General features: G+C 32.4%; 2 protein-coding genes, 2 long non-coding RNA genes, 1 other non-coding gene and 1 pseudogene across 20 annotated transcripts in view; 2 read left to right on the top strand and 4 right to left on the bottom strand.

Annotated features, from left to right (window-relative positions):
* The window catches only part of LOC112764973 (small nucleolar RNA R71), a 108-nt gene extending 31 nt beyond the window's left edge, over positions 1 to 77 (top strand). The window contains exon 1 of the small nucleolar RNA XR_003183421.1: positions 1 to 77. This exon is cut by the window's left edge and continues 31 nt beyond it. This is a non-coding gene — a small nucleolar RNA (small nucleolar RNA R71).
* Positions 78 to 36,236: 36,159 nt separating this feature from the next.
* On the bottom strand, positions 36,237 to 123,333 carry LOC112744591 (lupeol synthase-like; annotated as a pseudogene).
* On the bottom strand, positions 89,044 to 93,822 carry LOC112744570 (uncharacterized). Of its 2 annotated transcripts, XM_025794255.3 has the most exons (15): positions 92,738 to 93,822; positions 92,368 to 92,434; positions 92,167 to 92,291; positions 91,967 to 92,063; positions 91,707 to 91,828; positions 91,510 to 91,594; positions 91,268 to 91,400; positions 91,014 to 91,168; positions 90,712 to 90,862; positions 90,455 to 90,622; positions 90,187 to 90,360; positions 89,882 to 90,036; positions 89,662 to 89,791; positions 89,349 to 89,537; positions 89,044 to 89,265 (listed from the first exon to the last, which is right to left on the bottom strand). In XM_025794255.3, the coding sequence occupies exons 3-15, from the start codon at positions 92,192 to 92,194 to the stop codon at positions 89,170 to 89,172; spliced, it is 1,683 nt and encodes a 560-aa protein (XP_025650040.1). In that variant the 5' UTR covers positions 92,195 to 92,291; positions 92,368 to 92,434; positions 92,738 to 93,822; the 3' UTR covers positions 89,044 to 89,169. The 2 variants fall into 2 exon arrangements, with proteins under 2 accessions (XP_025650040.1, XP_025650027.1); XM_025794242.3 differs by having other exon boundaries at positions 92,167 to 92,434.
* On the bottom strand, positions 103,307 to 110,800 carry LOC112744598 (replication protein A 70 kDa DNA-binding subunit C). 2 transcript variants are annotated; one of them, XM_025794273.3, is made up of 12 exons: positions 107,834 to 110,800; positions 106,939 to 107,009; positions 106,088 to 106,355; positions 105,905 to 106,001; positions 105,685 to 105,806; positions 105,508 to 105,592; positions 105,276 to 105,408; positions 104,987 to 105,141; positions 104,737 to 104,866; positions 104,443 to 104,643; positions 104,004 to 104,309; positions 103,307 to 103,897 (listed from the first exon to the last, which is right to left on the bottom strand). In XM_025794273.3, the coding sequence occupies exons 2-12, from the start codon at positions 106,939 to 106,941 to the stop codon at positions 103,727 to 103,729; spliced, it is 1,671 nt and encodes a 556-aa protein (XP_025650058.1). In that variant the 5' UTR covers positions 106,942 to 107,009; positions 107,834 to 110,800; the 3' UTR covers positions 103,307 to 103,726. The 2 variants fall into 2 exon arrangements, with proteins under 2 accessions (XP_025650058.1, XP_072074008.1); XM_072217907.1 differs by lacking the exon at positions 106,088 to 106,355.
* On the top strand, positions 112,940 to 114,592 carry LOC112744606 (uncharacterized). Its single transcript, XR_003172856.2, has 2 exons — positions 112,940 to 113,523; positions 113,633 to 114,592. It is a non-coding gene; the product is annotated as an uncharacterized lncRNA (long non-coding RNA).
* A 20,270-nt stretch (positions 123,334 to 143,603) lies between the features above and the next one.
* The window catches only part of LOC112744516 (uncharacterized), a 4,801-nt gene continuing 4,225 nt past the window's right edge, over positions 143,604 to 144,179 (bottom strand). For all 14 annotated transcript variants that reach the window (XR_011872826.1, XR_011872829.1, XR_011872836.1 and 11 more), the window contains 2 exons: positions 143,986 to 144,158; positions 143,604 to 143,904 (listed from right to left, as the gene is read on the bottom strand). This is a non-coding gene — a long non-coding RNA (uncharacterized lncRNA). The remainder of the gene's footprint in view (positions 143,905 to 143,985; positions 144,159 to 144,179) is intronic.

Below are 144,179 nucleotides of genomic sequence, written 5' to 3'. Positions count from 1 at the left end.
TGTTTGTATCTTTCCCAAGCTTCATAGAGGGATTCTCCTTCCTTCTGTCTGAAGGTTTGGACTTCCACTCTAAGCTTACTCAATTTTTGAGGTGGAAAGAACTTTGCCAAGAAGGCATTGACTAGCTTTTCCCAAGCGTCCAGGCTTTCTTTAGGTTGAGCATCCAACCATGTTCTAGCTCTGTCTCTTACAGCAAAAGGGAATAGCATCAGTCTGTAGACCTCAGGGTCAACCCCATTAGTTTTGACTGTGTCACAAATTTGCAAGAACTCAGCTAAAAACTGATGAGGATCTTCCAGTGGAAGTCCATGGAACTTGCAATTCTGTTGCATTAGAGAAACTAATTGAGGCTTAAGCTCAAAGTTGTTTGCTCCAATGGCAGGGATAGAGATGCTTCTCCCATAGAAGTCGGGAGTAGGTGCAGTAAAGTCACCCAACACCTTCCTTGCATTGTTGGCATTGTTGTTGTTTTCGGCTGCCATTTGTTCTTCTTCCTTGAAGAGTTCGTCCAGGTGCTCTAAAGAGAGTTGTGCTTTGGCTTCTCTTAGCTTTCTCTTCAAGGTCCCTTCAGGTTCAGGATCAGCCTCAACAAGAATGCCTTTGTCTTTGCTCCTGCTCATAAGAAAGAGAAGGGAACAAGAAAATGTGGAATCCTCTATGTCACAGTATAGAGATTCCTTTAGGTGTCAGAGGAAAAGAAGAATAGAAGACAGAAGTGGAAAATTCGAACTTAACAAAGGAGATGGAGTTCGAATTTTGCATTAAGGGATAGTGTTAGTCCATAAATAGAAGGATGTGAGAGGGAGGGAAGTCATTTTCGAAAATTAAGTGGAAAATTTAAAAAATATTTTTGAAAAACATTACTTAATTTTCGAAAATGAAAAGGGAAAAGAAATCAAATGATTTTTGAAAAAGATTTTGAAATTAGAAATCAGAAACATTTGATTGAAAACTATTTTGAAAAAGATGTGGTTAAGAAGATATGATTGGTTTTAAAAAGATGTGATTGAGAAGATATGATTTGAAAATCATTTTAAAAAGATTTGATTTGAAAATTAAAAACTTGACTTAACAAGAAAAGATATGATTCAAACATTAAACCTTTCTCAACAGAAAAGGCAACATACTTGAAATGTTGAATCAAATCATTAATTGATAGTAAGTTTCTTTGAAAAAGGAAAGAAGTTAATTTTGAAAAAGATTTGATTGAAAAATTGATTTGAAAAAGATTTGATTTTGAAAAACTTTGAAAACTTGAAAAAAATTGATTTTGAAAACAAAATCTTCCCCCTTTGCCATCCTGGCGTTAAACGCCCAGAATGGTATCCATTCTGGCGTTTAACGCCCAAAATGCTACCCTTTTGGGCGTTAAACGCCCAACCAGGTACCCTGGCTGGCGTTTAAACGCCAGTCTGTCCTTCTTCACTGGGCGTTTTGAACGCCCAGCTTTTTCTGTGCAATTCCTCTGCTGTATGTTCTGAATCTTCAATTCTCTGTATTATTGACTTGAAAAGACACAAATTAAAAATATTTTTGGATTTTTAATAATAAGGACAAACCAAAATGCAACAAGAATCAGATGACAATGCATGCAAGACACCAAACTTAGCAGTTTGTATACTACTGACACTAACAAAACGAAAATGCATATGAGACACACAAAACACTCAAGTCAATAGAATTCAAAGATCAGATCAAGCAAATCATCAAGAACATCTTGGAGATCAATAAGACATATGAATGCATGCAATTGACACCAAACTTATGATGGGACTACACTCAAACAAGAAATATTTTTGGATTTTATGATTTTGTAAAATTTTTTTTTTTGTGTTTTTCAAAAATTAAGTGAAAAAAAAGATATCAAAATTCTTGATGAGAATTCCAGGAATCAGGGCAATGCTAGTCTAAGACTCCGGTCCAGGAATTAGACATGGCTTCACAGCCAGCCAAGCTCTCAAGGAAAGCTTCGGTCCAAAACACTAGACATGACCAAAGGTTAGCCAAGCCTTAGCAGATCACTGCTCCAAAAGCAAGATTGATGAAAAATCAACAAGCTCTTGTGGTGATAAGTTGAAACCTCGGTCCAATGAAATTAGACATGGCTTCTCAGCCAGCCAGATTTCAACAAATCATCATGAAACTCTAGAATTCATCTTCAAGAATTTCGAAAAAAATAAATACCTAATCTAAGCAACAAGATGAACCGTCAGTTGTCCAGCCTGAACAATCCCGGGCAATAACACCAAAACTTGATGTTGCTGCCGGATCTTGGCACTGATGTTACCGAAAGCTTGCTCAAAACTAGAACAATCCCCGGCAACGGCGCCAAAAACTTGGTAGCGCGAAATTGTGAACAATACTTTTTCACAACTCTCATAATCCCCGGTAATGGCTCCAAGAACGTGGAAGCTCAGTACCATGGCATTACACAACTTCGCACAACTAACCAGCAAGTGCACTGGGTCGTCCAAGTAATAAACCTTACGTGAGTAAGGGTCGATCCCACGGAGATTGTTAGTATTGAAGAAAGCTATGGTCATCTTGTAAATCTTAGTCAGGCAAACTCAAATGGATATAGTGATGAACGAAAATAACACAAAGGTAAAGATAGAGATACTTATGTAATTCATTGGTAGGAACTTCAGATAAGCGTATGAAGATGCCTTCCCTTCCGTCTCTCTGCTTTCCTACTGCCTTCATCCAATTCTTCTTACTCCTTTCCATGGCAAGCTCGTGTAGGGTTTCACTGTTGTCAGCAGCTACCTCCCATCCTCGCAGTGAAAACTAATGCTCATGCACTCTGTCACAGTGCGGCTAATCACCGGTTTGGTTCCCTCCCCTACCGGAATAGAATCACTCTTTTGCGTCTGTCACTAACGCCCAGTAGGTTACAGGTTTGAAGCACGTCACAGTCATTCAATCATTGAATCCTACTCAGAATACCACAGACAAGGTTTAGACCTTCCGGATTCTCTTGAATGCCGCCATCAGGTCCTGCCTATACCACGAAGACTCTGATCTCACGGAATGGTTGGCTCGTTTGTCAGGCGAGCACTCGGTTGTCAGGCGATCAACCATGCATCGTGCAATCAGGAATCCAAGAGATATTCACCAAGCCTCAAATGCTTGTAGAACAAGAGTGGTTGTCAGTCACTTTGTTCATGAGTGAGAATGGTGATGGGCGTCAATCATCACCTTCATCAAGTTGAAGAACAAGTGATATCTTGGAACAAGAACAAGCGGAATTGAATTGAAGAACAATAGTAATTGCATTAATACTCGAGGTACAGCAGAGCTCCACACCTTAATCTATGGTGTGTAGAAGCTCCACCGTTGAAAATACATAAGCATAAGGTCTAGGCATGGCCGAATGGCCAGCCTCCCAATGATCTAAGATAACATAAAAATGAAGATAGCTACCAAAGTCTACTAATACAATAGTAAAAGGTCCTACTTATAAGAACTAGTAGCCTAAGGTGTACAGAAATGAGTAAATGACATAAAAATCCTCTTCCGGGCCCACTTGGTGTGTGCTTGGGCTGAGCAATGAAGCAAATTTCGTGTAGAGACTCTTCTTGGAGTTAAACGCCAGCTTTAGTGCCAGTTTGGGCGTTTAACTCCCATTTGGGTGCCAGTTCCAGCGTTTAACGCTGGGATTTCTTGAGGTGACTTTGAACGCCGGTTTGGGCCATCAAATCTTGGGCAAAGTATTGACTATCATATAATTCTGGAAAGCCCAGGATGTCTACTTTCCAACGCCGTTGAGAGCGCGCCAATTGGGCTTCTGTAGCTCCAGAAAATCCACTTCGAGTGCAGGGAGGTCAGAATCCAACAGCATCTGCAGTCCTTTTTGGTCTCTGAATCAGATTTTTGCTCAGGTCCCTCAATTTCAGCCAGAAAATACCTGAAATCACAGAAAAACACACAAACGCATAGTAAAGTCCAGAAAAGTGAATTTTAACTAAAAACTAATAAAAATATACTAAAAACTAACTAGATCATATCAAAAACATACTAAAAACAATTCCAAAAAGTATACAAATTATCCGCTCATCAGTAGTCCCCATTCAATTGAAGGACTAATTCTCCTCTGTTGACATCTATCACAGCTTCTGCTGTGGCTAGGAAAGGTCTTCCTAGGATGATGCATTCATCATCTTCCTTCCTAGTGTCTAGGATAATGAAATCAGTAGGGATGTAAAGGCCTTCAACCTTTACTAGCATGTCCTCTACCATTCCATAAGCTTGTCTTATGGATTTATCTGCCAATTGTAATGAGAACAAGGTAGGTTGTACCTCAATGATTCCTAGCTTCTCCATTACAGAGAGTGGCATAAGGTTTATCCCTGACCCAAGATCACACAGAGCTTTTTCAAAGCTCATAGTGCCAATGGTGCAAGGTATTAAGAACTTGCCAGGATCTTGTTTCTTTTGAGGTAGAGTTTCCTGAATCCAAGTCTCTAATTCACTAATGAGCAAGGGAGGTTCACTTTCCCAAGTCTCATTACCAAATAACTTGGCATTCAGCTTCATGATAGCTCCTAAGTATTGAGCAACTTGCTCTCCAGTCACATCTTCATCCTCTTCAGAGGATGAATAATAGTCAGAGCTCATGAATGGCAGAAGGAGATTTAGTGGAATCTCTATGGTCTCTGTGTGAGTCTCAGATTCCTCAGGATCTTTATTAGGAAGCTCCTTCTTGCTTGGAGGACGTCCCAGGAGGTCTTCCTCACTGGGATTTTCGTCCTCCTCCTCCTTTGTGCATTCGGCCATGTTGACTAAGTCAATGGCTTTGCACTCTCCTTTTGGATTCTCTTCTGTATTGCTTGGGAGATTACTGGGAGGAGTTTCAATAACTTTCTTACTCAGCTGGCCTACTTGTGCCTCCAAATTTCTAATGGAAGATCTGGTTTCATTCATGAAACTGAAAGTGGCCTTTGACAGATCAGAGACTATATTAGCTAAATTAGAATTGTTTTGTTCAGCATTCTCTGCCTGTTGCTGAGAAGATGATGGATATGGCTTACTATTATTCAGCCTATTGCGTCCACCATTGTTAAAACCTTGTTGAGGTTTTTGTTGATCCTTCCATGAGAAATTTGGATGATTTCTCCATGATGAGTTATAGGTGTTTCCATAAGGTTCACCTAAGTAATTGACCTCTGCCATGGCAGGGTTCTCAGGATCATAAGCTTCTTCAGAAGCTGCCTCTCTAGTACTGTTGGATGCATGTTGCAATCCATTCAGATTTTGAGAGATTATGTTGACCTGTTGAGTCAACATTTTGTTCTGAGCCAATATGGCATTCAGAGCATCAATTTCAAGAACGCCTTTCTTCTGAGGTATCCCATTATTCACGGAATTCCTCTCAGAGGTATACATGAACTGGTTGTTTGCAACCATGTCAATGAGTTCTTGTGCCTCTTCAGGCGTTTTCTTCAGGTGAATAGATCCACCTGCAGAATGGTCCAATGACATTTTCGAAAATTCAGAGAGACCATAATAGAATATATCTAATAGGGTCCATTCTGAAAACATGTCAGATGGACATCTTTTGGTCAACTGCTTGTATCTTTCCCAAGCTTCATAGAGAGATTCACCATCCTTTTATTTGAAGGTTTGAACATCCACTCTCAGCTTGCTCAGCTTTTGAGGAGGAAAGAATTTATCCAAGAAAGCAGTAACCAGCTTATCCCAGGAGTCCAGGCTATCCTTAGGTTGTGAATCCAACCATATTCTAGCTCTGTCTCTTACAGCAAAAGGAAAAAGCATGAGTCTGTAGACTTCAGGATTAACTCCATTCGTCTTTACAGTATCACAGACCTGCAAGAACTCAGTTAAGAACTGATAAGGATCTTCAGATGGAAGTCCATAAAACTTGCAGTTTTGTTGCATTAATGCAACTAGTTGAGGCTTAAGCTCAAAGTTATTGGCTCCAATGGCAGGAATGGAGATGCTTCTTCCATCAAACTTGGATGTTGGCTTTGTGAAGTCACCAAGCATTCTCCTTGCATTATTATTATTATTATTTTCGGCTGCCATCTCCTTCTCTTGTTCGAAAATTTCTGAAAGGTTATTTCTGGATTGTTGTAATTTAGCTTCTCTTAATTTTCTCTTCAGAGTCCTTTCAGGTTCTGGATCAGCTTCAACAAGAGTGCCTTTATCCTTGTTCCTGCTCATAAGAAAGAGAAGAAAACAAGAAAAGAAAAAGGAATCCTCTATGTCACAGTATAGAGATTCCCTTATGTTAGTAGAAGAAGAAAGAGGTAGAAGAATGAAGAAGGATGAAGAAGAATTCGGATTTAGATGAAGAGAGGTGAAGAGAAGTGTTAGTAATTAAATAATTAAATAGAATAAGAGAAGAGAAGAGAAATTTCGAAAATAATTTTTGAAAAAGAGGTTAGTAATTTTTGAAAATCAAAGACAAAATATAATTAAAATTAAAATTTTAAAACAAAAAGAATTTTGAAAAAGAGATGAGATATTTTCGAAAATTAGAGAGGGAAAGGTAGTTAGGTGGTTTTGAAAAAGATAAGAAACAAACAAAAAGTTAGTTAGTTGATTGAAAAAGATTTGAAATCAAATTTTGAAAAAGATAAGAAGATAAGAAAAAGATAAGATATTTTGAAATCAAATTTTGAAAAAGATAAAATTTTTGAAAAAGATAAGATAAAAGATAAAAAGATATATTTGAAAAAGATATTTTGAAAAAGATTTAATTTTAAAAATTACTTAACTAACAAGAAACTACAAGATAAGATTCTAGAACTTAAAGATTGAACCTTTCTTAACAAGAAAGTAACAAACTTCAAATTTTTGAACCAATCACATTACTTGTTAGTTAATTTTCGAAAATTTGATATAAAGATAAGAAAAAGATTTTTGAAAATATTTTGAAAAATAATTTTGAAATTTTCGAAAATTATGTCAAAAATGAAAAAGATATGATTTTTGAAAAAGATTTTGAAAAGATAAGATTTTTAAAATTGAAATTTTGACTTGACTTGTAAGAAACAACTAATTTTGAAAATTTTTTACCAAGTCAACCCAAAATTTCGAAATTTTGGAGGGAAATAAGGAAAAGATATTTTTTTGATTTTTAAAATTTTAAAGAAAAACACAAAAATGACCCAAAACATGAAAATTTTGGATCAAGACACAAGATGCATGCAAGAATGCTATGAATGTCAAGATGAACACCAAGAACACGATGAAGATCATGATGAACATCAAGAACATAATTTTGAAAAATTTTTGATGCAAAGAAAACATGCAAGACACCAAACTTAGAAATCTTTAATGCATGAAAAATATGAATGCAAAAATGCACATGAAAAACAACAAAAGACACTGATGAGCGGATAATTTGTATACTTTTTGGTATTGTTTTTAGTATGTTTTTGATATGATCTAGTTAGTTTTTAGTATATTTTTATTAGTTTTTAGTTAAAATTCACTTTTCTGGACTTTACTATGAGTTTGTGTGTTTTTCTGTGATTTCAGGTATTTTCTGGCTGAAATTGAGGGACCTGAGCAAAAATCTGATTTAGAGACCAAAAAGGACTGCAGATGCTGTTGGATTCTGACCTCCCTGCACTCGAAGTGGATTTTCTGGAGCTACAGAAGCCCAATTGGCGCGCTCTCAACGGCGTTGGAAAGTAGACATCATGGGCTTTCCATCAATATATGATAGTCCATACTTTGCCCAAGATTTGATGGCCCAAACCGGCGTTCAAAGTCACCTCAAGAAATCCCAGCGTTAAACGCTGGAACTGGCACCCAAATGGGAGTTAAAAGCATGCAAGAATGCTATGAATGTCAAGATGAACACCAAGAACACGATGAAGATCATGATGAACATCAAGAACATAATTTTGAAAAATTTTTGATGCAAAGAAAACATGCAAGACACCAAACTTAGAAATCTTTAATGCATGAAAAATATGAATGCAAAAATGCACATGAAAAACAACAAAAGACACTGATGAGCGGATAATTTGTATACTTTTTGGTATTGTTTTTAGTATATTTTGATATGATCTAGTTAGTTTTTAGTATATTTTTATTAGTTTTTAGTTAAAATTTACTTTTCTGGACTTTACTATGAGTTTGTGTGTTTTTCTGTGATTTCAGGTATTTTCTGGCTGAAATTGAGGGACCTGAGCAAAAATCTGATTTAGAGACCAAAAAGGACTGCAGATGCTGTTGGATTCTGACCTCCCTGCACTCGAAGTGGATTTTCTGGAGCTACAGAAGCCCAATTGGCGCGCTCTCAACGGCGTTAAAAAGTAGACATCATGGGCTTTCCAGCAATATATGATAGTCCATACTTTGCCCAAGATTTGATGGCCCAAACCGGCGTTCAAAGTCACCTCAAGAAATCCCAGCGTTAAACGCTGGAACTGGCACCCAAATGGGAGTTAAACGCCCAAACTGGCACTAAAGCTGGCGTTTAACTCCAAGAAGAGTCTCTACACGAAATTTGCTTCATTGCTCAGCCCAAGCACACACCAAGTGGGCCCGGAAGAGGATTTTTATGTCATTTACTCATTTCTGTACACCTTAGGCTACTAGTTCTTATAAGTAGGACCTTTTACTATTGTATTAGAAGACTTGGGTAGCTATCTTCATTCTATGCTATCTTAGATCATTGGGAGGTTGGCCATTCGGCCATGCCTAGACCTTATGCTTATGTATTTTCAACGGTGGAGCTTCTACACACCATAGATTAAGGTGTGGAGCTCTGCTGTACCTCGAGTATTAATGCAATTACTATTGTTCTTCAATTCAATTCCGCTTGATCTTGTTCCAAGATATCACTTGTTCTTCAACTTGATGAAGGTGATGATTGACGCCCATCACCATTCTCACTCATGAACAAAGTGACTGACAACCACTCTTGTTCTACAAGAATTTGAGGCTTGGTGAATATCTCTTGGATTCCTGATTGCACGATGCATGGTTGATCGCCTGACAACCGAGTGCTCGCCTGACAAACGAGCCAACCATTCCGTGAGATCAGAGTCTTTGTGGTATAGGCAGGACCTGATGGCGGCATTCAAGAGAATCCGGAAGGTCTAAACCTTGTCTGTGGTATTCTGAGTAGGATTCAATGATTGAATGACTGTGACGTGCTTCAAACCTGTAACCTACTGGGCATTAGTGACAGACGCAAAAGAGTGATTCTATTCCGGTAGGGGAGGGAACCAAACCGGTGATTAGCCGCACTGTGACAGAGTGAATGAGCATTAGTTTTCACTGCGAGGATGGGAGGTAGCTGCTGACAACAGTGAAACCCTACACGAGCTTGCCATGGAAAGGAGTAAGAAGAATTGGATGAAGGCAGTAGGAAGGCAGAGAGACGGAAGGGAAGGCGTCTTCATACGCTTATCTGAAGTTCCTACCAATGAATTACATAAGTATCTCTATCTTTATCTTTATGTTAATTTCGTTCATCACCATTATACATTTGAGTTTGCCTGACTAAGATTTACAAGGTGACCATAGCTTGCTTCATACCAACAATCTCCGTGGGATCGACCCTTACTCACGTAAGGTATTACTTGGACGACCCAGTGCACTTGCTGGTTAGTTGTGTGAAGTTGTAGTGATCACAATTTCGCGCTACCAAGTTTTTGGCGCCGTTGCCGGGGATTGTTCTTGTGTATGGACAACTGACGGTTCATCTTGTTGCTTAGATTAGGTATTTTTTTCAGAGTTCTTAAGAATGAATTCTAGTGTTTCAAGGTGATGTTCTTATCATCACCAAAGTTGATTGATCATCATCAATTTAGCTCTTGAATGCAATGTCCTGCTGAAGCTTAGCTAGCTATGTCTAATTCCTTTAGACTAAAGCTTTAGACTAACATTGCATGATTCCTGGAATTCTCATTAAGAATTTTGATACCTTTATTTTCCTTTTCACCTAATTTTCGAAAAAACCAAAAAAAAATTACAAAAGCATAAAATCCAAAAATATTTCTTGTTTGAGTCTAGAGTCTCATCTTAAGTTTAGTGTCAATTGCATGTTTCTGTTCTTACTGCATTCATGCATGTGTCTTCATTAATCTTCAAGTTGTTCTTGATGATTTTCTTGTTTTGATCTTTGAATTCTATTGACTTGAGTGTTTTGTTGTTTCCCATATATACAAACTGCTAAGTTTGGTGTCTTGCATGCATTACTATTTGATTTTAGTTGCATTTTGATTATTCTTTATTATTAAAAATCCAAAAATATTTTTAATTTGTGTCTTCTCAAGTCAATCATACAGAGAATTGAAGATTCAGAACATACAGCAGAGGAATTGCACAGAAAAAGCTGGGCGTTCAAAACGCCCAGTGAAGAAGGACAGACTGGCGTTTAAACGCCAGCCAGGGTGCCTGGTAGGGCGTTTAACGCCCAAAAAGGTAGTGCATTGGGCATTAAACGCCAGAATGTGCACCATTCTGGGCGTTTAACGCCAGGATGGCACAAGGGGGAAGATTTTGTTTTCAAAATCAATTTTTTCAAGTTTTTCAAAATCAAATCTTTTTCAAATCATATCTTTTCAATCAAATGTTTTCAAAATCAATTTCTTTCCTTTTTCAAAGATACTTACTAACAATTAATGATTTGATTGAACATTTTTTTGCCTTTTCTGTTGAGGAAGGTTTTATGTTTGAATCATATCTTTTCTTGTTAGGCAAGTCATTAATTTTTAAAATCATATCTTTTCAAATTGTTTTCAAATCATATCTTCTCAATCACATCTTTTTCAAAATAAGTTTTCAATCAAATCTTTTTAATTTCTAATTTCAAAAACTTTTTCAAAAATCAATTGATTCTTTTTCTATTCTTAGTTTTGAGAATCAATTAGTGTTTTTCAAAATGTTTTCAAAATCTTTCACTTAATTTTCGAAAATTACTTCCCTCCTTCTCACATCCTTCTATTTATGGACTAACACTATCCCTTAATGCAAAATTCGAACTCCATCTCCTTTGTTAAGTTCGAATTTTCCACTTCTGTCTTCTATTCTTCTTTTCCTCTGACACCTAAAGGAATCTCTATACTGTGACATAGAGGATTCCACATTTTCTTGTTCCCTTCTCTTTCTTATGAGCAGGAGCAAAGACAAAGGCATTCTTGTTGAGGCTGATCCTGAACCTGAAAGGACCTTGAAGAGAAAGCTAAGAGAAGCCAAAGCACAACTCTCTTTAGAGCACTTGAACGAACTCTTCAAGGAAGAAGAACAAATGGCAGCCGAAAACAACAACAATGCCAACAATGCAAGGAAGGTGCTTGGTGACTTTACTGCACCTACTCCCGACTTCTATGGGAGAAGCATCTCTATCCCTGCCATTGGAGCAAACAACTTTGAGCTTAAGCCTCAATTAGTTTCTCTAATGCAACAGAATTGCAAGTTTCATGGACTTCCATTGGAAGATCCTCATCAGTTTTTAGCTGAGTTCTTGCAAATCTGTGACACAGTCAAGACTAATGGGGTTGACCCTGAGGTCTACAGACTGATGCTATTCCCTTTTGCTGTAAGAGACAGAGCTAGAACATGGTTGGATTCTCAACCTAAAGAAAGCCTGGACTCTTGGGAAAAGCTAGTCAATGCCTTCTTGGCAAAGTTCTTCCCACCTCAAAAATTGAGTAAGCTAAGAGTGGAAGTCCAAACCTTCAGACAGAAGGAAGGAGAATCCCTCTATGAAGCTTGGGAAAGATACAAACAATTGATCAGAAAGTGTCCCACTGATATGCTTTCTGAATGGAGCATCATAGGTATTTTCTATGATGGTCTCCCTGAACTGTCCAAGATGTCTTTGGATAGCTCTTCTGGAGGATCTCTTCATCTGAAGAAGACGCCTACTGAAGCTCAAGAACTGATTGAAATGGTTGCAAATAACCAATTCATGTACACTTCTGAAAGAAATCCTGTGAACAATGGGACTAGTCAGAAGAAAGGAGTTCTTGAGATTGACACTCTGAATGCCATATTGGCTCAGAATAAAATATTGACTCAACAAGTCAATATGATTTCTCAAAGTCTGTCTGGGATGCAAAATGCACCAAGCAGTACTAAGGAAGCTTCATCTGAGGAAGAAGCTTATGATCCTGAGAACCCTTCAATAGAAGAGGTGAATTACATGGGAGAACCCTATGGAAACACCTACAATCCTTCATGGAGGAATCATCCAAATCTTTCATGGAAGGATCAACAGAGACCCCAACAAGGTTTCAATAACAATAATGGTGGAAGAAACAGGTTTAGCAATAGCAAGCCTTTTCCATCATCTTCTCAGCAACAGACAGAGAGTTCCAAGCAGAATAATTCTGACTTGGCAACCATGGTCTCTGATCTAATCAAAACCACTCAAAGTTTTATGACTGAAACTAGATCTTCCATTAGGAATCTGGAAGGACAAGTGGGTCAGCTAAGCAAGAAAATTACTGAACTCCCTCCAAGTACTCTTCCAAGCAACACAGAAGAAAATCCAAAAGGAGAGTGCAAGGCCATCAATATGGCCGAATTCTGGGAGGAAGAAGAGGCAGTGAACGCCACTGAGGAAGGCCTCACTGGGCGTCCACTGACTTCCAATGAGTTCCCCAATGAGGAACCTTGGGAATCTGAGGCTCAAACTGAGACCATAGAGATTCCATTGGACTTACTTCTGCCATTCATGAGCTCTGATGAGTATTCTTCCTCTGAAGAGGATGAGTATGTCACTGAGGAGCAAGTTGCTAAATACCTTGGAGCAATCATGAAGCTAAATGACAAGTTATTTGGAAATGAGACTTGGGAGGATGAATCCCCTTTGCTCACCAAAGAACTGGATAACTTGTCTAGGCAGCAATTGCCTCAAAAGAGGCAGGATCCTGGGAAGTTTTCTATACCTTGTACCATAGGCACCATAACCTTCAAGAAGGCCTTATGTGACTTAGGATCAAGTGTAAACCTCATGCCCCTCTCTGTAATGGAGAAATTAGGGATCTATGAGGTACAAGCTGCAAAAATCTCACTAGAGATGGCAGACAACTCAAGAAAACAAGCTTATGGACTTGTAGAGGATGTTTTGGTGAAGATTGAAGACCATTACATCCCTACTGGTTTCATAGTCCTAGAGACTGGGAAATGCAGGGATGAATCCATCATCCTTGGCAGACCCTTCCTAGCCACAGCAAAGGCTGTGATTGATGTTGATAGAGGAGAGTTGATCATTCAAGTGAATGAAGAATCCTTGGTGTTTAAGGCCCAAGGATATACCTCTGTCATCATGGAGAGGAAGCATGAAGGGCTTCTCTCAAAACAGAGCCAAACAGAGCCCCCACAACCAAACTCTAAGTTTGGTGTTGGGAGGCCACAACCAAACTCTAAGTTTGGTGTTGAACCCCCACATTCAAACTCTAAGTTTGGTGTTGGGAGGTTCCAACACGGTTCTGAGCATTTCTGAGGCTCCATGAGAGTCCTCTGTCAAGCTAATGACAATAAAGAAGCGCTTGTTGGGAGGCAACCCAATGTTTTATAATTAATTATTTTCTTTTGTTATTTTATCGTTTTTGTAGGTTGATGATCATAAGAAGTCACAAAAACAATGAAAAAAGCAAAAACAAAATGAAAAACAGGAAGAAAAACAGCACACCCTGGAGGAAGATGCTGCTGGCGTTTAAACGCCAGTCAGCCTAGCAGTTGGGCGTTTAACGCCCAGTCTGGCACCCTTCTGGGCGTTTAACGCCAGAAAGGGGCACCAGACTAGCGTTAAACGCCAGTAAAGGGCAAGAACCTGGCGTTAAACGCCAGGAATGGGCACCAGCCCGGCGTTTAACGCCAGAAATGGCTCAAAACGTGGATTTTGATGCCATTTGGTGCAAGGATGCCTTTTCCTTGACACCACAGGATCTGTGGACCCCACAGGACCCTACCATCACTCTCTCTCTTCTTCCCCCATTCACCAATCACCTCAACACCTCTTCCCCAAAAACCCCTCACCTATCAAATCCCATCTTTCTCTTCACCACTCACATCCATCCTTCATAAACCCCCACCAACCTCACCCTTCAAATTCAAACCACTTTCTCTCCCAAACCCACCCATCATGGCCGAACCCTTTACCCCCTCTCTCCTATATATACCCTTCTTCAACCCTTCATTTTCACACAACCTAAACACCACTTCTCCCCCTCTTTGGCCGAACACACCACCATCTCCCTCTTCCTCATTTCTTCTTCTTCTACTCTCTTCTTTCTTCTTTTGCTCGAGGACGAGCAAACATTTTAAGTTTGGTGTGGTAAAAGCGTTGCTTTTTCGTTTTTCCATAACCATTATGGCATCCAAGGCCGGAGAAACCTCTAGAAAGAGGAAAGGGAAGGCAAAGGCTTCCACCTCCGAGTCATGGGAGATGGATAGATTCCTCTCAAAGGTGCATCAAGTCCACTTCTATGAAGTTGTGGCCTTGAAGAAGGTGATCCCCGAGGTCCCTTTTTCACTCAAAAAGGGTGAATATCCGGAGATCCGACATGAGATCCGAAGAAGAGGTTGGGAAGTTCTTACCAACCCCATTCAACAAGTCGGAATCTTGATGGTTCAAGAGTTCTATGCCAATGCATGGATCACCAAGAACCATGACCAAAGTGTGAACCCGTATCCAAAGAATTATCTTACTATGGTTCGGGGGAAATACTTGGATTTCAGTCCGGAGAGTGTGAGGGTGGCGTTCAACTTGCCTATGATGCAAGGAGATGAGCATCCTTACACTAGAAGGGTCAACTTTGATCAAAGGTTGGACCACGTCCTCACAGTTATATGTGAAGAGGGCGCACAATGGAAGCAAGATTCAAGAGGAAAGCCGGTCCAATTGAGAAGGCATGACCTCAAGCCCGTGGCTAGAGGGTGGTTAGAGTTCATACAACGCTCAATCATCCCCACTAGCAACCGGTCCGAAGTTACCATAGACCGGGCCATCATGATCCATAGCATCATGATTGGAGAAGAAATAGAGGTTCATGAGGTTATAGCCCAAGAACTCTATAAAGTGGCGGACAAGACCTCCACCTTGGCAAGGTTAGCCTTTCCTCATCTCATTTGTCACCTCTGTTATTCAGTTGGAGTTGACATAAAGGGAGACATCCCCATTGATGAGGACAAGCCCATCACCAAGAAAAGGATGGAGTACACAAGAGATCCCACTCATCATGAAATCCCTGAAATTCCTCAAGGGATGAATTTTCCTCCACAAAACTATTGGGAGCAACTACACACCTCCCTAGGAGAGTTGAGTTCCAACATGGGACAACTAAGGGTGGAGCATCAAGAACACTCCATCATCCTTCATGAGATTAGAGAAGATCAAAGAATCATGAGGGAGGAGCAACAAAGACAAGGAAGAGACATTGAGGAGCTCAAGCACTCCATAGGATCTTCAAGAGCAAGAAAGAGCCGCCATCACTAAGGTGGACCCGTTCTTTGATTTTCTTGTTATTTGTTCTTCTGTTTTTCAAAAATTTATGCTTATGTTTATCCATGTTTGTGTCTTGTGATCATTAGTGTCTTAGTGTCTATGCCTTAAAGTTATGAATGTCCTATGAATCCATCACCTTTCTTGAATAAAAATGTGCTTAATTGAAAAAGGAAGAATTGCATGAATTTTGAATTTTATAATAGTTTAATTATTTTGATGTGGTGGTAATATTTTTGTTCTCTAAATGTATGCTTAAACAGTGCATATGTATCTTGAATTTGTGGTTCATGAATGTTGGCTCTTGAAAGAATGATGAAAAAAGAGACATGTTACTGAGGATCTGAAAAATCATTAAAATGATTCTTGAAGCAAGAAAAAGCACTTTCAAAAAAAAAAAAAAAGAAAAAAAAATCGAAAAAAAAAGAGAGAAAAACGAAAAAAAATAGAAAGAAATAAAGAGTTGTGATCCAAGGCAAATAAGAGTGTGCTTAAGAACCCTGGACACCTCTAATTGGGGACTTTAGCAAAGCTGAGTCACAATCTGAAAAGGTTCACCCAATTATGTGTCTGTGGCATGTATGTATCCGGTGGTAATACTGGAAGACAGAGTGCTTTGGGCCACAGCCAAGACTCAATAAATAGCTATGTTCAAGAATCATCATACTTCACTAAGAGAATCATTAGCACTATCTGGACTCTGAGTTCCTAAAGAAGCCAACCATTCTGAATTTCAAAGGATAGAGTGAGATGCCAAAACTATTCAGAGGCAAAAAGTTAAAAGCCCCGCTCATCTAATTAATACTGATCTTCACAGATGTTTTTGGAATTCATTGCATATTCTCTTCTTTTTATCTTATTTGATTTTCAGTTGCTTGGGGACAAGCAACAATTTAAGTTTGGTGTTGTGATGAGCGGATAATTTGTATACTTTTTGGCATTGTTTTTAGTATGTTTTTGATATGATCTAGTTAGTTTTTAGTATATTTTTATTAGTTTTTAGTTAAAATTCACTTTTCTGGACTTTACTATGAGTTTGTGTGTTTTTCTGTGATTTCAGGTATTTTCTGGCTGAAATTGAGGGACCTGAGCAAAAATCTGATTTAGAGACCAAAAAGGACTGCAGATGCTGTTGGATTCTGACCTCCCTGCACTCGAAGTGGATTTTCTGGAGCTACAGAAGCCCAATTAGCGCGCTCTCAACGGCGTTGGAAAGTAGACATCCTGGGCTTTCCAGAAATAGATGATAGTCCATACTTTGCCCAAGATTTGATGGCCCAAACCGGCGTTCAAAGTCACCTCAAGAAATCCCAGCGTTAAACGCTGGAACTGGCACCCAAATGGGAGTTAAACGCCCAAACTGGCACTAAAGCTGGCGTTTAACTCCAAGAAGAGTCTCTACACGAAATTTGCTTCATTGCTCAGCCCAAGCACACACCAAGTGGGCCCGGAAGAGGATTTTTATGTCATTTACTCATTTCTGTACACCTTAGGCTACTAGTTCTTATAAGTAGGACCTTTTACTATTGTATTAGAAGACTTGGGTAGCTATCTTCATTCTATGCTATCTTAGATCATTGGGAGGCTGGCCATTCGGCCATGCCTAGACCTTATGCTTATGTATTTTCAACGGTGGAGCTTCTACACACCATAGATTAAGGTGTGGAGCTCTGCTGTACCTCGAGTATTAATGCAATTACTATTGTTCTTCAATTCAATTCCGCTTGTTCTTGTTCCAAGATATCACTTGTTCTTCAACTTGATGAAGGTGATGATTGACGCCCATCACCATTCTCACTCATGAACAAAGTGACTGACAACCACTCTTGTTCTACAAGCATTTGAGGCTTGGTGAATATCTCTTGGATTCCTGATTGCACGATGCATGGTTGATCGCCTGACAACCGAGTGCTCGCCTGACAAACGAGCCAACCATTCCGTGAGATCAGAGTCTTCGTGGTATAGGCAGGACCTGATGGCGGCATTCAAGAGAATCCGGAAGGTCTAAACCTTGTCTGTGGTATTCTGAGTAGGATTCAATGATTGAATGACTGTGACGTGCTTCAAACCTATAACCTACTGGGCGTTAGTGACAGACGCAAAAGAGTGATTCTATTCCGGTAGGGGAGGGAACCAAACCGGTGATTAGCCACACTGTGACAGAGTGAATGAGCATTAGTTTTCACTGCGATGATGGGAGGTAGCTGCTGACAACAGTGAAACCCTACACGAGCTTGCCATGGAAAGTAGTAAGAAGAATTGGATGAAGGCAGTAGGAAGGCAGAGAGACGGAAGGGAAGGCGTCTTCATACGCTTATCTGAAGTTCCTACCAATGAATTACATAAGTATCTCTATCTTTATCTTTATGTTAATTTCGTTCATCACCATTATACATTTGAGTTTGCCTGACTAAGATTTACAAGGTGACCATAGCTTGCTTCATACCAACAATCTCCGTGGGATCGACCCTTACCCACGTAAGGTATTACTTGGACGACCCAGTGCACTTGCTGGTTAGTTGTGTGAAGTTGTAGTGATCACAATTTCGCGCTACCAGACAAAAAACAAGAAATCATCAAGATCAAACAAGAAGTCTTGTCAAGAACAACTTTGAAGATCATGAAGAACACTATGAATGCATGAGATTTTCGAAAAAATGCAAGAAAAATTTTAAAAGCATGCAATTGACACCAAACTTAAAAATTAACACAAGACTCAAACAAGAAACACAAAATATTTTTTATTTTTATGATTTTCTAATTTTTTTTTTGTATTTTTATTAATTTTTTTTGAAATTATCGTTTGGAAAAACGAAAAATAAAAAGAAAAATTTTTGAAAAAGATTTTGAAAAGAAAATTACCTAATCTGAGCAACAAGACGAACCGTCAGTTGTCCATACTCGAACAATCCTCGGCAACGGCGCCAAAAACTTGGTGGACGAAATTGTGATTCCTATTTTCTTGTAATTGGATTTTAGAAATTGGCACTAGTGGACACAACGCCGTTCAACTAACCAGCAAGTGTACTGGGTCGTCCAAGTAATAAACCTTACGTGAGTAAGGGTCGAATCCACAGAGATTGTTGGTATGAAGCAAGCTATGGTCACCTTGCAAATCTCAGTTAGGCAGATTAAAAATGGTTTATGGGTTTTCGAATAATTAATAATAAAAAGAAGAAATAATAAAAGGGATAGAACACTTATGCAGATTTATTGGTGGGAATTTCAGATAAGCGGATGGAGATGCTGTAGAGCTCTTGGACGCCTGTTCTCCTACTCCTTCTACTCAGTCCTTCTTACTCCTTTCCATGGCAAGCTTTGTATAGGGGTTCACCATCAACTGTGGCTACTTTCATTCCTCACGGGGAAATATCCTGTGCGGCTGTCACTCGCACAGCTAACCAGTCTGGAGGCATCACCCATGGCTGATGGCTACATCCCATCCTCGCAGTGAAAACTATGCTAACGCACTCTGTCACAGTACGGCTAATCACCGGTTGGTTCCCGCTCCTACTGGAATAGAATCCCTCTTTTGCGTCTGTCACTAACGCCCAGCAGGTTAAAGTTTGAAGCACGTCACGGTCATTCATTACCGGAATCCTACTCGGAACACCACAGACAAGGTTGGACTTTCCGGATTCCCAGGATCCTACTCGGAATACCACAGACAAGGTGAGACTTTCCGGACCCTCATAAATGCCGCCATCTATCTAGCTTATACCACGAAGATTCTGTTGGGGAATCTAAGAGATATACATTCAAGCTCTGTTGCATGTAGAACGGAAGTGGTTGTCAATCACGTACATTCATAAGTGAGAATAATAATGAGGGTAATTGAACTCATTACATTCATCATGTTCTTGGGTACGAATGAATATCTTGGAATAAGAATAAGAGAGATTTGAATAAAAGATAATAGAACTTCATTAATACTTGAGGTACAGCAGAGCTCCACACCCTTAATCTATGGTGTGCAGAAACTCCACCGTTGAAAATACATAAGCAAAGCGTTCAGGCATGGCCGAATGGCCAGCCTCTCTAACGTGATCAATGATCTCCTAAGATGAAGAATAAAACAAAACTGAGACCAAAGATGTCTAATACAATAGATAAATGTCCTATATATACTAGACTAGCTACTAGGGTTTACATGAGTAAGTAATTGATGCATAAATCCACTTCCGGGGCCCACTTGGTGTATGCTTGGGCTGAGCTTGATCATTCCACGAGCTAAGGCATTTCTTGGCGTTAAACTTTGAGTTATGACGTGTTTTGGGCGTTTAACTCCGGATCATGACGTTTTTCTGGCGTTTAACTCCAGACAGCAGCGTGTACTTGGCGTTTAACGCCAAGTTACGTCGTCATTCTTCGAATAAAGTATGGACTATTATATATTGCTGGAAAGCCCTGGATGTCTACTTTCCAACGCCGTTGAGAGCGCGCCAATTGGATTTCTTTAGCTCCAGAAAATCCATTTCGAGTGCAGGGAGGTCAGAATCCAACAGCATCAGCAGTCCTTTTGTCAGCCTTCTTCAGAGTTTTGCTCAAATCCCTCAATTTCAGTCAGAATTTATCTGAAATCACAGAAAAACACACAAACTCATAGTAAAGTCCAGAAATGTGAATTTAACATAAAAACTAATGAAAACATCCCTAAAAGTAGCTTAAACTTACTAAAAACTATATGAAAACAATGCCAAAAAGCGTATAAATTATCCGCTCATCAACCCTCTTCCTCCACAGCTGCCCTACTGCCCCCACTACACCTCCACCTGCCTTAGAGCCAGTGTACCGCCTTGTGCACCGATTGTTTCGACAGCTAGATCAGATGGAGCACCGTAACCGGCGCTGATATGAGAGATCGGAGCGTCGCAGCAAGTGACGCTATGAGCATCTGAAGCTGATGATCCGACAGAGCAGTGACATCCCCTCCGAGCCTGACTCACCATCAGAGCCATCAGAGGAGATGGCGGATGAGCACGAGGAGGAGACTCATTCCCAGGAGGAGACCCATCTGCAGGCAGGCACAGAGCAGGCTGCTCCCCAGGCAGAGGTTCCACATCAGATTGAGGTTGCAGATCCTGAGATCCCGATCCAGTCAGCACCTCCTCTACAGCAGCCAGGTCCTCAGCCCACCACCACCGAGACTCCAGCTACCATTCCTACCGGTGATGACACCCCTTCACACCCAGCTTGAGTGTGCATCGAGGACGATGCTCTATTTTAAGTGTGGGGAGGTCGCCATCTCTGGCGTATTATCTTGGTGAACCACTACAGACTCTTTTCTTTTATTTTGGATATTTTTCTGTATTTTTCTCTTTATTTTCATTTTTCTTTTTATTTCCTGAGTACTTATATATTGCTACTTTCATGTATTTTTACTCTATTTCTGCATTTTGCACTTTAGTTCATATTTTAGCCATTTAGTTTAGTTTGCAGTTCTAATTTATTAGCTATAGAGTAGGTGGATTAATTAGTATAGTTTACCCTTTTTAGTATATTATAGTTGACTTAATTGAAAAAATAAAAAGGAAGTAAGCTAGAGACTTTAAACAAGATCAACACAATCCACACACTTTGTATATAAAGTATTACATCATGTAGTTAAGTTAACAACATTACATCAAGGAAGAACACTAGAACTTTAGCCATCTAATATATTTTACATTGAGAATAATGGGAAATTTTAACTAAACCTCAATGACATACATGAGTAATATATGATTTATGAGTTTGAGAACATACAATCTGTGAGTTTTGAGCTTAATTGTATGGTTACATTTAAACCATAATATTTTATTCCTGTGTGTTCCACTCTTCTTTTTTATTCTGGTGTTCTTTGCTTTGTTTTAATCTATATGTCCAGTTATAGAATATAGATACATACCAAGAGAGTGATTGAGGCCTTGTTTGATTTTAACTCACTATCCCAAATAAAGCCTACCTTTTATGCCATCCTTGTTAGCCCCTTTGAATCTTTTAATCCCCTCTTGTTCTATAACCACATTGCTAGCCTTAAGCAGAAAAACAAATAAAAAAATCCCAAGTTGAATCCTTGGTTAGCTTAAGATAGAAATTTTGTAATTAATTAAGTGTGGGGAAACTTTATGGGAACATGGATAACAGAAACAAGGGTAGAAAAATTGAAAAGAAATTAAGAATTTTTGGGAAACATGCTCATGTGAAATTAAAATAATTAATTACCATGTGCATTAAAAAAAAAACAAAAATGCAAATTAAAGCAAATGCACATGGTATAAGAACAAAATATGAGCATGTGACATAAAAAGTGAGAATTATGGGAAAATGGGTAAAGAAGCTTTACTTTAGAAATTATGTGTGTTAGGTGAGATCTTAGACTAATTAAGGATTCACTTATTAGCTCACTTAGCCTTATACATATACCCTTACCTTTACCTTGGCCCCATTACAACCTTAATTAAAGACCTCATGATTTTTGGTATGTCTATATTTTATAATTGTTGATTGGTTAGATGAAAAACAAAGTTATAGAAAGTAAGGATAAAAAGAAGAATAGAGTGATTAACCCAATAAACACTGAGTGACTAGAGAGTAAACACAAAATCCAGTGAGGGTTCACTAACTCATTAACATATATCTATGCTTAAATTACTAATTGTCTTGCAAGTTTATTAAATGTTTTTCTCTCCCATCTCAATTGTAAAAGTGCTTTATCATTATCTAAGGTTGGCTATATATATATATATATATATATATATATATATATATATATGAATCCTTGAAAATGTGAATTGATTTAACTACATGTAAAGCTTTATATATGAGTGAATAAAATTAGAATTGCATCATGAATTTAGTTAGTTGCATTTAGATTAGAATTGCATTGCATGGCATTCAACCACTTCAGCCTTACTTTTTACCTTGGACATAGCATGAGGGCATGCCATTACTTAAGTGTGGGGAGGTTGATAAACCCATATTTTATGATATATTTTGTGCTTAATCTGAGTGATTATTCAATCCTTCACCCACTTATTCATATTAATTGTATGGTTTTACTTTCCATTCCATATTATGTGATGTATGTGAAAAACATGTTTCCTATGCTTTAAAATTAATTATTTTAATTACCTTTATTTCCATTCGATGCCGTGATTAGTGTGTTGAGTAGTTTCAGATCCTCTAAGGCAGAATGACTTAAAGGATGGAAATGGAAACGTACAAAAATTGAAGGAAAGTGCAAAACGGAGTTTTGAAGAAACTGGCATCCACGCGATCGCATGGACGACGCAATCGCGTGCCAAGAGCGAAGAAGCATCGACGCGGTCGCATGGCTGACGCGACCGCGCGACTTGAGCGAATTGCATACGACGCAGACGCGTGACCCACGCGATCGCGTGATAAGAAGAACTCCAGGTGATGCGGCCGCGTGACCCACGCGACCGCGTGACAGAGGCCACGCACCAGAAATTGTAGAAAATGCTCATAGTAGATTCTGAAGCCCTTTTTGGCCCAAATCCAAGTTCAGAAGTCATAGACCAGAGGTTATGAAGTGGAGGAATGCATCCATTGAGGAGTATCTGAATTTTTAGTCACTTTCCATGATTTAGGTTTAGTTTTGAGAGAGGTTCTCTCCTCTCTCTCTCTCTCTCTTTAGGATTTAGGATTTAGGACTTCTCTTAGTTTTAGGAGTAACTCTCGATCCCAGGTTCAATATTCCTTTTACTATTTAATTTCTCTTCTATTTTTGTTACTCTGAAGCTTTTATTGTGTTTGATTGATGTTGCCCAATTAGCTGTTGATATTGTCCATGTTAGAATTGACATTTTTATTTAATGATATTTGAGGTATTTCAGTTTATGATTGTTTTATTTCTGAATGCTTTTTATTTGATTTAGATAGTTTCCCTGTTGGCTTTGGTTAAATAATTGGTGACTCTAGAGTTATCAAACTCATTGTTGATTGAAAATTGGATTTCTTCATTTTATTAATTCATATTCCAATAACTCTAGCCTTTCCCAAGGAAAGACTGGGACTTGAGGATTCGAATTAATTCATCCACTTAACTTACCTTCATAGTTAGAGGTTAACAAGGTGGGAGAAGAATCCAATTCTCATCACAACTGATCAGGATAACTAGGATAGGACTTCCAGTTCTTATACCTTACCAAGAGTTTATTTTACAGTTATTTATTTATTTTTATTGCTTTGAAAATATACCTGTGCCCATTGCCCAAATTCCAAAAACCCCAATTTTACCTTTTTCATAGCCAATAATAAGAACATACCTCCCTGCAATTCCTTGAGAAGATGACCCGAGGTTTAAATACTCGGTTATCAATTTTAAAGGGGTTTGTTACTTGTGACAACCAAAACGTTTGCACGAAGGGATTTCTGTTAGTTTAGAAGCTATATCTACAACGCGAATATTTTTATAAATTCTTTACTAGCAAAAATCCTGACGTCAATAAGAAACTTGGAAGTGCAAATGAGCCAAATAAGCAAGCAATTAGAAGAAGAGGAAGATGCATAACCTCCAATGCCCTTGGTAAGTAATGAAGAAGAGATTGCATTAGAAGAACGCTACCAAGAGGAAGAAGTTGAAATTGAGGAAGCTTGCAAAGAGGTAGAAGAATTCAAGGAAGAACACAAGGAAGTGAAACTTGCAAGACCTCTCCCAAAGCCATCACCATCCAATACAACATTCAAGTGGGTAAAATTTCTATCCTTAATCCTTACTTTTCCACTTGAATACGGGCTACTAGAGACAGATGGTCAACTTAGAGCTCTTTGTGGCATTGAGAGTAAGAGGAAGATGGTTAATGGTAAGAGTTTTCAAGCAAGGTTCAATATGGTTGCATGCTCCAAATTGAAGTGCAAGGATTGGTATAGAGCTAATTTGAATGGATCTAGAAGGTTGTTTGGATGTCTCTGTAAGAATTCAGATTGCTTGCCACCCAGTGGGAACAATGGTGATACACAAGAAGACGGGTGTAAAAGCAAGGTTTGGGACCTTGGGATTCATTCCCACAATCAACACTATTGGGGCCTTGTCACTTACTTTAACTTGCTCAAAGGCGTTATGCGCCTAGTTTGGGATCCCGGTGACCATTGGAATTACAAACATTGGTGGAGATTCCTGGATCAATACAAGCACAAGCCACCATGACAAGGAGCTCACCACATGTCCAACTTAAGGACTTTAACTAAAGGTGCTTGGTGGGAGACAACCCACCGTGGTATGATCATTCTTTTTCGTATCCTTAGTTATTTTCTCATTTATTTTATTTTTATTGAGTTCTTACTAACTTTCTAATCATGTAGCTATTTTTATCACAGGAACCGAACACCTCAAGCTATAAAAAAATAAAATAAAATAAAATAAATAAATAAAAACATGCACACGACGCGCAAGCGTCGCTGACACGTACACGTCAGAGGGGTGTGCGTGAAAAATAAAAATGAACAGAGACTTGCGCGAGAGTGGCGCAGGAATGGAACCTTTCGCACAAATGATCCCACGCGTTCGCGTCATTTGTGATTTTTGCCATTCATGCGGGCGCGTCACTGACGCGGACACGTGACCTGCAAAATCGACATAAAAGAGTGTTTGGGCAGAGAGTTGTGCTGGCCTGGGGCAAGAAGTGTGCTAAAAGCACAAATTTAGTCACGTAGACGCGTGACTGACGCGTCCGCGTCAATTGCACATATAGCCATCCACGCGTTCGCATACATAACGCGAACGCGTCATATGAAATTTTGGTTCCCAAGCCATGCGAACAGAAAGTCGCGCAGGCGCGTGGCTGGCTTTGCGCAAATCGCACAAAATTTAGGGCATGCGGACACGTGCCTGACGCTAACGCGTCATTAAGAACATTCGCGACCCACGCGTACGCGTGCTACACGCGTCCGCGTCGCTTGCGTCGCCTAGTTTTCTTTCTCTCTCTCTCCCAATCCTAATTCTCTCTTATGCTTTTATCCTTTTATTTTTCTCTCCTCATAATATTTGTCTCTTCTATTTTCAGTTCTTCTTTGCTTGAGGACAAGCAAACCTTTAAGTTTGGTGTTGACGCTGTGCTTATTGGTTTTCTGGCACCAAAAGGGAGGCGAATCATCTTCACGGAGGAGCACAACCTGAAGAATAAAGCGACCGCTAGGATAACTAAGGTGGTTGAGTTCCTTTCATTTTTATTCCTCCCCTCTTTGTCTATGTTGTGTTCCGGTTTTCTGCTATTTTGCTTTGTTTGCTGCATGATCCTTTATTAGTTAGAATCCTAGGACTAGTTTAGTTCTTTTTTTATGCTGAAAAGATGTTTCTTGTACCACTCACTGAACTTGAATCTAAAAAGAAAAAAAAAGAAGTGATGTATTGCATGAGAAATTGAGTTAATTCTAAGAATAGTCTTATTTACTTAAATGTGGTGGTATTTTCTGTAATTTTTGAATGCATGATATAAATAGTGCATATTTGAATTTGAATCAAGAGATGTTGATGTATAAGGAATAGGAATTTAGAGAATTATTATGACTTCTCTGAAATAAACAAAAATTTAATCCTTGAAGCAAAAGAAACAGCAAAAGAAAAAAATAATAATAAATAAATAAATAATAATAAAAGCAAGGTCCAAAGCTCTGAGCATCAATGACTAGGGAGGTCAGACATGATTAAAAGCTCAAAGAGTTGTTTCCCTAGTCATATGCTTGTGGTGTGACTGTGTCAAGTAATCCTTGGGACAGAACACTTAGAGTCAAGACCAAGTGCGTTTAACAGAGTATGCCAAAGGCTTTGAGCACCACTGTCTGGGAGTAACTAAAAGAAAAATCAGAACCCAGAGGGAGTTCCACAGTTAAGTGCTTGTGGTGTTTTTGTTTCAAGTAACTCTTGAGACAAAACATTTAAAGTCACGGCTAGGCTCAAGGTGCTAAGCACCAAAGAAAATAAATTAAACTAAATTTTGCTGTGTTCAAGGATTAAACTGAAATATAAAAGATCAGAGAATTCATAATATTATCCGGATTCTAATTCCATATGACAGTGACATCCTTTTGATTTAAAGGAGAGTGAGATGCCAAATCTATTCAGGATTACAGTTATAAACCCCACTATAAAAAGAGACACGAGCTTAATCGAATTCTCATTCTCATGCAAATTCACATCCTGAGCTTATATTAGTTTTGGTTGCTTGAGGACAAGCAACAGTTTAAGTTTGGTGTTGTGATGCGTGAGCATCTTGTCTATCTTTTCCTAGTGAATTTGCATCTAAATTGTTGAGTTTAATTTAGAATTAATTATATTTTAGCCATTATGGATGCTATTTTGAGTTTTGTGCAATTTTATTCATTTTAGGTAGCATTCGGATGAATTTGATGAAGTTTCTGCAGAGAAAAAGAAGAAACCAAAGAGATTACCAGCGAAGACCGACGCGGACGCATGGCTCACGCGACCGCGCAGAATGGAGAAATCGTAATGACGCGATCGCGTGCCTGATGCGAACGCGTGGACTGGAATCTGCACAAATGACGTGAGCGCGTGGACGACGCAGACGCGTCACATACGCGATCTGCAATAATACAGAAAACGCTGGGGGTGATTTCTGAACTGTTTTGACCCACTTTCCAGCCCAGAAAACACAGATTAAAAGCTGCAGAATGGACAAAGCAAGTGGTCCCCACCCATCAACTGAAGATCTGTAAATTAATTTAAATTTAAATTCAAATCTTATCTTTTAGGAAAAGATATTATTTTTATTTTTAGATAATTAGATTTTAAATTAATTAGGATTAGTTATAAATAGGGGAGACTTCTCTTCTATTCACATTACATTAGAGGGATTCTATTAGGGAATTCTATACAAATTTACATTCTACATTCCATGAGCAACTAAACCTCCACTGTTAAGGTTAGGAGCTCTGTCTATTTGTATGGATTTATTCGTTTGATCTTTCTAATTTAATTCATGTCTTGATTTATATTTCAATAATTATTTTCGCTCTTTACTTTATGAATATGGGTGGAATGGAAGTATGACCCATGTTCTAATTGAGTTCTTGTAAAACTTGGAAAAGCTCTTTACTTGAACAACAGCTTGAAAACATATTATACTGAATTCCTAATTGTTTGTATTTAACGGGATACGTGACATATAATCCCTTTATTTTTGGATAATTAGAATTCTTTTGGTATATAAACTAGAAATTGATCATCACCCTCTAATTGGAATTAATTGACCAAGGAATTGGCAATTAATGAATTTTAGAGGAGACTAGGAAGGTCTAAGGGATTAGAGCCTAGTCACATATAGTTTGCCATGAAATTATATCTTGCATGATTAAATTAGTTAGTGATAAAAATAAATCTGGAAAATAGATAACTCTGAAACCTTAACTGCTTTCTCAACATTTTATTCCCAACTCATTTATTTGTCTATCCTTTTGATATTCTATGTTCGAACTTAAACCTTTTGAACATCTCAAAACCAATTTTTTCTTGCCTAACTAATCCAATCAATCAATCATTGTTGCTTGATCCATCAATCCTCGTGGGATCGACCCTTACTCACGTAAGGTATTACTTGGTACGACCCGGTGCACTTGCCGGTTAGTAAGTGTGGGTTATAAATTTCGCACCAATGATTTGAAATTAAAAATTAATAAATAATTATAGGATTTGTGGAGGTTTAAAAATCCCACAAAATAGTTATTTTTATTAAATTAAAAAATCGATTTATGGGGGTTTCAAACTGCCACAAAAATGATTTAAAACCACCACATAAAACCCTCCACTGAATAGATTGTGGAGGTTTTTAAAAACTCTCACAAAAGACCTCGTGGCACCTCAAATTTTGGAGGTTTTAGAAACTCCCACAAACCATTTGGTGGAGGTTATAAACCTCCACACATAAGAAACAAACTTCCACAGATAAAAAAAAAATCTTGTAGTGAAGGTTTATGTGTTTTTATGTATTTATTAATCTTAAGTTTTTCTTTGATAGGTTTGCACTGAAAAATGATGCATGTATACAGGAGATCTCTGAAGTGATTAAGTCCATTACGACTACTTGTGGCTGATCTACAGGAAGATCCGTACTGAAACTAGAAAGTGATAGTTTCAGAAGTAAGCGGTAAGATCCCAATGTTGTTGAATTAACTGTATTCCAACTGTATTTTATTTTGACTAAGTATTGTTATTGAATCACTTTATACAGTTGAAATCCATGGAACATAATCTCATGGTCACGAAGATCTGTGATCACCGGACAGCTGAACGACTTCAGCAAATGATAAGCGACGTTCGTCAAGGGTGCGACCACCTAATAACCTGGATCCATCTATCTATTAATAAGGAACTGGAGGCCCATTTTAGAACTGACAAGGGGTTCAAGTATCATTGTCTGACGAATTTCACTAATAGGACTTTACTGAGGTAGTCGAAGTATACGGGTGGGTCGGCAACCTTCATAAAGACGAAGAGTAAGCTGGTAAGTAGTTCACTATGTTTGTTGATTATTACTTGAATTAGTTGTTTCTTGATTTATTTACTTGGTTGATTTCAATATGTGTAGTCTAAGTCATTGGATGGTGAGGCGTCACCGGCGAAGATCTTCAAGTATACCCATACTTTGAAGGTCAACAAGAAGATATTTGCTTATGAGTGGTCTGCGAATCAATATGTGAGTTTCAATGTATGTTTAAAGCAAATTAACTAGTATTATAATTACAACGTATGTTACACAGGAGGACTATACACAGATATTGGAGGCTACAACCCAGCAATCTCAGTCGCCTAGTGAGAATAACGACCCTGGCTCTGATATCTCAGTGGTAAATCCTGATAAGGTCTGGCATGAGACTGCCTTTGAGCCCCACAAGAATCGCCACTTTGGGTTTGAGTCATTCTTCGTCAGCGGCCTCCGCACCTCGGCATTGGCGGCTTCATCTACCTCTACCACCAGCCTTGTCGATCCAGAGAAAGTTGTCGACTTGAGGGAAGAGGTGCAGAAGCTCACACAGGAGGTGCAGAAGGTCACATAGGAGCTTCTGTTCCTGAAAAGAGGACACAAAAGCCATCAACTCATAGATGATGAAGAAGCTAGAGCGGCTAGAGCATTTTTCAGAGCAGATAGAAGTGTACAATGAGCATAGGCAAGCTGGAGGCAGCGGCGGCACTGCTGGTGGGGCATCAACATCAGCACCTAATCTGTCGCCTCAGCAAAAGGAAGACAGCAACGATGACAATGATCACCGAAACTTGTTGGGTTTCAGGTTTTAATTTATTTTATGACTATTTCATTGTATTCTACTTCGTGACATTTTATTATATTCAAACAATTGATATTTAATAAAATTATTAGTTGATTTCTGGTAATTTATATATTATGAGTGATATGAAAATGGATCGAGTAATCTCTTCCTTTATCCAAAATTCTCGGCATTTAGACCTTCCATCAAAGAAATAGAACATATACTAGGTCTATCAAACCCAGATCATCATTAGTAAATGATCCAATAACCATCCTTCCCTTTCCCTATCAAAGTAACGGATTTCTAAATTTTCATATAGTCCGTCGGGAATTCCTTCCAAAGCCTGTTGAATAATTTTTATGGATTCCACCATTTCACCAATTCGAACTAAATAACGAGCTAATGAATCTCCTTCTTTTTGCCTTTGATTGCATTTAATTTAACCCCATATTTATGAATATTCAATTAATAGAATCAGAATTCAAAACTTATTTGTTTATCTTTTATTTATTTTTGTTACCTAAGCATATTATCTTTAGCCGCACATATATTTTGGCGAGTCAAACTAAACTAAAAACTAAAAAAAAGACTATTTCCTAAAGAAAATTATGCCCTAATTATGTTAACAAGAATTTTAACTTGACTATTGGTGGACGAAATTGTGATCACTACAACTCCAATAATCCCCGGTAATGAATCCAAAAACTTGGTGTTCAATACCATGGCATAAACACAACTAACCAGCAAGTGTACTGAGTCGTCCAAGTAATAAACCTTACGCGAGTAATGGTCGATCCCACAGAGATTGTTGGTATGAAGCAAGCTATGGTCACCTTGTAAATCTTAGTCAGGAAAACTCAAATGGTCATGAATGATGAATAAAACATAAAGATAAAGATAGAGATACTTATGCAATTCATTGGTGGGAATTTCAGATAAGCGTATGAAGATGCTTTGTCCCTTCCGTCTCTCTGCTTTCCTAATGTCTTCATCCAATCCTTCTTACTCCTTTCCATGGCAAGCTGTATGCAAGGGTTTCACCATTGTCAGTGGCTACCTCCCATCCTCTCAGTGGAAATGTTCAATGCACCCTGTCACGGCACGGCTATCCAGCTGTCGGTTCTCGATCATGTCGGAATAGAATCCAGTGATTCTTTTGCGTCTGTCACTAATGCCCCACAATCGCGAGTTTGAAGCTCGTCACAGTCATTCAATCATTGAATCCTACTCAGAATACCACAGACAAGGTTTAGACCTTCCGGATTCTCTTGAATGCCGCCATCAGTTCTAGCTTATACCACGAAGATTCCGATTAAAGAATCCAAGAGATATCCACCCAATCTAAGGTAGAACGGAGGTGGTTGTCAGGCACACGTTCATAGGTGAGAATGATGATGAGTGTCACGGATCATCACATTCATCAAGTTGAAGAACAAGTGATATCTTAGAACAAGAACAAGCGGAATTGAATAGAAGAACAATAGTAATTGCATTAATACTCGAGGTACAGCAGAGCTCCACACCTTAATCTATGGTGTGTAGAAACTCCACCGTTGAAAATACATAAGAACAAGGTCTAGGAATGGCCGAATGGCCAGCCTCCCAAGGATCAAAAGATCTAAAGATCAAAAGATTCCAAAGATCAGAAGATCAAAATACAATAGTAAAAGGTCCTACTTATAGAGAACTAGTAGCCTAGGGTTTACAGAGATGAGTAAATGACATAAAAATCTACTTCCGGGCCCACTTGGTGTGTGCTTGGGCTGAGCATTGAAGCATTTTCGTGTAGAGACTCTTCTTGGAGTTAAACGCTAGCTTTGGTGCCAGTTTGGGCGTTTAACTCCCATCCTTGTGCCAGTTCCGGCGTTTAACGCTGGGAATTCTGATGGTGACTTTGAACGCCGGTTTGGGCCATCAAATCTTGGGCAAAGTATGGACTATCATATATTGCAGGAAAGCCCAGGATGTCTACCTTCTAACGCCGTTGAGAGCGCGCCAATTGGGCTTCTGTAGCTCCAGAAAATCCACTTCGAGTGCAGGGAGGTCAGAATCCAACAGCATCTGCAGTCCTTTTTAGTCTCTGAATCAGATTTTTGCTCAGGTCCCTCAATTTCAGCCAGAAAATACCTAAAATCACAGAAAAACACACAAACTCATAGTAAAGTCCAAAAAAGTGAATTTTAACTAAAAACTAATAAAAATATACTAAAAACTAACTAGATCATACTAAAAATATACTAAAAATAATGCCAAAAAGCGTACAAATTATCCGCTCATCAACTATTAATTGTAGCTTAATTATGAAAAAAATCTATCGGCGAAAATATCTGATAGTAATTGAGTGCCAAAACACATAATATGGCGCCAAAGTTACCATCGAAATAATTCGATGGTAATCAGCAACTTAATCTCGACAAATTCATTAAAAATCTGATGAAAATCCACCGGTAATTAGCGTCAAACGAAATAATCTGCCAGTGAATAATTTTCAACGCTGTTTATACCATCAAATTCAATCTAACGGTAAATTTGAAAGTACACAGTATTTTTCTTGTAGTGAAATCACTCAAACATGCACAAAATAGCATCAGAAGTACTACAACAATATTTTGTTGCCTAATTACAATAAAAAGAGGACAACAATAACAAGTGCGTACACCTCAGTTTAGACAAAATACATCAAAAGTTGTTACTGATTACAACATACGAACTCAATTCCAAACATACAAATACTCAAACATGCACAAAAACACATTCAAATCCCCCAAACATATACAGATATAGGTTAAACTATACGAGAAACACAACGTAATATTTTTCCACCGATCTAATAATAATGTCATCACCAAATGAACAATTTAATGAGAACAGTAATATGTACTTTAATGTAAGAACATAAAATAAATCTATTAAATAAATAGAAATATTACTATCTAATGTTTTGCGATCGAAAATGCCAAAGAGAAATGTGAAAAAATTGAACGATTAGTTAACAATACATTCAATAATCTTTCATCTTCTATTTTTGTATTTTTTTTATGAAGATTTGGAACGTAGCTTTGAGATTTTTTGAGTTTTCGTGAAGATTTTGAGTTTAATCGTTTTAGTTTTGATCGAGGGAGAAGAAGCGTTTTTCATATTAACGTTCGTACTATTGAACAATTGTGGGAGCCCGTGTTTACACACTCTCTAATTTAAAGTTAGTTTTTGTTGGATCTGGACCAACTTGGTTGGACTTAATTGACAAAATAACTTATATATATAACATAACTAATGACACTACCACAAATATGGGCTTTAGCAACGCCAAAATTTGTAATACCTTAAAACCGTTCTCTTAGATGGTTTTAGACAATGGTTTCTTAAAGTGTTGCTGCTGAAGTTTAATTTTTTACTACATTATAACAACAAAATAAAACCGTTCTCTTTGACTATTTTAAAGAACGATTTTATAACCGTTGCAATGATTTGTTTTTAGGCAACGGTTTTTTATTGTTGTTTAAATATTTGTACAAAGGATACACATAAAAACCATTGCCAATATTGTAACACTTTAAAACCGTTCTATTAGATTATTTTAGAGAACGGTTTTTATGATGTTGCTGTTGAAGTTCAATTTTTCACTACGTTATAGCAACAAAATAAAACCATTTTCTTTAACTATTTTAAAGAACGGTTTTATAACCATTACATCAATTTTTTTATTAAGAAATAATTTTCTAATGTTGTTTAAATAATTTAACAATTATTATTTATGGAGAAAATAAATTTAAAACAAATATTAGTTTTTGTTTCATTCAATTTCCGCTCTAAAATTTAACATATAATATTGTTTTGACACTTAAAAAATCCAAAATAATAATTTTTTAATATTCTTTAAATAATTTAATAAATATTGTTTATAAAAAAATTTAAAACAAATATTAGGTTTTATTTCATTCAGTTCCTCTAAAATTTAACATATAATATTACTTTAAAACTTTAAAAGAAAAATCCAAAAAGAAACAATTCCTCATTTAAATATTCCTGATTCTTTCAATAAAATCAACGTCATGGTAAAAGATCTAGGACTTGGTTATAATAAAATTCATGCATGTCCTAATGATTGCATTTTGTTCTGGGATATATATGAAGATGATAAATTTTGTCCAGTTTGTAGAGCTTCTAGGTATATTGAAAATGTTGAGTTAGATACGGAAGTTGATAAGTTGAAAACAAAATCCATGCTTGCAAAGGTTTTGAGGCACTTTCCCTTGATTCCAAGACTTAAGAAGTTGTTCACGTGTTCAAAAATAGCTGAATCATTAAAGTGGCATGATGAACATCGTTCAAAAGATGGAAAGCTAAGACACCCAGCTGATTGCCAATCATGGAAAGACTTTGATAGGCTTCATACTGATTTTGCTAAAGAATCTCGTAACATAAGACTAGGGCTAGCTAGTGATGGATTTAATCCATTTAGAACTATGAGCATCTCCCATAGTACATGGCCGGTAGTTTTAGTCGCATACAATCTTCCTCCATGGTGTTGCATGAAACCAGAGTATGTCATGATGCTTGCTCATCCCTGGACCATGTTTGCCTGAAAAAAATATTGATGTGTATCTTCGGCCATTAATTGAAGAATTGAAGGTTTTATGGGAGGTTGGAGTGGAAACATATGATGCTTTAATAATAAAACTTTTCAACTACATGCAGCACTTTTATGGACCATTAGTGACTTTTCAGCTTATGCTATGTTATCCGATTGGAGCACAAAGGGAAAGTTAGCATGTCCTTACTGTAATCATGACACCTCCTATTGTTATTTAAAACATAATCAAAAGATGTGCTACATGGGTCACCGTAAATTTTTTGCTATGGATCATCCGTATAGGATGGATAAAAGATCTTTTAATGGCGATGTTGAATTAAAGTCTTCACCAGCTTTATTAGATAGGGAACAAATTTTTGAAGACTTGAAAGATTTTGACAATGCATTTGGGAAGAAGCAAAAAAAAAATTGATGGTCCATGGAAGAAAATTTCCATTTTCTTTGAGTTACCATATTAGAAGCAAAATACATTACACCATTGTCTTGATGTTATGCACATCGAGAAAAATATATGTGATAACATTATTGGGACTTTATTAGACATTCCAGAAAAGTCCAAAAATCATGCAAATGATCATTACAATCTCAAAGATATGGGCATAAGAAAAAAACCTCAACCAAAGGAGATAGATGGAGGCAAGAAAGCAAAAATTGTTAAGGCATGTTTTAACCTTACTACTCAAGAAAAATCATTTTTTGTGATATTTTTTATTTATGTTGAAATTGATTCAATTGTTTTCTGTATCCAAATAGAAGAATGTTTTATATACTTCTATCTTCTCTCTCAAATATTTTCTTAGTAAACATTATTAGTATTAGAAATGTGTAGTTTTATATTTGATTTACTGTTTTTTGTTTTGTTCACAGGAAAACTATGTTGAAGGGAAAATCGAACTTAATTAAAGTCATAAATTTTGAAGTGCAAATGTTAGAGAGTAAAAGTCATGAACTTGTGGACATGATGATGATAAACATACTTGCTACTTAGCTATTTCAACTCTCTTTTGTTATTGTATTTTTTGCAAATTTAGATGATATGGTTCGAGGTTGTTATGATTTAGGCTATTATTATGGTATTTTGAAAAATGATGATGATATAATTAGAAGTAATTATGACTTAGACTAGTATTACGGTATTTTGCAATGATGATGTAATGTGAGATTGTGGATTTTACATAATACTTTATATATCATATTTGATGGTAAATGTTTAATTAGTTTTGTTTTAGCAATTTGATTCAAATAGTTATGATCATTTATCGACACTAAATTAAAAAAAAAATAGTTGAAACTAATTTCACTACAACATGAGAAAATTGTTGTAAATAAAGAATTAAATAATTACAAAAACTATTGTCAAAAGTTACAAAAGACAATGGTGTTAAAACTATTGCCAAAGGCAGACACACAATGACAATGGTATTAAAACCGTTGCAAAAAAAACGAAGGCAACAACTTAAAACCGTTGTCTTTGTGAACAACAAAACTACAACAGTTAAAAACCATTGCCTATTTAGCTATGGTATTAAACGTTGACTTTATCAAAGACAACGGTTCTAAACCGTTGTCTATATAGTAACGTTTCTAAACCGTTGCCTATATAGTAACGGTTCAAAACCGTTCCTTAAAAATGATTGTCAAAATCGTTGTCTATGTCAGTAACTATGGCAACGATTTTTTGTTTCTGTTGCCTTAGGTAAAAAACCGTTGCCTTTGAGTATTGGCAATGACCACATATACCACAGGTCAAAAATCGTTACCGAACCGGACCTAAAGTTTTAAGAATGGTTTTTTTATTTATAGCAACAATTTTTGACCATTACAAAAACCCTTATTTGTTGTAGTGAATAAAATATTAAAACACCTCATTTATTAAGTAAACCCATAAATAAATTCTCATTTAATTCTTAAATAGTTATTGTATGGAATTTATTGACTATCTAACATTACTCATGTCTTGATAATATAATGAAAGCATGATAGTTAATAAGTCTGATTATTTCAAACATTATCACAAACAACTTGAAACTTCTAGCATTTGCTTGATCTAAATAACTTTTTAGACCAAACAATACGGTTAATTTAAGTACTAACATATCACATAGTAGATAAATTACACACAAAAATGTTATATAAATTAAACAAAGCAAACATGGTGAATGAAGGACATGAAATATAATAGAGTTAATGTATTATTGGTGTTCATGCAGATAAAACTCGGCGACGATATTCTCCCAAAGCCCATATGGGAAAGATGTTTCGATATGCTGCGTAGTTGAGGATACCAGTCCTGAAAAATAGTCCTGTTTCCTCCTGTTTTTTTGTTTTATTTTTTTTCATCAAATAAAATACATCTAATGAGTCACGTCCAGGTGTTAACAAAATATATATGTAACAGAATTTCTTTTAGTATATACAGGATACCCAACGAATTGAACACCTCTTTTAATATATTTTTTCTCATCTTTTCTCTTACTTAAATTCAAGTTTAAAACCAATTTGATGGTGGATGATGAAAGTATATCTAAGGGAATTTAGGGATCAATCATACAGTCTATGGTTACAAACAAATTAGCTATTCTTATTGAGATACATATTGAAATACAAAATAATTATATATTTACATTTTAAGCATATTTAAAAAAAAACTAAACTTTAGAAATAATATATATACACAGATAATCAAACTTCATAAATAATATAATCAAGTCAAATGTATATTTATTATCAAGATACGAATAAGTATCATAATACAATAATAGATAGCCAATTTTTTTGCATTCATAAAAAGCTTGAAATGCTATCGTAAAACAAAATTGATTATTCTACTGCAAGGAATTTGACTATTTTAATAGTTGACCATGTTAAAAAAGTATGTGAAATAATATGCATAAATTATACACAAAAAATAGTGAATAATTTGGTTGTTGAAATGACATAACGTGATAAATTTATTTTGATAACTCTAGAATGTTATTGATACATTTTTTTAATTGGTAATTGAATTTTGTATATTTTCACTCTCAAAAGGGTTTTGGACAACCCTAAACGTCTAATAGATTGCTTGTAAATTAACAATACAATATTGGGTTGGAATTGAAGGAATATAATTACCGGTTGTGGGAAGTCTCCATCTTCCATTTGCGAATTGATTATCAACTTTATTCCACGATGAATGGGTGTTGGATCTATCTCAACCTTTTTACAGAAAAAACATTATAATATCAACTCAATACACACAAGACACAACACACATTATATATATAAAATTATAAATACACCCGTGCAAACCCACACACTTTGCATCTACTAATAAACTTATTTCTACTATTTTCATATAAGTTAAAGGCTTTTTTCCTACTTAAGTGTTAGAGATGGTTAACTGATCTTAGGTCCTGTTTGAGAAGATTCAGTAGTTACTTTTTTAAAAATTAATTTCTGACATTTTAAAAAATTATTTGAAGTATTTATAAAAGAGTTAAAAAAATAATTTCTCTTATAATAAAAAGTTGTCTATCATTCTCCTTTTAAAATAAGTATTTTTGTGTTTTTTTATGAAATGATCTAGCCCTTAGTTATCAAAAATGTCCAATTCCATATACACATCCCAACATTGTCAGACACGTCTTCTCAAAAACAAGATTCAGTTAGTCTTTTAATTAGATCCTCACCTATACCCTTTAACCCACTTCCATCTAATTCTTTCTTTTCTCCAACAACCTATTCTTCTTTCTCACTGCCGTGTCCTAACCAACTTGAACCCATAACCACCGAATTTATTTCAAGTCACACACCTTCTTCTCCTTTCACAATAGACACTAATCCACCATCAACTCTTTATCTCATGTCACCTTCCTCATCACCTGAGCAACCTCGTCCTCGTCATTCCAACCGACCTCACTGACCTCTAGCATATCTATCTGATTACTTGTAAAATTCCTCGCTCACCTCCTATAACACCCGAGTTTTTAAAATTAAATTTTATTATATTTTAAGTTATTATTATTATTATTATTATTATTATTATTATTATTATTATTATTATTATTATTATTATTATTATTATATATGAGCCTATTATGTGTATATATATACATATAACCTATGTCACCTAATTATAATCATCATTTTTTATCATATGAATCATCATCACCAACGGACATATTAAGGGAATAAAAGAAAGAAATAGAAATATGACTTATTAGCATATATGCATATATAACTATGACACATGTTTCATTTTATTTATTAGCCATGACACCTAATAACATTAAACACCACATTATAACTTATTACCAATTTCCTTTAATCATTCATTCCTTTCCCACCGAAAATGAAGAAAATAAAAGAAAGAAAATGGAGACGTGGCTTAGGTGCATGAATAAATATGTATATAAGTTTGACACCTAATAATATTTAATACCACAAAATTTTTCATTCAACACCCTTAGCCTTTAATCACCCTCAGCCTTTAATCACCCTCATTTCCTTTCATTCATCAACATGAACTAAAGAAAAAAAAAGGGAGAATGCCGTGAGCGAGAAGAACGAGAAACTATGGCACCAAAAATCTTTCGAGTTTAATTTCTTGCAATCCGTAATTCCAATCAAAAATTTAATTCGGTAAAAGTGTTTCTATCTTCCTCCTCTACACGTTGGAGTTACTTTTGTTCGATGGAGGCTGATGGTGACGTAACTTCCCTTTCCCTTGAGTTCGGCCAACTGGAGTTCTAGGAGACACAGATGATTTCTGACGCTTTCTTTTTCAGCAGCTCGGTCAAAAATTTCTCCAAAACTTTTATGGATTTTGATTCCATACGGAGATAGAGAATTTATTTTTAAAGATAAACGTTTTTAATTTAGAATGCCTATAAAATTAATTGAATAATTGCAAATATATCTATATATATACTAATAATAGTAATGTTATTGAGTATGGATTATTGTTGTGAATGTGACTGTTTTCTGATTATTAAGAATTTCGCTGATTTGAGAATTGTTGAGAGAAAGGCCGGTGAATTGTTGAGGAGTAGGGAACCCGTAAGGGTGGTTTAGATCGAATTTTAGAGAAAATGTCGCCGAAATTTTATAAAATATGAGGTTTTATTTGAAAAGTTATTTTAAAAGATTTGGTTTTGGAAAATTAAATTATTTAAAATATATTTAGTTAAGAAAAGATTTACTTTATTTTAAAGTTTGATTTATTAAGGAAAATATAATGTTTTAAACCCAATCTTTTAAGGAGAGATTTTGTTTTAAGTAAAAATTTGAGCTCGGTTTATTAAGAAAAGGAATCTCTGCCACAGGAAAGCAGAGAACAAGGATTTAAAGAATATATTAATTAATGAAGTGTCTGCCACAGAAGAGCAGATGTGACATTGTTTGGGCCTTAGTGCCAAATGTAAAGTGGGGACGCCCACACACTGAGAACTGTTTTCCAGATGTACGCTTATTGATTTGGAAAGTCACACTAATGCGGCCTAGCCGTACGACTTATAAGCACACTGATGCATCTGGAAAGCCATATCTGGGACTTGTGTCCGGGTAACGTCGGGAGCGGGTAGGCAACCGACATATGAGCTCATGGCCTGCGTTAGGAATAGACATGCATCATGTTGTTTGCACATTCGCATTTGATTACGCTTGCTTGTCTTATTACTTTGTGATTGTATTATTTGTCTTGTTGTGACTTGCTTGTACATTGAATTGAATCTCTTGCTTGCACTACTTGTTTGTGAGTGTATTAAAGTGATTACGAGTTGACATTTGACTGAGGATTAATATGTGGCTGAGAGACAAAAAATGTGACTAGTTTTATATTTAAAATTTGTTTTGAGTTTAGAAATTTAAAGGAAAAGTAATTATTTATCTAAAGTAGAAATAAAAGTATTTCCAAAAGGTTAACAAAATAGTTTTACTAAGTAAGTTAATTATTTGCATTAAATTCATTACTTTTACGGCATTCTCATTTCCTACTGAGAACGTGTGGTTTGTTCTCACCCCAAAATCTTCCACCTTTTGAGTGACACAGGTTTAAAGATTCAGTTAGAAGATGCAGACGACTAGTAGATTTACTTGTGATTCCTGTTATTTTTATAGAGTTCCCTCGTCCTTGTTGCTTTAAGTTTTATTTTATCCAGAGGGATAGGTATTTTATTTGAGTTTTATATTAAATTCATTTGTATAGCATTTATTATTATTAATAATTGTGTGATTTGAATTACTACAAATAATTTCCTAGAATTTTCTTATAAACTGAAACGTGATATCAACCTAAAGGCTCAATATTAAATAGTAAATAAGGAGAACAGGTTAGTAACTCCTTACTTTTGGTACGATCATGACATGCTAAAAGTTAGGGTGTTACACCTTCACAAATCTCTCTCCCATCAAAATACTGGTATCCTCTATCTTTAGTTATGTCTTTTTTTTCTCTTTCATCTTCTCATCATAAATTTCTTTTATCTCTACATTTTGATGTTAAGTCAAAGTTTTTTAAGAATGTCAATCAACACTCTAATTGGCATAGTACTATGAAAGATGCGATAGAAGCTCTTGAGTTGATAAAACTTGGTGTCTTGTTGATTGTCCTGCAGGTATTAAGTCGGTTGGTTGTAAATGGGTCTATCACATCAAATGCAATCCTGATGGTTCAGTTGATTGATATAAGGCACGCCTTGTGGCTAAAGGATTCACCCAGACTTAAGGTGTTGATTTCTTAAAAACCTTCTCCCCTGTTGTCAAGCCTGCCACCATCAAACTAGTTTTGGCATTGGCCTCTAAGAAGAATTGGCCTATACATCAGTTGAATGTCAATAATGCTTTCTTACATGGAAATCTTTTTGAAGATGTTCATATGACTCTACCACCCAGGTTTACATCTCCTTGACCAAATCAATGCTGCAAGTTGCTGAAGTCATTGTATGGTTTACAACAATCTAGTCATATGTGGTACGACAAACTTTCTCATCTTTTGCTATCTCATGGATACCAGCAAACCTTATCTGCTTGTAATCTATTTGTTAAATTCACTAATGCTCAAATTTCTATCCTTTTAGTCTATATTGACGACATTATTCTCATTGGTAATTCTATTTATGAACTTGATGCCATTAAGTCTATTTTGTACCAACACTTCTGAATTAAAGACTTAGGTCCATTAAAATATCTTTTGGGTATTGAGGTTGCTTAATCAATGAAAGGAATTTGTTTATCTCAGAGAAAATACTATCTTGATCTTTTGGAGGATTCTAGTTTAGTAGGTGCTGAACCTGTCTATGATCCAATGAATAGTGCTACAAGATTATATCAAGATAATAGTCCCCTACTATCTGACCCTTTTTGTTTATTGCCATTTAGTTGGCCATCTTATCTATCTCACCACTACCCGACTAGACATCATGTATAACACTCAACAATTAAGTCAATTTGTGGCATCTCCCACTGACTCTCATCTTCAAACTGCCAAGCGTGTGTTGCGATATTTGAATACTAGTCCCGGCAAAGGACGTTTTTTTCCAAGAGAATAAAAAATTCAGCTTCTTGGCTTTAGTAACTCTAATTGGACCAGATGTTCTGACACTCGGCAATCTTTAACATGCTATTGTTTCTTCTTAGGCAGCTTTTTAATCTCTTGGAAGACCAAAGAAACAAACCACTGTTACCCGCTCATCCACTGAAGTAGAATATCGTGCATTGACCAATACAACTTGTGAACTTCAATAGATACTAAATGTCTTACAATTTTTACGCATGTCTCCTATCCGTCCACCAGTTTTATATTGTGATAATTAGAGTGCCCTTCATATTGTTGCTAATCCGATTTTTCATGAACTCACAAAACATTTAGAGGTTGATTGTCACTTGAGTTGACAAAAATCTCAAGCTGGAGTGATGAAACTTCTCCCCATTTCCTTGTCTGGGCAGCTAGCTGATATTTTCACCAAGCCTTTGTCTCATGAGCCCTTCCATCTTAATCTTAATTATTATAATAAGCTCGGTGTTCTTGACATCTTTCATCCTCCAACTTGTGGGGGCGTATTAAACTACTCTTCCATCTTAGCCCATGACAACAACAAAGAAGTTTCACACCGTCCCATAAATTTAGTCTAATAGAATTAATTTGGTTACAATGCCAGCTTATATATTTATCTTTACCTTTGTAAGTTTTACAATCAATAAATACATAACACAACCTTCTTTATCTTTGCGTACTCTTTAAGTTTTATTATTATGATGGTTCACAAGTTGTGTAAACCATCATTCTTTTTCTTCTAGAAACAAAATATGCTTATCCTTTTCTAAGTTTGTTATACTTATCTTTCTCTAACAAAATCATCTAAAGATTTTGGTTGTTTTAGCTATTTTAAAATTTATAATCAGTTTAGTATAAATAGGTAGCTTTATATTAAATACAATAAAAGTTCTTGATCTTTTTTTATTATTCTTTCATAGTTTTATTTTGGTATCAAAGTCTTGGTATCCTGTTTGAGGAGCATATATAAGCTATCATCTTTCCACTGAGAAATCACCACACTTCTTTTTCATCCACATTGTTTACCTTGTTCTTGTTATTGGTTTGATACTTTCTCACTGCACCAAATAATTCATCTTTTTCGTCTTATCCTTCTGAGTCCAATAGACCCAAAATTATCGCCGTTAGAGCTGCAACAAGCCGCCACACGCCTCCTCCTTCTAGCAGTTCCATCTGCACTTCCTTTTTGTAGTTCCTTCTGCACTTCCTTCCCGTAGTTCCGTGTTCCATCTGCGCTTCCTTCCTGGAGATCCATTTGCGCTTACCTCCTGCAGTTCCATTTGCGCCTTCTTCTGGCAGTTTCGTCGACGGTTTTTTCTGGCAATTCTGTCTACGCTTTCTTCTGGCAGTTTTGTCTGTACTTTTTTTCGGCAGTTTCATATGCATTCTATTTTAGCAGTTCCGCCTGCACTCTTACCATGCTCTTCGCACTCTCTGAAGATCACTCTTACCGTGCTCTACGCGCTCTCTAAAGATCGCTGCTTGCTTTCTCTCCCTTAAGCACAATATCTCCTTCTATGTTTCTGCTGTCGAAAGCCCTAGCTCCACTGCACACATCTCCCTCTGTGTCACCGCGCCACACACATTTTCCTCAATCATTTCATCAGATCTTATACAAACTGTAGATTATTGACATCTTCCATACACTAGCTTGTGGGACGTATTAAACCATCATTCTTTTTCTTCTAGAAATAAAATTTGTTATGCTTATCTTTTTCTAAGTTTGTTATGTTTATCTTTCTCTAACAAAATCATCTAAAGAATTTGGTTGTTTTAACTATTTTAAAATTTATAATCAATTTAGTATAAATAGATAACATTGTTCTCTTTATCAAATACAATAAAAATTCTTCATCTTTTATTTTCTTATTCTTTCATAATTTTATTATATATTCTCTATAAATTTAGTAAAAAAATTTATTCTTATTAAATTCTACTCTTTTACGAAAGAAATTTCCTACACCATATATATATATTATCTCTAATATTTGTCTTTTTTTTAAAAAAAATATTTATAACATCACTTTCATTCAATTTTGTCTCTAACAATTTAAATAGAACTAAGATCCAAGGATATATAATTTTGATATAAATTAAAATTTTTAGAGATAAAATCAAATAAAATTAAATGTTAAGAATAATTTTAAAAAAAATTGCAAATGTTAGAAACAAAAGAATACTTTATCGTGTGTCTATATATATTCGGTTTTTTTTTTTGTAAAAATATATATTCTTCTTTTTTTGGTACTTAATATATATATATTCTTTTTAATGAGATGATAATTTTATGATGATTGTTTGAGCTAAAATTACTGACCTGGCCTGCCCCAATAAGGGCCAATAAAGCCCATGAAGTTTGAACTAAATTTGAACGGTTGTCTGGTAAATTTGTATACACCTGTTTCACAATAAAATTAACATTGCGGCCAACCAATTATTTTTGTATATAGTGTCTGATGTTAGGTGTCAATAACTTATAAAAAGAATTATTTATATTTTGTTTTTTACATTTTATGAAAGAAAAAAAAATAGAAAATAAAATTTTATTGTTTTCACTTTTTTCTTTATAAAATTCATAAAACCAAAAATATTAAAAATAAAAACAGAAAATAAAAACACAAATCAAATGTACCCTTAACTTTTGCTATAAAAAAATGTTCTAATATAATATAATAGATAGACAAAAGGTATTTTGTTATTTGGTATTTAAACATAACAGATAGATAGATTAATAAATAAAATATTTTTAAATGAGACTTCTAAACGTTAAATTATTTTTACTTTTCAAAAGATTTATAAAAAATATTTTTTTCAAAAGAAAAATCTTTTTAAAGAAAATCTTTTTAAAAAACTCATCAAACAAGCCTTTTTATAGGCAGAATGACATTATCTTCCTAGGTCTTATTTATATAACCCCTCTAATCATCATTTCGTTAAATTCATATTTTAATTTATTTCTTATTTATCAAAACATAAGTCTTTTAAAGTAACTTTAAGCGTTCATTTTTGGGTCAAATATTTCAAAATGATATGTTTTAAAATATTCAAAGAAGTGTTTCTAGGTTTTTAAGTCATAAGAAAAAGTTGTTTTCGAATTAAAAAAACCTTTTATTAAATTTTAGTGTGTTTGGAAGTTTCTTTAAAGTAAAATCATTAGAAAAATATTTTTTTAAAAAGTTAAACTTTTCATCTTTTTAAAAAGATAATTTTATTATAAAAAAGATATTTAATATAATAAATAAAAAATTATTTTTATATCGATATACTAAAATATTGATAAAAATTTACTTTTATAAGATATCTGAATATCAAATTATTTTTATATTTTAAGAAAATTTTTTAAAAAAATTTAAAAATATTTTTTTTAAAAAAAAAACTCAAACAAATAAAAAATAAGTTATCTGATTCATACTTAAATAATTTATGTGTGCTTTTAATTTTTACATACCAATAATTTACATTATCAACCAATTAAAAATTTAATATGTTGTTAAACTATCATAAATAACCATCCACTATATATTGCAATAAGCTCTTTATGTTCCGCTTTTCTAAAATTTATTATTTATTATTTACTATTATTAAAATATAACTTTAAAATACGAAAGTGGTAATATATAACATTTAAAAATCATCTTTTATTTCAAAACAAGAAAATTATAGTGAAGCGTTAATTTATCTCAAAGTATTAAATTAAATTATCAATTTTTAATTTAATGTAACTACAATAATAGTTATTCATTATTAAGTAGATATGATTACGAATATAAAGGGCGACACTTAAGAAATTTAAGATAAAAGCAATTATAGAAATATGATTTAAAATAATACTATATGATTAATAAAATTTATTATTTTTGTCAATACTTGTTCGACACTCTAAATCTTTAGTATAAAATAAATTTTGAATTCTAAACTCTCAATCTAAATTTTGTATAAATAAAATATTGGCCAAAATATTTATTAATATTGATAAAAAAAATTAGTCTGTTTGTAACATTTTTCAAAAAATTATTTACATACGGTATTTAACTGCCTAAACACTGTTAGTAATAGTATGAGACAGTATTGAAAACAAAATAAATGTACCTTGTTTAAGGATGACAAGTAACTTTCACCCCAGCCACCATTGGAAAGCTGCTTTGACAGCAAAAATTCACACGCTTTGCGCAATGCTCGACAGTTTTGGTAGTTCTTTCCACAAGCCATCAGTCCCTCTACACCCATCCATGCACCTATTGTATAACAAACCCCCCAACTACCGAACCTGTATAATTAAGGTCCGAAATTTTAAAAATTATTTTTTTTTAAACTTTTAATTTATAAAAAAGTAATAATATTATATAATATAATAATGGTCACTAGATATATTTGACTTACACCATGCTGCAAATATGAATTTTCCTTATTAAGCATGTGCTTTAAACAAGGAGTTTGGACAAAAAGGTAGTTAATCTTATGGAATACTAGAGAAATTAGTTTCTAGCACGTTCTAAAAAAGTGATGAATTAATTCTTAATTTTTAAAAAATAATATCATTGAAAGATTAAATTGTCTAAAATTTTAAAAGACAACAAATTAATTTATCCATTTATTTTGTTAGTAATTAATGTGTCTAATATTCTAAACGCCGATTAGAAATTAATGTGTCAACAAAATTTGTTAAAAAGATATATTTATCCAATTAAAAATGGATAACAACCCACTTAAAAATTTCACTCTTAAACAAGAGTATGAAGAGTGAATTATTTGTAAACTCTTGATAATCTATATGAACCTATTAAAAAAAAACGAATAAAATTATAGATGCATTAACCGATCAAGTTATTCGTTCTATTACTATAAACTAGCATACATCTCTACTACGACTCTACGAGTAAAAGGGGTTAGCATATAATAACCACATTTGGCACATCTTGTTTTGTCCTTTATGCCCTTTCTCTAAACATTGAGGAAATGACTTCTTTATTATGACTACCTTTAAGTTTATATATTACTAATTATGGATGATATAGTACCCCCATTTTATTTTATTTTTCTAAATTCTATGGATTCATAGATTCATAAATTAATGTATTTAGAATGGAAATTATTTATTTCAATTTCATAATAATATTTAAGGTAAAAAAGTACTATTATATTATGATGCCCAATATTTAAAGTAAATTCTATTTTAATTTTTAATATTTTAATCGTTTTATTTTTATCTTAAAATATTTAAAATGACATCAATATTATTCTACCTTCAAATTTTTTGTCAATACTTAAAGAAATTGATGTACTTCTATTAATAATATTTTTATTAAAACTACATTTGTTCAACTTCTCTTTTATTAAAATTTAGACTTATTAAAAAAATAAAAGTAAGAAAAGAAAATGAACAAACATAATTTTAATAAAAATATTATATATATAATACATCAATTTTGTTAATTATTAATAAAAAATTTGACAATAAAATAATATTAATATTATTTTAAATATTTTCAAATAAAAATAAAATAATTAAAATATTAAAAATTAAAATATAATTACTCTAAATATTAAAGACTAAAATAATATTTTATCCTAATATTTAACTGTATAAAAATTTAGTTCAATATAACTATCTCTCTCACACTCCAATGCAATATTTGTTAAATATTTTTCTATATATTTTTATACTTCAGACAATGTCTAACATAATTAAAAATCATTATAATAAAAAGTAGAGACAATAACTTAATAGCAAAAAAGAGAAAGGATAAATACCAGGAGCCATCAGGATTTTGTACGCTTTCCATGTAACGGATTGCTTTGGAAATGGAACTATCAACTTCCCTTCTTCTGTGATTTGGATATAGCTTTCTAAATAGAGCTAAGGCCTGCATTCCTGATCCTGTGCACTCTACATACCTATTTTACATAACACCAACATTATCCGGCTTTCTTCCTTATATATATTGGAGGGTTTTGTGTTAAATACAAAAATATTGAGTGTTTTTTGGATTTTATCAGAATATGGGGTAAAGTAAAACTTGGTTGAAATTCCTACTTTTCAAAAAATAAATTAAAAATAAAATTATAAGTAATAATTTTTATATTTTAAAAATTAAAAAATAAATTCATAAATAGCAATTTGTATGATTTAAAAATTAAATATTAATTAAAAAGTAAAATCATAAGTAACTATTTTTACTTTTGAAAATACAAAAATTACAAAAGTGAAATCGTTAATAACAATTTTCGCAACGCACCATTATTTTTAAAAAAAATATCATTTTTACTGTTATAAAAAAATAATACTAAATAGCTAAATTGATTATATTTAATTAAATGATATTATTTTTATCTGTCATAAATTATTATACGATCAAAAGTAAATTTTTGTTAATAATTTCTTTAGATATTGTTTAAAAAAAAATTTCATCCTAAACTATATATATACAATACTATATGAACAACATATTTAACAATTAAGACCTAAACGTAACATCAATAACCTCTTAATTTTTATGTTTTATTTTTTAATATTTTAAATTGTAGTTGAGTATATTATCTGTGGATATCCAATTTGGACCAACTTATTTAGATAGGATCGACAACTTGACCCGCAGTGAATCAATTTAAAAGCAGAGCAGGTTAAGTTATTGATAGAATCGGATGCAGATTTAAGTCTAACTCTACCCAATTTATTTGTACCCTGATATATTATAATATGTAGTTAAAATTATATATATATATATATATATATATATATATATATATATATATATATATAATAAAGTTGATGGAGATTGAATCCACATCTTTTCTATTTTATAATTTTATACATGTATAATTAAGTTGACGGGGATCGATAGATATTTATGTTATTTGTAATTTTAACATCAATTTCATTATGTTACTTTTAATTTTTGCGTAGGCTTAATTTTGTTTTCTATTTTATTTGTATTTTATAAAATATGGAATAATTAAATATTGTGTTTGATATAAAAAATGATTGTTACACACAGGATTGAGTAGGATTCGAGTGAAAAATTTTAGGGTATGGATACGCTTAGTGTTCATACTATAATCCAAGATACAAACTAGGCTCAATAGAGCCAGGCCCAAGGAGCCGAAAGGCCCAAATAAGAAGACGGCCTGCCCGGAAACCTGACCTCCTTATAGAGGTCGAATTTGACGGATGATTTGTACTTATCCATGTAAGTAACTACTTTCTCAGATCTCTCACTTCTAGAAGAGAGATCTTAACAACCCTAAGATAAAGGGACAGTTATCCACCATCAGAAGTGGAACTACTTCAGCGGTGGTTATTGGCTCATCTCTTATAAATACCCTGACACACTCAGGTACATTTAAGTTCCAATACACTAAAACCTGCTAAGATCCTTGCTAACTTAAGTATCGGAGTATTTTGCAGGTACCACCCCTCATCTTATCGCAAACAACTCGGACGACGGCCACAAGACGTGGGACAACTCGGAACCTGCTCCATTGAGGATTTGGGTCTCACTTACAAGCCCAAAGGCAATCCAATTTCAGGTAACCCTCGAAACATTGGCAACGTTGCCGGGGACCTGGGATCTAACACTACATGGTGTACGATCAGTATGAAGACAGATGTACAGCGTCTGAATCAGATCAAGAATACCAGGACATGGTCAACAACGACCAAGCAATAGTAATACCTCCTCCAAGAATGGAGGAACCACATGATGAAGGCCCCTCCGGAGACCAACACCAATGGAGAATCTCACCCGAGGTTCGTCTCCCTGAAAGGGAAGAACAACCTCATAGCACCGACCTCATGGGATTGCTGCATGGGTATCATAGTCAACTCGAGCAGTTGGAGTAAGAATTAGAGCGACAACGCAAAGCAGAGAGGATTTTGAGGAAGGAGATCAAACAGCGAATAGGGTTGGAGGAGAAGCTCTCAAAGCTAGAATCCAACCTTCGAAGCAAGGATTCCCGCACAGCTCGGGAAGATACCCTACTGGGGGAGAAGATCCTTTCATTGAGGACATCATGCGGGCTAGAGTTCCTAGAAACTTTAAAATCCCTAACATGAATCTATACGACGGGACAACCGACGCGAAGCATCACCTCAATAATTTCAAAAGTCGGATGTATTTGGCCGATGCCTCAATTGCTACTAGCTGCAAGGCCTTCCCGACAACCTTGATAATAGTGGCTATGAATTGGTTTGATAGCCTGCCACCTAGGTCGGTTACCAGTTTTGATGACCTTGCGCATGAATTCCTTACACAATTTTTAATCCAGAAAGATAAAGTTAAGCATGCACCTAGCCTACTCGGAGTCAAACAGGAGGTCGGAGAACTCATGAGAGGCTACATGGAGAGATTCAACAAAGCATGCTTGAAAATCCAAGACCTGCCTACTGAGGCAGTACTAATGGAACTAGTCAATGGACTCCGAGAAGGACCCTTCTCCCAATCTATATCAAAAAGACATCCGACTTTTCTAAACATTATACAAAAGCGAGCTGAAAAGTAAATCAATATGGAAGAAAACACCAGGCTACGAAAGTCAAGTTGGCGACTTGGGCACCCTCACCAGCCAAAAAAAAAATAGAGGGAGCCCAAGAAGAAAGAAGAAGTCAGATCCGAGAAACCCAGAAGGTACCATAATTATACTCCATTACAAGTTTCTCTCATGGATGTTTACAGAAAAATTTATCACACCAAGAAGCTTCCTCTCCCGCGTCCAATTAAAAACTAAAAGGGTGGAAGCCATAACGAGTATTGTGAGTACCACAAGCTGTATGGTCACTCAACAAATGATTGTTATGACCTAAACTATGTAATAGAAAAACTGGTTAGGGAAGGTCGGATGGATAGATATCTCATGGAAAGGTCGGACAATCATGAAAAAAGAAAAAGAGATGATGAAGATACCATAGTAGGAGGATTTGTCGGAGGAGGACTGACCAAGTCATCTCGAAAGAGGTATTTGAAGGAGGTATACCAAGTCGGAAAAGATAGCCCCGACCTCCTTACAATCTCTTTCACAGAAGAAGACGCACAAGAAATTGTGCCCGGGCACGATGACCCAATAGTCATCACCATGATACTAGCCAATGCCGACCTACATAGGACCTTGGTAGATCAGGAAAACTCAGCAGACATACTTTTTAAGCCAGCATTCGACATGTTAGGGCTAGAGAAAAAAGAGCTAAAATCATACCCAGATACTCTTTTCGGGCTAGGAGATACTCCAATCAAACCCTTGGAGTTCATTTCCCTACATACCACCTTTGGGAAAGGGCTGAGATAAAAAACCTTAAGCGTGGACTACATTGTTGTGGATGTAGCTTCATCCTACAATGCCCTAATCAGTAAAATAACTCTAAATCGGTTGGGAGCCATGGTCTCTACTCCTCACTTCTGTATGAAGTTTCCAACAAAAGATGGAATTGCCACCGTTAAGGGAGACCAAAAGCTGGCGAGAAAATGTTACAATGAAAGCTTGAATTTACGAGAAAATGGCAAAGAAGTCAATACAAATGAACTCAAAGGAGTACGAGTAAAGGAAGAACTACAGCCAAAGCCTGAAGGAAAGACGGAGGTAGTTCAGATCGCAGAAGAGGTCGGAAAAGACAACAACATAGGAGCCAATATGAGAACGGAGTTAAAAAATGACCTCATAAAACTCCTAAAAGAGAATTCTGATCTCTTTGCTTGGAAGGCTTCCGACATGCCCGGAATACACTCCGAACTCATGACACACAAGCTGGCGGTCTATCCCAGGTTCCGACCGGTCCAACAAAGAAGACGAAAGCTCAGACTAGAATGAGCTCAGGTGGTCGAAGAACAAGTACAAGATTTGTTAGAGGCCAGATTCATCCGGGAAGTCAAATATCCGACATGGCTATCGAACGTAGTGTTGGTAAAAAAGCAAAATGGGAAGTGGAGAATGTGTGTTGACTACACCGACCTCAACATAGCATGTCCAAATGACCCCTACCCACTTCCGAATATAGATGCTTTAGTGGATTCCAGCTCGGGATACCAGTACCTATCATTCATGGATGCCTACTCAGGATATAATCAAATCCCGATGTATAAGTCGGATCAAGAAAAGACATCCTTCATCACACCCAAAGTGAATTACTGTTAAGTGGTTATGCCATTTGGATTAAAAAATGTAGGCGCCACATATCAAAGGCTAATGAACAAGATGTTTGCGCCCCACCTTGGAAGCCTAATGGAAGTGTAAGTGGACGACATGTTGGTAAAGACCAAGGAGGAGGCAAATCTCCTCACCGACTTCTCACAAGTCTTTAGTACTATAAAAAGGCATTGGATGAGACTAAATCCCGTAAAATGTACCTTTACAGTAAAGACAGAAAAATTTTTGGGATTTATGCTCACACAGAGGAAAATTGAGGCTAACCTCGATAAGTGTAGAGCAATCCTAGAAATGAGGAGTTCGACCTGCATAAAAGAAGTCCAACAGTTGAATGACCGACTTGCAGCTTTGTCTATATTTCTGGCAGAATCAGCCTTAAAATCCTTGTCACTTTTTTCTCTACTAAAAAAAGGGTGCCAATTTGAATGAAACCCTAAATTTGAATAATCTTTTCAAGAATTCAAGAAGTTCTTGAGTCAGCCACCAGTCCGTACTCGGCCTAAAGTAGTAGAGGAACTCGTACTGTACTTAGCTGTTACTGAGAAAGCAGTAGCATCAGCACTAGTTTGACAAGATGAGGTCGGACAGTATCCAGTTTATTTCACCAGCAAAGTCTTACAAGGACCCGAGTTGAGGTATCAAAAGATAGAAAAATTTACATATGCTTTAATTCTGGCATCCAGGAGACTCTGACCTTATTTTCAAGCTCACATCATAAGAGTCCGAACGAACCAGCCCATGAAGCCAATCCTTTAGAAAATAGACATTGCAGGTTGAATGGTTCAATGGGCTATAGAATTATCCGAGTTCGACTTGAGATACGAAAGTCGAACAGCAATTAAAGCCCAATGCCTTACCGACTTCCTGGCAGAATACACCGGCGACAAGAACGAAGCCTCTACGACCTGGAGCCCTTATGTAGACGGATCCTCTAATAAAGTCAGAAGCGGCACTGGCATCATCTTAGTGAGTGAAGAGGGGACACAAATAGAAATCTTCCTGAAGTTTGAATTCCCTGCTTCCAACAACCAGGCCGAATATGAAGCCTTAATTGCATGCTTCAAACTCGCCAAAGAAGTCAATGCGACCAAAGTAATAGTCTTCAGTGACTCCCAAGTAGTAACTTATCAAATCAATGGAGTACCAGGCAAAAGATCCTAATATGAAAAGGTACTTAAAAAAAATACTTGAGCATCTTAGGCAATTTCTTGAAACCAAGGTCAGGCACATAATTCGGGAATTCAACAGCAAAGCCGATGCCCTCTCTAAGTTAATTAGCAAGTACCAAATAGAGCCGAAAGGCCCAAATAAGAAGACAACCTGCCTGGAAACCCAACCTCCCTATAAAGGTCGGATTCGACGGATGATTTGTACTTATCCATGTAAGTAACTACTTCTCCGGATCTCTCACTTCTAGAAAAGAGATCTCAACAACTCTAAGATAAAGGGACGGTTATCCACCATCAGAAGTGGAACTACTTCAGCGGGGGTTATTGGCTCATCTCCTATAAATACCCTGACACACTCAGGTACATTTAAGTTCCAATACACTAAAACTTGCTAAGACCATTGCTGACTTAAGCATCGGAGTATTTTGCAAGTACCACTCCCCATCTTCTCGCAAACAACTCGAACGACGACCATAGGACGTGGGACAAGTCGAAATTCGCTCCATTGAGGATTTGAGCCACACTTACAAGCCCAACGATAACCCAGTTTCAGGTAACCCTCGAAACAGTTAGGATTAAGAGATTTTTAACCCACAGATAAGGTAGATTAGGGTTGAAAATTTTTAACTTGCTGGTAGAATAAGGTTGAGTTTTAGAGAGATTTAAACCTACATATAAGGTTAGGGTGAAGTCTAAACCCTACTCTATCCTATCTATTGCCAGTCTTATGTGGCAATGAAGTTTATCATATTCAATTGTTAAAAAAATTAATTTTGAGTTAATTTTATAACTATCAATATAATTTTTTTATGCTAATATCTAATTATATTTTTTATACATAGAAAAAAATATTATTTTTAAATAGCAAATATAAAAATTAATTATTTCTATTTGTGCAGCAGACTTAACACCTAATCAAAAGTATAGAAGTTAAATCGTTTCAAATTTCAGATAACGAATATTAGAATTAATTATTAGTATTAATAAATCAAACTCTTTCACATGAAAATAATAACTAAAAATCTTATTATTTGATTTTTTATCTACGGAGATCCTGATTTTTTTAGCTGACAAAGACTTTTGTCTCTTATGATATTTTCGTAAAAATAATTTGATTCTATAAATGTTGTGTTATAATCTATAATGTCAGGATAAAACCAATATAATTTTAAAAAATTTATATTTCCGTAAAATATATATATATATATTGACATGAAAAAAAATATATAAATAATCATACTCTGACTCAATGAGACATTTTTCGAAGATTTCAGTTGGATTGAATTTCTGCAACAAAAATGTGAGTTTCTCAATTAGGAATAATTTAGGAAAATATCCTTAGTTAATTAATTGATCATGAAGTCGAATGCATCCTAGTTTTGTTTACCTCTACCCAATGATATGTTCTTCGAGGCTCCCAAACACAAAAACCACCATTCTTGCTCTGTAGTTGAAATTAACAGATATATCAAAATTGCATCTAATAATTACGAGTCTAGTTATTAAATAGGTTTTTCGGTAACCTTAACCAATAACAAAACCCTTTAACAAGTTTAAGTATTAGCAAAACTTATACAATAATGGTCAAATCAAATTATATCAAGATTAAGAACAAAAAATAATTTAATTTAGAATCTAAACATGAAACGTGAAACATGGAATAGAAAAGAAAAACATACTTGCAGGGAAAGAAGAATATTCACAGCATCGTAGAATCTTCTTGAGTCCATCTTTTCTCCAACTAGATTACTTGGCATCATCGACAACAGAAGTGCAGCCTGTTTAATTTTAGTAGCAACCAAATATCAAAGTTGGATAGCAAAAAGTAAAAAGGAGCCACATACATGTGTCATGTGTGAGTGTGCCATATATATATATATATATATATATATATATATATAGAGCCAATTTTCTGGTGCCTGTAATTTTGGTGTCAAAATTGCCAAAGTTATCTTTTATAGTAAGTTTTAAATATTAAAAAATAATTTATTTTTATATTTTTTAATTTAAATATTAAATTTTATCTCATTTTACTTTTATATTGGAAATTCTATATGGTTATACGATGATTATATAAATATTATTAAAATTATAGTCAATTTTTTTATATTTTAGTAATATTTTTTAAAAAATAAATGTTTAATAACAATAAAAAATTATTTTAATTTTAATAATTACTTTTTGAAATATTATAGTCACCATAACATAATTATTTTAGAATAATCCTCTTTATATATCTTATTTAATTTATTTATTTTTGCAATAAGTATATATTTTTATGGCTACTAAAAAAGTTTTTATCAATTATTGTTAATTGTCGCTAAAATTTTTAATGATAAAATATAAGACTACTAATATCTAATTGTCGATAAATGTATTAATTATTATTTTTATTGTCGCTAAAAACAAAATAAATAACTACTAAAATTAATTTTTTTAGTACTAATATATATACATAGAAATAATAAAAAGTGACATAATAAAAAGTGAGAACCTCATTGTCATATATATATATATATATATATATATATATATATATATATATATATATATATATGAAGAATTGGAAATAGTTAATCAACTAATATATACTTGATTAACTATCCGTAAGTCTATCTTCGCATATATTTAAGATCTATTTGATAAACAAAATAGCAAAAGAATTTTTTTTAAATAAACAGAAATAAATAAAAAATAGAAGGGTAGAGAATTATTGAATCACTTAAAAAAAGTAAGCAATTTTGACGGCCACTGAAAATAATTATTTTGACAAAATGTTTTACTGTTAGAAAATGATTTAAGAATATTTACTATTATTAAAAGAAAAATATTTACACTATTCGAAAAAAATATTTACTACTGTTAAAAATTGATTTAAGAATATTTTGACAGACACTTAACTTTAAATAAAGTCTTTACATACACTATTAAAAAAAATCTTTTTTAGTGTTTATTCATTTTTTTTAAATTGGTATCAAAAAGAGTGCTAATATATATTTATCGACAATTAAATATTAATTTTTTTATACTTTGTCGTTAAAAGGTTTTAATAACAATTAACAATTGTCGATAAAATCTTTTTTAATAGTCGCAAAAAATATACAATTACCACTAAAAATAAATAAGATATATAATAATCATTATATTATTGACAATAAAAATTTGTTATTAAAAAAATGTATACTAATAACTAAGCCGTCAACCATGCTAAGTTTTGTTGAGTTTAAATATAGTGTATTAATTTGTTAACTAATTTATACTTTTATTAGTTTTTTCACAATATCTCTTAGTTTAATTGGCTAAAGACTAATAAATCGTGAATCGAAATTTTATTTAAAAATTTATTGTTAATGAATTGCTACTCGTTCAATCCAAGTTGAACCACCAAGTTGGTTTAACGAACTTATATACTTGATGTGAAGAAAAATTATTACTTCGATATATACTTTATCACACCGCATTTTCTCTTTTTTAATTTTTACTTCATTAATAATAACTTAACACCATAAGCAATTATCTACCCATTTGTTTAAACAAATAAAAACTAAATTATTTTAACTTCTATTTTTTTTTCAAAGTGCAAATAAATACAAAATATAGTGCCCTAATCGAAGTACATATATAGATTTTTCTAAAGCAAGCACTTTTTCTCCTCCTATATAATCGCATCCAAAATGTGCCCATAGTTTATATCTCTCCGATCCTTCATTTATTAATTTGGGTAAAATATATTTTGCGTTTAAGATTCTTGAAAAATTTTAAAAATATTTTTAACTTTTATTTTATTTTAATATTATTCTTAATATTTTTGATAAATTTTAATTTTATTTTTATCATTAATTTTTTGAAAAATATGTGTACAGTAAAATTAAAAAGAAAAATATTGATCATATATTAATTATCAAAAAATTAACCGTACATATAAATTGAAACTTATAAAAAATATTAAAAACATTACTAAAATAAATTAAATGTTAGATATATTTTTAAAATTTTTCGAAAATATTAAAAACATATTTTACCCTATTAATTTAAATTGATCTCATGAAATTGAAATTGGCTTTCCAAAATGCTATCTAATTGGTCCTTCAGCTCATCACCAACACCAAAAGATCAAGTTGATGTTCTTTATGAACAATGAGATATTAACAACGTGTGGTTTTAATTACAAGTTTTCAGATTTACTATATCTACGTTAAAGACTAACATATAATCCAGATTAGGTAATCAACTTAATTAAACTCTTTTTTATAAAATAACTTAAATAATAAATAATTCTATTAAAAGTAACTTATAAATAAGTTATTTTGTGTTTGGATTTTTAATTCTAAAAGTATTTATTTTATAGAAATGTGATGAAAAGTAGAAGTATTATGAGAGAAGTCATTTTTTTAACTTCTCTATAAGCTCCTAAATAGCTTCTTAAAAAGTTACAATTTGATTTTAAAAATTGCACCAAACATTAATACTACTACTTTTCATAAGAAAAAAAAATTAAAAAAAATTACTTTTAAAGTTTTCCAAACGAATTCATAGTAGTGTTAGCTCAAACGTCACATGCACGCGTACACGTACAAATTTTAATATCAATCAATAATAATGTAATCCAAAGTATATTAAGTAGATAATTGTTTATATAAAAAATAAAAATTTAATTATTTTGTTAGAATTAAATTTTTATATTATTTTTAATTTTATAATTAACTCATTCCAAGCATAAAAAGTATTAGAAATAATTGAATATATATTTTTTTAAAAATTAAAAATATCTACAATTAAAAGTTTAATTAGATCTTTGACTACATATTTTTTAAAAAAATATTCGATTAATTTTAATATTTTTGACGTAAAAAAATCTAATTATAAAACTAAACGCAATATAAATACCTAATTGATGAAAAAAATATAAAAAATCAATTATAAATTTAATAATAAAACTATAAAGATCTGTATATAAAATAATTAAATTAAAAATAAAATACGAGAATTATTATATTAATCATGTTAGAGATACACAAATTAAAAAATCAACTAATTATATAAAATATATATTAAAATAATAAATATATATTAAAAATATATTAATAACTATTGTTTTTATGCATATAATATTTTCATTGTATGTTGATTATCAATAAGACACACCTAATTATTTGTCAGTGTTATGGTATATATATTCCGGTGAACTAACCTTTAGCCCTTCGGCGGTGCAATCGGAGACTTGCAAACCATGATCCTGCATAGAGAATGGCCACGCCCCTTTTGAAATATGCCTATGCATTGCGCTGAAGTCACCAGGGGGATCTTCACAAATCTATTAAGATAGTTTATTTATTTATACTCCTGTTAATTAATAATTATAGTACATTTAACCAAGTTAAAACTCTAAATATACTAGAATCATTTTAGTATAATTATGTTATAGCAGTGATTATGATAATTATAATACTTTAAAAAGTATTGTTAAAAATTAATAAAGTGATTTTTTTATTTTAAAAAACAAAAATATTATTAAAATATAAAAAAATATAATTTAATTTTAATAATATGTATATAATTACTATAACCACCAAAGCATCTTCAATTCACATTATATATATATATATATATATATATATATATATATATATATATATATATATATATATATATATATAGAGAGAGAGAGAGAGAGAGAGAGAGAGAGAGAGAGAGAATAAATTTTCTTATATAAAAATGTGAGAATATAATTATTATTATTATTATTATATTGAATTTAATAGTCAAAATTAAATCTGATTTAAAACAAAGAAATTACATGAAATAAAAAAATAAAATTATTATTTTCTTTGAGTAAAAATATATTGTCTCTCACATCTTTTTTTTCTCTATTGTATTCTTTTCTTGCGTTTTGTAATCTCTATAATTAAAAAATTAGAGATTTAATTTTTGGTATCTAAAACAAAAAGAGTATAATAGAGAAAAAAAAATAATGTAAAAAGATAATCACGCTTTTGTTAAGAGAAAATAATAATTTTAATTTTTTATTTCATGTATTCTGATTTTTAAATGAGATTTAATTTTGGCTGAAATTCATTCTAACGATAATACAATATATATATTATCAGGCACGCCGGCGAAAAGAGAGGGAGACAGAGAGAGAAGAAGAAGAGAGGGAATTGGGAGGGTGGGGGTTTGTTGTTTACGAAAGGCAAAGAATGTATGGTTTACCTGTGAAGCCTTCAAGAACTGGTGTGCCTTCTTAAGCATAGGCCCATACTCTGCACTTAGATCACAAGCAAGTATTGCTTGTATAGAAAAAGCTACATCCCACGTTTGACTGCCGAGAGCCTGCATTAGTTAAACGACCCCATTTTTAGTTATCCAAAATTAAAAGAGACTATTTTATCATGAGAAAAAAAATTATTTTAATAAGTAAAATAAATATAATAATTATTAAAATAAATAATTTAAACAATATTTATCGATTTAATTATATTATTTTTAATTTTGTAACTTTATCCTTAAAGATAATATTGAGCTAATTTCAAAACGTTAATTAGGAATTTAAATAAAAAAAATTGAGAAAAAAAATAATACATAAAAATAAATTTTAATTTTATTCTTTAATAATATCAATTATTTTTTAATTACATCTAAGTAAATTACACTTAATTATATTAGTTTCATTTTAAATATATTTATTTTTTTATAATTTTATTTTTAAAGATTTTTACTCGTCATAAAATGTTTGTAGAATGATTAGTACATAAACTTACAGAAAAAGAAAAAAATAATATATATACCATAAAGTATGTATAAATGGTACCTTTTGTCTCTAATGTATCGAAATTCTTTAATATTTAATTTATTTCAACTTTATTTTTAATTTTATTCTTCAATAATATCGAATTTTTATGGTAAATAATTATTCAATAATTTTTTTAATTTTATTCTTAATTACATTTTTTTTGTAAGTGAATTTATTTTTTATTAAGAATAAAATTAAAAAATAAATTAAATAATTATTTGTCGTTAAAAAATTAAAATTATTAAAGAAAAGATTAAAATTATTAAAAATAAAGTTGAATTAAATTAAACATTAAAGAATTTCGATATATTAGAGACAAAATGTACAATTTATATATATATATATATATATATATATATATATATATATATATATATTCTAGAAAGTTTATGTACTAGTTATTATTCGGGATAAGTACTTTTTTCGTCCCCAAGGTTTGGGGTCAAAATCAAAATCTTCCCCGACCATTTTTTTTGTTATTACAATCATCCTCAACGTTTAAAAACGATTTAAAATCATCCTTTCCCGAATTTTTGGACCAAAATACCCTTAACTATTAATAAAAATTAAAAATAATATTAAAAAAAACCACCCCACCCAATTTCTTCGTCTCTCTCCTCCCCTCCCCCCAATTTCTTCGTCTCTCTCTGCATCACCCCCAACCCGCCGCCGCCCCGCGTTCAGCCCGACGCCGCCCCGCGTCCAGGCCGCCGCCGCCCAGCGTCCAGCCCGCGCCGCCCCGCGTCCAGCCCGCCGCCGCCCCTGCTTTTACTTTCTGCCTTCTGCTTATTCTTATTCTTTTTCTTCTTCTTCTTCTATGAACTGAATTTTTGATGAAATTTGTTGTTGTTGATGAAATTTGTTGTTGCTGAAATTTGAATTTCTGAATTTTTGATAAAATTTGTTGTTGTTGCTAATGAAATCTGATGATGATGATGATGACCATGAAGAGAGGGCATGAAGAAGGGGGTTGGGGGTTACGGTGAGGGAGTGGGGTGAGGGGTAAGGGGGTGAGGGGTGGGAGGGGGGTTACAGTGAGAGGGAGTGGGGTGAGGGATGAGGGGGTGGGAGGGGGTTACGGTAGGAGGAAAGGGGAGACGAAGAAGGGGAGGAGGGAAGGGGAAACGGGGAGGGGAGACCGGGGGTAGGGGTGGGGGTGGGGGTGGGGGTGGGGGGAGGGGAGGGCGGGAAGTGGAGGAGGAGGGGGAAGGGGAGACCGGGGGTGGGGGCAGGGGTGGGGGAGGCGGGAAGGGAGGGGGGAGGGGGAGGAGGAGGGGAGGGGAGGGTTGGGGTGGGCGAGGGGAGGGGAGGGCGGGAAGTGGATGAGGAGGGGAAGGGTAGACCGGTGAGGAGTGGGAGGAGGGGTTACAGTGGAGAGGGAGTGGGGTGAGGGGTGGGAGGGGGGGTTACGGTGAGGGAGGAGGGTGGTGGTGGTGGTAGGAGAATGATGATGATGAGGGTATTTTGGTCCAAAAATTCAGGAAAGAATGATTTTAAAACATTTTTAAACGTTGAGGATGATCTTAATAAAAAACATATCGGGGACGATTTTGATTTCGACCCCAGATCTTGGGGACGAAAAAAGTACTTATCCCTTATTATTCTACAAATATTTTATTATGAGTAAATATTTTTAAAAGTAAAATTATAAAAAAATAAATTTATTTAGAATAAAAATAATGTGATTAAGTATAATTTAGTTAGATGTGATTAAAAAATAATTGAATAATTATGTACCATAAAAAATTGAAATTAGTAAAGAATAAAATCAAAATTTATTTATATGTATTGTTTTTTTCTCTAACATTTTCGTCTTATTTAAGTTCCTAATATTTGAAAATTGTCTCAATTTTGTCTCGCTGTAAATTTTGTTCATATATCCCTAACGGTAGGATAACATTGAGTTAATTTTTAAATATTAGGGATTTAAATAGGATGATTTAAATATTAGAAATAACTTTAAGACTTATTCCAAATGTTAGGAACAAAATATATTTAATTTTTTTAACGATATATAAATGTCATTTGACGATTTTTACGAATAAAAATTACATCTGGCATAAAATGTTACACCGTTATTTTATACTTTATAGGGTGCTATTAACCGTGATATTAAAGCATTCAAATTCTAAGCGTGACATTATTGAATAAATAAAACCAAGAAACAATAACGACTGCTGAATATAAACCAATAACTCAAGCTTTCTGTATCTATTTAAAAGGGGCGTGTTGCACCATATTATTATTATTATTATTATTATTATTATTATTATTATTATTATTATTATTATTATTATTATTATTATTATTACTTGTCTCCTCATGATAAATATTTTTATTGTTAAATAAGAATATGATAATATTATAATTTAACAATCAATATGTGCGTTAATTTGATGATTTGATGTGTGTTCATAAAAACTTAAAATATTAATGCAATGTTATGCATGTATCTAAAGAAATATCTAGAGACGCTGAAAAAAAAAAGTTAAGAGTGACTAACTCACAACAATTTTTAAGCCGTCTTCTGCAACCCAAAAATAATCAGGGATTCGAGCTAAATGAAGTTTGTATGCCTCCGAATTGGGGTCTTCATGCCAATGCACAAGTAAAGATAGTACCTTCCATGCATTTTCACCAAATAATGAATAAAACCTAGTGGTTATAATTAGGTATATCTTGGTAATACTTTTTTAGTAATATTTTTTAAAAAATATTATTAAATAATAAAAAAGCATTATTTTTATTTTAATCATTTTTTTAAAGCATCATAACTATTTTAACTATCTAAAATTTGTTTTATAATTAATATTATTTTTGTTATATAATTATACATTAAAACTAAATATCAAAATCAACCATTATGTAATTTATTTTAAATATATATTTTATATTAATATCTAATTTTAATAACTAATTTTAATATATACTTACGATTTGTTGTTATATACCTTTTCTACTGCTCCAAAGCAAAGGTAATGAGTAATCTCATCATCATATTGAATATGACTAAAGGTTATTTCTAATGCCTTCTTTCTAAGCATGGAAAAGGGCCAACACTTTAACAGAGGCTCTCCCACGTGATGAAGAAAACCCCATAATATATCTTGCATAAGAGGATGCGGATAGTAGAGATCCTCCTGAAAATTGCATGGAGTTAGGATGTGCTTGGAATGGGATTTTTTTTTAATTTATTTAAATTATGTAAATACTTTATTTATTGAAATGTATACCATATATTTTTATATTGTCATTACACATCTAAAATACATAGAATAAAAAATAAATAAATATAAAAATTGAATACTGTACATCCCAGATATATAACGTTTAAAAAAATATATATTTTCGATGTACCCAAAATATGTTATATCTGCATAGATATACATATTTAAAATATTGTACACTTTGGATAAAACCAAAAAAAAAAAATGAGTCGAATGTACTTGAAATAAATAGAACTTTTAAATATGACATAACAAAAAAGAAAAGAATAAACTCAGAATGAGTATTTTTTATATAAAAAAATTGATTATGTTGTTATAAATAAGTTTGGTTCAATTTTTTAGTTAAATAAAAACAAAATTATTTTCTAATTTAAATCAATTAAAAAAATAGATTTTTCTGTATTTTCTATGAAATTATAAGATAATACACAAAAACATAGTTCTTTTTATAATGATTTAAAATCATAAGAAATTTTTCACTTAAATAAAAAGCCTGATTATTTTCTGTGTTTACCAAAGATTTTTAAAATTTATAAGCATTAAATATATATTTTAAAAATATTATATATATATATTATTAAAATTAATTATTAAATTATATAAACATATATATTATTTTTAATATATATTTTATATTTTAATATATATTTATATAGATAATAAATTTTATAGGTAATTTTTTGTAAATAGCTAATATGATCGAAAATATTTAGGATTCCATAAAATGATGGGAAGGATTATGCTCTTACCTTAGCAATTGTATTTCGAGCTTTATTCCAGTTGATCTGATCATAAGGTTCATTGTACAGTTCTTTTCTTAAGGATTTGATTAATTCAGTGATAGGGCCCACAAACTTCTTTCCAAATATATATGACATAGGCATGTAAATCAAGCGAGTGTAGCACATGATGGATCCTAGCATATTGTTTGGCAAACAACTTACACACCTAGGGATTGGTTGAGGAAAGAAAATAAATGGAATAATGCAATTTTTTTCTTGATTTTGCTGATTATGCCTAATTTAATTTCAAAATTTTAAATGGTTCAACTTAAATTTATCAAATGGTCCAGAAAAATTAACCATTTTGTTAAATTCTTTTCTTAAATTTTTATTTCTATTAAAGAATATTTATATTTCAACAAAAAATGATCATATAAAGATAATTTTAGAAGAAAATGAGTTGAAATTCAAATAATAATTCGCATTGATGCATGGAATCCAAAGTCTAAAGAATATGAGTACTTTTGAAACTAACCTGGTTGAATAGGACTGAAGTTAGGTAAAAGCCATAATTCTGGTGGAAGTGGATTGCAGCCTGACCACTCATATACTCCAAATACCTTTAAAAAGGTCAAGTGATGATTATCTATCAAAAATTCAAAAACGAATTTTTTTGCACTAAAATTATTTTAAATTATAAACTATACTTAAGGGCATATTTATCTATCTGCAAAATGATGTAGTCATTTTTCTTAGACATTATATCATATAAATTCTCTTTGATAGTAATGCCAAAAAAAATAATTAGTTTTCATATGATGTTTTGTTATGTAATAACTAATATCTGATCGAAAAATATCATATAAACTAAATAACTAATGATTCTTCTTGTATCAAGCACTTCAACGCATCATTTGTATTTTTTTACTTTGCTATTCTGCATCATGTAATTGAATAGTTGACATGTTATTAGAATTCAAGGTTTTATCCTGATGTGATTAGCTATTGATGCATGTTTTTTAATACAGAAACTTGGTATACTTATGTGTGTTATGGCTTGTATTTATTGTACAGCATGTAGTACTGTTAATATGAATATATACATGCATATAAAGTTGTTCAATTCATTTAAAGACATAAATAATTTGTATAAGGTGAAACTTAGGTGCAGTTTGTGAAGTTGATAACTGAGAACCGTTAGATGAAAATTTAGTCAAATCAGTTAAATTATCTAACGGCTCTCAACTATCAACTTCACGTGAAGCGGACTGCACCTGAATTTTCACCTTTGTATAAACATGTATTTGAAATATCAGTAGTGTGATCATTCTTGTCGTTCAATGTCAGCGTACATACACACACATAGGGGGTCCTTATTAATTAGAGGTAGAAGGAGCCGGACTACTCCATCAGAATTCGTGGTTGTTCGATTTATTTTAGCTTTAGGTTCGATTTAACTCATCTTGTTTTATTAAATAAGTTGGGTTTAGATTTTTTGAAAAGTGTATTGGTTTAAAGACCAGGGCATAGAATCTAAAAAAAGTTTATAAAATTTATTAGGTTGACTTATCAAAATATTTTTTTTAAAATAAATTATTTTTTATTTAAATTTTTAACGGTTTACTTATAAAGACTAGATAAAATTATAAGTTTTTTGTTAAAAGAAGAAATTTATGAATTATAAATCTAGTTATGATATGTGATTTATGATTAATATCCGAGACAAAAAAAGAATAACAATAAATCAATCAAAAATAAAAAAAGTCAAAATAATCAATTAATTGATCAGACCAATTTAATTTTTTGATGATTAACCATTTATAATAATAAAATATAAAAAATTTATTTTTTTCTAACAAAAATTATATATTTTATTATATTTGGTTAAACTTTGATTGAATCTCGATTAAACTTTTAAATATTTTTAACATTTAGTTCAATTAATTCAATTATCAGTTTGGTTTTTAAAACTTTGAATATAACAACAACAACGAAGCCTTATTTCACTAGGTAGGGTCGATTACATGGATCAAACGGCATTATTGATCTCTATCATGTATCATGTCTACAGAGAGACCGTTTACATGTAGATCTCGTTTGACTACCTTATGGATGATTTTCCTAGGTCATCATCTATCTTTCACCCCTTGTTCATCTTCCATTTCATCCACCTTCCTGACTGGGTGTTCTGTCAGTCTTCTTTTCATATGTCCAAATCACCCGAGACATGATTTTACCACATTTTTCACAATAGGTACTACTCCCATTCTCTTTTATATCTTCGTTCCTTATTCTATCTAATCGCATATGACCACTCATTCATCTCAACATCTTTATCTCTATCACATTTAACTTATATTTATGCTCCCCTTTGGCCGCCCAATACATTGTACCATAAAGTATATAGCCAGTCTAGCAGTGCGATAGAATTTACCTCTAAGTTTTAAATGCACTTGTTTTGTCACATATAAAATCAGATGCACTCTACCATTTTGACCAACCTGCTTGGATAGATCCTATGATTTACATCTTATTCAATCTCTCTATTATCCTGTATTTTACACCCAAGATATTTAAAACTTTTAACTTTTTCGTAAAATATTTTTTCCAATCTTCACTTCTGTATTAAAATTTTTCTTTTGACAGCCGAACTTATATTCTATATATTTTGTCTTACTACAATTTATACGTAAACCATACACTTCTAGAACTTCTCAGCATAAACTCAACTTCTAAAAAGTTTTACATTGGACTTATAGTTTTTGTAGGGCCTATATATAAAAGAAAGTTTATAAAAATGATATTGGGTCAAGTCTAAAATTCTCTTTTCCTTTGTTTTTCTACTATAGCATCAGCAAGACATACACATATTGTAGTAAATCACTCATCTTCCTCAATGTCTCGGTCACTTCTCCTCTTCCTCATGTCCTCCCTTTTGAATAATAAATTCCAGCCTACTTCTGTTTTACTTAACTCAATACTCTTTTTCTACCCAATCAATATTCATGATCTATCAATCTTATTCTCTCATGTTGGCTCTTATTTTTAAACCCTAATTAAGTAACCTAAACTTAAAAAAGAAAAAAAATCTTTAATTCAAATCTTAATAATTAATAAGACATTAAAATAATTCTTTAGCTTAGTAATTACTTATATTCTCATCAATTTTTGTCATGTTTATAATTATAAGTATTAATAAATTCAAAACTTTAGAATTAGGATAAGATAGAATTTAAAATTTTTTATGCAATTAGATTCTATTATATCAATTAATGTCAATATTAACTTATTAATGATATTATTGTTATATGTTTGTTATATTAGATCCTCAAGGAAACCATTTTCAATTCTTTGCCTATTAGAACACATGAAGTAGTGGAAATTTCTCTTAGATTTTAGTCTATAAATAAATTTTATATCTATAGTTAGATTTTATTATTGTATTATTTTTCCCGTTATAAAAAATTAGAAATAAAATAATTATTTGGTTATTTATTCACTTATTTGTTAGCATGATATTTATGTTAGCTATCTTATAAAAGAAATTTCAAATATGACATAATGCTTTGCATTGAGATTATTAATTAACTTTGATGTATGAGATACTTAATTATAATTAGAAGATACTATTATGAAGATTTTATAATTGTTTTTATATAAAGATATTATTTTTTATTGATAAATTGTAAGATTTGATTTTGATATATTATAAAAGTTTTATTTTTTTAAAATGTGGCTAAACAAACAAAATACATTTTTTATACAAAAATTTTTATAAAAAAATATTTTTAGTATTTTCATTTGAGTAGATGTCATTACAATTAAATACTTTCTTTGTAATTTTCACTTTCTATGTGAATTTAGTATTGAATTTGGACAAGGTTAGTTATTATATTAGTAAATATTTGATTGATGAAATATTTATTGATTTGTTTAACAACCATTAGTTTGTTGTATAATGTATTTAATATATATGTATAAAACTATTTTGAAAGGCTTTATGATAGAAATTGCAGCTAATGATAGTAGACGTGAGAATTGAAGCATCTTGACTATATATAATTCTATTTTCAGGATCATATAAAATGAAAAACTATAACTATTCATTTCATGTTTGCAAAATTAGCAGAACACGTTTGTTTTAGATTCACACAAAAAACAATCACCTAAATGTAATTTTTGTCTGTTGTTCTAACCTTTATAAATTAGATAACCTTCTACTTAGATTTTTTTTAATAAAAAACTAAAGTTTGAACATTTGATATGATATCTATGATTCATTATCAATGTATTTAAATATATTTTTTATCATTATTATTATTATAGCAGATTTATTTTGCCAAGTATTTAATATTTATACAAATTTTTTTTTGTGTGGGTTATGCATGGATATTTTATTTACTACTAATAAATTTTAAGATTCATTTTGTTATTTTTTTATATCTTTTTTTTTTTTCAGAGACAGGTCTTCATCTTAACCTCACTTTATTAGTTCTACTCTAATTTTGTTTAAGTTAGTGAGTATTTTATTGTTCAAGTGCAAGATGTTTTGTATACATACTTTGAAAAGTCTTTAAGTATCCTAAAGTGTTTCATGTGCCACACGCAAGATCCAACCTTAGTGATTTGAAATAATTTGTTTTTGTATATATTATAATATATGAAATTATTAGACTAGCCGTAAATACTAAACTAGAATTTTATGTAAATATGTTGAATGTTTAAAATATGATATCTAAACATGTGTTGCCTGTTAGTATTATTAGAAAATTTTTTCTATAAAATCTATTTGTAAGACTTGTTTAGAACGATTTTTTTAAATGCCAATCATGGCTGGACCAGATTGCATTGTGACAATTTTTTTTTTGAAAAAAAGTACACGAAATTAAGTTAACATTATATAACATAAAAAAGTAAATGTTAAAATAATTTTAATTTAAAGTAATAAATAAATAAATAATTCAATATATATATTAAAACTAAATATGTCTAAAGTATAAATTAAGATATAAATTTTTTAGGTTTGAATTTGATTGGTTTATTTAATTTGTTTTTGAGTTTTTAGACTTAAATGATGGTTTATCAAAAATTGGAGTTTTAGTTAGTTATTTGTTTTTATCAAGTTTAATTACTTTTAATTTTAATACTCATTAATTTTTTAAATCTTTTGTTTGAAAACCATATATGTTGAATCAATTACAATCAAACACTTTAAATTTTAAATTTTAATTGATATTTCAATCTTATATTTATTTTTAATATTTATACTGACTGTAGTATTTTATGTTTTAAATTAATTTGTGTTTAACTCTAAAATATACTTTTGTAGATCTTAAATAATTAATGTTAAGTAATTAGGTATTGAGAAACTAGCTGCTTTTATTAAAAGATCTACTAATCTTAAAAATTTGTCACTAAAATCTAATATAAATGAATAATGGAAAACATAATTTTTTTTAATCAAAATTGAGTAAATTCCCGCACATTGTATCGTACACCATAAAATAAAAATAATTGGAAAAATGCTAGATAAGAAAATTATTTTTTAATTAAATCCAACCAAAATTTTTCTCTCCTTATTTATGTGTCTCCTTTTTTTCAATTGATTTTAATTGTATCAATAAATTATTGAACCAACTTTATTGAACTTAGTTACTAAAATGATATTATCATGTAGTTGTTGAAATGGTAAATTCACGAGAGATGAAGAGAAGAACTTCACGAAACCTGAAAATAGAGGAGAGTGTGTTTACTATCACAATTCTGTCACTTTTAAATTCATTTTCTGATTGCATAAAGAAAAAACAGGTTCAATTCACCTTTCTTAACTAATAAATAGCAGCAACTTAACGAGCTACATAACTAACTATCTAGTCAGCACTCTAACAAACTTATTTCTTAGTCACTTACTAACAAAATCTGCCTATATCCGCAACTCCTAACTAATTAGCTTGCTAACTATTATATACATGACTTATTAGCTCACGTAACACCCCTTCTCAAACCAGAATCGGTGACATTCACCATTCTGAGTTTGCTACAACATTTTTGAAACATGTTAGGAGCTAATACTTTGGTTAATATGTCAACTATTTGGTTAATTATGGTAATAGGCAACAACTTGATTACTTGTTCTTGCCATTTATCTCTTACAACATGATAATCCATCTCTATATGTTTGGCTCTCTCGTGGAAGACGGGGTTTACCGCAATATGCAAGGCTAATTGGCTATCACAATACATAGCAATTGGCTTCTGCAGTTTCACTTGCAAATCCTCTAATATGTAAGTAATCCATTGTGTCTCCCTAGTGGCCATAATAAGGGCTCTGTATTCTGCTTCACATGATGATATAGCTAATGTACTTTATTTTTTACTTTTCCAGGATACAATAGAAGTACCTATGAAGAAGTAATGACCAGATACTGATCTTCTTGTGTCCGAACAGGTACCCCAGTTGCTGTCTGAAAAATTGGTTGGCTCCAAATCTGTCTGAGATGGAAGACAGCCCCAATGCTAGCTCATTCTTGAGATATCTAAGTATCCTTATAGCTGCCTCAAAGTGTTTGTCAGTAGCGCACTCCAAAAATTGACTTAATCTTCCAACCGCATAACATATATCTGGCCTTGTATTGGTTAGATAGAGTAACCTTCCAATTAACCTTCTATATTCAGATGTTGAGCTAAATAAAGTTTCAGTATTCTTTGTCAACTTGCTGGTGTAGTCCATTGGAGTTGAGATTGCCTTGGCTTTTATTAACCCGTAGTCTTAGAGTAGATCGATGCAATACTTTCTTTGACATATTGCAATTCCCCTCTTGCTCCGAACTACCTCCAATCCCCAAAAAAAAATTGTAGGTCCCCAATGTCCTTGATCTTGAAGAGATCATGTAGATGTTGCTTGATGAACTGTATTTCACACATATCATCTCCAGCCAGTATTAAATCATCGACGTACACCAAAATGGCTGTGAATTTGCCTTTGTTTGATTTTGTGAAAAAGCTATAGTCATGTCGTGATTGAGAATATCCAGCTTGAAGTTGTGTGGTGCACAATTTCGTGTTCCATTGTCTGCTGGCTTGTTTTAAGCTGTAAAGAGAATGGTCCAATTTGCAAACCAAATCTGGTGAGGATAGTTGAAGACCTTGGAGAGGGCGCATATATACTTCTTCAGCCAAATCACCATACAAAAAAAATGTGTTGACATCCAATTGGTGGACAAACCAGCCTCTCACTGCAGCAATGGACATGAGGATTCGAAAGGTATTCATTTTCACCACAGGACTATATGATTCAAAATAATCCACCCTACTGTTTGGGTGAACCCTTGAGCAACTAGCCTGGCCTTGTGGCGATCAATTGAACTATCATGCTTTAGTTTCAACCGAAACACTCATTTATACCCGACAGCCTTCTTTCCATCACGAAGCTTGGTAAGTGTCCAAGTTCTATTTTTTCTTAGAGCGGTTAATTCAGCATTGATAGCCTCCTGTCAACTAGGATCACAAACGGCCTCAGCATAGTATTTTGGCTCTTTGTGTTTGAGTTGAGAAGTATGTGTGGTGGATAGAATTGAAGATGCATTAATTGGGAGGAGGGGTGAAGGTGACTCTGACTCAAAAAACAAAATTGTGGACTGATCAAAGAAATTTGTTGTTTGCTCATGTAACATATTTTCAAAATTTTTCAAGAAAAATTGATGAGAATCATGTGAATTAAGAGTTGAATTCGAGGAACAATTAGTGTATGACATAGTTGGCATGCAATGATAATCCTCTAGATATGCAGGGGGTTTTCTATTTCTTGTAGACTTCCTAATCTCTTGAGGTGAATTAAATGTCATGCTAAGATGTGGTGAATTACTTGGCTGTGAAGATGCAGGCATGATGTCAGGTATAATATTCTCATGTTGATGTCCTTCATCTAAATGATTGACTGATGGTGATGCATGAGAATTAATGCTACTATGAAACTCAGAAAATGGATCATCAAATGCTAGATTGTTTAACGTAGTAATGGGTGCAGGATCAATAGCAATGTTATTGTCAACTGAATTTTGCAATGAAAAAGAAAATACATGCTCATAAAATGATACATTCTTTGATATTAAAATATTTCTACTTTTCAAGTCATATAGAACGTGCCCTTTGACACCTTCTTTGACACCCAAATATACACATTTAATAGTCCTCTTATCTAATTTTGATCTATGAGCTGAATTTGTTAAAACAAATCCTAGACATCCAAAGACTTTGAGGTAAGATATATCAGGCTCTTTTTCTTTCAAGATTTTATAAGGAGAATGATTTTGCAATAGCACACTAGGAATTCTAGTAATAATGTAAACTGATTGTGCTACTGGAAAATTCTAAAATTTCTTTGACATGTTAGAATGGAACATCAAAGCTCTTGTGACTTCCAAAATGTGTTGATGCTTCCTTTCTACAATGTCATTTTGTTGGGGAGTTTCAACACATAAAATTTGGTGAATGATACCTTTAGATACATAAAAATTGTTCATTTTGAATTCATTTTCATTATCAGTTTGGATCTTCTTAATTGTTACTTTGAATTGAGTTTCAATAATTTTTATTAAATTCTTGACTAATTTACTAGCTTCACTCTTTAATTTCATAAAATACAACCAAGTGAATCTATTTTTATCATCCACAATAGTCAAGAAATATTTGAAACCTGAAACAGAAATGGTATTGAAAGGATCCCAAATGTCAATGTGTACAATGTAAAAGTTGTTCATGCTCTTAGTGATCCTTGACATAAAAGGCAACCGTTTTTGTTTTGCATAATGACAAGAATCACAAGGCTTATTACAAATTGAAAATTTTAAATCTTTGTATTCCTTTTTCATAACAACAATTCTATCATTAGGTAAATGTCCTAATCTAAGATGCCATAGTTCAGAGTGCTTTAAATGTGTGGACTGTGCTGACAATGTGGATGCAAGTGATGCAGATGAACTTGTGATGTAGCTTGAATGGGTGTGAGGTTCTCAAAAGCATAGAGCTCTCCTTTGTTCAGCTACACCAATTATTCTCTTGGTAGTTTTGTCCTGGATTTCACATTCATTTTCATCAAAAATCAATTTGCATTTCAAATTGGCTGTCAATTTTGAGACAGAGATCAAATTAAATTTAAAATTTGGAATATAAAAGACATGTAGCAAGGAAAATTGATCAGAAAACACAACTGTTCCTGCAATATTGACTAATGTATTTGTGCCATCAGGTATGCTGACTAGTATGGGTTCGATTTGGTATAATTTTTGAAATGAATTTTTGGCATATGACACGTGATTGGTTGCTCTTGAGTCAATGACCCAGGATTTAGAACTGAATGTAGAAAGTAACATTATATAAGAGATACATTGGTTGATGGTAGAGTTGTGGTGACAAGTTGATTTATGCTATGCTTTAGGTGTGCATCTTGTTGGTTTAGAAGAGCAGGCAAAGCCTCTTTTTGTTCTAAGGTGAAATATGGCTCAGATTTGCCAAGTTCTTTCTTCTGAGATTGATTGTTTATTTCATTATCATCTTCAGCAACCATGTTGTTGATCATGGCTACATTGTTCTTGAAATGAGGGGGGAAGCCATGCTTTTTGTAGCATGTGTCTACCAAGTGACCATACTTGCCACAATGAGAACATTGTTTGGAACCTCTTCCATTCTTTGCATTGTTGACATAGCCTCTTCTCCCTCTGCCTCTACCTCTTCCTCTTGTGTTTGTGCCACTATTTTCATTTCTTGAATTGATTAACAATGCCTTTTCTTCCATTACTTCATTCAGGTTCAACTGCCGTTCTTGTTGCAACAAGGACGCAAAGGCTACATCCACCGTAGGTAACGGCTCCATCAGCATAATCTGAGATCTCATAGTTAAAAATTATTCGTTAAGACCTCTCAAAAGCCTAACTATTCTAGATTCTTCCTTGTAACCTCTCATTATGTTCACCTCACAATTGCACTTCTCCACACATCTTGAACAGTTTGGAGTTGGACGTAAATTTTTCAATTCCTCCCAAATCGATTTTAGCTTAGTATAGTAGGCAGTTACTGATGCATCTCCTTGTTTGGTTGCAAATAATTTTTCTTCCAATTCTATTATTCTATACACGTCACCATGATTGTACCTATGCTTCAATTCCTTTCATAATTCTTCGGCTGAATTAATCCACATGACGCTTTGAGCAATTTCAGGGCTTAGAGAGTGATTGATCCAAGAAGCAATGTATGTGTTGCAACGGTCCCATGCTTCAAATAATGCATCATCCTCTGATGGTCTTTGAATCAATCCATCCACAAATTTCAGCTTATTCTTGGACTTCAATGCTCTCCACATGTCTCTTTCCCATTATTGAAAATTACTCCCTACTAATTTAACAATAACTATGGCTGATCCTGAATTTTCTCCAGGATGCAAGAAATAAGGACTCACCAGATCCAATGCTGAATTTGATTGACCTTTGTTCGTGCTTGATTGGTTCATCATGTTGATCTGATTTACCAACACAGCAAGTGCATGAATATCTACTGAAGGAACCGATGGAATACCTTCACGTTCCATCGCCTCTTGTTCGCAAAACCTAATTTCAGAATCAAATCAATGAATCTTGTTGATGCAGATTCAGAACTTCTTCCCTCAATCTTGCTGATAAAAAATGTTTGCCAGTGCCGGATTAATAGACGACAACGCAAATCTCATCAGTCTCTATCGATTGAGTTTAAGGGAAGAGGAGAAGAATTAGATGAGAAAAATGAGAGAAAATTGATTTTGTAAGAAGAAGAAGACAAAGAATGAAGAAATGTGCTGCAGACTTCTTTCGAAGTTCCTCAGCCTTTTTATCATCATTCCCCTCCACGCTCACCGCACCATGTTAAAATGGTGAGTTCAGGGGAGATGAAGGGAAGAACTTCACGAAACTTGAAAACAGAAGAGAGTGTGTTTACTATCACAACTCTGTCACTCTTGAATTTATTTCTGATTGCATAAAAAAAGAGGTTCAATTCACCTTTCTTAGTTAATAAATAGCAGCAACTTAATGAGCTGCATAACTAACTATCTAGTCAGCACTCTAACAAATTTATTCCCTAATCACTCACTAACAGAATTTGTCTATATCCGCAACTCCTAACTAATAGCTCACGTAACAGTAGTATCACCAAAAATATAGAATGTTTAATATATATTTTATTTATTTTAGAAAATAATGATTTTTTTGTAATTTTTTGTTTATTTAATGGTTTTTTATTTATTTTTGACATATTTCCATACTTAGCCCTAGCAAAAAAAAATCATAATAAATAAATAAATAAATAAAATAAAAAAGATGTTCTTACTGAGGCCCAAAACTTTCCCCAAGATGGAATAGCAACTAAACCACCATGATCAAGAATCCATTTTCTGGCTGTGGCCAATACCATGTCTTCAGGATCTTCTCCGAGTACTCTCAATGCGATATAGCTCAATGCTGTTGCAAACATTCCACTCTCACTTAGTAGATGCAGTCCCCATCCACTGTCTTCATTCTGTTTATATATTTCATGATCAAATGCCAACAATGAATGACGAATTCCCCTTATACTTTATTAGCACTTGGTAGCTAGTTTACCCATAACAATTAATTACTTAAATTACCTGATGATTATACAAATACCGAATAATTTCCTTCTTATGTTCTGCTCCTAAAATAACGTTAAGAGATCATGTAATATATAGAATCATTACCTGTGAAATAAGTAAGGTTATACCGTTAGTATATACTAACTAGCGTGATAACCCGTGCAATGCACGGGATTCACGAAACTTAAACTTTTTTAAAAAAAAATACTAAGAATATAATTAAAATATATTCTATACAAATAGATATGTTGTATTAAGTTTGAATAATTACAAAATTATTATTAGACTAAAATAAAAAATAGATTACAACAATTATTCAATATGTCAATAAATATATAACATATTTTGTAAGATAATAAAAGTTAATAAAATATTCAAACAATTTCTAAACACTAAAAAAAAGAACAGAAAAAAAAAGTACAATAGAGATGTAGTTTACTATTACATATTATCTTAAGAACAAATAACATTAGGATACTTACTATTACGAAAACAAAATATATATAACATATATAAATTTGTTCATTAAACAAAAAATAAAATATCTTCAACACAACTTAACATATAATTTACAATATCCATCAAATAGAGTTATACATAGGAGGCCTAACAACGCTGAATCGATAACTCTATTTGGCGGTTAGCTTTCGAGCTAAGTTTCAAAGTAATGGTATCACCCTCCTTTAAATTATATGTTCTACAACATTCAGTCCACCCGATCCCAAATTTCCATTCTGTACGTCTTCCTCGACTCTTCAGTAAGTGAAAAAAAAAACTCATTCTTCTCAACATTGGAATCTGGACCAATGATCGTCCAAATCGAACCATCTCCAGATGGTTTAAGATACACAACAAATTTTGAAGCCAAATACTGCAACAAATAATTCATAGTTAACATAAACATAATATTTTTATACACAATGAATAACAGATTTAGGAAGAACATCCAATAAGTTTGTAGAAAAAAAAAAGAAAACACTCTTTAAGATCAACCTACCAATCTAAACTGTCCAACATCCCAAGCTGTGATCTTCTTTTCATAAGAAATCTCTGGAGCATATCTAATTCAAGATAATATGAACTTAATCATCAGAGTAAAAAATAAAAAGCTATCAAATGATATTAAAATACAAAAGAAAGGAAAATAGTTACATGTACCATTACCTAGGATCAGGCAATTCGTTTGACACATTAATGTGTTCATCAACTTCCAATGATAAACTGCTGCCACTAGACAAATTTATGGGATTATCTGGATTATCCCCAACCAGTGACCCATCTTGATCATTGTGTTCATCACCATCCGATGAAAACTGTTCATCCGATGGTTCAGACCCAGACAGAACAATGACATCAGCTGATGAGTCTTCTTCCATCCTGGTATACTTTATGTGGAAGACTCTTGACACATTATCAAGTGTCTCAGGGTCCATTAGCTCAGGAACATAGCAATCAGGATCAAGGTGAACTTGGATGGGTTGGTTGTCTTTATCAAACAATGAAATAAAAAAAATTCCAAAACCAACGTACCTAAATTGAACACATGCCGGTTTATCGCTAAGATAGAAAGTTCTAATCATTTCAAATGAGTACTCAGTTATCAGCAACTGATCATTCTTTTTGATCACCTCCAAGGATAAACAATTATCTAACTCGTCAATCACATAGAATATTGGCCCGAATCCTTCCCCATGAGTTGAAACAAAATTTGAGGGAAGAGCTCTATCACCCTATATTCAAATTTGTTAACAAAGTTAACTCTTGTAACTAAACATGCTAAAAAAGCTTCACATAATCTTACCTAATTATTTAGCAAATAGAGGTATTTTAAATCTACTATTATTACCAACTGAGCAACACAAGAGTGGCATTTGGAACTTCAAGAGTGGCAAGTATGGGAAGCACTTAATTCACCAACCAATATATAAATGAAAATAAGAATTAAGGAAAGTGAATTTAAATTAATGAATCAATTAATTTTAATAGAATAAACAGAGCATGGACAGCAACACATGCATGCCTAATACCTTTAACTTTTAACGCGTATGTAATTATAAGTGCACTCAGCCTTATATTATAGGACCACTTCCAAAAGCAAGTACTTTCGTCTCCAGCACTCAATTTCATTATGATTCCTTCCCTTTTCTTCTAACTTCTAACTCTCAGCCATTTATATATAAGTTTTAACATCCATAGGTATATAAAGTTAAAACAAAAAATGGTCCAACATGATGAAATTTATATTATATCTTTTCTAACATGTGTTTGCTAGAATATATATTAGGAAAATTTGTGGGAACTGTTAATTAAATAAAATGAAGTGATGATAAGGGTATAGATGGCCATTCTTTAAAAAGTCTATACCTTGTGAAATAAAAAAAAATATGAAAATATTTAGTAATTAAAATAAATTAACCAACAAAATTATGAATGAAAAGTTCAAAAGAATTTAGTGCTGATTATTATCTCATTAAAAATAAAGAACCTTTTTTTGTCTACTGTATTTTTTAGTTCATCCGATTAAAAATTAATTCATTATGAATTTAAATTTTATTTAAGAATTTACCATTAATCAATAAATTATTATATACACAGAAAAAATCAAATTCTAGTTCAGTAAATGAACTAACATTATAATGAGAAGAAAACTTTAGAATAAATAATTGAGTAAATTCTAGTTCAGTAAATATCTCAATGAATTTAAAAAAAAAATCCATAGAAAAACGACAAAGGGGCAAAACAATCAGTCTCACAAATGAAGAAAATAATAGAAAATAACAAATTAAAGAACATGAAGCCAAATCAGTAATCTAATTAATTGAGATTGACACTACTCTACAGAACTGCACATTGGCCATTATATCTCATTACCTGCTGATTGAGATCACAAAATCTGAAAACCAGTTCTTTTTCGCTGGGCCAATATACCTGGGTTGCTAAAAACCTCCTATTAACATATAAAGGCACGATTAGAATTTAAGACCGAGACTTTTAACCAAGAAAACAACTAACTAAGTATACAAAAAAAATTGTAACAAACTAAAAGCACAATAATGAAAAATACCCAAGAGACAACATTAGAAAACTAACAAACATATTGTATAAATTACAACAACTTCTGAAATCTAGCCCACATACAAATGAGAGGCCAATAAAATTAAATTAAAACATGAAAAATAAATGAATAAGAATTAAAAAAAAAAACACTATAGATGGCATTACATCGATATTGAATTCACATTAAAATTTTCATAACTTAATATGAAATATATTTAATGGAAAAACAAATGAGAGTTCAATCGAATTGAAAATGCAGCAAAGAGAACATCTTCTCTAATGCTAAGCACCATACCTGTTTGGATCTTCTCTATTAGCATCCATGGCCATTCAGACTTGTCAAATAGAGAGGCTTGATATAAAGATTTAAGAAGAAATAAAGGACGTTGTCTCGTACTGCAAAAGAGAGCATTATAATAAAGTAAATCCTAACAGAAAATTTCAACAAATTCAAGAAAAACAAGTGATAAAATTGAATAAAGAAACTTAAAGAACAAAACATAAAGCATGTCATTTGTAGGACCTTAAATCAGGTAGGAAATTGAACATATTTAAGAATTCTCACATAGAAACAAAAGCCACAATAAAACATTAAAACTGATAACAAATAAGATAAGAAAATAGCAACACTAACACTCAAGACATGCGAATTAGTAAACTCAATTTATGTTTCTACTCAACATCATATAAAACTTTTAATTTAAGCAAAGTTCAAAAAGCATCTGAACCAGCATGATTAAATTTATCCATTGAACAGTTAAATCCAAGCAATCAAGCATTGTCTAGGCATTCGAGCAAAAGAAAGAATCAAAAAGAACATTTAAATCACACCAACAACACAATAACACCAATTGAAACATTTAAAAAGAAAACAACCAAAAAGAATATCTAAAAATCACCAAGGCTGAAAACAATAATTTGATCTCAACGAATTAAAAGATAAGGTTTCAGGAAAGTGAAAAATACCCAAACCAAAGAACATTCAATCACAGTTTAAACCAAAATTCAGAATCCCCTCAAATTGAAGCGGCAAGCACCCTAAAAACCAAAGAACCAAAAAATAATTTTCAAATAAAGATTCAGATCAGTTGAATCAGTGTTCACAGAGGTTCACTATTTCAGTAACACAGTTTCACTATATAAGAGTTAACAGAGTTTCACTATACCAGACTTCAATCATAAATTGATAGTTAATAAAAAAAGGTTACCTAGAGAACATGCAAGAGACTGTGGTCGCGGAGAGGGACAGAGACAGCGAGAGACAGAGACAGAGACACCGAGTGACCAAGGGAGACAGAAACACCGAGGGAGACAGAGCATGCAAGAGTGCTGGAGTAGACGATGGCTTCGAAAGTTACGATGGCCACCGCGCGATCGAGGCTTCCAAGTTTGCGATGGCTGCTTCGCGATCGAGGGGAAGTGAGCGCGCAGACGGTAGCTGTTCGAACGAACAATGGCGGCGGCAGGAGGTGGTTGGTGAACAAAGCTGAGGGGCTCTCTGGAGCTCGATGAGATTGAAACGGCGCCCTGGACTCTGGAATGCTGGAATGCTAGGTCTGGCACGGGAGCATGAACTTAGGGCTTGCTACTTGTCTCATTGAGTGGAACCGCAGCGTTTTGCTGCCTAGAAAGTTTTAACCTTTTTTTTTATCAAAAAAATATCTAACTATACACTATTAAAGTACTAACATAGATAAGTTACATATATCAATAAAAAATTAATAAAACCAACTAAGTATTTGAGTATTGGATCACTACTAAATCGAAAAAATAAAAAAGGATGAATAACATATTTTTATTTACTTTTTAGTAGAGTTGATATATTTTTAATAATAAAAATAAAATTACTAAAGAATTCATTAGATTTTTTTTTAATAATTGAAATTTATGTTTTAAAATTTTGTTTGAAATATATATTTTCACATGATAAATAAATAAGAAATACACAACCAATTTCACTAAAAAATATCCTTTTACATGAGATATCTAAATCTAAATATAAAATTATAACACAATTTAAAAAAATACATTTTTAAATGATTTTGGAATTCATTATCTAAATTATTGCATACATTTTAATAAGTTGTAACAACATATATATATATATATATATATATATATATATATATATATATATATATATATATATATATATATATATATATATATATATACCAAATAAACCCCACATCTATATACAATAACGACACATACAAATTTAAGCACAAGAAAGAGAACAATACCTTTTATAAATATCACAACTCCAAAGAATGAGTTGATAATTACATACCAAAATAGATCCATTGACAATATACTTTACCAATATACTTAACACAACTAATTATATATTGTAATGTAAGAAACAATTAGCCACTACACTCATCCATCCTTTCCACAGCATCGCTAGTATTTTCACAATCTCCAAACGCCCTCCGAAGCTCCTCCCTAATAGTGAGAGGCTGATGATTGCCAACTAAATTGGAACCTTGTGAGGAGCAGATTCTTGCATGAAAAGCATGGTTAACAGTCTACAGAGAACACAGCAAAATATAAGAACAAGGAACACAGAAGAAAAAAAAATAAAAAATAAATAAATAAATAAATAAATAAAACAAATTGAGATAATAAAGAAATCAGCTATGATAAAAATTTGGAAAGTAATAACAGAGATATTAAACAAATAAAGAAACCAAAGGTAACCAACATACATGTATCCATATATGTATTACTGTAAACATAGTTTACTAATAGATAAAGAATCAAAGCCCATTAGATAAAGAAATACCCAACAATTCCAGTTCAGAACGGAAATCGGTGAAGCATCATGCACTGGAGCACCTGAGCTCGAGGAACATTGAACGGTTGCATTGGAGTGAAACTCAACAGGATTCTTAAATTCGAAAGGAAAATGAAGAACAAAGGGATCCAGAGGAAATTTCTAAATGGAACAAGAGAGGAATAACATCAGTAAGACTTAATACATCGCCCATGAAAAAACACATAACAATATAGGCAATTGAGGCTAACTTGATAAAAAAAAAAAGAGACTGGACTAACGCAACATCAGATTGACATAACAATGGTACCACCTGCTGTTGATTATCATGGATGGAGTCCTCCAAAAAGCTCACAATATCAACATCATCACATATTGCACGAACAACATGAAGAGATTTATTCAAATCATATCCAATCGGTCTAGGATCCACTATGAAGACAATTTTCTTGTTCATCAACTGAGAAATCATGCTATTCGGAATAGTGTAATCATCCGTTGACTAAGAAAAAGAAAAAAAAATAGGTACATTAGCAAAATTCACATACCTGAACCGTAAACAGTCAACTGAAAACAAGGACAATTAAATTAAATTAAAAACAAAATGATTACTTGGGACGAATTTACTTGGTCCATCAAAAAATCTATGCAACTCTTTTTCAGTATTTGCATCACCTCATCATCTTCAAGTATGAAAATATTGCTCCCATTTGAATGGGAAATGGTGGACGAAATTGTGATCACTTATTCTTTTTACTTGTAGGATGTATACTCTGAGGGCATTGTTTATTTTCACAACTCCGTTCAACTAACCAGCAAGTGTACTGGGTCGTCCAAGTAATAAACCTTACGTGAGTAAGGGTCGAATCCACAGAGATTGTTGGTATGAAGCAAGCTATGGTCACCTTGCAAATCTCAGTTAGGCAGATTAAAATAGTTTATGGGTTTTTGAAAAACAGAAATAATGAAAGGGATAAAGATACTTATGCAGGTTCATTGGTAGGAATTTCAGATAAGCATGTGGAGATGCTGTAGAGCTCTTGGACGCCTGCTCTTCTACTGCTTCTACTCAATCCTTCTTACTCCTTTCCATGGCAAGCTTTGTATAGGGGTTCACCATCAACTGTGGCTACTTTCTTCCTCTCGGGGAAATACCCTGTGCGGCTGTCACTCGCACAGCTAACCAGTCTGGAGGCATCACCCATGGCTAATGGCTACATCCCATCCTCGCAGTGAAAACTAATGCACGCACTCTGTCACAGTACGGCTAATCACCGGTTGGTTCCCGCTCCTACTGGAATAGAATCCCTCTTTTGCGTCTGTCACTAACGCCCAGCAGGTTAAAGTTTGAAGCACGTCACAGTCATTCATTACCGGAATCCTACTCGGAATACCACAGACAAGGTGAGACTTTCCGGATTCCCAGGATCCTACTCGGAATACCACAGACAAGGTGAGACTTTCCGGATCCTCATAAATGCCGCCATCTATCTAGCTTATACCACGAAGATTCTGTTGGGGAATCTAAGAGATACGCATTCAAGCTCTGTTGCATGTAGAACGGAAGTGGTTGTCAATCACGCGCGTTCATAAGTGAGAATGATGATGAGGGTAATTTGCCTCATAGCATTCATCATGTTCTTGGGTACGAATGAATATCTTGGAATAATAATAAAAGAGAATTGAATAAAAGATAATAGAATTTCATTAATACTTGAGGTACAGCAGAGCTCCACACCCTTGATCTATGGTGTGCAGAAACTCCACCGTTGAAAATACATAAGCAAAGGAGGTTCAGGCATGGCCGAATGGCCAGCCCTCTCTAACGAGATCAATGATCCCCTAAGATGAAGAATAAAACAAAACTGAGATCAAAGATGTCTAATACAATAGATAAATGTCCTATATATACTAGACTAGCTACTAGGGTTTACATGAGTAAGTAATTGATGCATAAATCCACTTCCGGGGCCCACTTGGTGTATGCTTGGGCTGAGCTTGATCATTCCACGAGCTAAGGCATTTCTTGGCGTCAAACTTCAGGTTATGACGTGTTTTGGGCGTTTAACTCCAGATCATGACGTTTTTCTGGCGACTCCAGACAGCAGCGTGTACTTGGCGTTTAACGCCAAGTTACGTCGTCATTCTTCGAATAAAGTATGGACTATTATATATTGCTGGAAAGCCCTGGATGTCTACTTTCCAAAGCCGTTGAGAGCGCGCCAATTGGAGTTCTGTAGCTCCAGAAAATCCATTTCGAGTGCAGGGAGGTCAGAATCCAACAGCATCAGCAGTCCTTTTGTCAGCCTTCTTCAGAGTTTTGCTCAAATCCCTCAATTTCAGTCAGAATTTACCTGAAATCACAGAAAAACACACAAACTCATAGTAAAGTCCAGAAATGTGAATTTAACATAAAAACTAATGAAAACATCCCTAAAAATAGCTCAAACTTACTAAAAACTATATGAAAACAATGCCAAAAAGCGTATAAATTATCCGCTCATCAGGAAACAATAATTTTGATGCGATACATAAATAATGTAAACAAAAGAAAAAATATACACTAAGAGACAGTTGTAGAAGATGAAATTAAGCAAAAAGAAAAACTGGTACCAAGAACTCCAAGAGATAAAATAGATACCTTCTTATGACATCAAAACACTCAACTTTACACAGATAACAATAAAATAAATTTCCAACATGAGAAACAGGTGCATTACACAAACAGCAATAGTACCACCACTTCTGATGTTTTGGCACATCAATAATTTCACCGATCAAAATACAAATCTGATCCTGTAGAGAAACAGTAATTGGCATATTATGATACATGTTTCTATCATACTACACATGTTGAAATACATTTGAGACGGTTGAAAACATAACCATAAATACTAACATTTCTTGATGCAGAAGAATATATTTTAGCACAAAGAATGTCAGCAAGCATCTCCTTAACACTATGCAGTTCTATTGGAACACCAGAAACAACTTGGTTGTGATAACTTCTAAGCTGTCCACACTGAGAGAAGTCTTCAAGTATTGGGCTAAAGCCCGAATCAGAAGTAACATCCTTAAAGTTTGGAAACAAAAACATGAATCACAAATGGAAGCCAACTTTGTAAAGTATGCGGCAAAATCATATTGGCATGTAAAGGATAGCATTCAAAAGAACAGCCAAAGAATTAGAAACTGGTGATCAAGATACTATATCTAAAAACAACTCCTCTAATTCAATAGTATCTAACTTAAAGAGACCGCACTAACCTTGATGCACTGATCAGACTGAACTTTCCTGAAAAAACGTGCATCACTAATGACATTGATGATTTTAAAGGTACCACAATAACCGGGACTGTTAATCCGCTTTGCCTGAACTTTGAAAACAATCTCTTTCCCAATGAGTTGATGAAAAAATTTTGGACAGTATGGGTGCTCAATTTTCTGACATAGATATTAAAAAATGATCACTAATTAATGAATCAAATTGAAGAATAAGAAATACTTATTGATAAAGTATACAGAAATAAAACTTAAGAACATTAACCATACCTCCATTTCATCTTCTAACAACAAAAACACATCAGAACAGGTTCTCCCTAATAGCTTAGTCGCCGCACTGTCTAACAACACAAACATTCCACAAGAAGTACCATCTTCAACAAGTATCTTAATCCTGTAACTATAACCAAGAAACTAAACATCAGATTAATCTATTTGTGAGAGTCACAAGAAGGTGATAAGTGAAGCTAACTTATATTATTGAATCATAACAGATCGAAAAAAGTTTTCTAAATCATAACCTGGATTTACCTGGTCATAAAATGCTGGACCTCTTTGCCGCACAGCTGACAATGAAACACATTATCATCACCAACAATTGGATGACCACAAACACAACAAAAGACCCACCACTCTGGATCTTCAACAATCTCTTTAATTTTTCCAACCACAAAGAATTGTCCATCCTATTAAAATAAAAAATTTAAGAATTGAATGCACAAGCCCTGTCTACAATATCGAAAAAGCAATTAGCATGAGTACTTCTTACATAGCCCTAGAACATGTAAAAAACCTAATAGTACACACCTCATTGTTTCCTTTAAGATTAGCAATAGTCCGCATTAGCTTCCAGTCAAAAGATTCATCATCGATTACACATACTAAATCCCCATTCTCATCACTACACAGTCTACTGAAATCATGGCTTGCGATATGGTATCTATGAAAAAAAATATTACAGTAAAACAATTTCAGAAAAACACATATAGAGACAGAGAGAGAGACAGAGAGAAAGAGAAACAGAGAGAGAGGAACAGAGTGAGTGAGAAATATAGAGAAAGAGCGAGAATAAGAAACTGAGCAATAGAGAGACAGAGTAAGCAACTGAGGGATGGAGACAAAGACAGAAATTGTCAGTTCATTGGGACAAAATTTCACGAGTTTGAATGGAACTAACCCATTCAGAAAATCCACTGTTTCCTGCATATCACGGTTGATTGAAACCCGAGAAACATTGATGACATTTTGAAGACTAACTTTATCTAAAAAATCACGAAATACAATAAGAAGAAACTAAGTGAGAAAGAAACAATTAATTGGTAAACAAAAATATATCAAGAAATCAAACTCAGACATATGTGCAACATGGACAACTTTTCACCTCCATTGACTTGGATCTTGAAAGATTCCAGAATAAGAACTGGTGCTCTCTGATACTTTTTCAAACTATTGATATCCATAAGAGCAGAACACTCACCAACAAGAATACAGGGGATTTTCTTCCTGTGTAATCATTATAAAAAATGAGCAACAACAATAGAATAATCCAACAATAATAAAAGATATGAAAAACAGGCATAACATGATTTAAAAATAGAATAGAATAAAAAATAGAAAGGGAAGCGATACCCATCTGCAAAAACTGCAAGGACAATAACTCTGAATATCTTTCCATTAAACTCAACATCACTTTTCCTTTTCAATCCGCACAGAACACCAAGAAAATCTGTTTAGTCATAATATAGCAGAAAAGATTCAACCACAGGATACAATAACACAAGACATTTTATTCAGCTGTTATTAATCTCACTTTAAAACACCTTTATTCCAGGTCAAATATCAAAAAGGGAAACTTACCTATTAGGTACTCATAATCAGAGCGCTTTTGAAGAATCTCGTCCAGAGAGGTTAAACTTAAACCAGGATTAGGTATGTCTCTATCTTCAGCGGCAACAACAGAGGTACTACACTTGAAAAGGATCCGGAATCGATGTCTTGTAACCCTAACCAATCCACCATTAGGTATCACTTTGAAGTCAGAAATAATGAATACATGTCCTTCTTTTAACTGATGAATAAAAGTTGTGATCAAATCATGGTCAACAGTTGCTTGAACCTTGTGGTGCTGCAAATTAAAAAAGAGGAAAAAGATCACATCACCATTTCTAAATATCATACCATGACATATTACATCCTAAAACTGATCAGATACACGATTTACTTAAGTAAAAACTGATTTTTTGATACAACATCGGGACAGACAAACACACATACACAGGATATTTAAAATACAATACTGACCTGATTATCCATCAACACCATATGTAACATTTTCTGCATATTTTCGTTAACAATGCTAGCATCTTCCCAAATGGTCAAGATCTTAGCCTCAATACTCCAAGTCTCCTTCCATGGAGAGATTTTCTGAACAGGATCAATAGGAAGACTCATCTTATCTTATCAAATAAATAAATAAATACTAAAGATCAAAGAATGTGGATGAAAAAAAAGAAATTAAAGAACAAAATAGCAGCAACAGAAAACTGTGTGGGATCTCAGATTTATCTCAAGAGAAAGGAATGCAAGAGAAAAAAGACAAGTAAGGAACAAGTGATAGCCCTTCAAAAATCAACACAATACTCCATCACCTCATTACTACTTATACAAGAGGAATGAGCAACTTTCCAAGGCAAAGCTTGTAGAATACGTTTCTCTTACACTCCTTGGCTACATTGATTGATTGATTGACATATGACATTCAATGTGTCCATAGGTAATTAAATTAGATTTACCTATACCTCTATATAATATAGATAGATATCTCATATCAACTTATCTATGAATCTATATACATCTATCTACCTATCTATCTATATATCTATAAATCTATAAAGAAACCATACCTACTGATTGATCCTATCTTTGACTATATAATAATACTATTCCCAATAAGTATGACTGCTAAAATAGAAGACATGTAAACTTATTCCCATCAGAAACATAGATTCCATAATTGAAACTGAAAATTGATAATCAACTGTTGAGCCGAATCATTAAATCAAGAAGAACACAATAACAAACTAAGAAGATTAGCTCAGATAAAGAACAAAACAGAAATATTTTTCCCAAACCAAATAATTAAACCTACAAAATGACACCAAATTAGCACTGAATTAGAAAATCTACAAAATTAACTAACAGGTCCGACGTACAACCATAATTAATTGGAACATTAGGAATTTCACAAACCCTAGAGAATAAAATGTCCATTAACCATATAACAGATACCAGTAATCATCAAAATTTGAAAAATTAGGGATTTCAAAAACCATAGACAAAATCATCAGAATTTGAAAAATTAGGGATTTCAGAAACCATAAACAATAAAACCCTTGCCTAAAGTGGAACAAAATTTGAAAGATTAGGAATTTCACAAAGCCTAGAGAATAAAATGTCGGTTAACCACAGAACAGAAACCAAAAAACATCAGAATTTGTTCAATTAAGGAGTTCAGAAACAATAGACAATAAAACCTGGTTCAATCGCGGAACAGATGCCAAAATTCATCACAAGAATCTGAGATGTTGAATCTGAGCAGAAAATTGAGAAATCCATAAATAAGATGAACGGCGAGGAACAAACTCCCAGGAGAACACGGCTCGTAGAAACAGTTTGCTAGGGAACACGAAACGAAACTTGGAGAAGAAAGCAAAGATCCTAGCGTTGAAATAAATCATTAGCGTTCCGAGCTCTGGGTAGTTCGCTTTCTGATTCTGGAAACGGCGAGTAAGAGGAGCGATTGATCAGCTGACGGAAAGGAATTCCGGTTTCATAGTGAGAAAGAAAAGGAGAAGAAAGAACCCGTAAATGAACAAAATTAAGAAAAGGGACAACATGAGTTATGTGTTAATAGGAGTATGGCACCGTTGAATTGACATTTTTTTGCCAAAAAAGAAAATTAAAAATATTGATAAGATATATATCTTTTAATAACAATTAAATTGAATGTTAGGTTATATATACTTAATAATACTCATGAAAACAACTTTATTGACCAGTATATTTTTTTATTTATCATTTCTTTTAATATTGATTAATAATAATTTTATTATTTCATGCGTTTATTTGAAACTGGTAAAATAAACGCATATTATTTTTTTTGTAATTAAAAAGGAATTTGATTAAATACAAAAAAAAATAAAGAGATATATATTTTTTAATAACAATTAAATTCAACTTTAGCTTGAATAAATTTAAATCGTAATGAAAAGCAATGTATTAAAAACTATCTATAATTTTTTTTTCACAATTATCATTTCTTTTTTAATACTGATTAATAATTGATTAATTATTTCACCAGATTATTTGAAACTCATAAAAAAAACACATTTTTTCTGCTGTAATTAAAAAATGAATTTCATTAAATATATAAATATCACAGATATATCCATATTGGAATTGAGAAAAGACTACCATTATATTACAAATTAAACAACAATTTAAAGTAGTATCTGAGCATAATACACTAAAAAGCATCAAGATCATGCATAACAACAACTCAAACTACTATCTTAACATATTAAACTAAAATGCATCTAGATCTTCAACAGCCTCATGATCACTTCCACATTGGCTAAAAGCATCTTCAACCTCAGGGATAGAATCAACCAGAACATGAATCTGAAAAAAATTGAAAACCTCTAAGTTATTGATATTTTTAAATACTAATAATTGAACAAATTACAAAAACTATGCAACCAAACCTTATGCTCATTCATCTCAGCAGCGAACTGAAAAACATTAATAACAGAGGCATCATCCCAGATTTGTTGAACAATATACACAGATCGATTCATCTCATAACCCACAGGCCTAGCATCAACCATGAACACAACTTTTTTGTGCAAAAGACTTGAAATGAGTTTCAATGGAACAACTTTGCAATAAGATTCCTAAAAACAAAAAAAAATAAAAAATAGGATAATAATAATTGAGGCTTTCTTTAAGAATGCCAATAAATACAAACTAACTGTATCTATATCTATATACTAATTAAAACCACAGCTAGATAACAACCTGATTCAACTCTGGGTGTCTATCCAAAAAGGTGGAGCATCTTGTCTTTATCAGTTGCACAACCTCACGATCTTTGAGAACAAATATATTGTTGCCATTTGCATGAGAAGTTACAATCTTCAAGCAGAATCTTGAAAACCAAGAAAAAACAAGGAAAATTTTAGTTAACATGAAATGATAATCAGTTAGGAAAACAGAACAAAACTAAAGAACAAAACACCTTGGAACAGCATCAATGCATTGAAGCTGACATAGATCACATGATAAAATTTGTTTATTAGTTGACACAAGAGAACCACATAAACAAGTTGAGAACCACCACTTATGATTCTTGAAAACAGATGATATAGTTCCAAGAATGAAAACAAAACCACCCTGCCAGCAAAGAAAAAATTAATACAGCATTTCAAATTTCAAATAATTTACAAAACTATCGATTACTGACTTTTTAGCAAAAAATGTAAGAAGAATAACAAAAAGAAATAACCAACCGATTTTATAAGAAATGAGGGAAAAAAAACATACATTCTCAACATCAGAATAACAGCGATTAGGTGAAATAAGATCAGTAATAATATCTTCAATAGTTTCTGATTGAATAGAATTATCACAAACTACTTGAGTCTTGTAATCTTCCCCAATTCCATACTGCAAACAGGCATCGTAGATTGGTGGAAAAATCGGATCATGAAGCCTTGCCTGGGATAATTTGGTTAGAATAAGCATTGAATCCATTGATTCAGAAAAAAGAAAAATGAATGAACATGTTGTAACATAGAGTGAGAAATCATACATTCATATAATCATCACTTGTAGCTGGTTCAGAATTATCACTAAACACATTTACAATTTTAAAGGACCCGGAGTAATCTGGATCAACCGCAGGAAGAATTTCAACCTTGAAAACTTTATGCTCTCCAACAACATCACCAAACATTTGTGGAGAATATGACCGACAGACCTTGAGAGTTCAATATAAAAGAGTCAATAAACTTGAAAAAAAAATATATAATAAGTATTAAATGAGGTTCAATATGAAGGAGTTGATACTGCAAGCACACTAGGATCAAGAGGGAATTCTTCGTCTATCCTGAGAAATGCTTCAGAACAGGTTTTTCCAAATAGTTTTGTTGCCGCATTATCAAGCAGAACAAACAAAACATCACACCCAGCATGGTGAATCTTTACCCGAATCCTATACCTAACACAATTAACAACCAAGAATGATAACTAAAAGCAATAAACTAAAGCTTCTTAACAACACATAGAATGACACATAAGAGAAAACCAACCAAAAATCCAAAAGATTCAGAATTAATGCATTGAATAGTAGAGTTACATATGAACCTTACTTGAGCATAACATGTTCAACACATGAACAACAAGCATCACAAAGGTAGAGATCCTCATGGTCAACAACAGGATGACCACATACACATGAGTAGTACCACCAATCTGGTTCATCCATAACTTCCTTAATTGTCCCCATTACAAAGTAATGAGCATCCTGTAAAATTAAAAAAACAATTATATAAACACAAACACACATGTTTAAGAAATTGAAGTTTAAGTATTAAATGCAGAGTTTGCCAATCTAAAACAGTACCCTGTTATCTACATCAAGATCTTGAATACTACTGATCTCTTTGGGATTGAAATAATCACCATCAACTTTAGAAATTAAGTATCCAAGGTCATTGGTCACAAGTCTTGAGAATCCATAACTGGCTACACTAAATCTACATAAAAGACACAATAACTAATATTCATAACACAAAACATATACATGAATACCAACTAAATAACCAAAGCAGCTTGTAGATCTACAAAACTCTTATCAAAACTAACCTGCTTAGGAACTCAACAGACTCAGGAATGTCTGGATTAATGAATAATCTAGAGACATTGATCACATTCTGTAGAATTACTCCACCTGCATTAAAGAATACTACTCTATTAGCCTCAAACCATATTAAGCTGAAAACATCAGATTTCAGAAAAGTAAATATTAGAGTAAAAATTCCCTGAATATGCCTGAAACTAACCTTCAATTGCTTTGATTTTAAAGGACTCAAGGACAATCAGTGGAGATCTTGGATATTTTTGTAAGTTTTCATATTCCAAGAGATCACAAGCATTTCCAAACACATTGCATTGGACCTTTTTCCTAGAGAAATAACTCTCAAAAGATCAAAAGGATGTAACTATATATTTATTGTTATAAACATAAAGCCTGGAACACAAAAAAAAAATTGAATGCATAGAACATAACTACTGATATAGGAGAAACTCAAAGACATATTACCCATGACTAAAAACTTCTAGCACAACTGCTTTGATGAGCTTCCCATATGATGCTACATCTCTTTCTTTTCGAACACCAGTAATGATCCCAACAAAGTCTAATAATTAAATTGAAATATATACAATTTTGAATCAGAAAGCACACTTGGTAAAACAGAATACTATGATACTAAAAGAGTAGAGCAAGAAACTTGTACAAACCAATAAGGAAATTGTGGTCCTTTGTCATTTGATCAATTTCATCTATTGATGTAAAACACAACCCGGAATGAGTTATCCTTGGAGAGACCACAGAAACAACAGAGGTCTTGTATTGGAACAAAAGCCTGAACCGATGTTTGGTAACTCTGTTCAAACCACTGTTTGGCAAAACTGTAAAATTGGTTATCAAATACAGATCACCTTCATTTAGAGACACAGCAAACTTTGATATAAGCTCATCTCTAATGGTAGCTTGGATCTTGTGTAACTGCAATTAAAAAAAATGGTTATTATTTTGAATTTATTAACAAATTTCAGTATACGAACAGCATAGTAACAATTCATAAAAAAATTAAAACAAGAAAAACATATCAGTTTGCAACAAAGAATAAAAATTCCCTTCAGCATACCTAAAAAAAAATGAAAAGAGCATAGTAACAATTCATAAAAAATTTAAAACAACAAAAACATATCAGTTTGCAACAAAGAATAAAAATTCCCTTCAGCATATTTAAAAAAAAATGGAAAGTGGCAACAACTTAAGGAAACCCTAAAATAAAATAAAACTGACCTTCTCATCCATTAAGACCATATGCAACAGATTTTGAGAAGGATCCAAAGCAGTATTCTTCTGGTACCACAACTTCACAACTTTAACATGCACCTTCCATGATTCCCTCCAGGGAGTGATTTTTTCCACCAAATCAACAGGATTATTCATTCCCAACATATATAGAACAACAACACCAAAAGAAGAAAATATAAAGAGAGGTTTTCAGAACCAATAAGAGAAGATAAACACAGGAGTTGGAGTTATAAACTCCCAAAGTTAACAAACACTAAAGCTTACAATGAAAGCTTCACATATGGGACAGAGATAGACTAATAGGCATATATAGATTGATATCCCTACACACATCATTTAGGACGATATCACAAGTAACCAAATACTGATAGGAAAAGAGCAAAAACAATGTGGGAAGAGACATGTTACAAATTACCAAGTACCTACCACATATTGCTGATTTGACAATTCACAATAAAGCAAGAATAGAATTTCAGGAGTCATGTATACCTAACACTACAGTAAACTTCAGTCCAATAGAAGTAAGAACATCATATAAATTATACTCAGCAAAACTCCAAAGAAAAAATTTATTTTCCCGAAACACCAAACCCACAAACATATGACAGAACCGTTGATTTGAAAAAAAAAAGTAACAATCACCATGATTAGATCAGAAACCAAACAACTAAAAACTAAACGATGCATAAGAAAAACAGTAACAATTATCAGGAAAAAAGGAATTGAAACTGGAGAAGGAAACCCTAACGCTTCAAAAGGAGGAGAATAGAATCTAGACAACATATACCTCTTGAATCGCGGTGCCGACATCTGCTATCTAAATCACAGAAATGGAGAAGGAGAAATGCCATATGACCAAGACAGAGACAGAAAGAGGAACCTTGGGGAGAGAGAAGACACGCAACCGACACAAGAACACCTTCATGGTAGAATCGAATGGAATCGCAGAGATATCCATACCTTCCCTGCATGTCGCCAAAACCCACGAGAGAAGAAGAAACCTCAGCGACGGAGCCCACAGGGAAATGATCCGACGGATGCACTCAGCTTAGGGATGAAGACAATGCGCTGAGCTCCAAGGCCTTTTAGGGAGAAAGTGATGAATTTGGGGAAAAAAAAATTAACCAAAGTCACATTATCTAACTTTAGTTAGGGTTATGGCTAAATTGAGAGGATTGTATTAATAAAAACATAATCCTCAAACCAAGTATGTTAAGAGGTACTAAGAAAAAATTCACATATGACATTATAAAAAATTCATTACTAATAATATATTTATTACTTAAATATATTTGTTAGAAACATCAAAATTAAAATAATATATTTATTACTTAAATATATATGTTAGAAATATAAAAAATTTATTGATTTTTAGATCTTGATAAAAAATAAATTGATTAAATTTTATCTCATGTTCTTATGTCTAAGTAGTCATATAGTCCATCAAAATTGTTTAGTGTTAGAGAATATACACCATTCTCATCATAAAACAATTTTGTTTGGTTAAATCCCATCGTCACATAAATGTTATGATCAATTTACTTTATGAAGTTATTTTTTTTATATTTATTTTAAAGATATTTTTTCTTGCTTTCTTTTCACATTTCAAATCTGGTATTAACTATTATAAAATATTTTTTTTCAACAAAAATGATTAAGTAAAATAATTGATATATTAACAATATAGTTTCTTTCAATTTATTTGGAAAAGACAATATTAGATTTAAAAAAACAAATAATCAAGTTTTTCAATAAATTTTAATACCATCAAATCCACGTAATAAATTGAGATGAGAATATTTTTTAAATCAGCAAGACAATTATGTGCTAATAGAATATCTCATATTTATATAGACCATTTTATTATATTGTATAGAAATCAAACTTTAATATAAAAGAAGAACATTCATAAACTCTAATAAATGTATAACATTTTAGTGCAAGACTTACTACTTTAAATTTCAATAGCCTAATACAAAATATTTCCTAATACAAATAATTTGTATCAAATTTAACAGTAAAATAATATTAAATGCAAGAAAAATTATTCTGCACTAAAATAAAAGATTTAAAATATCAAACATCAAATTACAACTTGACCTAAATATTAGAAACAAAATAATAAAAAAAATAGAAGAGAGAAACCACCAAAGAATTTTTATTCTAACAAAAGATATAATCTACATTAAAATCAAATTTTATTGACAAATTTAAAATCAAATTTATATTGATATGATTTGACTTTTCCCTATAAGAAAAGATAAATAATTATTTTTATTAATAAAACGCTCATATCTTATTCTTATTAATATATTAAGAATACACTTTGCTTATCTTTCTCTTTCGAAAAAACAATATCAAAATAAAAAAAGTAATTAAGTAATTTTTTTAATAAAATTGAATATTTTCAAAAGCATGAAATGAAATAACTTTTTCATATGAAAAAAATAACTATATTTGAAAAAATCGCTTTTTAAACTAAAAAAAAAATCAAAATAAAATATGAAGATATCAATCATCAAAGTTATCCACTAAAAAAGATAGTATATTTTAAATGAGCAGAACAATTATCTATTTATACAATATCCCACATTTATATAGACCATTTGATTACATTATATAGAAATCAAAGGATAATATAAAAAAAGAACACAGATGAACTATAATAAATGCATAACATTTTATTACATAATTAAATACTTTAAATCTGAATACTCTAATACAAAATATTTCCTAATATATAAAATTTGTACCAATTTTAACATTGAAATAATACTAAAATGGTGTAAAATTATTTTGCACTAAAATAAAAGATTTAAAATATTAAAAATGAAATTAGAATTTGACCTAATTATTAAAACGAAAAGAATAATAAAAAAATAGAAGAGAGAAAGCACAAAGAAAATTTTTTCCTAACAAAATATATAATTAGATTATAATTGAATATTTTCAAAACCACATAATGAAATACATTTTTCATATCTTTTTCATATCAAATAAAATAACTGTATTTAAAAAATAGCTTTTCCAAATAAAAAAAAAAACAAAATATGAACATATAAATCATTAAATTTATCCAAAAAAGCACAATTATCTACTTATACAGTATCACATAATTATAAATACAATATATATTATGCAATTTAAACCAGTTATTCCGATACTAATGATTAATCGCGTGAAATTTATTGATTCGGAGTACTCTTTCTTTTTTTTCTTTTAAATACAGTATATATTATGCAATTTATTTATTTATATATTTATTGGTAACGTATACTTCTTTTTCTCCAACTAATATATTCTATATTTATAAAAGGTATGAATACTTTTCCTTCACAACATCATTTAACTTTTTTTTAATAGAAACTAATGGTTCATAAACAATAATGCATCTAGTGCACACGAAATGCTTGAGAAAATTTTAAAAATACCCCAAAGAAGATGTCCCTCTACAAAGAACATATACACAAAATCAAAACTATAAATTACACAGTTAAAACTGAATCATATAACAAAAAAATACATTATATCTTATCAAAAACTTCCTTAAATACAACGTTTTCAGTCTTGGCAGCATCAACTAATCCCTCATCACAAAGTAAAATCTTAAGACCATTTCTATTCCTAACTCGGGAAAGAGCTACATAAAGCTGACCGTGAGAAAACACAGGACGACGCAAGAACAAACCGACTGTTGATAATGTCTGACCCTGACTTTTGTTGATTGTCATTGCAAACGACAAAGAAACCGGAAATTGACGACGTTGGAATTTAAACGGTATAACCGTATCACTAGGAATCATATTCATTCTAGTGATAAAAACTTTATCCCCAACATTGCTACCAGAAACAATATCGGCACCAATCACATTTGTCCCTAGATCTCGCACGACAAGTTGAGTCCCATTACACAAACCCCCAGCCGGATCAATATTCCTCAACAAAATAATAGGCACGCCTATTTTCAACTTCAACAAATGATTAGGTAGACCAGAACACCTAATCTGATTCAAGAATTCAACAGTTATCCAATCAACATCAACATCAGAATAAGCATCGCTACCACATATCGAATCAGCACTGAGGTAACCTTTCTCCTCACCGGGCAACAGGTCAACTATATAATTGTTTATCTCTTCAACATTTTCGACAGTCGGAGCAAGTATTGCCCTATCTTGGAAAAAACTTGGATCACAAAAATTCTGAACCAAATTTGGATAGATTGTATTTACAATATCTTCCACTGGATTTTCCAAGACAGGAATGATTAGATCAGAAGGAATATCAACAAAAAGTTTATCGTTGACCACTGCTCCACATCGACCTTCACCGATTTGAAGTATCCAATCTGAAAACGACCTTAACTCCTGAGCAGTTGATTGTTCCGATCCGGTTGCTAACCTCATATTTGTTGTCAATCGCAAAACTTCGCAGTATTTCCAAATGATAGAAGAATTTATGGAAGCCATGACAATCTCAGCACGCGAACCTTTTGGAATAACTGGCAACACCTACCTGAAATCACCACCCAGAACAACCACCTTCCCACCAAAAGGTAAATCTTTATTCCTATCAGAGACTGAAACCATTATATCACGCAACGTCCTGTCAAGCGCTTCAAATGCTAATTTGTTAGTCATCGGTGCCTCATCCCAAATAATCAAATCGGCCAACCGAAATACCTCAGCTTTTGGACTGTCATTCTTAATCCGGCAAACAGTATCTTCAGTCAGATCAACAGGAATATTGAACATAGAATGAGCCGTCTTACCACCAGGTAACAACAGAGAAGCAATACCACTAGAAGCAACATTGATAACAATCTTTTTCTCAGATCGCAATCTAGCTGACAAAACTCTGTATAAAAAAGTTTTTCCAGTGCCACCAAACCCATACACAAAAAAGAACCCATCCTTCTTATTCGAAACACAGTCAATAATTTTATCGTAGACCACCCTCTGTTCTTCATTTAACTTTAAGAGATCTGCATCATGCTCACGAGACAAAGAAACAGTATCATACTGCAACTCACGCAGCAGCATCAAATTGCTAAATTGAGAGACTAAAGAGTTATTAGGAACGGGCATGCCAGCATAATTTCTCAATGATTTTCCATTACTCTGCAATAGTCTCTCAACTTCCAACAAACAAAATGTCTGTAACTCGTCTTGACTCATAGTAAGATCTACGTTCAACAATAATTAATAAATATTAGCACCATAATATAACTTCTCTACTGTGTCGATGCGTGTGTGCCTACCTATCTTGTAATAAATTCACAACAAACAAAAATCTTACCAGGATATCGCAGCTCGTGTCTTCTACGGTAAAGAATATCATCAGACAAATAAGTCCAAGTTTGCTCCCAAACTAACAGAGGTCTTCCCATGGAACCAGATAACAGCAACATCACAAAAAGCCTCCTTAGCTGCGCAGCCGACGCTAACTCAGCGACTTCCTTAATAGCAGAAACATACTCATTATCATCTATCAAGAATCCCATGGCGGAACATGCCTCTTGAAATGTATCATATGTAACACCATTCACGGTTCTTATACTTCGAAAGCTAGTACAACCTCTCTGGACATTCAAAAGCATCCGCATGTAGAAAAGTTCACCAGATGAAGGATGAGCAAAACTCAATCTTCCAATTGAAAATCCCCTTTGTCTTGGCTTCCACTCCCTACTCCTCAAACAATAGACAAATTTGCCTGGATATTCAACATATGTTAGAGACCGCCCCTCCGAGAACCGCCTGTTGGCCATCATCCAACCCGTAAACATCGTCAACAAATCTTTGTTGCGCAAATAAACATGAGTAGTGATGTCAGCATCATCGAATACAACATGTTGCTGGTTGGGCAAGTGAAAAGTCAACCTCTGGACCGACGGCCATCTTTGATGAATATCATAAGCAAAAATTCTCCACATGGATTCAGACGGTGACAAATAACGACAATCATAATACTGTTTGATCTCATCAACCACTTGAGAAGATTGACCAACATCATATCTCTCTCCAACAGTTGCGGTCACCCGATCTGGACCCTTGTTAACATATTTAAATAGATACTTGATAACGTTTGACTTGTTACAGAACTCGAGATTTATGTGAGCTTGGTATTTCATTAACAACAGTGGATTATAGGGAACAACAAATCTATTGTCGATATCGACATCATTGATCTTCACTGTGACACCCATATTACGACGTCTATATATTGGATAGCCATCTTCATCAAAGCTCGTTTGGTCAACAAATATTTCGGATAAAATTTTGAGCACTTACCATCTTTCATGCAAGGAGAACTCGGTCTAAGTGGACCACAGGGACCATGGATCATGTACTTGGTGACAACATTATAAAGAGATGGAAATTTCTGGGGATTGGGTAGCTCGGCACAGATGAATTCATCAACAATTTCAACACTTTGTAAGTTGCTTTCCGCATTAAGCCACAGTAGCATGTGTGCATGCGGTAGACCCCTTTTTTGAAACTCAATAGTATACATACCTAAAAAATACAAAAAACATTCTGAAGAAGCCAAACAACTACATCCCAAACATGATTAACAGAAATTGAAATCCTAACAGAGAAAAGAACTTACCTGCATTAAGTGGACCAAAAAACACACCTTCCTTGAGATCATTAAGGAGGCACTTCAACTTCGCATGAAAGATACGACAAGAGATATCAGGACGATCAGCGATCGGAATTCGCTCCCGCTCCGTAAACCGCTGAAACTTAGGCCAATTTGGATTACACGTAATAGTGAGGAACAAATCTGGATACCCAAAATGTTTGCAAATCGCCATGGCATCCTGACAACGGTTAAACATATAACGTCTACCACCAGTGAATGAGGAAGGCAAAATGATTCGTGTCCCAATTGAAGAAGCCTCATCATCGCCACGACGCATAGCCTCCTCTATTCCTTGAAGGACTTCTCCTCTAATTGTACTTTGCTTCATTCTAATCTCATACAACCTCTGCGACTCAATCATCGTGAAACAATCAACAACAAATTGTTGAAACAACCGCCTAGACTTGTGAATAATTCCATCTTCGTGCTCCCTAATCTGGAGACGAAAACATATGAATTCCCTGAGGGAAACTCTTGTTCTCCTTCCAGGAACATATCCGAGTTGTTGACCACGATAACCAATGTTCAGCTGATAACCATCCTCGCCATATGGAAACAACAGAGGATACTGTAAGGGCCAATACAGAGCATGAGTTTCATATATACGTTGCAACCGACCACCAGTAGATCGAACAATAATGTCACGACCATGGTCCGACGAATCAAAATCTCCAACAATCAAAGCAGCAACTTCATCGCAAGAGGGAGCACTGTACATTCTTCGATCAACGTTCCGTTGTGAATACAACTTCAATGAGAAAATCTCAGATGGATGACACTCATATAATTCTCTAACGCTTCGAAAAGACTGTGCTATGACATTATGAGTATCGATCATTTGCAACAACTCAGTTATCAACTCTTTATCTATCTCAGATGTTTGCCTAAAACAAAAATATATTAACCAGAAAAAATATATTTAAAAACCACACAGAAATACCATTGTAACATAGTTTGATATTAAAAATCTTTTATTAGCAAAAAATAACTAATAGCATATTATAACAGGAACAAAACACAGTATATATATGAAGTCACAGCTATAAACCTAATTCACAATACAGATAACAATAAAACACCAGTAAAGCACAACAAAAACACTAAACAACAAAGTTTCAAACACACATACCCAAAAATTCGCTGCCTATGCATTATCTCATGCTGAGTGTCGTATACGTATAACTGTGCAAATTTGGGCTTCTCACCAGCAACTGGGAGCAAACTTCCAATCCGATGATAATTTTGACCACTTATTATAAACTGCGGTGGACCCCTCCCATCATTCACAGAATCCATTACCTTACCGCCAAGAGACGTGAAGGCAAACATACTGTTATAAGATCGAATATTTTTTTGGAAATACAAACTCTTGCTATCATGTCCATTGATCAAATCATATAACAGATCTGGGGGCTTTTGAAGATAAGGTAACTGGATTTTTCCCTTTGAGCAACAAACAGTAAAAACAGGACGATTAACTGTAGACTCTTTTCAACACGTTCTAATAACCAGAAACACGCGCCACAAATTGAACATTCATAGTTAGGGTCACCAACATCAAGGCAACCTGGTACATATAAAATTGAGAAAAATATACACAACAATAAAAGAACCTCATCTGAATTATATGACACGAAATAGATTCAACACAACATGAATAAACCATTAGCATAAAGATATTATATAGACTAAATACTTGACTCATTTGAATCTTGTGAGGACAATATATCACAAAACACTATTTTTATTTTACAGTTACTGAATAACATCTCACGACATAATCACAGTCAGATGTTTTAACAATAAATAAATAAGCAGTCTATTTTACTATTCTTCAATAATATATGATTTAAGAAAGAGAGCGTACCTTGTATCTCACTTTGCAAGAACAGAGGATGATCAATAACAGAACCAACTTGACTGAATGAATTTATCGAAGGATCATATATTTCTGATTGGTCTATATCATCCATTTTGATTTAAAATAAGACAAAGTTATGCAAAGATATATTCAACAACCAAATATAGAAAAGAAAATATTCATGTAATAAAAATTCAATTAATTATTTAAGAATGAACATGTAAGGTAAACATTACAAATATAATAAAGTATGAAAATGAACAAAACAATTTCCCATATATTGTTTTTAACTTGAATTCAGTCATTGCACAATTTTTTCTCTTAATTCGCTACCAAGCCTTTCTTTTTTTCTGACTTCAATCCATGCATGACATTATTTATTGTAAATAGATCGCGATACAATTGACCAAATCACTATCAACAAAGGGATAATTGAAGAAGCTGAAAAAAAAACAAATTTTGACAAAGAGAACTAAAAAAAATAATTATATGGAACAGAGAGAAGATTTGCAAAAATTAAAAGAATGGACAAATTAATTAAACATTTTTTTTAATGTAAAACTACTAATTATGACATAAAACTATAGCTATAAGAATCAGACCAGATCTGTCGGTTCAGCCTATTAAACCGACGAACCATTCGAACCGATAGTATAACCAGATCAAGTTTAGGTTTGAACCGAAAAAGGATGTGAACCGCTTAAAACCGGCCAGTTTTCCAAAAAGCGAACAAAACCAACTAAAACCTTCAATAACCAAAAAGGATGTAGTCCTTATGTATGTTTGAAAGAACTATATAAATTAAACATATCTACTGATCTAAACAATTCAATAAAGAATTTTACAATGATATTAATTATATTTACCACATACAACAGATGGTCAGGCTTACAGTAGCTAATCTAATTACCTTCAATAACTGTGTGCTTTGAATCAACTATTAGGTACTTCAATAACTTTCAGCCATGTAAACAACAACTAAACAATTTCACGATTACATTACCTAATTTAATAAAAACTTATCACAATTTACGATTATTATAATTACCTTACATCACGTTTAATTATACAAAATATTAATTGAGTTGTCAAATTAAAAAGAGACTCAGTACAAAAGTCTAGACATATGTTTAATTAGTAACTCTCTGGCCTACTAATAGTTAAAATAACCCTTTTGGGTTTAAAAGCATAAAAAAACAATAATAAATGACTTAAATACATTTGCTATTACATATAAACCAAAGAAACTTAAAATATAATTTAACAGAAAAGAATCAAAATGGGATAAAATACTTAAATATATTATTATACCTGACAAAGTCAAATATGAACTCTGATTAACATTCTGGGACACGTCAAATAAATTTTCTAAAACATAAGAAGAAATAAAGACATTGAAAACATATAAAAAATTAGATTATTAGAAACAAAAAGATTAAATACAAAAATATAAAGAGAGCAATAAAAATTACCCATATAATCATTCAAAGAGAAAACAGGCACCGAGGAATCAAGGACCTCTAAAGCATTACAAAACAAAACAAAAAAATTACAAACAATCGCATATATATCAAATCAGTAAAAATTGGAGTATAAACCACTAAAAAATATCATGAATCTCAATCCAAAACTAACCTCTCGCATTTCGATGATGAGTTTGTGTTCGCTTTCTTTTTAAACAATTTCGCCTATACTCTCTAGCACGAACTGAGTTATGAGACATCTTTGTTACTCGAACTAAACAGAAAAAAAGGTTGAAATCTGAAAAGCAAGGAGTAAACCTAATTCATTGAAAAGAGAGATGCACACACTTAAGTTTCTATAAGCAACAAATGGAAAAAAAATAACAAAAAAAAGGGGAAGGAGTAGGGGAATGAATGGGGGCAAAATATTTGAAACACACCAACAAAAAACTGATACAACCATGCACACCTTTGATAAGAGACAAAATGAAGGAAAATAAACCTTTATAACTAACACTAATAACTAATGGGCATCAACATCAACATGAAAAGCAAAAATTGTACAACAATAAACAAATAAACAAATACAAAAGAAGAACTGCTGCATTTCATTAAAATTTGACTGATAGTGATCTACACAAATACATATGGCTATCTCCCCTATGATAAGGAGGATTCCAACATCTGGCTACATATTATAGTATGTAACCTAAAGAGTCATCAACATTGAAAATGTGTCCAATCCCTAGCAAAGTCACTATTACAAAAAGGAGGAGTTCAGAATAGACATACTTGGCACATTACACGAGCAATCACAAAAGCAAAACCCCTATATCTAACAATGCTATTTGTTGGACACAATCCAAAAAAGTCAAATCAAAATACCATCAAGCCAGCATGATTACATGTCCATCTATTTGGAACCACAAGCCTTCCTAAATACTTATAGATAAACTATATAAGACACCTACACCTACACACAGCAGCTCAATTCCACACCTTCAATCAAACTCCATTAACCTTAGCAACCTTCAACCCACGCCCATCTGCATCAACAGCAACCTCTTCAAACTGAGGATTCAAATTTCTCTTACTCTTGGAGGTCACAACATGATTTTCATGGGTAAGCTTCTCTCCATTTTGGGAAGGTGCTTCAAGAACATGGGACAACAGCTCCTATGAGAAAGAAATTGAAAAAACATATGAATCTCACTGAAGAATGCAAAATACAATTAGAAACAACACACATAAGAATGAGGAATAAAATATTATACATCAGCACCTGAGTTTCTTTTTCCGTTGAGCTAAGCAATATATCGATTTCAGCAAAAAGATCATCCCTAAGAATATCATTGCTGGGAGTTTTCTCTTCCTTTCCATGCTCACCATCAATTAACCCAACAAATTCACTCCCCACAGAAATAACAGGCTGTTTTTCAGCCAAAAAATCTATAAGAACTGGGGATTTACACAACATCCCAGCACAATCACCAGCATCTTTCTCAGTTTTGATAAAACTATCAGAAGACTCCTTCTTAATACCAACATCAGCTTTTCCAGCAGGAACAGATTTGTGTAAGTCATGCTCCTATTCATATGCAATAAGAGTTTAAATAGGTAACGATCATAACAGAAATTGACAACAGCACAATAAAGAAACAAAAAATATCAAATTAATGATGAATTAACAGGATCTAAAAACATTTGCATGTATATCTAACCTTTTTGGGAGAAGACTCATCATCAGCATCATAATTGGGAAGTTCAAACATCGCAATGATGGTGGAATCATCACAAATTCTCGTAACTCGGAAAGTCCCATAAAATGTATCATGTGGGACACCTTTGGTATCAACCTTGAGTAGCAACTTCTTTCCAATCAGCCCTTGGAATATGGGAGGATAAGTATCCCCACATATAACCTATTTTGAAAGTAACACATAAGAAATATTGTTTGAATAAGGAACATGCCATCCCATAAAGTGAAAACACATGGAAAAAAACTAACAACATACACTTGCATCTCTTTGAACTTCAGTAAACAAATCAGCACATGATTTCTTAAGCAAATAGGAAGCCTCACGATCAAAGAGAAGGAAAATACCCTCCCCAGTATGATCTTCAACTGTCACTTTAATTTTAAATCTGGAGAGAGAAGAACAAAGGGGGAAGACAATCATTCAAATACATAATACCAAGAAACCTTATTTTTATAAACAGTCCACTCTACAAAATGAGAACACATTTTTCAATAAAAATTCTGACCTTGGAGTAACATTAGTTATGTGCTTCAAACAAAAATCACAGTAATAGGCACCATTTTGAGGATGGATACCCTTTCCACACACACAAGCAGAATACCACCAACCTCCATCCTCAACAATACCTTGGATTGCTCCAAAGATGATAAAAGAACCCTCCTATTTTTTAGGCATTTCAAAGTTAATTAACAACAGGAATGGAAAAACAGATCTGGAAATCCTTGTTTCATTTTCTTTTTCGCTCACTTGTGTATAAAACAAACAAAAACACAACTAACTCAAAAGAAGACAACCTGATTGTTATCTTGAAGCTCTTCAATAGTGCACTTTCTAGTTAGACGCATGAAGTCATCTTCCAAGGAGAGAACCTTACCCTCATTTGCAATAAACAGTGGCTGGGTACCACTGCCACCTTGCTCAATCATACTAAAAGAAAATTAATGCAAATAGTTGTAATTGTTACTCCAGATTGCTTGTAAAAAAAATACAATAAACATAAACATCAACAAAAGAAAGCATGCTAACCTCTGCCTGAAGTCAACAACTTCAGGAATATCAGGATTAAATAACATTTGTGTCGCATACATGACATTTTGAAGACCAACTTGACCTACAGAGAAACAAAGAAAGAGTCTAGCAAAACTTTCTTGGAGAAAACACCTACAGCAGCCATGAGATGTGCAGAAAAAAAAAATAACATACCCCGAAAGAACTTGACTTTTGCAAGTTGAATAACTACAACAGGCTGCTCCACATACCCAGAGGCAAGGAAATGATTTACTTGATTAACATAATCCCCAAACAATGCACATCTCACTGTAAGACTGAAACTCAAAAGATCACAAAGAATCAAACAGAAAACAAGCAAAAAAGATATTTAAAAGATAAAGAGAAAGCAGCAGAAATGACTTAAGAAACATACTCTTTTGAAGTTAATTCCAATGCAATCATTTTCACAATTTTTCCCTCTCTTGCATATTCTTTCTCTTCTCCAACTGAAGTTAAAAGTCCAATGACATCTATTCCAAATAAACACAACCTATTAACTATTAAAAGGATTTGTTTAAAAAACTTAAATAACAGAACAGCAGCAAGATATACACACCAACTAAAAAATCATAATCTTGGGTCATGTTCAGCAGCTCAGAAAAAGGAAACATGTTGAAACAAGTCTTAGGGATAACATCTTCATCAACAGCTACAACAGTGGTTCGGTGAAGGAAAACCAATTTGAATTCATGGGAAGTTGCTCTATAACTACCATGATTTGACACAACACTAAAATATGCCATTCTATAAACTTGTCCTTCAACTATATGATCCCTAAACCTATTAAGGAGTGGTTTCTTGACAGTAGCTTGAATTTTTCCACACTATAAATGGAACAAAACAACAAATCAGATTAATGAAACACATAATTTTAATTTGAAAACTTAAAAAACAGCAAGTAAGACCGTATTTAAAAGAGAAACTAATAGGGGCTAACATGTTCATCAAGGAGAATCATCTCCATTGAGTTAGGAACCTCATGGTTACCAAAAGAGGGTACAACCCAAAGCCTTAGAACCCTAACTTTCAGCCTCCAAGCCTCTCTAGGAGGATGCATCTTAGAAATCATATCAAATGGTGGAGGCATTGCAGTAAAAAGAAAGGAGATAAAGAGACTTGATGAAATATATGTAAATGTAAACACTTCAATTCTGAATTAATTTCAGCTTAGGAGCAAACACAACAAATCAGAATGTTTGTGCATTCAATGTGCTTCACCAACCATCCTTTTATAGAAAAAATCCAGGATACAATCTCACCTTTTTGAATTCAAATCAAATTGAGGAGGGAAATGCAGGGTAGTGGAGTTGAATAACCAAATTTTTCATTTAATGAGAAAGAAGAAATGAATGAATTGATATCAATCACATCACCACTAACCAAATAGGTTACATAGAAAGCACATACCATGTTGTAGGCATTCTCACATTCTCATCCCCGTTTAATGGAAGATAGACAACTAATGATAGCACCAAAAGCTGAAACAACACAAAAACAGGAAAAAGTAGTGATACTTTCGAGAAACAATAAAATAGGCAGTCACCAACTACAATCAACAATGACTCTAATGATGGCAATTAGAGTTGGTAAATGTCTTAGGTAGGGATACATTGGAAAAAGCAGCTAAATGGGAACAAAAGTATAAACAAACATGAATAAAAATCTGTCAATCACATCAACTTTTTTCTTTGTGTAACGACACGTGGTAGTTAGATCCACAATAACATGAACCAATTCTACTTGCACAAGAGCATTCTTTTCTTAATGAACCTCTTAACTTCAGCACAAGGAGGTATCCAACAGCTGAGATATGAAACACATTTAACACAATCAACAGAAAAATGTAATCAAATTCATTTGAACTTAAAAAGAAATAAAAAAACAACAGGATAAACATCAATATTTGTGATTCACATCACCACTAATAGAATAGATTAGTTACGAAACCCATTCTTTCATAATCATGGAGACAATCCACATGCAACCAGTAACACAAATAGCAGAGTATCCCATATTTTTTTCTGTAATTATCAGTAGAAAATAGGCATTGAAAAAATTGTGAAAATCAGTTAAACTTTGGGGCAGTTCTAGTAACACAAATACTAAGGTGATACCATCTTAGTCTAAGAAAGCCACTTCCTCTGTGAATCACATCTCAAATTCAGCAGAAAAATTGCATGTCTTTTCAAGAGGTGAATTGAATTGAAGTTCCAAATCTTTCATTCAATCAGGAAAAAGCTATTAATCAATTCATATCAATCACATCACCACTCACCAAATAGGTTAGATAGAAAGCCCATACCTTGATAGGCACTCCCACATTATCATCTCCATTCAATGGCATTGAGACAATTAATCATAGGAGCAAAACCTGAACCAACACAAAAACAGTAAAAAAAAAACCAACCTTTCAAGAAATCAAGAAATAGGGTTGACAAATTGAGATATGAGACCACAACTACTACGGTAAACATACAGCTCATAACACCATAGGGAAGGCAGTAATCATATACCAGAAACAATGATTCCACTAATGACAATCAGAATTGGTATAAATTGGTTAGATAAGGATACTTTCAAAACACTATACAGAAACATGAGTAAAAATCGGTCAATGGCATAAACATTCATGCAAGGGATGAAATTGAAACCTTATACCTTGATAATGATTCACAAATTTCGAATTATCAAATGAAGAATATACACCACAACCTTATTATGTATCCATACCACATTTTCACGCGAATACTACATCAAACATACACAATGGGACATGTTTCTGTATACAAAAAACAGTTTAAAAACAAAAGGGATTTGTTCAACAAACAGGAACTAAAAAATTTAAAAACATATTCATGAAAAAAACAAAACACCTGCAACAAACAATATAACAGGTAACAAAATAAAGATCTGATAATGAGATAAAAACGAAAGCTAACACGAACTCCCAAAAATTGTAACCAACAAGATAAACCCACAAAAGAATTGAATAACCAAATCTTTCATTTAATGAGAAAGAAGCTATGAACCAATTCAATTCAATCACATCACGTGTCACCAAATAGGTCAAACAGAAAGCCCATACCCTGTTAGCCTTTCCCACATTCTCATCAACATTCAATAGCACATAGACAACTAATCATAGGAGCAAAAGCTGAACCAACACAAAAACAGGAAAAATAACTGAACCTTTGGAGAAATCTAAAAATAGGGGAAAAAATGACATATTACACCTCACGTACTACAATCCAGCTACATGTCACTAGACCACATGGAAGGCACTCACCAACTACCCCAAACAATGATTCTAGCGATAGCAATAAGAGTTGGTAAATCTATTAGGTAGGGATACATTCAAAGCAGCAGACAAAACGGAACAAAAGCATAGAGCAACATGAATAAAAATCAGTCAATCACATCAACATTCATGAAAAGGATGAGACTGAAACCTCATACCTTGATAATGATTCCAAATTTTCCAATTTCCAATAAAAAATATATAACAGAACCTTATTAGGTGTAGAGAACACAGTTTCATGGGAAGACGAACTGCTGGATACTTTTTTCTTTGGCTAAACACATGTGCTAGTTAGAAAAAGAACACCATGAAGCCATTTTACTGGCCCAAGGGCATTCTTTTCTGAATTAACCTCTTAACTTGGGGCCAAGGATGTGTATATCCATCCAACAGCTGAAATATAAACAGATTTAACACAATCAACAGAATTTTTACATAAATAAAAAAAAAACTGACAATGCAGTTGACTTGAGATAAATAATCTTTCTTTCAATGAGGAAGATGCTATGAATCAATTCATATCAATCACATCAATAGTCACCAAATGGGTTAAATAGAAAGCCCATACCTTGATAGGCGGCATTCCCACATTCTGATATCCTTTAAATGACACACAGACAACTAATAATAGGATCAAAACAAGAACCAACACAAAAAAACTGAAAACAAGTGAAACTTTCAATAAATGAAGAAAATCAATTCATATCAATCACATCAATAGTCACCATATGGGTTAAATAGAAAGCCCATAACTTGATAGGCATTCCCACATTATCATCTCCATTCAATGGCATAGAGACAACTAATAATAGGAGCAAAACATGAACCAACACAAAAGCATAGAAAACAAGTGAAACTTTCAATAAATAAAAAAATACGGACCAGAAACTGACATATGAGAGCATACCAACTACAATACATCTACACGCAACAGGGAAGCCATTAATCAAGTACCCAAACAATCATTCTACTGATGACTATAACAGTTGGCAAATATGTTAGGTAAAGATATATTGAAAACAGCAGATGGGTTGAAAAAAAAAGTATATAGAAACATGAGTAAAAATCTATCAATGACATCAACATGCAAGAAAACCATGAGATTGAATGTACAGAAACTAAAAAATTAAAAATATATTAATAAAAACAGAACAGCCATGCTACAAAGAAATGAACAGGTAACAAAAGAACATCTGATAATGAGTTCAAAATGAAAGTTAACAGCAAATCCCAAAAAATGTAGCCAAGTACATGAACCCACAAAAAGAAAACAATATCAGAAACAGGATTTGAAATTAGAAATTTCACAAACCCTACACACAACATGTGCGTAAAACATGGAACAGATACCCAAAACAATCACAAATTGGAACATTAGGAATTTCACAAACCCTAGATAAGAAAATGTCCCTTACCCATATAACAGATACCAGTAATCATCAGAATTTGCAAAATTAGGGATTTCAGAAACCATAGACAAAATCATCAGAATTTGCAAAATTAGGGATTTCAGATACCATAGACAATAAAACCAGTGTAAATCGCGGATCAAAATTTGAAAGAGAATTTGCAAAATTAGGGATTTAAGAAACCATTCACAAAATCATCAATATTTGCAAAATTAGGGATTTCAGATACCATATACAATAAAATCAGTGTAAATCGCGGAACAAAATTTGAAAGATTAGGAATTTCACAAACCCTAAAAAATAAAATCTCGCTTAGCCATTGAACAGAAACCGGAAAACATCAAAATTTGCACAATTAGAGATTTCAGAAACAATAGACAATAAAACCTGGTTCAATCGCGGAACAGATACCAAAATCCATCACAGGGATCTGAGATATTGAATCTGAGCGGAAAATTGGGAAATCCGCAAACCGGATGAACAGCGAGGAACAAACTCCCAGGAGAACACGGCTCCTAGAAACCGTATGGTACGGAACACGAAACGAAACTTGGAGACGAGAGCAAAGCTCCTAGGGTTGAAAGAAATCATTACCTACTGAAACAGATCCATCAAGAACGAAGGTTGCCTCAGCGATTCGGTGAAAAGTATGGGAGGTTGCGTGAGAGAAGAGCCCAAATGGATAGGTGACGACTGGTGTCAGAGCAGCACATGCACCATCGGAAAAATGGGGCCAGGTGGAGGAGGTGCCACCGTGGAAGGGACCGTCCACCTCGGAGTGGAACCGGCGTGAGTTGCGGGGAGCTCTCCAGCTGGGAAACGAAACCACGCGTATCTAGTGTTTAATGATATACATGTTCACGGAACGGAAGAGAATAATTATTATTAATTTTAATGAAAATATTTTAAAGGGTTGATCTGCAATGTATTTTTAAGATGGATTCCGCTAGGGAGACAATGGACTATTTGTACAATGTGTACAATGGCTATTAAGTTATGAAATGAACATCCTCTATACTATTTAGAATAACCATCCGAGTACAAGGGATAATAAACATCTTCTCGAAAAATTAGTTTAATTGGGTTCACCAAGGATCGAACTCTTGACCTTTCAGATCTAGCGCTTTAATACCATGCATGATACCACTCATCCCAAAAGATTCAGCTGATGAAAAAATGTAACACTAATAATTATATCTCTAATACTTCATAAACCTCCATTGTACACATTGTATAAATATTTCATTGGCTCCTCATACTTTTCCTTTTAAGATATATGATAAGATTATCAAATATTGTTCGGTCTAAGTGAATGTTTAACCTAGACAATTAATTAATAGTAAAGTAACGTTCTTGTTTTTAACATTTAGAGCAAGTCTCAAAGTTGTCCTTAACGTTTTAACCGTTCTATTTAAGTTCCTAATGTTTTAAAATTGACTCAATGTTATCTTGCCGTTAGAAATCCGTTAACAGAATTAACAGTGGGACAAAATTGAGACGATTTTAAAACATTATGGATTTAAATAGGACGAAAACGTTGGGGATAAAAACGATGCATAGAAATAAATTTTAATTTTATCTTTCAATAATATCAATTTTTTACTATACATAGTATTCAATTATTTTTTAATTACATCTAAGTAAATTACACTTAATCACATTACTTTCATTTTAAATAAATTTATTTTTTTATAATTTTAAAGAATTTTGATACATTAGAGACAAAAGGTATAATTTATATTTTATATATATATATATATATATATATATATATATATATATATATATATTTTCCGCAAGTTTATATACTAGTCATTCTATAAATATTTTATGATAATTAAAAACCTTTAAGAGTAAAATTATAAAAAAAAAATTAATTTGTTTAGAATGAAAGTAACGTGATTAAGTGTAATTTACTTAGATGTAATTAAAAAATAATTGAATACTATGTATAATAAAAAATTGATATTATTAGAAGATAAAATTAAATTAAAATTTATTTTAACGTTAGGAACTTAAATAAGACGATTAAAACATTAGGGACAATTTTAGAATTTACTCAAAATATTGAGGATAAAAATGATTCTTTATCATTAATTAAAAATCGAGGGAATGCTACATATATGATAGCTAATATAGTAATATTTACGAAACTAAATTAAAATTGATTTTTTAAGTATTTTATTTATTTATCTGCTACGATAACAAACTTTTTTTTTTCAATTAACATGTTCAACTTGAATATTCTTTAGGATTATAAAAATGTTTATTAATTTGACGTTATAAAAGTTTAAATTCAATTTAAAGATAAATTTTTATTTTTTTTATGGAAAATAGAAAAATTTAAATTTACAGCCTTTTAAATAATTAAGTATATAAAGATCGTGTCATTTGAGTTATAATTCATTGGTAAGATAAATTTTTATTTAGTAATAATACTCACTTTATTATTTTTGTATTATTAACATTTTTTTTTGTTATTGAGGTTTGTTGGAGTATACTAAATAGTGCTATAATTGAAAAGTAATTAATATTAGGTATTTATTTTACGATAATAAATTCATATGTATCAATATGATAAAAATGTGGACAAATAACAAAACGCTATGTAAATTATATTATCTCCGTCAGCAGTTGATTTTTTTTAAAAAAAAATTATGTATTATACTTTTACTAAAATATTCTTATAATTTAAGAAAAATAAAAAATATATTTTTATTTAATTTTATAAAAAAATCTAAATATTCTTTTTTATATTGAACAAAAACTATCCATTTAAATTAATCAAAATTTTAAATTTAAATAACTTTAATCTTATAACTTTAAATTTTAAATAATTTAACAAACAAAACAAAAACACATTTAGTTATTCATCAACATTAAAAGAAATTATTTCAATCTTGTTAATACTACATTATTCTCTCGTGAACCATAAAAAAAAATTCAAAAAAATTCTTCAACAACACTTTCAGAGACCGTCTCTCTAACTCTCAATTCTCAGACTCGCTCTCTCTTCTCTGATCTCTCTCACTGCCACTTGCCCACTAAAGTCTCTCTCGGTCTCACTCGACTCTTGTCTCCTTTACACTCGCCGGCATCTCGTCTCGTCGCTGACGTTTCAACGGTCCCGCGGCCTTCCCTGGGATCTTCGTTTCGGGCGACAGAAGCAACTCGGTGGGTCGCCGTCTCTCATCGTCTTCTGGGTTTGGGTCCTCGACGGACCGTTTTTTCAATCTCTTCAAGTTCCATGGCATTTCTATTGTTAACGCTGACGTCATCGCTCGTGTACGTTATGTATTCCAATTCTCTTTCTTGTGATGTGTGCGTTTTTGTTGGGGTTTTGCTTTTGAACTGAATAAAATTTTCAAGCTCAGTGAATGTTTGGAATTAGCAGGATGCTTTGAAGAAAGGTAGCGGTGGATGGAAAAAAGTTGTAGCTTTTGGGGAGGAAATTCTCCTTGAAAATGGAGAAGTCAATAGACCCATGTTGGCCAGATTGTCTTTTCCGATCTTGATAAGAGCCAATTTTTCAATCGGTTATTAAATTTTTACTCTTTTTTTTTTGTTAATTTACGTGAAATTTCTTAACAATTTCGCATATTTGGATTGCTCAAAGTTCTTTCTTTTAGTTTTTATTTTATGTGCCCTGATCCTAGAATTTTTGTCAATTCTTTGTCTAAGGTTAGAATAGGCTAAAGTTGAAAACTTTATAATTCTTAACCCATAGTTAGTATTTTCAATTCAATCATTCTTAAAATGCATCATTTTTGGGATTAGTTGATTTTTTTTTTTAATTTTGGTTGTAATCATATTTTAGATTATTGGCTCCCCATATACCCTCTGGAATCTTTTGAAAAGTTGTACAGTTGTGGGTGAAGAGATACAAAGTTATTACTCTTGATGTCCCCTTATTGTTTGAGGCTAGATGGACAAGTTCACAAAGCCAATTATAGTTGTGTGGATTGATCTTGAAACACAAAAAAAGAGACTCATGGAGAGAGACAAACCAAATGAGGAGGATGCTGGGCATAGGATCAATGCTCAAATGCCACTTGATGTGAAGAGGAATAAAGTAGATATAGTAATAGATAACACTAGATCACTTGATGACTTGAATGAACAGTTTCAGAAGGTTCTAATTGAAGTGTCAAAACACTTGACATGGACTCAGTTTTGGCTTTCGAAGAATGGAGCCTTGGTCATACTTGCTTTGCTCACATCGGATGTTGTTTTGTGTATAAAAGAACTTCGGGTGTTATTGTGTATAAAATCACTTTTATAGTCACTTGTGTTTTTCAGAAGATTAAATTTGAAGTTATAATTTAGCATTTTAAAAGATGAATTTAGCTGTGAAGTACTACTATCTTTTTTGCGGTTGTTTGACTAATTCATAATTATGATGAGGTTGACCACTGTTTTAATATTGATAATAATGAGAAGGTGGATTTTGGATGTGAAATATTAATAATTGAAGCCATTGTTACCTTTTGCCAAAGTCTGCTTGAACCACTAGAAAGTGGAAGATAATTAGGTTTCCATTAAGATATCATCGTGTGTTGATATGGATTATTGTTCTCATGTTTAATTTTATGGCTATACTAAATGATTTTGTCAAAAGACTGCATATTCCCTAATATTATATTTCAAGTGATTATCAGTTTTTAAGTGGAGTTCTCCACATTAGTGATGATCCATTGCTCTTTTTGCCAGAAAAATTAGTAATAGTTTTGCAAATAAATTTTCCTTCACTTTTTAATTTATCTTTGACAGCCATGCATAAACCAGCTAGCTAGCTTCTGGTATGCATATGTTACTTAATTTTTTCCTATATGCCATTCATTCTCTTTGTCCCTAAAAGAGTTGATGTAGGTTGGACCTACATTCTTCACCATCAAACTTTATGTCTTATAGTGGTTGGCACAGCACAGATCTAAGGCATCTGTTCTAATCTTAAGTTTAAAACTAACAAACTCGGAGTGAAATATTCTAGGAATGCCATCTTGTATCTAACTAACAATTGACATATTACTCATTACATATAGCTAATTACGTGACACAGATATTGAGTGTTAGTGAATGGTGTATCAATTGTTTGTTAACTTTCTCTATTTCAGATATATTTTTTTCATAGGGGTAAAATTTTACGCATAACATATGTTTATGGTGTGTTGAGGTGAAACTTTTCTATTGTGGTCCATTGGTTATACTTTGTTTCGGAAATTAGAGAACTTCCTTCTTTTGGTCCAGTAGAAATAAAATTAAAAGCAAACCCTTTTACTGTATTGGATACTTAAATATTATAATTTATAACACACTCTTTTGCTAACCTTACAATAATGAGTAGTTTACTAGTTTGCAGTTGTTGTAGTTTGTGATTATGTTTTATAAATTGTTTACTCAATATACTTGATGACCTAAAAAGAGCCAATTGTTTTGCAGAGTTGTAGAGTTGTCAAAATCTTTCCACTTGCATATTGTTTTGCTTTGCAGAAAATGAAAAAAAGATAATTAACTAAACAAAGTGTTTGTTCTCATTGTACAACATGTTGTATTACTTATAAATTTAAGATGTACAACGTAATATCAACTTATATTTGCATATCCACCATCGTTATATTCATTCATCCTTTTCAAAAGATTATTATTAGTATATATGCTGCTCAAAAACCTAGGACAAAAGTATCTAATGATAACTCCTTCAGCATTTATATTGTTATTATATTATGCCACAGATTTAGTTCATAAGATTAAAGCCACTTGATTAGCAAATACTTGTAACCTGAGTTATTAGGGTAGCATCATGAATTTATAGTTGATGGACCCTAATAATCATGGGGGGTTGTATTCAGTGGCAGTTCTACAACCATAGTCAGAAAAAAAATGAGTGGTGATGATGAAGGCCTTAAAATCATCTGATATGAGATGACAGATAATACGATTTCACAAAAATTTTTATTTTATGCAAAAGAACCCTCTATGCTATTCCACAATCACATGTACCAGTTTTTCACATTTTAAGAAAACTTGAAAACGGGAAAATAGAATCACATATTTTAAAGTGATCATGATTAATTACCTTAATCCGTTTCACCACTAATCCGTTTTCATAATTTAGTTAGTATTCACAACAAAAGCAAAGTTAGTCTCAACACAGAAAAATCATATAAATTATATTTTTCACGTGAAAGATAAGCACAACTCAATCTAAAAAATGAAGAAGGCTTCGACAAATGCACACAACACAAAACATCAAAAGGGAAAATGAAAAACTCTACATCAAAAGTACAGTAAAAAAATACAAATTTTTTATAAGAAAAAATAAATCAAAACAGAAATCTGCACAAGTTAATCTTTCTTAATATTATTAAAAAATTCTCAATTAATGACAAGAAGGAATTGATCGAAGATAAGAGAGGGAATTGATCTCCAGAATTGAATTGATAAATGACAAGAGGCGAAAAAAATCACAGGACGTGAAACCATAAGACGACAAGCGAAGACTCCAGGACGGTTCACGATCCAAGGCAACGGCGAGGACCCGAAATCAGAAGACGATGAGAGACGACGACCCACCGAATTGCTTCTGTCGCGAGGATCTCAGGAAAGGCCGTGAAACGTTCGACGATGAGACGAGATGTCGGCGAGTGTGAAAGAGACAAGAGTCGAGTGAGATCGAGAGAGACTCTAGTGGGCAAGTGGCAGTGAGAGTGAGAGAGAAGAGAGAGTGAGGCCGAGAATTGAGAGTGAGAGAGACGGTCTTTGAGAGTGTCGATGAAGAATTTTTTGATTTTTTTTATTTGTCAGATGCAGTTTCTTTTAGTATGAACGATGATCAGATATTCATATTAGGGTTCATGAGGGAGTAATGGAGTATTAACAAGATTGAAATCATCTTTTTTAGTATTGATGAATAACTAATTATGTTTTTGTTATATTTGTTAAATTATTTAAAATTTAGAGTGAAGTATCGTTTTTGTTCCTAACGTTTGGGTAAATCCTATTTGTGTCCTTAACGTTTAAATCGTTCTATTTGTATCTATAACATTTATGAGAATGATTCAATGTTATCCTGCCGTCAATTATACATCATGAACGTTTTAGTTTGAATTTTAAAAATCTTTTCTTAAAGTTATAATACAAATGTCTGGGATAGAATCGATAATCTATTCTGAAAAATAGCTCATAAAAGTTAAAACTAATTTTTACAACATTTACATAATTCACTTTTTTAAAGGACATAATTGAATACAAATAGGACGATTTAAACGTTAGGGATACAAATAGGACTTATCCAAACGTTAAGAACAAAAATAATACTTTACTCTAAAATTTAAAATGATAAGATTTAAGTTAGTTAAATTTAACATTTTGATTAATTTAAATAGGTAATTTTTGTCCAAGACAAAAAAAGATATTTAGGCATTTTATAAAATATATAAAAATATATTTTTTATTTTTATTAAATTATAAGAATATTTTGGTAAAAGTATTGATATAATATATATATATATATATATATATATATTTTAAAAAATCAATTGCTTATGAAGATAATATAGTTTACGTGGTGTTTTATTATTTGTCTATATTTTTATCGTATTGATACATATAAATTTATCATTATACCGAAGCAAACATCTTAATATTATGTTAATTTGCTAGTGAAAAATTATAAAATCTATGTGATAAATAGGCATCAAATAGCAAGGCTGCTGAAATTAAAATAAATCTTACCAATGGTTGCACCAAGAACAAAGGACCGCCAAAATCTCCAGCCCAGTGGCCATCGTGTGCTTGAATAGAGGAATAGAAAGTGAGAGCCCTTCTCATTGTTGTAATCATTACACCTGCAATTAGAATAGTTAAAATATAAATCCATCCAAAAAAAATGTTTATCTAATTTAATTTAAGTTAAAGACCGATTAAAATTATACTAATATATATTTGATTGCATTTTAATTTTGGAAATTAAATAGATTAATCAAATTTTAGATATATTTTTTAGAAATTGATTCAATTTAATTTAGACCTATGATATGATATATTATTATTATTATTATTATTATTATTATTATTATTATTATTATTATTAAGATTTTGTTTATAATATATTTAATTTGTTGTATATTTTTATCATTTTTATGTATTATTATGTTTTAGTGAGAGCTTTTGAGAATGTCAAATTTATTTTTTATTTGATCAAGTTAAATTTATTTTATTTTTTAATAATAAAAATTTAAAATTATATTTTTCGAAGAAAGATTAAATTGATTCAATCCAAACTACAATAGTTTGGGTCTAATTGAATTGGATTTGATTAAAAATAAAATAAAATTGATCCAATTCAAACTCCAACAAATTATATACTTTAAATTGATTGATTTTTTCTTTAAAACCACTTAAATTGTACCTACGAGTTTTCATGAGCTGGAATAATTTGGGTTTACAAAACTACGAAAGAATAAAAATCAAATCAATTAAATTTTAATTAGTTTAGGTTAGTTTAGAATTTAAATTTAAGATTTTTTTTGTGAATAGATCCAACCAATTTGAATCGAATAATAGACTAAGATTAAATCGGTTAAGATCAATAAGATATTCGATTGAAAATAAAATTTAAAAAGTTAAAAATAATAAAATAAAATAAAAAATATATTTCTATAAATAATATGTAGTAAAATATAAAAAATATTACTTCATCAAATTTATATTTAAATAAATATCATAATTTGGCACACTAATATATTTAAAGTTTAACAAACAAGACAAGATCACAAAGTAATTCACGTAATAAGCAATTACATAAGTTATCAAATATATATATATTATGGAAAGTTTTTTGGTGACTTTAGTTTTAGTGATTAAGGGTAGCATGAATTTAATTTACAAGTAAAATATTGACACATAATAAAAAAATCAAATCTAACACAAAAAAATTCTCTCTTTTTCTTATAATTTTTTATAATTATTTTTGTTAAAATAACTTTTTAAAAAATAATACCAAAATATTTTTTAATTATATTTATAATTATTATTTTATTATTATTTTTATTTTTAAGAAAATTCTTATAATTATTTTTATGATTATTTTTATTAAAATGATTTTTTATAATTATTTTTATTTTTTAATTATTTATTATTGTTATTATTATTTTTTTATAATTTCTAAAAATAAAATCAAAACTATTTTTATTTTTAAAAAATAATTTTTATAATTATTTTTATTATTATTTTTACTAAAATAATATTTTTTCAAAAAATTTACGCCAAAATAATTCTCTCTCTTATAATTTCTTTTAATTATTTTTATCAAAATCATTTTTTATAATTATTTTTATAAAATAATTTAAAAAAACTAACACTAAAATAATTTTTTTATCTTATAATTTTTTTAATTATTTTTATCAAAATAATTTCTCATGCTCTCTACTCGTTCAACTTTGATAAAAATTTGTGATTTTACAAATTTGTCTAAACATTTTCAATCTTATACCTAAAATAATAAATTATGGCCGGAGATAAATTTGTGAAATCACAACTTTAATCAAGATTGGACAAGTAGAAAGTATAAAAAAGTATTTTGAAAAAAATAATTATAAAAAATTATGAGAGAGAAAATTATTTTGGTGTTAATTTTTTAAAGTTATTTTATAAAAATAATTATAAAAAATTATTTTGATAAAAATAATCATAAAAAATTACAAGAGAGATAAAATATCATTTTGGTTAGCTTCTCAAAATTATAAAAAAAATAAAAAAATTATTTTGATAAAAATAATTATAAGAAATTATTTAAAAAATAATTTTGATTTTATTTTTAGAAATTATTAAAAAATTAATAAAATAATTATAAAAAATCATTTTAAAAAATTAATCATAAAAATAATTATAAAAATTATTTTTAAAAATAAAAATAATAATTATTAATATAATTAAAAAAATTATTTTGATGTATTTTTTTGAAATTATTTTGATAAAAATAATTATAAAAAGTTATAAGAGAAAAAGAAATTAATTTTAGTGTTAGATTTAATTTTCTTATCATGTATTAATATTTTATTTGTAAGTCAAATTTATGTCACCCTTAATCACCAAAATTAGAGCTACAAAATAACTCTCCATATTATTATATATTTTAAATTAATATAATCTAATCCGTAAATAGAGTTAATTTGGATTCTATGATCTTAAACCAATATCCAAATTAATTGAGGTTAAGTTTAATGGGATCTGAGTTGAATCCTTGTCAAATGTAGAATTAATATAACCGGATCGGATCTGATCCATTTTTATCGATAGTTCGATACCCGTATGGCCGTAAATATATACCTCTGCACCGCAAACACTACTATACCTGCTGTTACGTTCTCTTCATCTCCGACTTCCACCTTTCCCAGAGTCGTTTGAAAATTGTTTTCTTTTTTTAACTGCGAGTTAATAATCTATCAGTACACTATTTGGTAATAACTAATAAGGCATGCTAAAATATCGTTAATATTGTAGGAAACAGGTAAGCAACATAAGCAAAAAACAAGAAAAGCAATTAATCATGAATATATATAAGATTTTTGTCTATTTTGTGAAATAAAAAGAACGAACTTAAAACTATTGAATATATGTTAGCTAAAAAATTGTTGGCTTAATCACGTCAATTCATAACAATAAATAACAAAAATATTATCTAATTAACTATATTAAAATTAATTATTAATATAAAATATATATTAAAATATAAAATATATATTAAAAATAATTAAATAATATATATATTTATATATAAAAAATATTAGAAAATTATTAAAATTTATTATTTTTAACTATTAAATAGCTATTAATATTTAAAAATATAAGATAAATTATGTTATTAAATTATTAAACTAAAAAATTGAATTAATGAATAAAAATAATAAATTTTTATGACTCTGTAACATTTTTTTTATATAAAATTACATAACGGCTAATTTTTATGTATACCTGGTCTGGTTGTAATAAATTAAATAATGTAATGAAATTATATATATATATATATATATATATATATATATATATATATGTTAGGATTTGGTTGAATTAGTCCTACATTGCTTAGGATAGCAAATGGAGTGGGTGGCCTTGGCTATAAATATGAGGCTAAGTTCTTCATTTGTTTTTGCACCAGTCAGAAACACTTTAAGCTTGTATCTGATTTTTCTTTTCCTCTGTACTCTTTGATTAGAGAGTGTTGTGAGGTGTAGTTAGATATTTGCTTTGAAAGAGTGTGGGTGTACTGGGGTGCCGGTGAGAGAAAGAAGTCTATGTGTTGTAACAATTTTCACATAGTGATATTCTCTGGTTGTCATTTGACAACGGCCGTGGTTTTTTCTCCGGTAATTGGAGTTTCCACGTTAAATTCTTGTGTTGTGATTGTATCTATTTTATTTCTCTGTCAAAGGTGTTTTCTCAAGGGGGAATGGTGTCTTATTCCCTTCAATATATATATATATATATATATATATATATATATATATATATATATATATATTAGAGAAAATTATACTATTCTTCTTTGCGAGATGTTAAAATGACATTCCTCTCACTTCTATTTTATAAAGGTATATTCTCCTTTCTTCTAACTTTTAAAAAACCTAATTTTTAATCCATTTTAAATTTTTTGTGTTAACTAATAACTTTATCCATTTTTTAAGAAAAAATAAATTATTTTTAAAAAAATACCAATTAGTAAAAATTTTATTTTTTATTATTAAATTTTGTTTATCAAAATATCTTTTAATAAATTATTCTTTTATCGATTAAATTGTATTTTTTTAAAAATTAATAATTATATAATTTTTTTCTAAAATATCTTTCAATAATTTTTTAATTATTAAATTATAATTTTACCAAAATTTTCGTTGACAATTTTATATATTTTACTATTAATTTTTTGATATTTATATATATTATTTTAACGTTAAATAAAAAATTTTAGTAAACTTATTTTTCAATATCAATAAATATTAATTGTTATATATATTAACTATGATAAGATTTTTTTATTTAATATTAAAATAATATATATTGATATCAAAAAATTAATAGTAAAATATTAAAATAATTGTTAACAAAAATTTTAGTACCATCACAATTTAATAATTAAAAAATTATTGAAGAGTAAGTATCATAGAAAAAAATAATTTAATTATTAATTTGTTTAAAAGTATTTTAATAAAAATACAATTTAATTAATAAACAAATAATTTATTAAAAAAGTATTTTGATAAGCAAAATTTAATAATAAAAAATAAAATTTTTATTAATGGGTATTTTTTCAAAAAATAATTTATTTTTCTTAAATAATGGATAAAGTTAATATTAGTTAATACAAAAAATTTAAAATGAATTAAAGAAGAGGTTTTCTAAAAGTTAGAAGGGAGAAGAATATATATTTATAAAATAGAAGAAAGGAGAGTATCATTTTAGTATCTCGCAGAAAAGGAGAGGAGAATTTTGTCTATATATTAAAAACATAACATTTGAATTGATAACAAATATTAAACTCATACCTGCATTCTCATTAAGAGATCAGAGTTCTGTCTGATGAAAAATCTGTTTTTTGTGAACTCTTGGCGCAGCCTTTCAACCTCAGCACGTTCTTGAGGTGTTCCAGCATTTGGATCAAACTCCCAGTGTTGTCTTCCAATGAAGTTATTCTCTGAAACCAAATTCTCTCCTCCTTCTGCTAACTTCAACTTCCACATCTTATCTTAACTATCACTGAAATCACGTGCGTGCCTTCGTTCTCTCCTTCAATTCCTCCTAACTACTGCGTTCACAATTCACACAGTACACATTCATATATATTACATTATATGTAGATTGTAATTCGTAATAAAATAATAAAATAAATATTAAAGCAAGTTAATTAGTTAGTTAACGCTGACTGAAATATGAGAGTATGATTAAAGTAATGTGTTCGAGACACTGTATGTGGTGAAAAGATCCAGAAACTTTTGAAGAAAAATTGAAAGAGCCTCAAGACTCAAGAGTCAAGACTGAAGAGATAGACTCAAGTAGAAAGGGACAAGCGTTACCACACTTGCGTACCTGGAATAGAATGATATAAAACCAGACTCTGAAGGGATATATATATATATATATATATATATATATATATATATATATATACATACACACTATAATTAAACCGGTACATCTTACATTTTAATTTGATATTTTAATTTGATATGATAAATTAAAAATAATATTTTATAAATTAAAAATAATATTTTATAATCATAAATTTTTTAATTTTAGTATAATACTATCATTGTGTTATATAATAAGTGTATTGAATATAGTTATTTTATATTTATTCGAAACAAAATACAAATAAAACTGTACTACAAAAAAAAATGCTGAGTACCATCAATTTTTTTGTCGAAAGAACGGACAAAATTCGACGGTAATAATTAAGTTACTCTCGAAAGAAATCAGACAGTATAAATCTTGCTAATAAATGTTTACCGTTGAAAATTTTAGTCCAATGGTAACCGTCAGATTTTGCGATGGATTAACTGCTCGAAACACTATTTTGTTACTGGTAGATTTTTTCAATGGTAATTTTGGCACCACAATGTGTTGTTTCCCGCGCTATTACCGTCAGATTATTCACTCAGTAAATCCGACGGTAATGTCAATTTAAAAAAAATTATAAAATAAATGATAAATTTTCATTTTTTACATAATTAATGGTCTATTTATAAATAATAGTTACCTATTATTTAAAATAAAAGATAAAATATTCAAATTAATTAAAAGTCAAGTAAATCAAATAAATACAATGAAACAAAAAAACAAAACACTAATCACTAAAGATCCAGATAGTCCTTGTCGTCGTCGTTGTTTCCGTGGCCCTGATGAAGCGGCGCAGAAGGCGGTGATATCTGTGTGCCACCAGCAGGACCGCTCCTACCAGTAGTGGTGCTGCCACCAGCAGCGGTGTTGCCATCAGTAAGGATGATGCTAATGGCACGCATCTGAGTTTGGTACACTTCCATCTGAGCCTCCATCCGCTGAAGTTGCTTCAGCTGCTCTCCACACTCCAGCCTGAGGTCATTGGTGTCCGTCACGCGTGTGAGGATCTCTTGATACCTCTCCCATAATTGTTCAGCTTTTGAACCTACTGGTGAAGGTTGTAGGTGAGCTCCTGCACATGCAGCCTCAAATCCACGCTTTTCTCGGGCTCGACTGGTGGTAGAGGCGGATGATGGCCTCAACATAGAGGTGCGGAGGCTGCTGGCGAAGAATGACCTTATCCCGTATACACAGTCATTATACGGTGCTAAGGCGGTTTGATGCCAAACCGCATCGGGATCGCCAACTGAAGCACCAAATCCATCAGTGGCGTCCTCCCCACTTTGCTGAGATTGCTGAGTCGCAACCTCTAGTTTGTGCGCGTAGGACTCTTGAGTAACAGATGTTAATGTGATTAGTACGACAACTATACAGTTAATTTCTAATTTTATATCAGAAGATCAGATGTATGTTTACTCACATAATGATTTTGAGATCGTTGATCAGCAAATCTTGCTTCGTTCTATTTTAACTTGTGGGTGTACTTGAACGTCTCTGCCAATGTCACCTCGCGATCCAACGACTTCAACTACACATGTTGCATTGAAATAATATGATTAGGATGCCTAGTAATGATATGTAAATGAATATAACTAGGTTAATAACAAAATCAAAGATGTTACATACCAGCCTGACCTTAGTCTTTATGAAGGTCGTTGGACCGCCGATATACATGGACGACTTAGCCGATGCTCTGTTAGCTCTGTTGGTGAGACGCCGCTACTTGAATCACTCATCGTTCTCCTAGTAAACTAACAGAGCCTTCTTTATTTTTGGTCAGAACCAGGTCGTCAGGTGGTTCCGCTCCTCACGAATATCCTCCAACATATGCTATAGCCACCGGTCTATTCAATGGTCGTAGATCTTCTTGATGAGGACATCGTGAGAGGCGTCCCATATAAAGTGCAGTTGCACAAAGAAACTTTAAAATTAATTAATCAAAATAAAAGATATAAACTCGCTAAAAAAGTTTGAAATTAAAAACAAATTAATTTCCACCCATTTTTAAAACCATTTCTCTCTGGTCTCAGCAGGGATCTCCTTGTAGTTGGGCCATGGAAGGTTGTATATTAGCTTGATGACGTTGGTCATCTCCTGAGTACATTGATGCGTGAGCATCTTTACCCTATTTTCCCCTTATTTTCTAGTCATTTTTAGTTAGAATTTATTAAGTTTTATTATATTTTAGTGCAAAAATCCTGTTTAGATGCTATGTTAAGTGTTTTTATTTATTTCATGTGAGATTTGGAGCAATTTGAAAGAGTTTTGTGTAAAAAAAGAAGAATTGGAGCTGCCTCTCTGGGCGTTAAACGCCCAGCTGGCGTTTAGCGCCAACAAGCCAACTAAAACAGAAACATCTTAGCCTTTAATTACTATCTTATCTATCTTTTATTTTTGTAATTTTTATTTACAAACAATATCTTTTAGTTTTAGAATTTATTATTTTATTTTAGTTTCAAATCAAATTAGGTTAAGTATAAAAGGGAAAAGATTCACCCTTTAGGGGGATCTTCTCACTTCCGCACTTTCAAACGTTTCATAACCCTTGTTTTCTCTATGAGTCATGAGCCACTAAACCTCCTTGGTTAACATTAGCTCTGTTTATTTGTATGGATTAAGACTATTGCTTTTCTATTCTAATTAATGTATTGATTCACTTTCAAGGATTACTTTCGTTCTTCATTTTATGAATATGGGTGGAACGAGAGTATGACCCTTATTCTATATGCGTTCTTGTGATCCGTGGAAGACGTCTCTCACCTGAACAACAGCTTGAAAGTGAATTCCTCCTTAATTGTTAATTACTTGAACTAATTGGGATACATGACATATAATCCTCTTAGCTTTGGGTAATTAGGGTTTTTGTGGCCATAAATTAGATTTGAACTTAACCCTCTAATCAGAATCAAGTGACCAAGGGATTGGCGGTTGATGAAGGTTAGAGGAGACTAAATCACTAAGATATTAGGGTTTAGTCAATTACAGGTTGCCATGAAATGAATCTGGCATAATTAAAATAATTGGTAAGGAACCTTAATCCGGAATAGTAAACATCTCCGATACCTTAACTGTTTTCTCTCATTGATTTCTACACCAACTCAGTATTTGCCCTCTCATTCTCTGATTTACTGTTTAATGCTTTTGAAAACCTTAAAACAATCTTTTTCTGCTTGCCTGACTAAGCCAATCATTCGACCATTGTTGCTCAGTCCATCAATCCTCATAGGATTGACCCTCACTTACCTGAGGTATTACTTGGACGACCTGGTACACTTGCCGGTTTAGTTGTGGATATTCTCAAAATTTGCACCAAGTTTTTGAAGCCGGTTTAATTTTCTTTAATTTTTCGAATTAGGTTTTGTTTATTTCTCCTTAATTTTTTATTCCAAGTTTGGTGTCTTGTTAGTGATTTCTCTCTTCTAAAATTTTTGAAAAAAATTAGTAGTTTTCCTTGTTTAATTTTCAAAATTTTTGGTTTACTTTTCTTTTTTTTGTTTTTGAAATTTTTAGTGTAATTGCTTGCTTCATTTTATTTTATTTCTTTTTTTACATAGGATATCTCACTGGGAGTTCCCTATACTTTGACATAGAGACTCCCATTTTTTTTCGTTTTCTGTTTGTTTATGAGCAGAAACAGGAAGGAGCTCACCATGGATCTAAATGGAAATGAGCAACTTAGAAGGACCCTGGGCTAATATACTGCTCCCACCCCTGATTTCTATGGAAACAGTATTATTGTACCTCCCATTGGAGCAAACAATTTTGAGCTAAAGCCACATCTAATTACTCTAGTGCAGCAAAGTTATCAGTTTCATGGACTTTCGCAAGAAGATCCAAATCTATTCATCGCCAACTTCCTGCAGATTTGTGATATTGTTTAATTATTGGAGTGAATCCTGAAATTTACAAGCTAATGCTCTTCTTATTTGCTGTGAGGGATAGAGCAAAGCAGTGGCTTGATGCTCAACCCAAGGAGATTTTGGATAATTGGGACAAGGTAGTCACAAGTTTCTGAACAAGTTCTTTCCTCCTCAGAGTTGACTAAGCTAAGGACGGATGTTTAGACCTTTATGCAGGGAGATAGTGAGTCCCTCTATGAAGCCTGGGAGAGCTACAAGTTCATGTTCTGGAAGTGTCCTCCTGACATGTTTATGAAGGACTCTCTGACATGGCCAAAATGTCTCGAAATAATTATGCAGGTGGTTCTTTACACATAAAAAAATGCCTGAAGAGGCCAATGAACAGATTGAGATGGTTGCCAACAACCAGTACTTATACTCTTCAGAGAAGGCTTCAGTAAAGAAAGGAGTCATGAAGGTGGATGCTATAGATGCATTTCTTGCTCAAAACAAGATCTTATCTCAACAAATAAATCTCATCACTCAGGAATTGAGTAGTGGTGCATAGCCTAAAGCGGGTTGGGAATTTTAATCAAAATAGAATTAGCGTTGCAAGTATAGTCCCAACCCGACAATCGACCCACGTCAAAGTTTAATTCAATTGAAAATAACCGAGAGTAATTAAACCTCGGGTCATCTCCCTCGGACAATGCAATTGAGGTGTCACACTCTTGGTTGTAAAGAAAAGGGGTTTTCAATTGTGTAACGAAAGATTAAAAGAACCAAGAAATAAAAGGCTTAAGAGATGATAAAAAAGAATATTAGTGCAAGTAAAAAGGAAACTAGATCAAAACTTAGTGAAAATGCTATAAATGCATAAAAGAGCCTTGACTTGGGAATGAGAATTAAGGAATCCTATCATTGCCATAACCACAACTATGATAACTATGATGAGTTAATCTCGCTTCATCATCCCCTAACATCGAGGAGTAAGTCAAGCAAGCATAATTGACCTTAATCCATAAGTCCTAGCTAACTTACCAATTAACTTGGTAAAAAGCTAGTGTCAATGGAAACAAGAGTCAACTAACTATCCAAGAATTACCACTAAATGTCGGACATTATGACTCTAGTATCCTAGGAGCTCATTTCCCAAGTTAAGGTGTGAAAATCTACTTAAAATCTATAGTTGGCATTTTCACAAACATCTTGTGAGCTTAAAAACAAAACATGGTAAATTGTAAAAGATAATGAAAACTATAACCAAAATATTCACAATATCAACAATAGAAACTCAATCAAGCATATATCAATCATAAAAGACCAAATTCATAATCAAAAGATTCAAGAAGTCAAAATTACATATATTAACAAGTAACTTGAACTAACAGCAAAATGTAGCAAAAGTATTGTAATTAAAGAGGAAATTGAGAAGTACTTACAATAAAGATGAGCAAAATCTAAGATCAAAACTTAACTATAAAATGCTACAATGAAAATTTAAGTAAACTCTAAGAGAGAATTTCCTAAACTACACTACTCCTACTCCTAATTATGTGTTTTTCTATCTAAGTGAGCTCCCTAAGACTAATTCTAAGCTAATCTTTTGATATGGAATGATGTCCCCTTCATATAGCATCCAAAAATGGCTTTAGCACTCCAAAAATTGGGCCAAGAAAGTCCCAAATTTACGAGCCACATGACATTTTAATGAGGTCACGCGTGGGGACTTGTGCGTACGCACACTTGACTGTGTGCTTCTCCTTTGTTTTCTTCATATGTTCTCCATTTTTGCATGCTTCCTTCCACTTTTTCTTAGGCATTCTTGCCTAATTGAGCTGAAATCACTTAACAAAACACGTCATGGCATCAAATGGCATAAAAGTAGAATTAAAATGAGCAATTTAAGCACAAAAATGCATGTTTTCACATTTATGTTCAATTTAGGAAGAAATCACAAAAGCATGCTATTTTAGTGATTAAGTGTGAGTTTAGGTGATGATATCCGTCTGATTTATGCCAAAATTTATCATAAAAATATAGACTCATAAAGTAGCTTGCAGCGCCCAGTTGCTAATGTTCATAGTGCTCCTCAAGATGCTCCTTATGATATTAGTGGCAGCTTCCCTCAAGGTGAGACGTACAACTATGGCCAGTATACACTTGAGTAAGTCAATTACATGAGAAATTCCTCTAAAAATCTCAAAGATGGTCCTTATTCTCAGATTTTTAATCAGGGGTGGAGGAATCAATTAATTTGGCAATAATGAATGAAGGGATTACAAGTAATCCATGTCGATCTCTAAAGTGCGTATTGATATATCAATTCAATAAATATATAAATAGATATAAATAGATATATTTATTGAATTGATATATCAATACGCACTTTAGAGATCGACATGGATTACTTGTAATCCCTTCATTCATTATTGCCAAATCAATTGAAAAATGAATCCATCAATACAAAAGAAATTAAATAAAGAAAGAGTCTTTTTTTTATCTTTTTTTTATTTAATCGTTTTTTATATTATACTTAGAGATCTTAATAAGGATCGATGAAATAGTCAATTGGAATAAATATCCTAAAAAAATTCGGAATTTATTCGCAACTAAAAATTAGAACATTTCAAAAATTTAAAAGATCAAATAAGTCTTACTGTGTGAATCCTCGATTCAAATATTGAGATTTTTTGATAGACAAGAAAAATCAGGACCATCTCATTGTTTCCTCATTCTTACGTTTTTTCCACTGACAAATCCTTTTATTATTCGATTTGTATTAGATTTGAGTGTACCATTAGTATCCGAGTTGTGGATATGAAAAAAAGATTGTGATACAAATGTTGATAATAGTATATCGTTAATCATAATAAAAAAAATAAAAAGAAAGCGCTTTTACTACATACAAATACAAAGAAATTTCAGAATTTTTCTATTTCTTGGACGAGCATACAATTTATACCTAGTATTTTTTTTTTACTATTTTGACATCTAGGATTAACATATATTACTGTCAAGGTCAAGAATTACTTTTTTATTTAGATTAGATATATTTTTTTATTAAAAAAAAGGATAAGAGATTGCGAAAAACCAAGGATTGGGTTGCGCCATACATATGAAAGAGTATACAATAATGATGTATTTGGCAAATCAAATACTATCGTTTAATAACAAACTATTCGGATTGATTGATAAAAGACGGAAGGGACAAAGCATCTCCATATGCTTATCTGAAATTCTCACCAATGAATTACATAAGTATCTCTATCTTTATTTTATGTTTTATGTTATCCTCTATAACCATTTGAGTCCGCCTGACTGAGATTTACAAGATGACCATAGCTTGCTTCATACCAACAATCTCCGTGGGATCGACCTTTACTCGCGTAAGGTTTATTACTTGGACGACCCAGTGCACTTGCTGGTTAGTTGTGTGAAGTTGTGATAAAGAGTTGAGATTGCAATTGAGCGTACCATGTTGATGGCGCCATTGATGATCACAATTTCGTGCACCATGCAATGTATCTCTTCTCTCTGACCAAGTCAAATCAGCTTCAGAAAAAAAGTAAGAAAGAGAACGAGAGTGATAGAGCTTTTTCACTAAGCAAAACACCAAAGAAGCAAGAAAGAGAAACTAAGCTTGAAAGGCAGAAGTCATCTCAACAAATCCAAACCAAATCAAGCTTAGGTTATAGGTAAATCTTTTCTTCATACATGCAACTCGGTCTCATCTCCTCTTCCCAACTCTCTGCTCTATCCGAAAATGGCATTCAAGGGAAAGTTGTTCTCTGCCCTATTCTACTTCACATCTACGGTCACAAGTGATACTTGGGGACCAAGTAGTTTGTCAATGACTAAGATCAAGTTGACCATAAGAAGATTTCTATGGTTTCTGTTTTATGGCTTTCGGCCAAGTTGAGGAAGTCAGAAGAAAAGTTTCTACTCTGGGGATTAAGGTGAAAAAGTGAATCTGTGGGTTGGTGAAGCTCAAGGCTCAAGGTGTTGACCTTTGAAGAAGAACCCAGCAACATGCAAGGAGATAAAAGAAACTTGATGTTCATTCAGGAAGCAAGGGAGAGAAAACCAGAGAGAAAGAGAACAATGTTCTGTTAAGAAGTTCATCTACTTGGATAACGCTTTCTTTCAAAGAAGCATTTGGCCAATACTGAAAAACTGCATCTGAGGTTTGCGAATCTAGTTTGCACATAGCTAAGAGGCTGCTGATGAAGTCAATCTCCTTCATGTTTTACTGATTGTAATGTACTTTTCTATGTTTATCTTTCTGTAATTTCTTGTGAGAAAAGGCATTGTGAGAAAGCTCAAGTAAAAGCCATGAGTGGAAAACGGCTGAGTGATACACTTGAGAGAAAAGCCTAGAGTTATTTTTCTGATTTCTTTAGGTTGGTTAAGTGTCTTGTATCTTGTACCTGTTTGGTATCCCTTTCTTAGTTGGGTTAGCACTAAGAGTGAATAGTTAGGAGTTAGCATAGCCAATGTCAAGTTAGGTTAGAACTTGAGTGTGAAATTGGTGTATGTAATACTGTTAACTATAGTGAAATTCTTCCATAATTGTGGAGGAGACTGGATGTAGGTTGCATAACACAAGGCAACCGAACCAGGATACATGCTGGTGTTCGCTTTTCATTTCTCTTTTGAGTTCTGTTTTCTGATATTCATGAGACAAAAATAAATTGTCTCATAAATTTCTGCTGTTAAGTTCAAACAGAATCAGAATTGTAATTTTGTAAAAAAAGGGTCATAACAGCAACTTAAAAAAGAAGGCATAGATTCAACCACCTTCTCTAAGCCTACCACAACCTTCAGCAACATCTTTAGTTATTAAAAGGAATGAAATTAATAAACTTATACATCCATCTTTCAACTTCTTTAGTTTCCTGAGATTTGCCACAATGATGAGCGAAAATTGAAGCTCATGGATACCGGCAAGTACATCAAATCACACAAGTAATACTACGAGGATTGAAGGATTGAACAAGTAAATTTTTTATTAAAAAGCCTGATTAGATTAATAAAACCTGATTAATTATCGAAGAAGGCAAGAGAGTATCTTATTGGGAGCCTTGAGAATCTTGAATGCCAAATGCTTGGATTCCACTGATAGTGAGCTTGAACGATGAATTGAGAAAAGACAGTGATGGTGAGAGTCAAAGGCTTTGGGGATGCAAATGCTCTTAGGAAAATCAATCTTATTTATTTATCTTAAAGTTTGCAAAGGTCTTTCACGACAAAATCTTTAGTAACTAATTTCCAATTCCTTGGCTCCTTGGTTTCTCAAGCATTAATTAGGCATCAATTAATTAATCAAGAGATTAAGCACAAACACTATTTTAGATTCAAATAAGATTTAAAAGTAGTCTTTTGGTCGAATTATATATCACGTATTCAAGCTAGTCATGTCCAGTTAAATCTTAAAAGAAAACATAATTTTCAAAAGTTATTCTAATTCGAATTATATGTCACTTATTCAAAATTAGAGTATTGAAAATCATGTATGTGTCGCACACTAATTGAACCACTATCCCTAGCCGAATTGAAATAGTCATGTGAAAGAGTTTTCAAGCTTTGATTCAAATATCAAATTTTCTAATTATAATAAAAGAATCCAAGAAGAATTAGCTACCTTTTGATCCATTAATCTGAATGAAGGACAAATAACTCAGTCAAGAAATAGATCAATACAGGACTTCAAAATAAAATAAACATAGATTAATTATCTATAAAAAAAACATAAACAGAGCTCCTAACCTTTTGAAAAAAAATTAGTTACCCATGAAGAAATAAGCAAAACAAGAAGAGATGTAGTCCGAGGACTTTTTGATCTTCTCTGTGAGCTACGCTCACTTATTTATAGGCTAATTCTAGAATTCAAAATTCAAACTATCCTAATTTTATCTCTCAAAGAGAAAGATAAGATAACCACTTATCTTTTAGAGAGGAAAACAAGATAACTACTTACTGACTCTTATTCAAATTCAAAAACGAATAATTCAAATCAAATCTAAACAACAAAACTCCTTACGTTTCTAGAAAGAATTAATAACTAATCTTCTAGAGTTTTTAATATTCTGGATGTTATTAAGGCTTCTAATGATGCGGATAATTAGTATTGGGCCCTAATTGTTGAATCCAAGAGTTGTAATTGCCTTTAAACCAAGCTTGTATTGAGGGAAATGGGCATGGAAAGTCCATTATTCTACCTTCAGGAGGGGTCCACACCGGGCGTGGAGTTGGCATGCATGAAGAACACCCAGCGGAAGTGATGAACCAAGAGGGGCCGCCGAACGTAAAGAATAGCCACCGGGCGTGGGTTGTGGGCCGTCAGGCATAGGGAATGGCCACCGGGCATGCTTCCTTGTGTGCTGGCGTGCCTCCTGTGCACTGGTGTGCTTCGTTTCCTGGGGTACGCTTTTGTTTCTTTAGGTCATGCTTTCTTCATGCCACACTTAGTAAAAACATAATGATGATGTAGATTGAGGGGCTAGGAGGTGCTTCCTTAACTGAACTTCCAAAAAACGCCTTTTCTTCAGAAAAATTATCGTTTCTTAGAAAATAGGTTGTTATACTTCTGCCGCCACTACACCTCCACCTCTCTTCAGGTTTTTTGTTTAAACTCTAGTGATTTCAAATTCTGTTATATCAAGTTAATTAATTTGTTAGTAGAGATTAGTTAGTTTAATTTTTTGTTTGAGTGGATTTAAGTAGTTAGGATAGGTTAGAATATGTTAGATTAGACTCTGAGATTGCTGAAAAATATTGAATAATTGAGCTGCTTGCTGATTTCTGCTGCTGAATTTGTTAGAAAAATGCTTGACTGTGTTAATAACGATTGAGTTGTTTGTATGTTATCTTAATAATGATTGAAAAAATTAATCGGTTCACAAGGATTGATGGATATTTGGTTTGGATGGAACCCTTAAAGGGTGGAGAAATCCGAATGTTAGGGAAGACTCTGTTAAAATTTTTATAAGATTTTCATTGAAATCAAAAAAATTAAAATTATATTTTTGAAATTGTTATATTAATTGTTAGGTTGCTGTAGTTTTGTGTAATTGTTAATTTGAATAATTAGTTTGATCTTAGTTTATGTTTTTTATTTTGTTAAGTTGGAGTTATGATAAATATTTATGGCATTTACAAGAAAACTATATATGTATATATTCATTTTGGTTCTTCTGAAAAGAAAATTTTCTCCTTTACAATTAGTGTTTTAGTGCTCTATAAGAACTTGTTAGTTTGGTAAATTAACCAAAATACGTATTCATTCTAATTTAATTATTTTGAAAGTAAAACACTATGTAATATCCTTTTTTTAATTTACTAAACCAAAACACTTTTAGAATTATTTGTTACTTCTTGAGTTTAATCTTATGTTATTATTTATTGGTGTTTGTTATGTTGTTAATATGTTACTAATATATTCGCCGTACAGACATGACGACAGGTAGCAGAGGTAGGTCCAGTGCGTCATGTGGTCGTGGTAGAGGGCGGGATTCCACTGAATTTCTAGGCTGGCGAGTCATCGTCCTCTACCCTGGCTACCCTGTCGGCCCATGTGAAGTCCCAAACAGGTCCATCGGACCAGCAGTTCATCATAGTCCTAAATTTGAACTGGGTGCCTCCTTTTACTATGCCCCTTACAAATGCAGTGATGACGTTGACAGAACCCGCGGTGGGTGATTCCTCCAATGCCCCCGAGTAGGATGTCCTCCACCACCACCCGTCATCTGTTTGAGAATTTGGCTCGATGGCATGCAATCGTGAGTTTATTTTTTTAATATTAAGTTTTTTTATCTTAAGTTTATTTATTTCAAGTTTGTTTATGTTAAGTTTGTTTATCTTATGTGTTTGTTAATGTGATATTTTTTTCTCTAACAGGTTTGCACCAAATCCCAATGCATGCACAGAGGAGATATCTGAGGTCATTAAGTCCATGTACGACCACCCGTAGCCGACCTACACGCAGATTTTGACTAATGTGAGAGAGCAGTGGTTTCAGAATTGAGCGGTAAGAATTCAATTTCCTTTGAATTACTTAACTGTATAGGAACTGTATTTCATTTCAACTAACTAATCTGGGTGAATCAATTTGTGCACTTGAAATTCATATGGGATGCAAAATACATTGTCATGATCAGTAAGACCTATGACCATCGCGCCGCCAAGCGGTTTCAGCAGATGATGAGCGATGTTCGTCAGGGGAAAGACCACCCGAGATCGTGGATCCGTCCAAACATCAAGCGTGACTTGGAGGCTTATTTTAGAGATAACGAGGGGTTCAAGCGTCGCTGTCTGACGAACGTCACTAACAGGACTTCGCCTAGGTCATCGAGGTATATGGGTGGGTCAGCGACTTTCATGAAGACGAAGACTAGACTAGTAAAAATTTTGGCATTGTTTAATATTTTAGTAGTTACTTGAATTTGTTTTTTTATTTCCTTTTTGATTAACAGATTAATTAATTAGTTAGTAGAGTAAATGTTAGTTTAATTTTCTGTTTTGGTGGATTTAAGTGATTAGGATAGGTTAAAATAGGTTAGATTAGGCTATGAGATTGCTAAAAAATATTGGATGGAAATCTTCAAGGATGGCAAAATCTGAATTTTAGGAGAGACTCTGTCGAAATTTTCATAACATTTTTAGTAAAATAAAAAAAATTAAAATTATGTTTTCGAAATTACAATTAGGATTTTGGTTCTTGCTTATATTTGTATGTCATTATTTAATTTGTTTGTTTATTCGATTAGTTGGTTGATATATTAATGTGTAGTCAATGTCGTTGGATCGTGAGGTGACACTGGTGGAGACCTTCAAATATTCCCATATTTTGAAGGCAAACAAGGAGAGATTTGCTGACAAGCGGTCTGCAGCCCATTATGTGAGTTTAAATTAATCCTAAGTTTCAGTTTTTTTTTGTTTAAAGTCAATTATGTAACTATTATCCTAATCACAACTAACGTGTGTGACGCAGTAGGAGTACACACAGAGGTCGGAGGCCGCGACCCATCAATCTCATCCGCGTAGTGGGGCCGACAAAGCCGGCTCCAAGACTTCCGTGGTGGATCACGATAGGATTTGTTGCAAGACCACCTCTGAACCCCACAAGAATCGCCACTTCGGGTTAGGGTCGTTCTTCGCTAGTGACTTCCGCTTCTTCATGTTGGTAGCTTCCTCTGCGTCTGCCTTTGCCACCGGCCATGCTGATCCCAGAAAGTTGTCGACCTGAGGGAGGAGGTGTAGAAGCTAACACAGGTGCTTCACTAGCAGGTGGAGCAGTCTGAACAGAGGTATCGAGAGATTGTTACACGCGTTGCCATTAGCTCTTACCTGACGGAGAAGTTGGCGCAGCTCGATCGGTTGCAACAGCAGATCGAGGAGTATAGCCAGTAGATGCACGCTGGAGGCAGCGACATTGCTGGTGGGGCACCGACGGCAGTACCTCCTCTGCCGCCTCAGCAGGGGGACTATGACGCCGTCACCAACGAAAATTACCGAGATATGTAGGATTTAGGGATTTACGAATTTTGTTTGTCTACTTCATTGTATTTTATATTTTTAACATTTTATTTCATTCATTCAATTTATTTTTTAATAAAATATTTTCTTGATTTTTGGCGACGTTAAATTTCTGTTAACAATTTTGTCAATAAGAGTCTCTAATTGTGGCTTAACTATGTTAAGAAATTTAGGGTTTATAAAATTGACATTACTATCGAATTTATTGTAGGATAAATCCGACGATAACATGTCACCTAAACACGTGAAGCAGTGCCAAAATTATCGTCGGATTTCTCCAACAGTAACTATCAACACAATCTCGCCAAATCCATGAAAAGGTTGACAAAAAATCTGTCGGTAATTAGTGACAGACAAAATAAATCCGACGGTAAGCAATTTTCAGTAATATTTATACCGTCAACCCAAAGGCGACGATAAATCCAGTAGTACTCAGTGTTTCTTTTTTTTGTAGTGAAAAAGAGAAGAAAATGACAAAGATGATGATAATGAAAAAAGATAAAGAGGTAAAGAAATGCATATTTATTGAAGATAACGACGACCGTCACATTAAAAAAAAAGACGCATACCTAATTTGATTGAAACTTAATTAATAAATTACTTCACGGCGTAATTTATTGAATTTTAAATTAATTTAAAATAATAATTTTTTAATCTCTTAAATATTTTAAAAATAAATTTGGCCCAAATCTCTGTAGTAATGATACTTTTCCATAGAGAAGTAATAGACCGGTGTAGACATTAATACTCTTGACATGTGAGTCCTGTTTTTGTGGAGGAGAGAATCTAAAAAAGGATTTCTTAATAAACAAATAAAATAACCGAAAGAGGCAGTAGAACAACAGAGTGCCGGTGTCGGTGTTTTGTGTTTTTTGGTTTAGGTTTTCCTTTTATTGACTGGCGGTTGTCGGTGTTTAATAGAGAGAGGCTTTTCTTCAATTACCTCTCACTTATAGAATTTTTTGTTTTTGACATTGAAATGATAATGGTATTTTAACTTTTGTTTTTGACATTGAAATGATAATGGTATTTTTTTAAAATGTGAATGATTAGGATGTTATTTTTAAATATGATATCGTTTAATTAGAGAAATAAAAATTAGATTATTTGATTTATAGAAATATAAAAATTAAACTATTCGATTTATATTTAAAAAATAAAAAAAATTAAAATACAAAAATTAAACTCTCTAATTTATATACCTCAAATATTTTTAATTTTTTAAACACAACTAAAAAAAATCGATTTGTGTACCCAAAACTTTTTAACTTTTAAATACAAATCAAAAGTCTGATTTGAAGTTCGATTTGTGTACCTTACTTATAAGTTTCTTTCTTCCCCTCAAATACTCTCCTTTTTAATTTCTTAATTTTTATTCGTTGAACAGGTGGTTTTAGTTAAATAGCATATTTTCATTATTCAATAACAATTTTACTCAAATAACAAAAGCTTTTTATTTGAACAGTATAAATCTTATAGTTAAGCAACATATTCTTTTATGGAAAAGTTTAGGGACCAGCAGTTTTATTAAATTTTAGCCAGCATGTAACCAGCAGAGAAATATGAGTCATTGGATGAAATCTTATACCAATCTCACACCATCAAATCATCATTGATGGCTAGTTGATGGCTAACAATCACAAAAATTACTGTCCTCCTAACATTACTCTTCTTTTATTTTAATAATACAAAATTGACACGTTTTATAACTGAACACCACCATTCTTAATATGTATGCGTCTCAACATTGTATACACTCCTTTTTAAGATTGGAAATATGATAGTATATCTCACTTACATTTATATCCTGGATCCAACTAATTCTTGCCCGGGCCATGCTTTTATTATCCTTGGTAGTTCGTGTACATGGATACATCAGACTTCACTGTAGGAGAGCTGTATACGTATGAAGTCGTTGAGTTTAATTAATAGTGTGATGGTATATGAACCAATAAATAATTAATAGTACTAATTAAATACATAACTAAGTATATAAATTATTTTCAGCAACGGATCTTGAAAAAAAAAATAGGGGTCAAATATATAACTAAGTATATAAATTATGTAAAAATATTTATATTTAAAATAAATGCGTCAATTATTTATTTTTAATTATTATAAATTAATAATGATAGGATTGTTTAAAATTTAACAATATTTTTTATTTGATTCTATGATATCAGTTATTCTATTGTACAACATATTTTAACAATGAGATACAATATTAAAAAATTAGACTTATTTTAATAAAACTTATATATATTACTTATCTCATAAATAATGTGAAATGAGTTTATTTATTTCATAATTTAGTTGAAAAATAATTTTGTATTATAAAATATTAAAATTACTAAAATAGTATGAAATTATTTATTTATATTATTATTATTTTATAGTTGGATTTTATTTGGTAAAATTATTATAATTTAAAATAATTAGCTTGTTCTTCTAATTATAAACTTAAGATATATTGTCTATATAACTATAATATGAAATAAATTATATAAATAAATAAAGATAGAAAAAAATTTGATGACATTGAAAGAAAAAAAATATGATTGTAATGAAAATTAAACCTACGATCATAGAACGTTGTGCAAGACTTACAAAAAAAAAATGAAAATCAACTCAACAATATTTATATATTTAATTTGAAACAAGTGATAATAGTTTTTGTTTTTTTAATATTTGGGGAGCCAACGTCCTCGGTTGTTCCAATAAAATAGGACTTTTTTTTAATAAATAAAATAAATATTTTATTTACCAAAATAGATAATTTGTAGTATTTTTATAAAAAATATCTTATGTCTTATTTTATTTACAATGTAAATTAATTAATAAACGAATTAATACTATACATATTTCATTTATACTGTAAACGAAATAAAAGCGTTGCACGCTACGTGTACAAACATGATACGGGTAAAATAAAACGTTAACTATTTTCGACAGATATTTGTAGTAAATTTTTTTCACTAAAAATATTATCGTAATCTAAACTCTAATAAAAATAATACAAAAATAACAATCACAACTATAATCTACCTAGGATAAACTTTTTGTAAAACAAAGCATTATGTGCTTTCTGATAGATATTTGTAGTAAATTTTTTTTATTCTTTTCGTGTGTAGTTAGCCAATGAAATGTAATAATAAATTCTTTAACGCTGTTAGACTATTGACTTTAGGTCTCATGTATGTAATTACTAGTTGAACAGATCTAAATATAATAGACTTTTTTTCATCTTATACTATTTCACTATCATAATGAATAGATAACAACGAAATTTTAGATATTGTAGAGAGTAAATAAGAAGATTAATAATAAAGAGAAAAAGGGCTATTAGTATTGAGTTTCGTTCTCGGCCAATCTAATATTTTATGGAAGATTCGAAATGAAATTCATCGAAAGTGTGGCGAACCTTATAAAAATAATAAGATTCGCCGGGAGTGCGGCAAATTCACCTAAAATGAAAAAAAAAATCGTATTTCGAAAATTAAATTCTTAATTTTTTTAGAAAAATAATATTTTTTAATTTATATTAAAAAAATTCTGTTAATTATTGTTACCCACACATTTTTCCGATTGGCCGTTGTCGGTATGTAATAGAGAAGAGAGACTTTTCTTCAATTATCTCTCATAAGTTTTTTCTTACCATGAAATACTCTCCTTTTCAATTTCTTTCTTAATTTTTATTCGAAGAACAGGTTGTTTTAGTTAAATAGCATTATTTCATTATTTAATAACACATTTTTACTCGAATAAAACACTTTTTATTTGAATAGTATAATTTTTATAGTTAAGTATCATATTTTTTTATTTTAAGAATACAAATTTGATAGACATGTTTTATAACTGAATAACACCATTCTTAACATATATATGTGGCATCATTGTATACACTCCTTGTTATATTAGGATTGGAAATATGATAGTATATGTGTATCTCACTTACATTTATATCCTGAATCAGAGTAGTTCTTGCCCGGGCCATGCTTTTATTATACTGTAGGAGAGCCGTATGCCTATGAGGTCGTTGTGTTTGATTAATAGTTTGATGGTATATGAACCGATAAATAATTAATAGTACTAATTAAATACAACAACTATAGGTACAATATAATTAATATCAGGTCGTTGTGTTGATTAAAGAGTTAAAACAAAAGATTGGGAAGACGGGAATGGTAAAGTTAGTGGTAAATTATTTAATTTATTTTAGAGAAAAAAATTTTAAATGGTCTTCATAATTATTTCGAAAGATAATAAAGTTGTCAACAATCTGATCTTTTATTTTTATGAGATTGATTAGTCCATGTGTCAATATTTTCTACCGGTATTAACGGATTAAACCTACATAACATGTTAAATTATTGATTTATCCATTAAGAATCAATTAGGATTAACAAATTCTTTTTTATTGGGAGTCTCATTATTTTTTAAGGATAATTATCAAGGCCGTAGTTTTTATTTTTATTTTTCTATTACCTTTTTTAAATACATTAGCTAAATTTATTGTTCTTACTTATAAAAATTGATAATTATTATTTATTATATTTGTTTAAAATTTTATATTCAAAAAATTATTTCACTAAAAATATCTAAGTTAAATTGATGATATCTTGAGTTTAAAATTATTTTTAACTCATAAATTTTAATAATTAGATATTTTTTATTTAAAATCTAAAATTTTAACAATTAAAAAATAATGAGAATTTATTAATTTAATTTGAATAATTGAAATTTAGTTCAATTTTATAAATTAACAAAAAATTAAATGATTTATCTCTAATTTTAAATTAGAGTATTTATTTAAAAATAATTTGTGAATTTATAACTAAGTAATATTCTTAAAAATAATTATATTTAATTTTAAATCACTATCCTTTACTCTTTTTACCAAATTCTAACCCTAAAACACCCGTATCACGTTCACTTTACTCCCAGCTACAAAGAGAGGAGAGGGGGTACACAACCATAAAATTGCTTATTACAGATGGATTTACAGATAGATTTGGTCTCTTTTACTGACGGATTTTTAGTTATTGACAAAATTATCGACAGATTTTGTTCTTCTATAAAAATTTCGTCGAAAATTACTTACCGACGGATTTTTTCCATCGGTAATTTACTTATAGATTTTTTTTATTACCGACAAAATTTTCCTCGGCAATAGTCCCCCTTTCACCTAAGGGGCCTGCTACACATACAAGTAAAAAGGCCGTACAAGTTTTACAAGTTATCAGCCCAAACTTCATTAACACGCGCATTAACTCATTTTGAATGGAGCGTAACTACACGCGCCCCACTCAAACGGTTCCTCTTCGTCTTCTTCTTCTTCTTCTTCTCTTCTTCTTCTTCTTCGTCTTCCTCTTCCTCTTCCTCTTCCTCTTCCTCTTCCTCTTCCTCTTCTTCTTCTTCTTCTTCTTCGTTTTTTTTCGATTTTCATGGTTTCTGAAATTCTTCTTCTTCTTCTTGCTGCACGTTCTTCTTCCTCTTACTCTTCTTCTTCTCCTTTTCTTTCGTTTCTGCACGTTCTTCTTCCTCGTTTTCCTCTTCTTCTTCTTCTTCTTCTTCTTCATTTACGTCTTTTCTCTCTGTTTTCTCTTTTTTTTTTCGATTTTTCATGGTAAAATCGTTTTTGAAGAAGAAGAAGCAGCAGAAGATGAGGAGGAGAAAGAGAAAGAGTTCTGAATTATGCATAAGATGTACTTCAACGAATTTTGGATGTATTTTTTTAAATCCTTTGGGTGTATTTTCTGTAACCCTTTGGGTGTATTCCTATAATCGTTTGGGTGAATTCTTGTAACCGTTTGGGTGTATTTTCTGTAATCCTTTGGGTGCATTTCTATAATCATTTGGGTGTATTTGAGTGATATCTGACTGATATCTATGGGTGTATCTGACTCATATCTATGGGTGTATCTTACTGATATCTATGGGTGTATTTTTCATTTCAGAAAAAATAGCAAGCATTACAGAAATACACCCAAACGATTACATAAAATACACCCAAGAGATTACAGAAATACACCCAAACGGTTACAGGAATTCACCCAAACGATTATAAAAATACACCAAAAAGATTACAGAAAATACACCAAAAGGATTTAAGAAATACACCCAAAATCATGCATAATTCAGAACTCTTTCTCTTTCTCCTCCTCATCTTCTGCTACTTCTTCTTCTTCAAAAACGATTTCAGAGTTTGATGTCAAAAAACAATAAAAATCGAGAATAACGAAAAAAGAAAACAGAGAGAAAAGCACGTAAATGAAGAAGGAGAAAGAGAAGGCAAGAAAAAAGAAAAGAAGAAGAAGAAGAGGAAGAGGAAGAAGAACGTGCAGCAAGAAGAAGAAGAAGGTGCAATGAAAACGTGCCGTAACAGTATGTGGAGGAACTAACGTCAACGACGAAGAACAAACCAGTGAGAAAGGAGGAGAAAAGAACGATCGAAAAAGAAGGAGAAGAAGAAGGGATGTAGCGCGTGTAAGAAACGTAGCACTTGCAGCGAATTTTGGGGATTATAGTTTAATTGGCTTGTAATACTTACAAGCCCTAATCACTTGTACGCAGAGTTTTCCCCCTCACCTAAAAACCGTAAAATTTTTCGATAGATTTTTTGTCCATAATTTACCTATAGATTTTTTCAATTATTGACAGATTTTCCATCAATAGTTGGAACATGAGAAAGCATTTTTAACTCTGAATACAGATAAAAAATTCGTCTGTAAATCCATCAATAAGGTAAAAGAGAATTTTTTTTTAGATTTTTTCATTGTAAGATAAATCTGATTTCATACAAAATAAATATAAATTTTAATAAGTTCATCGTATTATCAAACTAAAAAAAAAGTACTATAAATAAACAAGTCAATATAATTCAAAATATAAATAAAGTATATTGATACATCAACTATAATAAGTAACAACCATACATCAATAAAGTGTATTAATACATCAACTATAATTCAAAATATAAAATCAGTGTATTATTCAACCATACTAAATTTATTAGCTATAATCCTCAGTGTCATCTTCATCCCCATCATCATCATAGTCCTCATCCGAAGAGATTGAAGGTGGCGACAATAACGATAATAGTGGAACAACAACGAAACTATTTGACGCTCTAACTTTCTTGTAATAGATAACACTCGTGCTTAGTATCTAAATGTACCTACAAGTGAGACTATTATTTGAATTATTTAATTACATTCTTTAAAGTAAGCTTATAAAATTGAATGAATAAATCAATTACCTGCAACATAGTCTACTTCAATTGGTTTTAGCTTGGAAGTAGATAGTGGTCCCTGCAATGAAAGCCCAAAGTCTGAGGGCTTAGGCACCATATTGCTATCCAAAAGAATGTTACTAGGTTTTATGTCACTATGAAAGATAGAGCGCTTGGCTCCAGCGTGAAGGTGTGTATCTCTGGCCATATTTTAATGGAAA

The sequence above is a fragment of the Arachis hypogaea genome, chromosome 2 (genome assembly GCF_003086295.3).
Source record: "Arachis hypogaea cultivar Tifrunner chromosome 2, arahy.Tifrunner.gnm2.J5K5, whole genome shotgun sequence".
NCBI classification, from domain to species: Eukaryota; Viridiplantae; Streptophyta; class Magnoliopsida; order Fabales; family Fabaceae; genus Arachis; species Arachis hypogaea.
Note: the sequence above shows the minus strand (reverse complement) of the source record. Positions and strands in the feature narration are given on the sequence as shown.

Bases quoted from the DNA above. Each gene is read 5' to 3' on its own strand.
- LOC112744570 (XM_025794242.3), bottom strand. From the start codon at position 92,896: ATGTTGGGAATGAATAATCCTGTTGATTTGGTGGAAAAAATCACTCCC. The intron at 90,623-90,711 runs GTATCAACTCCT...TGAACTCTCAAG, and splicing joins TTGATCCTAGTGTGCTTGCA to GTCTGTCGGTCATATTCTCC. The intron at 89,792-89,881 runs GTGTTTTGTTCT...TTGGTTTTCAAG, and splicing joins TGCATTGATGCTGTTCCAAG to ATTCTGCTTGAAGATTGTAA.
- LOC112744598 (XM_025794273.3), bottom strand. The intron at 105,807-105,904 runs GTATGTTTCTTA...TTTGAGTTTCAG, and splicing joins TTGGAATTAACTTCAAAAGA to TCTTACAGTGAGATGTGCAT. The intron at 105,409-105,507 runs GTTAGCATGCTT...ATTTTCTTTTAG, and splicing joins GTTGTTGACTTCAGGCAGAG to TATGATTGAGCAAGGTGGCA.